The sequence below is a fragment of the Pelmatolapia mariae genome, linkage group LG15, assembly GCF_036321145.2.
Source record: "Pelmatolapia mariae isolate MD_Pm_ZW linkage group LG15, Pm_UMD_F_2, whole genome shotgun sequence".
NCBI lineage: Eukaryota > Metazoa > Chordata > Actinopteri > Cichliformes > Cichlidae > Pelmatolapia > Pelmatolapia mariae.
In genome coordinates, this window is record NC_086240.1 from 14,523,777 (window position 1) to 14,666,227 (window position 142,451).

General features: G+C 40.2%; 8 protein-coding genes and 1 non-coding gene across 13 annotated transcripts; 5 read left to right on the forward strand and 4 right to left on the reverse strand.

Moving 5' to 3' along the window:
* Positions 1 to 251: 251 nt before the first annotated feature.
* Positions 252 to 3,102, reverse strand: sod2 (superoxide dismutase 2, mitochondrial). The gene is made up of 5 exons (XM_063494819.1): positions 2,968 to 3,102; positions 2,141 to 2,346; positions 1,820 to 1,936; positions 980 to 1,159; positions 252 to 853 (listed from the first exon to the last, which is right to left on the reverse strand). The coding sequence occupies exons 1-5, from the start codon at positions 2,994 to 2,996 to the stop codon at positions 708 to 710; spliced, it is 678 nt and encodes a 225-aa protein (XP_063350889.1). The 5' UTR covers positions 2,997 to 3,102; the 3' UTR covers positions 252 to 707.
* Positions 3,103 to 4,249: 1,147 nt separating this feature from the next.
* On the forward strand, positions 4,250 to 10,728 carry wtap (WT1 associated protein). Its single transcript, XM_063494818.1, has 8 exons — positions 4,250 to 4,443; positions 5,019 to 5,056; positions 5,184 to 5,239; positions 5,339 to 5,397; positions 5,551 to 5,678; positions 6,702 to 6,880; positions 9,227 to 9,381; positions 9,514 to 10,728. Exons 2-8 carry the CDS (start codon positions 5,027 to 5,029, stop codon positions 10,170 to 10,172), a joined length of 1,266 nt encoding a protein of 421 aa, XP_063350888.1. The 5' UTR covers positions 4,250 to 4,443; positions 5,019 to 5,026; the 3' UTR covers positions 10,173 to 10,728.
* Positions 10,729 to 11,297: 569 nt separating this feature from the next.
* acat2 (acetyl-CoA acetyltransferase 2) lies at positions 11,298 to 15,355 on the forward strand. The gene is made up of 9 exons (XM_063495413.1): positions 11,298 to 11,447; positions 12,264 to 12,398; positions 12,541 to 12,722; positions 13,093 to 13,210; positions 13,304 to 13,447; positions 13,526 to 13,648; positions 13,752 to 13,906; positions 13,992 to 14,102; positions 14,452 to 15,355. The coding sequence occupies exons 1-9, from the start codon at positions 11,399 to 11,401 to the stop codon at positions 14,620 to 14,622; spliced, it is 1,188 nt and encodes a 395-aa protein (XP_063351483.1). The 5' UTR covers positions 11,298 to 11,398; the 3' UTR covers positions 14,623 to 15,355.
* A 38-nt stretch (positions 15,356 to 15,393) lies between these two features.
* On the reverse strand, positions 15,394 to 21,605 carry tcp1 (t-complex 1). The gene is made up of 12 exons (XM_063495412.1): positions 21,487 to 21,605; positions 20,922 to 21,007; positions 20,100 to 20,228; positions 19,674 to 19,771; positions 19,472 to 19,582; positions 19,178 to 19,359; positions 18,733 to 18,859; positions 18,248 to 18,423; positions 17,971 to 18,094; positions 16,399 to 16,591; positions 16,128 to 16,291; positions 15,394 to 15,815 (listed from the first exon to the last, which is right to left on the reverse strand). Exons 1-12 carry the CDS (start codon positions 21,557 to 21,559, stop codon positions 15,602 to 15,604), a joined length of 1,677 nt encoding a protein of 558 aa, XP_063351482.1. The 5' UTR covers positions 21,560 to 21,605; the 3' UTR covers positions 15,394 to 15,601.
* On the reverse strand, positions 21,102 to 21,239 carry LOC134643930 (small nucleolar RNA SNORA29). The gene has a single exon (XR_010096440.1). It is a non-coding gene; the product is annotated as a small nucleolar RNA SNORA29 (small nucleolar RNA).
* A 1,754-nt stretch (positions 21,606 to 23,359) lies between the features above and the next one.
* LOC134643461 (pleckstrin homology domain-containing family G member 1) lies at positions 23,360 to 66,156 on the reverse strand. Of its 2 annotated transcripts, none has more exons than XM_063495829.1 (17): positions 65,920 to 66,156; positions 48,552 to 49,123; positions 44,187 to 44,287; positions 41,839 to 41,908; positions 35,193 to 35,239; positions 32,830 to 32,980; positions 32,282 to 32,413; positions 31,384 to 31,566; positions 31,187 to 31,282; positions 30,703 to 30,789; positions 29,837 to 29,870; positions 29,592 to 29,684; positions 29,396 to 29,457; positions 29,113 to 29,304; positions 28,842 to 28,961; positions 26,914 to 28,729; positions 23,360 to 26,233 (listed from the first exon to the last, which is right to left on the reverse strand). In XM_063495829.1, the coding sequence occupies exons 2-17, from the start codon at positions 48,972 to 48,974 to the stop codon at positions 25,254 to 25,256; spliced, it is 4,587 nt and encodes a 1,528-aa protein (XP_063351899.1). In that variant the 5' UTR covers positions 48,975 to 49,123; positions 65,920 to 66,156; the 3' UTR covers positions 23,360 to 25,253. The 2 variants fall into 2 exon arrangements, with proteins under 2 accessions (XP_063351899.1, XP_063351898.1); XM_063495828.1 differs by lacking the exon at positions 65,920 to 66,156 and adding an exon at positions 58,370 to 58,534.
* A 47,181-nt stretch (positions 66,157 to 113,337) lies between these two features.
* paplnb (papilin b, proteoglycan-like sulfated glycoprotein) lies at positions 113,338 to 123,032 on the forward strand. Of its 3 annotated transcripts, none has more exons than XM_063495739.1 (14): positions 113,338 to 113,465; positions 115,638 to 117,370; positions 117,602 to 117,681; positions 118,026 to 118,135; positions 118,340 to 118,400; positions 118,490 to 118,592; positions 118,674 to 118,804; positions 119,277 to 119,597; positions 119,936 to 120,112; positions 120,189 to 120,339; positions 120,433 to 120,513; positions 121,663 to 121,819; positions 121,947 to 122,022; positions 122,403 to 123,032. In XM_063495739.1, the coding sequence occupies exons 3-14, from the start codon at positions 117,625 to 117,627 to the stop codon at positions 122,682 to 122,684; spliced, it is 1,707 nt and encodes a 568-aa protein (XP_063351809.1). In that variant the 5' UTR covers positions 113,338 to 113,465; positions 115,638 to 117,370; positions 117,602 to 117,624; the 3' UTR covers positions 122,685 to 123,032. The 3 variants fall into 3 exon arrangements, with proteins under 3 accessions (XP_063351809.1, XP_063351810.1, XP_063351811.1); XM_063495740.1 differs by lacking the exon at positions 113,338 to 113,465 and adding an exon at positions 114,148 to 114,308 and having other exon boundaries at positions 117,599 to 117,681; XM_063495741.1 differs by lacking the exons at positions 113,338 to 113,465; positions 115,638 to 117,370 and having other exon boundaries at positions 117,527 to 117,681.
* Positions 123,033 to 123,707: 675 nt separating this feature from the next.
* Positions 123,708 to 127,444, forward strand: erh (ERH mRNA splicing and mitosis factor). Its single transcript, XM_063495742.1, has 4 exons — positions 123,708 to 123,850; positions 124,287 to 124,374; positions 125,858 to 125,978; positions 126,076 to 127,444. The coding sequence occupies exons 1-4, from the start codon at positions 123,848 to 123,850 to the stop codon at positions 126,182 to 126,184; spliced, it is 321 nt and encodes a 106-aa protein (XP_063351812.1). The 5' UTR covers positions 123,708 to 123,847; the 3' UTR covers positions 126,185 to 127,444.
* A 132-nt stretch (positions 127,445 to 127,576) lies between these two features.
* Positions 127,577 to 140,023, forward strand: smek1 (SMEK homolog 1, suppressor of mek1 (Dictyostelium)). 2 transcript variants are annotated; one of them, XM_063495738.1, is made up of 15 exons: positions 127,577 to 128,757; positions 128,936 to 128,991; positions 129,095 to 129,193; positions 129,339 to 129,956; positions 130,777 to 130,854; positions 130,949 to 131,065; positions 134,110 to 134,226; positions 134,318 to 134,449; positions 134,897 to 134,999; positions 135,085 to 135,243; positions 135,364 to 135,533; positions 136,408 to 136,547; positions 137,192 to 137,382; positions 138,143 to 138,363; positions 138,917 to 140,023. In XM_063495738.1, exons 1-15 carry the CDS (start codon positions 128,616 to 128,618, stop codon positions 139,040 to 139,042), a joined length of 2,469 nt encoding a protein of 822 aa, XP_063351808.1. In that variant the 5' UTR covers positions 127,577 to 128,615; the 3' UTR covers positions 139,043 to 140,023. The 2 variants fall into 2 exon arrangements, with proteins under 2 accessions (XP_063351808.1, XP_063351807.1); XM_063495737.1 differs by having other exon boundaries at positions 127,582 to 128,757; positions 136,405 to 136,547.
* The last annotated feature ends 2,428 nt before the right edge of the window (positions 140,024 to 142,451 follow it).

The following is a 142,451-nucleotide window of genomic DNA, read 5'->3' on the forward strand; positions in this document are numbered from 1 at the left end:
TAGACAGGAGAGGAAAATAATAATAATAACCCAATGCTGACATCCATCTTTTAACACCAATTGAGCTAAAACGCATTTGAAAACATGAGCTTCAGTGACCAGTATTCAACACCGCCCTATAATGGGGCCATGAGGATTTCAACTAAATAAAGTTTAGAACTGCATTTTTAACTCCAGCTTCTCTCATAGCTTAGAGGGAAAAAGGTGAAATTTTAGAATCTTACAAGTAATGAAACAAGAAAGAAGAAGAATCAAGCTTTTACAACTGTTTTATTACAATTTCTGCTTTATTATCATACAGCAAATACAAGGACTACAATAACATTGTCTGATTTTGGTGTGGCTTAACCTGACTGAGACAGCTATCTGAATATGCACTTGTGTTATCTTACACCTAGTGTGCCACTCATAAGTTGTGAGAATGGCAAAAGCCAGCTTTGATGTTAAAGTTGTCCATTATTGTGCGCTTTCAAAATTACTGGCGGTTAGGACAGACCAGAGATAAACAGTACTTGCCCGCTAGCTTCAGCTTTTCCACGTACAATATATGTACCAAAAAAACAAAACCCAAAATTATTTTAAAGTCAGTTTAAATGCCAGTTACCTTCTGAAGGTTTGAACTGTCATAAGTCTGATTTTTAAAATTCTGATTCAATGCAGGCAACTGCCGTTTGATCCAAGGCTTAGTGGTTGCTGTGCATCCGCTTCTACTTTTTGGCCATCTGAAGACGCTCACTCACGTTCTCCCAGTTGACTACACTCCAGATAGCTTTCACATAGTCAGGTCGCACATTCTTGTATTGAAGGTAGTAAGCATGCTCCCATACATCAATACCAAGGAGGGGAATGAGACCTAAGTGCCAAAAACAATAAGGAAAAAATAAATACAAAAAGGCCATGTTGTAGTTAGAAGGTCAAGTCGCATTTATTCAATTTAGTTTTATTTATATAGCACCAAATCACAAAAAGTCCAACTGACCTGTTGTCCCCTGCAAAGGATCCTGGTTAGCACAAGCAGCAATGCGAAGTCTTCCACTGTCCTTGTCAAAGCCAAGCCACCCCCAGCCTGAGCCCTGCACAGCCACCGTAACAGCAGACATCTTCTCTTTCATCTTCTGAAAGGAGCCAAAGTCCCGTTTGATTGCCTCCATTAGCTCTCCTACAAAGTGGTCAAACAGATGTATATGTTTCAGTGAAATGGCACAACACAAATGTCTTGGCTGGAGTGTTTTCAGTGAAAGAAATGTTGCACTCATCCAAGTGATGATAGAATTCGGTGACTGCAACCATTCCCCCAACTCTGAATAGTACTCATGGCCACAGATCAAATTTCATGACAATTTCCATATTAACAAACCTGAGCTTTAAGCCAATTATTAGTAAATGGTGCAATTTTCAGTCGTTATGTAACACTAAAAATTCTGCAACCATATTAATCAACTTTTTAGCACGTCATAAAATGGAGTTGCAAATTCAATAAGAGTCAGCATGTCTCAGAGAAAAACTAAGTGATCTGATTAAAGACAGACAAGAAGATATGTTAACTGGCTATGAATAGTCTTAGTCTGGTCATATACCATTTCATACCACTAGGGGGAAGGAAACTATAATCCTTGACAAACAAGCAAGCTACCAAGTTGTTCAGGCAACTCTGCTAGTTAACAGTTACATAAATACTCATGTATCTAACAGAAACATTTTGTGGTCTCCTGTTGGTTTTAAGTTCATTATCCACTCCCGAGTAGAAAACAAATAAACAAACAAAAAAAAAAAAAAACCCTGTTTCAATTTTTGTAAATTCTGTGGATTTCTGTCTTACCTTGTGGTTCGCCTCCACCATTTGGAGAGAGATTTGTCCAGAAGATGGTGTGGTTAATGTGGCCGCCTCCATTAAACTTGAGAGCAGGCTGGAGAGCAACCTGTGTTGTCACGTCTCCTAAAAATCCAAGTCAAATATACACAACATACAGCTTCTGTCAAACTCTTACACATTTATGTTTTGGGGAAAAATCTTTAAGGAAAAAACTGTAACGTACATATCAGAATCTTAATAACAACTTCATACAGATAACTACTTTTAAAGTCTTCATTTTCAATTCGAGTTCAAGCGAAGTGAAATATCATGCGACTCTGCCCATACCCTTTGCAAGTGCCTCCTGATACTTCTCTTCTGTAACATTTAGGTTGTTGACATATGTAGCATGGTGCTTGCTGTGGTGCAGCTGCATGATCTCTGCACTGACGTAGGGCTCCAGGGCACCATAGTCGTATGTCAGGTCAGGGAGAGTATGCTTCTGCCTCGATGCAGCTACCTTGCTAATAGTGTGGCTGAGGCTGGCTGCACACCTGAAAAGAAATAATGAATCAATACAGCATGAAATAAGGCATGACATCAGCAAGAAAACTGTTATTCAGTTATTTAGGGATACATTCCAACAGAAATTGAGATATACCAAACAGAACTACTTTTAAACTTTAGTTTCCTAATCAACGAGTAATTTGCTAAGGAGCAATTGACAAGGCTGTGCAACTAAGCCGTACCAAATTACTGCCCTGCAGGGTATCAGAGGTAGGATTTTCAGTTAGTTTTAGCTTACTTAAGCAACTGACCTAAATGACTGTTGTTGATACTGGATTTATGCAGCTCTTGAAGCACAGCCATCTACATATTAGTTCACTGAACACATGATACTGGCTCAATATTAAGACATTCGGTTCATAACTTCATGCACGAGCTCATAACAGCATGATTACGCGTTTAATAAACAAACACCTGTATTTAGTGCGCCATAAGCTAACCTAGCTGAGCTGCCAGTTAGCATTTCGGTTAGCTAACTGCTAGCTCTCAATAAGCAACTGTCACGTTCAAGAACAACTGCTGCTAGCAGAAGTCAAGCGCCCCCATTCCGTATGCACTTTGAGCGCAGTACACGCACCAAATGCTCAACAATGTGACAACAATCTTACCTACGTATTTGTCCAGCTCTGCAAAGCATGTTCCTAATGCTGTTCAATAGACAGAATGAAGGAATACACACGCTGATTACAACTGCCCTTGAAATGTGCAATTTCAAGTTGACAGCGGAGGCGACCGTACCATTACATCTATGCTGTGGGGGTGTCCGGGAATTAGATAAACACAGGAGTCAACGGCTACATGTGACAACGATACACATTATTAGAGACACTTGGCAGATGAGAGAGATTGTATTAAAAACGCATCCCGATACTCTGGAATAATAATAAAAAAGCTCCTTACCTTCTGTATTATTTTGCAACTCCTCCCTCTAGTAAGTTTTCGTGGTTTTAAAAAAGTGCATTATATCACTGTTATGAAAAAAATACATTTTTTATTCTAATCTGTTTAATTTATTGTAAATCTGTTCACTCTGTTTATTTATTGCAAAACAAAGCATATATTTAAAGGAGTAGTTCTTAATACTGTCTACAAGCATAATTAAAAAAATAAAAAACTAACAGCAGAGAGTCACGTGAACGTTCCCCCCACAACAGTGGAGGCAATGGCGGAGATCGTCTATATAAAGACAAATGGCGCACTAAGAAGCAAACAACGCTTGCTTAAAAGGGAAAACCCTCAGGGTTGAATTCGGAACACGTAATCACTTGTGGTGGACACTAAACTGAGAACAATTCTAGCATGCACCAGAAGTGTCAACTTCATGGAACAACAGGAAGTTTTTTCTGCAACTGAAATAAAAAAGAAAATATGGCTTATTATCTCACAATTTCGAGTTATTTTTGATTAAGTCTACATTTCAAGATCCTAAAAAGAACCACTTCTTTCTTCAGTAGCCGAAACAAGTTTCGGTACAACTCACAGTCGATGATGCACCAAAGACTAATGCCAAGGTACACTAAGGCTTTCTCTACTCTAGATTTATTTAATGAATTAATTCAAATAATTAGGTTTATGAAGACTCATAATAATTAAAAAATATTTCTTCAAACTGCTCCTACCAATAGTACAAAAGGGAGAGCTTTGTGCTGTGTATATATTTAAATACATTTGTTAACATAAATACATTAGTTAGTGAATTAAAAACATGCATTCATACAAACTAAGGCTAAAAATAATACAATAAAAATAGTAATGCGGGCATGAATTCATCAAAATCATATAAAAAATATCTACTGTTTACTGTTATTTGAGGGGTACATTGTATGATCTTAAAATCGCTGCGGAGTGAGAAGTCTCGCTCTTTGCCTCTATCTGTGCTAGAACTCTGCAGTAAGGCAAGTGCGACGCAGCGCCCAGCTACAGCCATTCTGTTTAGTCGACCGCGAGGAAGATGCTGTTGACCACGCCGAAGCGAGACGACTACAAATAACTTCCCCATAAATTTTAACCAAGTCGCAGGTTCTCGTTTCATAAAGAACCCCTGACGCCAAGAGGATCCAGAAACATCGAAAGAAACTGATCTGGTAAGTGATTTTTTTTTTGATGGCTGAAGGCCCGATATCTGCAACCCAGAGCCCGCTAGTTTCAGGAAAAGGAGTGCTAGGGAGGGAGTCATTTCCTTCACCGCCATTTTGTGATAACAAGGAGCGGAAAACAGAGCCAAGACTTGTATGCTGCCAGGCTGGACATAGGGAAATAGTGAAGCTCGGTACTGCTGTTTCGTTACGTGTAGTTAGTTTGCTAACGGAAACAGCTAAACCTTATTAGCAGCCCAGTGTTAACCTTGGTTAGCATATTTTCCATTTCTCGCGGTCCGTTGCTGCTGCTGCTTGTCACACGAGCTAACACAAGGCTCGGCTGCTCTTATAAACTGCTAATATTAACTTTGATTTGGTTTTGCGGGATAGTTAATGTGTTCCTCACACGCCATCAGGGTCATCTATTAGCTGAAAGGCACAGCTTTTGTACCGAGTTAGCAGAGTTGCTGTACATTGTACTGCGTGTTGATAGCCATCGCGTTAAAAGATGATGCAGTCCTTCAAGCACACGAGCCCAAGCTGTAATTACTGCTGATTTCCTGTCGCGTTTTTACTTACAGCGTTCACAATGACCAACGAGGAGCCTCTACCCAAGAAAGTGAGTTTCTTTTCTTATTCTATTGTACCCCTTGTAATTTGTTATGTGTCACGACCCTGCCCACCACCCTCCAAATATTCTAATGGGTTTCTTTATGTAACCAGTGCTTGGGTTTTCGTTCACACAGGTTCGCCTTAGTGAATCGGACATGAAGACTATGACCAGAGAAGAGTTGTGTGCAAGGTAGGTAACAGCTCTGCTATTGGTGATTAATAATGTGGTAGGGGGAATTTGGTGTTTTTGTTTTGGATGAGCAGCTAAAACATGTTCTGCCCATCACAGGTGGAAACAGCATGAAGCCTATGTCCAGGTCTTGGAGGCGAAATATGCGGAGCTATGTTGTAAGTACACCTGCTATAAGACACGGTTATGATTTAACCTTGTCAGCATCTCAACAATCACCATGTTTTTGCCTGGTGCTGCTGTATGTGGCAGTCAGTGAAAGGAATTTATCTGATATGTTTTGCATTTCTGCACCTCTTTTATCGTCTCAGCCAATGACGTTCCAGGGCTGAAGGAGTCGGAGGAAAAGCTCAAGCAGCAGCAGCAGGAGTCCGCGCGGAGGGAAAACATCTTGGTCATGCGACTTGCCACCAAGGAGCAGGAAATGCAAGAGTGCACAGTATGTATTTATTCCTCTAATTTTGATTACGTTTGACATGACTGAATAGAATTCAGTTTCTGTTTGTCCCACAGTTTGAGTACCTAATATATTTCTTATAGGAATATTGAGCCCTTCTAACATAACGTTTAAATTATCTTTTTTTTTTCATTAAGATTTCACAGATAAGAACATCATTAACTTTATGAATAAGTAATGATGTTACAGTTTGCTATTAAACATGTCAAAACTGAGTAATTATTATCCTATATTCTAAATTTAATAATACAAGTTTTCAAAGTACAAAATAATTTAACTTTTTTACTAAATTTAAATGAATTGAATAATTTGCAACACTCCAGCAGAGGGCTTTCCTAAGTAAACTGTCATGATCATGGAAAAGAGGCTAAAAGTAAATTATTTCAAGCCAAGGCATCCTTTGCTCTTGCCAGATTGACAGCTCAGTGGATCAAACAGCTGCTTTATGGTAGAACATGCCGTTCTTGAAGTGCAGCTGAGGTGAGCTCAACGCACAGGCTTTAAACTTAGAAACCCTGCAGTCACTTTGAAATGGAAAGCATGGGGACACAGTTTTCAACAGAAATGCCAGAATTTTAAGTTAAATGTGTTTGCAACACACACACACACAAAAAAAAAAAAACCCAACAAAAAATGGTTGATGTCATTATAACTTTGGCAGGTGAGTTTCATTTGTTTTGGACCAGTCTGATCTCCCCGGGCCTGGAAAGGCAGCTGTCAAATGATTGGAAGTAATTGTTCACTTGGAGATTTTGTCTTGAAAACTTTGTAGATGGTAGGTACCGAGTGTTGCTCTAAGGCAACGTGCTTAAATTGTTTGAGTCCACATCAAAAGTTGCCATCAGAAGATGGCGATTTCCAATTTTATACATTTTGTTTATTTTTTAAGAGGAAAAACACGGCTACTGGAGATCGGAGCCAAACCCAATAATTTTTTTCTAGAACCATGATAAAACACTTGTTTATCTGTTCCTGCCACTCACATGTGTTTGTTGTATCCTGCAGACGCAGATCCAGTACCTCAAGCAAGTCCAGCAGCCGAGCGTGGCCCAACTGCGGTCGTCCATGGTGGACCCATCCATCAACTTGTTTTTCCTCAAAATGAAGGCTGAACTGGAACAGACTAAAGACAAACTGGAGCAGGCCCAAAATGAACTGAGTGCCTGGAAATTTACACCTGATAGGTAAAGACAATCAAAATAATCCCCCTCAAAAAAACAAAACAAAACAGAAAGTCAAGACTTCCTCACGCCCCCCACCCTCACTCTCACTGCAGACATGCAGGAACAATGGTGGGGGGGAAGGCTGACAAAGTGCTGTACTCACCACGAGATTCAGACTTTACAGAAAGCCAGTCACTCCAAAAAAAACCAAACAAACCCCAAACTGTTTTTGTACTCTTGCACTGTGCCAGCTACATATCACATAACCTAAAGAGAAAAGACAGTATGGTCAGGTGACACTTGTGTTTCAGCTCTCTCCCCTCGAGTTCCCCTCACCGTCCAAGGGCCTGAAGGAGTCCGGACTGTTCCTGAAGAGGTGGTCACTCGCTTCCCGACGTGGATATGGCCTCCCTGCCCCCGCTGCTCAAACCAGACAGTTCGCTTATTAAATAGGGGGGTTATGGTGGAGGTAATATGGAGGTTGAGTCAGGCAGGGAGGATCCCTAGCCTAAAACGGCAATTGAACATTTTAAAGACGATACCCATACTTGGGTTAAAAAGACATTAACAGTGGAATAGACCACACAAAGACCTGCTTAGTCTGCCTGAGAAATGCAGAGACTGTTTGGACAGTCTAGATACATTCCAGTAATATGAGGAAAGTTTCTAGGATTTAAAAGTAAGACTTTGGGGGAAGAGCCACTAGAAATGACATTAAGACTGTGAGCGGAGCCAGATCCTCGGTCCACCAAGGACTATGGTTCAGGCATGAGGGTCCATTCGCCTGTGTCTTTGAGCATGGGCCTGCACACGGTAGAGTGTATTTACTTGTTTTATTTTGTGACTTGTTTATTTTTTATTGGCATTTAATTTGATTTTGTTTCTCTGAAACAAGCACTTACTGCAGTGTGTGTGAGCTAAGAAGCATGATTGGCCTTCCCTGAATACTTGTGTAAAAATATTCACATGGGATTTAATGCCGAATTAAGCTTTGCTTAATTTCTCCTACCAAAACACACTGCTGTAGGTGCACGGAGTCCTGTTTTCAATTTGTGACTAAAGATGTCTTCAAGAAGTCCTGTTATGAGTTTATGAGATTGTATTGATTGTATTTCTGTGTATTTTTGTGATTGACCAAACAATCTTTCCCTCAGCCATTTACACAAATAGATGATTATATTTTCCTTTCTCACCTGTGTAGCACAGCTCTTAGCACTGTTCACGCTGTGAATCCCTCATGGGGTCTGTTTTACTTTTTGTCTTTAAAAAAAAACAACAATTTTTACTCTGCTCTCACACTAAAGTGGGGATGAGATCTGAGCATCTTAAAGCACATTTCCTCCTGCAGAGGCAGTAATGGTTATAATGAGTAAGAATGGAGGAGAGTTCCAGTAAATGATACTGATGTAAATACATAATCATATATTAATTATAATTATAAATAACATTTGTTCTTGATCAGGGTTCTGAGGTACTTTGAAGCTACCATCATCACTTTGCTTACTTTAATATTATGTTACTATTTTAGTGTCTTCTGACTATATAACGTCTTTATTTATAGACCAAATGCATGGTGGTAAAAATGGTTTAAAGCATTACATGAAGTCAGTTATCTTTGGCTTCTTGATTAAAACCTTTTTAAAAGAACAACCACAATACCTACTAATGTAAAATGGTGTGCTGGACTGTTGCCCTGTTTCTTGACCTTTTGTAATGTTGAGAAAGCAGCACTTGAAGCTATTTGAGTTTACTGTTGAAGCACTTACTTTCTGTGTATTTCAAGTGGTTACAGAAAACCTGTGCCTGGTTTTGCAGTGCACATTTGCTTTTTGCTACTCACAGCTAAAGGTTGGTATTTCAAATGTCCTGGGTCACCCTAATATCACTCTGCTATGTTACATTTTTTTCATTGTGCTTGTTCCTCACACCCAGTGATGTAGCAAGATCATTTAAAATTGAAAGTTTGCTAGTGACCGAATCGATACTAAAATGCCTTTCTTCAACATACAGTTAAAGTGTAACACTGTTTTTGAGTTTCAGGAAAGTGGGGACCATTTTCAATACACATCATTCAACTTTTAATTTCACTTACAGAAAAAAGTCTGTTTTTTCCATGGATTTTTTGAAAGAACTAATTGATATGTGTTTGTACAGGACAGATTTGTGTCAGTGGGTTCCTGATGTTGTTTTGAAGTCTGAAAGATTTAATGACATTTGTGTTGTGGTTAGATCAGTTTACGGACAACCAGGTTGAAGAGTTTCTTTTGACCCTCGGCAAATTGCAAAGTGGGTCAGATCAGTGGGACCTCTTTGCCTGTTGTTTGTCTCCTGGTTCACCGTGTGATGTGAGACTTGTTTCCCTTACAGCCAAACAGGGAAGAAACTGATGGCCAAGTGTCGAATGCTGATTCAGGAAAACCAGGAGCTGGGTCGGCAGCTGTCCCAGGGACGCATTGCCCAATTGGAGGCTGAGCTGGCCCTCCAGAAGAAGTACAGCGAGGAGCTTAAGAGCAGCCAAGACGGTGAGAACATTGCATCTATACCCAACAGCCTGGCCAACTCTGACCGTATCTTATATTTGCACCATTAATCTTCTGACATTTGTGTTCATTTCTAACTTTGTTCTTTGTCTGTTCCTGAATTGCCACTCCCAGAGTTGAATGACTTTATCATCCAGCTAGATGAGGAGGTGGAGGGGATGCAGAGCACCATCCTCGTCCTGCAGCAGCAGCTGAAAGACACCCGTCAGCAGCTCTCCCAGTCTCAGGGGTCTTCAGCTGGAGCAGGACCCAGTAGGACTTCACCCACTGCCTCCAGCTCCTGTGCGGAACAATCCGCTCAGCCCGAGCAGGCCGGCGCACCCTCTGAACCAATGGGCAAAGACTACGGAAGGGTCTCCAATGGTCCAAGCAATGGCAGCTCATCCCAGAGGAGCGAGACCACTACACCCAGCCTGTACCGAGAGGTCAGCAGCACAGAGGAAGACTTTCCCATGTCCCCCATGGTTTCAAGCCCTGGTGAAGCTGAGACCAAACTCTCCAACCACTCAGAGGAAGTGACAGGGAGTCAGACTGCTGGTGGCAGAGTTGGAGGACCTGTGGGTTTCGGTAGCCAGCTGAGTGCGGGGTACGAGAGCGTGGACTCTCCGACAGGCAGCGAGACATCATTGACTCAGCACTCGAATGACACAGACTCCACCACCGACCCCCATGAGGACAAGGCTGCCCTGGTGACCAAGGGCAGCAGGACTGCTGGGTCACGGCACGCTCAGAACGGCCTGGACACCGGCACAAGCGATGGTGCAGTTTTGTAATGTACTTTGACATGTATTATCTGTTTGTTTGTTTTTCTTTGTTTTTTTTTTTATACCGTATACAGACATGGCAACAAATGCATAGTCTTTAACACAGCACTGCTGTCCAAGATGTTTTGTTTTCACCCTTCTCTCCCTGCCCATTGTGATGCCTCTGTCACATTTGTGTTGCTACACGGGGATATAACAGGAATGGTTTAATGTTAGATTTAAATTGCGTGGATGTTTGATTCTGATGTTTATTTGAGCACGTCTAGGCTGTTCTTGTTTTAGCTCTTGACACTGAAATCAGGCATCTGGTGTAAGTCATTGTCAAAAGTCAGTAAAATCACTGAATTACAGTAGCTTCGCTATATTCAAGGTCATTTTTAGATGTTGACCTGTGTTTTCTTTTTTTTTTTTTTTTTTTTTTCTTTTTTTTAGTGCAATTTTAATTTTTCATTGGCAAAAAAAAAAACATTCGGTTAAAAAAAATTCTGTTGAAATGTGAGTAGTTCATATGCGATGTTCATATTATTCTGACTTCAGTCCTTTTCATGTACTGACCAAATACCAATAAAGATTTTTAATACTATGGTGTGAAACCCATTATTAACTAAATTAAATGTGGAAACTCATTATTTCATATAGCCTTATAATCGGATGAGTCAGAGGAGACATAAACATGTAAAAGGACTTGTGTAATTTATCTCAACCTGTGACAAAGCAGCATTTTCCCATGACTTGTGTTATTACCACAAAACAAAGGTTTTTGAGCTTGAAAAATTTTAAGCAGCACTTTTTAAAAATGTTTAAGAACCAATAAAACTCATTATGTGCCTTATGAAAATAAGATTAAAAACTGTTATACAACGTAGATTTCAGGCATCCATTGGTTAAATTTGGGTCATGTTAAGAAGTAGAAAAAGCTAAAACATGGGGTGTTAAAGTGCTTATAAATTTAAGTGCAAGCTTAACATGGCAATAATCCAATGGACTGTAAATATAAATAAAATATTAAATAGACTCCACAAAACATCCAAGGTGGATAAAGGTATTTTTAATGAATAAACATTTATCCTCCCAACCACATGGAGGCGCTGTGCCTCCCCGCCCCCTTCTCAGTTACACTTGTATGTAGAAAAACAGTTGAGACGTCCACGCACTGTCAACAGCGCAGAGCGAGTGTGCAGACAGGAACCAGCACTCTGACCGAGGACTCCAGCTTCAAACACCTGCTTGCCAACATGAGCACCGACAGTGTCGTCATCGTTTCTGCCGCCCGGACGCCGATTGGTAAAGCCTAAACCACATTAAGTAAAAATATTCATTAAGAGGAGCTCGCCTAACGTTGCTGTAATGCGGCTTACTGATGCAGACAGATAGCTGTACTGATTTCTGTTGTTAATACGTTTTTCGTTGCTAGCTTGTTTTGCGTATAGCATACTGCATATATCGTGGACTATTTATTCTAGCAGTAGCAGCTTTTGCTTGACATTTTTTTAATTTCCTTAATTGGATCGTGTCCTTCAGTTCACGCCAAGTCATGCAGACCTGCTATTGGCTCGCTCTTATGTCTAGTGTTTTGCTGTCACTGATTGGTTCACTGGTCATAGTGCCACGGAGCACGAGACTGCTACCATTGGCTACCTACAACGTGCAAGCTGTGTGGAGCAAGATGGGCGTGATTTCTTACCAGGATGTGATTATTTTTAAATTTGGCATTAAATTCAGTCATTTACCAAATTTTAATATGTGTATTATTTAATTCTCTGCAGATATAAACTAAATAAAAAAGTCTTGATTTTGCAACTCTAACTTTGATATAGAGTTGAATTGGAATTAATAACTGGTAGTTCTTTCATCTGTATTGTCTTTATCTGGTTTTAAGCGTTAAAATTAAATATGTTTTGACTTTTGGAAAGCTGGCTGGACTTTTCAGGGGCTGAAATTGTCAGATTGTCAGAAAATATTCTTATATTCTATTTTGAATAGACTTAAATATACCTTATTGGCCTAAAAATGACTAACTCTTACCAGAATAACTCACCGTGTAAATAAAAACATTTTGGAGTTCTTTACTTCTTCGTAAAACTAACTTTCCATTTGAAGGGTCCTTGAACGGTGCTTTGTCTACGGTGCCTCTACATGACCTGTGTTCAGCAGTGATCAAGGACGTCCTGAAGCGGGCTGGTGTGAAACCAGATGAGGTTTCTGAGGTTATCATGGGACATGCCCTAACAGCAGGTAGAAACTGTTGAACAAACTAAGATAACAGGAAGGCAGATTTGGGAATATCTACTGAACATCAAAGATTTGACATGTTTGGCAATATTTCCAGCCAGTCATGAGCCTTCTATAATTACATTTTTGCTTCTCTCTCTTTGAGGTCATGGGCAGAATCCAACACGTAAAGCCAGTGTTGGAGCAGGTATCCCCTACCCTGTCCCGGCCTGGAGCTGCCAGATGGTGTGTGGCTCTGGGCTAAAGGCTGTGTGCCTGGGAGCTCAGTCCATCCTGACTGGAGAGTCCACTGTGGTGGTAGCAGGAGGCATGGAGAGTATGAGCAGGGTAGGTAATGAATGAGGAAGAAAGATATGAAAATGGAAACCGATCAGATTGTTTAGAGATTTTTAAAGTTTATTGTGAAAGTATGAGAGTATGTATACTTGTACAGTATGACAAATTGTTCAATTTGAACTTAGTGATATCTACTTGACTGGTATATACCGCTTTTTTACTCAAAGCACTTTTCTAAAATGAAGCTGAATGTACTGCCATGTTATAGGTTGATTATTTGTGCTAAAAGCAGTTGAGTAGGTGTACCTAACAAAGTGGCCAGTCAAGCTTACCAATTCACTATTTCACCTGTGAACCTGTGTAAACAGCTAGAATCTCAGCATAAGAAACAATTTGCTTGTTTTCTTCTTTGTATACTCAGGCTCCTCATACAGTGCATATGAGAGCAGGAGTGAAGATGGGCGATGCCTCCCTGCAGGACTCCATGGTGGCAGACGGCCTGACGGACATCTTCCACTGCTACCACATGGGAATCACGGGTTAGGATGTGGATCTGTTTTCACACAGCAGCCGGTGGTTGTATGCTGCATTGTATCACTCATTACTTCTTGTTTTGATTCTTCTTTTTTCAGCTGAGAATGTTGCAAAGCAGTGGGGTGTCAGTCGGGAGGAACAGGACAGGTTTGCTGTCCAGTCTCAGAGCAGAACAGAAGCTGCACAGAAGGCGAGGTACTTTGATCAGGAGATTGTTCCCATCATGGTGTCATCCAGAAAAGGTAGGTTTCTAATCCACAGTTCTATACAAGATAGTTATGATGATGCATATAGTGCAAACATGTTTCTCTGACCTTCAGGTCCAGTGGAGGTGAAGGTTGATGAGTTTCCTCGGCATGGTAGCAACATGGACAGCATGTCAAAACTCAAACCCTGCTTCATCAAGGACAGCAGTGGCACCGTCACCGCAGGAAATGCTTCAGGTTCCAGGGTTATTCGTGAACCACCACTTACACTGAGATATCTGCCAGCAGGCTGGAGCAGAATTACACTGATATTTTGAAACTTGCTTTTATCTTTTCATAGGTATAAATGATGGAGCAGCAGCAACTGTCCTGATGAGCCAATCAGAGGCTGCGCGGCGTGGCATAAAACCAATGGCCAGAATTGTATCCTGGGCTCAAGCTGGTCTCGACCCTTCTATCATGGGAACGGGACCAATACCAGCCATTAGGAAAGCGGTGAGAATTTTACAGCGATTAAAATCTGATAATAGAAATTTTATTTATGTATCTTTTACTACTTACAACTTTCATTTCCTCCCAGGTTGAGAAAGCGGGCTGGCAGCTGGACCAGGTCGACTTATTTGAGATCAATGAAGCATTTGCTGCACAGTCAATTGCTGTGGTCAAAGAGCTTGGCCTGAATGAAGAAAAGGTGATTCTTAACAGTATTACTGTTTTTTGTAATTTTGTAAGAAAAGACCATATAAATTGGAAACTGATTTTGACTCAAGCCTGCTGTGCAGTGATTCCTCAACTTAAAAAAAAAAATGTTACTGCAGTGGTTTCAGCTCATGGCAAGAAAAGATATATTAATCATCCGTGGGATCAGTATGCTGTGCTACAGATATACATAATTATACAAAAAACATTAAAAAGTACGTTTACTTACTTTTTAAAGTTTTTAATGGTGTAGGTGCAATTACAGTATAGCATCTTTCATCTGGTTAGAATCAGCCTTAAAGAGTAAGTGATGTTAATCATCCCTGTCCCTTTCTCTTCAGGTGAATGTGAGCGGTGGTGCCATTTCTCTGGGCCATCCTATTGGCATGTCTGGCTGCAGAGTGCTGGTGACCTTGCTGCATGCTCTCCAGAGGACCGGAGGGCGTAAGGGAATTGCATCTCTCTGCATTGGTGGAGGAATGGGTATCGCCATGTGTGTAGAAAGAGTGTGAGACAAGTACCTCTGTGCTGTTTAATATATTGCACTTGATCTCATCTTATTTTTTTTTTTAATGGATACTGAAAATCATTGTTTACACAACAGGGTTAATACGCAAAGGAAGTTTACTTATCTTTACATCACAATACTTGAGGTAAAACTCAGTGTGTGCTGTAATTCTCACTGTGATCTTCATTTTAAACTCAACTGTCCTCAGGTTTTAGCTTTTGAATTTTGTGAATTAATGATAGAAATCTTGTCAGTACAAATATGTAAATCTACCATATACTGATGGCTATACCAGTAGCAGCTTAAATATAACAATGCTGGTAATATATATGACAGAGCCCATATTACATTCAATAGTTGTCAAGCAGACAACTAATACTGTTCCATTTAAAAACCAGCTGCTATCAGTTACTAATACAGGCAAATAAGGTTTAACACTAACTCTGTAAAAGATAGTTTTTAGTACCAAGTATGGACAAGCATGTTACTGTCTCTGAAGAATGTAATTTATTCCTAATCTTATAGGATTTTAAATACGCTTGCTCTAAAAACCTGAACATTCCAGTATCTTCCCATGTGGAATTAAAGGGACCTTCTCAAATTGTGTAGGCAGTAGCCTTCAAACAGAAAAGTGCCATAAGTATGCTTGCCTTCTTAAACCTCGTGCTTCCTGTACATGGGCATGTCTGCAGATATTTTTCCTGTAATCTGAGAAATTAAAGATTTATAAACTTGAATGTGTTTGAAAGTTATTATGAAGGGACTACTCCAGCAGTCATTTACAACCATCTGAGCTTTATTAAGTGTCCAAAAAAAAAAAAAGCAATCGCTTACAGTTCTTCTAGAAGACAGAGCTCCAAGGCAGAGGGAGTGGGAGAAAAGTAAACAGGCAACGTGCACAGCCTACACTAGAGCAACAGCCATGGAGAGCTTCTCGAGTATAAATACAGAAGTTGAATCTATGGGGACCAATTTGGAGCCTCTTAACCCTGCAGTGATCCAGACTCCACAGCTTCCTGGTACGAATGCCCGCCCTCCTTCGGCTCTGGGAACAGTTTGATAAGGTCATCGATGCGGAGGATTGTGATGGCAGCTTCAGTGGCAAACTTGAGGCTCTTTGTCTTAACCATCGTGGGTTCGTACACACCGGCCTGACGGTTATCTCTGGGTTTGCCATTCACCAAGTCCAGACCAATCCTAAAGGACAAGGGAATCCAAAATATGCAAATTCACTTAGCGTCCAAGACAGATTAACTTCAAAATAAAATCTTACTTTAATACAGTTCTGTCTAAAAAAAAATATATAATCTAAAAATCTGGCATATTTAAACAGTTTAAAGACAAAATAGGCAAATCTAACAGCAGATTAACTTTAGGATCAAAAACTGACGGAGCCAGAACCAGAGACAAACCACTGACAGTGTAATTACGTGTTAGTAGTGTGCTCGTTTAAGGACTAACTGAATGGAAATGCCTAATAAACAAACTTGCAGCTGAGGTAAGACTCACCACTTGAGATTCTTGCGTTCAGGGTTAACCTGAGCCTCATTGTGGAAGGCCCGCAGCTTGGCCACCAGGTCAGTTGAGTCCTGTGCTGCGTTCACAGCCAGCGTCTTGGGGATGACGAGGAGAGATCGAGCAAACTCTGCAATAGCCAGCTGCTCTCTGGAACCCTAAAGAGATTGAAGCAAATTGATGAGCACAATTTACTTTAATTAAAAAAAAAAAAAAAAAAAAAAAAAAAGCATCAACCCCAGATTCCCAACAGCTGCTAGCTCACCATGCTGGTAGCATAGTTCTCCAGATAAATTGACAGGGCTGCCTCCACAGCACCTCCTCCGGGCACTACAGACTTTGACTCCAGCACCCTCTTGACCACACAGAGAGCGTCATGCAGTGAACGTTCCATCTCGTCACACATGAAGTCATTAGCTCCACGCAAAATGATGGAGGCTGACGTGCGTGCTTTGGTACTGAGGGGAAAGAAAGTCAGAAAATATAGTGATCAGAATGAGAATCAACTCTAGATGTAGAAACGAAAAAAGGACTTTAAAATCAAATATAAAATGATCAAATCCAAAACTAGAACTTGATCCCCCGCAACAAACTTTGTTTTTAGAGACAAGAAGACGAGCCAAACCTGTCCTTTAGGTCTGTAAACTTTCCCTGGGTATTCAATTAATTCAAGGAAAATGTAGTCCTCGCTGAATCCTCACATTTCATGTTAATGTAACATGAAGTATGTTACAAAATCTTGCATAATAATAATAATGGATTGCATTTATATAGCGCTTTTCGGGGCCCTCAAAGCGCTTTACAATTCCACTATTCATTCACTCTCACATTCATACACTGGTGGAGGCAAGCTACAGTTGTAGCCACAGCTGCCCTGGGGCAGACTGACAGATGGCATCTGACATCAGTTACAGACTCATTCTGGAAGTCATTATCTCTGAAATAACTTCTGAGGCTCTCAACTCATCTGCTAGCAATATTTCTTGGCATTTGACTGATATTTTTTTTGTTTGTTTGTTTTTTGGTCCACGTCCACAGTATGCTGTGCTATGAATGCAATCAATTTGTTTCCAGTTGTCATACAATGGTTTACAAGCCTACAGCAACTCATTCAAGTTAAACTGGGCCAACACACAGTATCAGAATAAACAGAGAAACTCAATACCCTAGCAGTATTGAGGCGCTAAACCAATTAATGCTAAACTTGAAAATATATGGCTCATTCAAACTGACCATGCCATTCAATTACTTCAATTTTTATCAGAAAAATGTGAGCCTATTCCAAGTGGATTTGTATTATTCATAATCACTCAAAAACAATGCATACAAACACATAGTTGTCTCATCTGTAAACATCACACAGTCCTGACTTTTTCAAAGCTAACTGCCACGATAAAAAAAAAAAGAAAAAAGAAAAAAGAAAAACTGGAAGCTGCCAGTGCTACTCTTAGCCTCCTAGCAAAATCTAAGCTATTTTTAGAAAAGTCACTGAGACAAACTCAGATTTTGAGTAGATACACCAATGGAATCGATTTCAAAATCCTGCATTACTGTTTTACTCAAATTACTGCATTTACTAATTTGGATGACTATGCCACACACCTGGCAGGGTGACGACAATATGACATCAGCCTTTAATTAACAAAAAAAAAAAAGGAGAAAAAAAAAAAAAAAAAAAAAGGAGGGGTCTTATGTGGACAATTATTGTACAAGGGAAAACCCTCAACTTTTGCCAAAGCTGTAGAAGAAGTGCGCTTAATTAAATCCTTTATACTCATGCAACTGACTTAGTATTGCTTCACCACTACTCAAGCAGCTGCTAGTTCTTATTTCTTACTTTTTGACAAGGATGAGCTCGTCATCACAGACACGCTCCTGCACAACCTCCTCAGCTTGGCCAAGCATAGTGGCCTCAAACGTCTCCTCTCCTTCCAGATTGGTCAGAGAAGGGCAGACGGTGGCTATGAATAGACAAACACAGACAAGGTCAAACATGAATATTTGCTGGTGGAAACTCTAAATTTAAGTGTGTGACAGATGCATCTAAATGCATACGTGAATATTAAAAGCAGTAAATGCCAATCGACACAAACTGCAGCTTACTTCTTTCTTACCTCCTGTTGCCTTTGCGATGCGTTTGAGGTCCCTCTTCAAAACTCGTCTAACAGCCATGGCTCCTACATCCACAAAATACTTCAAACACATGTCATCAATGCCACCAGTGGTCAGTATAACATTTGCGCCTGATGCCAAAATCTTCTGGATCCTCTCCTTGGTAATATCAGATTCCCTGGAACCACACAAAATACATATTTAGTTTTACCTCCACATTACCATTGTGTGGAGCTTTGTTATCAGTTTCACAATAAGCTGCAACACTTTAAACAGTATATTTATAAAGGCATGCTATGCACAAAGTGTCCGGCCAACATTAGTAGTCATGCATCTCAGGGAAGAGCTGCTGCCTTCACATGTGGCTGCATATGATATCTCCCACGCGTATCACTGTGTCAGCTAATGACGAAGCAACACAGTAAATTTAATGGGATGATTCTTAAAAATGTGTCTGTTTAAAGAAAAAAAAAAGTTCACAAATCACCTTTGTCTGATCTGGTCGAGCTTCTCTGGGTCGTTAATAATAACTTGTACACCCATCTTCATTTTGGTCTTCTGCAGGCTGAAGTCCAGGCAAGCGATCTTGGCATTAACGACACGCTTCACCATGCCTGTGACACAATACATCATTTTAAAAATCCAAAGGACAATAAAAATGAATTATAAAAACAGTTATAAAACCGAATGAAGGGGAAAACGGTCCCTGAACTATTCTACTGTCAGGCCAAAAGAGGCTTTGCCACAGTTCACAAATTGCTATGACTACCTTTCTCTTAGCCATGGTTACTGTCTCCCACGCGTATCACTGCATACACCATCAGGAAAGACATAGCAGCAAATTTAAATGGGAGTCTAATGAAAAGAAATCACCAACATCCTCACTTTTTACACTTAAAATTCATGAATTTCAGGCTTTGTGACAGACTTACCTTGTGAACCGACTGTGCAGTTCACTGCATACCCGTTGACCAAGAAACTTTCCTTCTGACTGCGGCCATGGGCTTTCAGCACATTAACTGAGTTGATGGGATATTTAGCTACCCCCTTGCTGTCCACAAACTTCACAGCCATGGCAGCATCCACCACCATGTTAGCAAAGAAGTCTGCATCACTGAAGGCTTGGGTCAAGGCAGATACTTTAGAGAGTGAGAAGAGTTTTCTGCACATGCAAAATATAAACACTGGTAAATTTTGCTGATTTCCTGCAAACAAATCAAGGATACACTCCGATGATTTTGGAAGACATGGAGGTCTTAGCGGCGTTGATTAAGCATTCTCTTCCCAGATCGTCTGTTCCAATAGTGAGATTCTCATTAATGTAGCGGACTGCTTCTCTAAAAGATAGCGGCAAGTTTGAGCATCACAAAACTGCAACAGATCCTAGATGATCTTATTCGGATGATTTTACATTTAACATCATCTTACTTGCAAGCCAGACGGTATCCACTGATGACTGATGTGGGATGAATCTTCTGCTTCACCAGCTCATCGGCACTCTTTAGCAACTCTGCAGCAAGAATTACCTGAGAAAAATCAACGCAAACAATGAGAGCTAAAATCTGGGAACTAGCTTAATTTTCTATCAACAATAAAACTCAAAAGATACGGATCATGCACTGTACCATCATTTCTTTAAGGGTGGCAGAAATGAGGCTGCTCGACCCTTTCAGATCACGATGGACAGTTTCTCTTTCCTGTTAGCATAGCCACACACCCGTAATAAGAAGCAGGTGCATAGTACTAAAACAGGATGCTGCAATTCAGTTTCTGAAGCTCTGTATTATGTAAAATCCAACAAATTAGCTGCTAAAACATTCACAAACACCAGTGGAGCTAGTGGTAACTACTCACCACAGATGTTGTCCCATCCCCGACCTCCTTGTCCTGCAGATCAGCCAGTTCACACAGGACCTTTGCAGCTGGGTGCTCCACTTCCAGCAGCTTCAGGATGGTTGCTCCATCATTGGTGATGGTCACGTCCTGTCGAAACAACCACAAAACACGACTGATAAGCAACTATGGCTTTTATGTGGTTATTACAGTTTCTGCCTCGTGATCTAAACCTATGCACTGGTTGATGTGGGAACAGCAATTTGAGTATATATTCTCCAGGCCATGAAAGGCTTTCAATATATGGAAAGTCTTAACATCAATTTTTAAAGCACTGGGTAGCCAGTGTAAAGCTCCTGAGACTGGTGTAATATGTTCAGTTTTATTGGTTTTTGTAAGAAGTCTGGCTGCTGCATTTTGCACAATCTGAAGCTGATTTAATACTTTCTAAGCAACACCTGTTGGAAGTCCAACAAGATAGTATAACAAAGAAGAAACAGCAGCATAAATGATAGTCCAAATGCCAATAAAACTCGTGCATCTATTCCATCTTGTTTCTAGAGACGTTCATTCCTCTTTTCTCCAGTGCACACCTCAACCCCCCTCCGCGGAGACTCCTGTCTGTTGTTTTCACCAGTTGTAGGTATTTTATGTTAATATAAAGTGAAATTGTGAGGGTCGAGATTTAAGCTGCTTAAAACTGCAATACAAACAATCCTGAAAGTCAAGATATTTCTTCATGTATCTGATCGCTAATCTAAACCTTCTGCTTACTACAGTAACCTTTGTTTAATGGCATATAAACAGAGCGTGATACAAAAGGCTTCCAAACGTGATACTGACCCCGATATCGTCCACCAACATCTTGTCGAGGCCAACGGGTCCGAGCGAGCTCTTGACGATGTTGGCGATGGATGCTGCGGCCATAACTGCAGAAGCAAAAAGGAAACTGTAACTAGCGAGCGTGAAGTTCAATGCATCTAAAGATACTAGGCACATCCTTTGACCTTTCGGACCTCAGTCAGAGGGATATGCTGTCATTTCATTCAGAGAGGCGCACATTCAGCTCGCCACACCTTCAGACCATGACAGAGTTTTTCTATCCCATTAGCATAACCCTCCATTCATTGTAGTGCGAGTGGACGGTACTAAAATGGGATTAGACAATTGCAACACGTGCTGCAGTTCAGACAGAATAGATTTGCAGTGTTGTAGTATAATGATAATACTACTAATAATATTAGTAATAGTAATAGACAGGAAGCACAATCTCTAAGTTAACATTAGCTAGCATTAGCGTGATTCACACGTGTGTTGCATAAAACCGTTCTCTTGCCCGTTATAATAAACACATAGCAGAGACGCTAATTTTATCTGACCTACAAAGTTAAGCAGCGCATAAACTCACCATTTTGAGTGCGAACAGATTGGCCAGTTGTCCTCTGGCCGAGCACATTTAACGGACCGTCTAATAGCGACATTTTTGGACCACCGCACAACCGAGAAGAAAGGAAGCGGCGCAGTGCACTATGGGTAAACCGGTACTGGGAAGAAGGTTCGAGAAGAAAATATCTTAAAAATCTCGATCTTTTCAGTATGAGAGCTTTTAATTGTGTGGTAGAACTCGCTATTAAATGTTTTACATTTTTTCACGTGATGTCGTTCCCTTTTTAAATTACAAATCGACGTTTTTGTTGAGTCATTTCTTATAAACGTCATTTCCCAGCATGCCCCAAAACAGCCGCGCCGCGCCCTAGTTCTTCTTCTTGGTTCTTCCGAAGCTCTAAAGCTGTTTGTGCGCCCGCTACTGTTGATACTGTTGTTATGCGGATGAATATCCTATTTGTTGTCGACTTTTTCCTTAGTTTCATGCGGTATTTTCTTTATTTTTGTATTGAAAGATGAATATTTGTTTGTATTTATTTTTGGTCAGTACATCAACAGAAAGTTAAAACTATTTGAATTAATTTTATATTTGCTTTCACTCACAAATTCCATATACTCAATAATTTCATTATATGTTTAGCGGCGAGACAAATTAGTTGCTTGGAAATAATATATTAGAGATGATATTTCCATTTCAAGCACATTTACTTTCGAATGGATTAAATATTTTTATTTACAAAGTCATGGTGAAACGAAAGTACACCCTCTTTAAATTCTGTTTTACATATCAGGATAATCTAGTCCTTAGCAGATCTTAAGATTAGGTAACTACAACCTCAGATTAATTGTAAAACATGACATATGCCGTTATGTTTATTTATCAAAAACTAAGCCAAAATGAAGAGTGAAAGTAGTGAGTGGAAATCTAAGTACACCCTTACTTTAAGAATTAAGAGGGAACAAGTATGACCTGTTTGGAAGAAAAAGAAAAGCCTCTTCTTTATATATATATATATATATATATATATATATATATATATATATATATATATATATATATATATATATATATATATATATATATATATATATATATATATATATATATATATATATATATATATATATAAAAACAGGATGGCAGCATGGTTTATATTTGCAAAGCTGTATCTGAACATACCTCAAACCAAAAGTCAAGTATGCGGTGGAAGGGTGATGATTTGGGCTTGTTTTGCAGTCACAGGACCTTGACATCTTGCAGTCACTGAGTTGACCATGAACTCCTCTGTGTAACAAAGCATTCTAGAGTCAAATGTGAGGCCATCTGTCTGACAGCTAAAGCTTTGCCAACTTGAGTTATGCAGGACACAGGTCCCAACCCAACAGCAACTCTACAATACAATGGCTGAAAAAGAAAAGAAGCAAGTTGCTGAGATGAGGCAGTCAAAGTCCAGACCTCAGCTGAAAGGTTCATGGGGTGTAGTTTTTATTATTATTATTATTATTATTATTATTATTATTAAATTGTTTTAAACACACTTTAGCATTTTGGCTTAGTTTTGACTGCTCAGCTATAAAAGGCTCAATGGGGTATTGTCATCAACTGGCCAGGAAGAGCGGACACATAAGTTTGTGAATGGAATAACTTAAGAATGAGGTGATGTAGGATTTTGAAAGTCATACCATTAGTGCCGGGAAGTGCCTTTCAGTGCTGGGAAGTGTTCTGCCATTACTTAAGTAAAACTGTTTGCAAATGACATGCATGCTCTGCTGCTAATAAGAACTATAGTACACAACGAAAAGTTTCCTGACTGCTGTGAGTCCTATTATTCAGTGTGGTGAGATAACAAGAGGAAAAAAAAACCCACACACACAAAAGGTGAGTTCAATCTGTATTTATTACCTCAAACATAGTTTGTTGAGCCACGACATCTAGCCAGTTAAAAAAATACAGTAGACTTAACTTAAACATCAAAGCATTAAAAAGCATACCTATGGCATAGAAGAATAACATTCCTAAAATGTACATCTTTACAAAGTGTTTACAAATTCAACGTAAAAAAAAAAAGGACAAAAAAAAAGTGCAAAAAAGAAAAAAAAAAAAAAAAGTAAATGAAAACTGACAATCCCCACCAGTGAAACAGGACGAAAATGTACAATGGAACAAAAATACTTCATATTCCTAACTTGTGTTTGACGCAATTTTCCTGACATGAACAACAGGCCACGATCTTGTGCTTTTTAAATGTTTGTGGGGTTTTCTTTTTCGTGAGTATTTATCAAGCAGTGCGTGATAGAAACATTTTTGGATAATATTCACAGTATTTGATACAAATTTAGTGAGCTCCTAAATAATAATAAAACTCTTTCAATAAATATATTCTTTCATTTACAACCAGTCGGTGGCTCGCAGTAATAGTAACACGGGGCAGTAACAGAGGGATGCTTTAAAATAAATAGGACATTCAGAAATTAAACAAGTGTGGCATAAATCTTGGGTTTGCTTTGATGGGAAAGAAAAAACAAATGTCTTGACGAATTGTCGAGGTGACTTTCTGGGAGTGAGGATGTAATATCAGTAGTGTGACAGCTGGGAGTGTCCCAAGACGTAAACTAGGTAAACAAAAGATGATGAATAATTAAAAAAAAACAAAAACAAAAAACTACACCATATACAGTACTGTAGTAAATCTCCTTAATCCTTTCCTTTGTGGTCCCTCTTAAAAGCAAAGGTTAAATTATAATATAAAAAAAAAAAATCCACACACACGCACAATTTATTTATTGAGATGAACATTTAAGCTGTGCACGATGGATGGCCCCAGACATTAACACGTAAAAAACATTTCCGATTTGCTCACAGATTCAAAATAAATATTTAATCCTATATTTCTTATTGATCATCTAAAATATCAGCATCTTCTCAATTTTTAAAGCACGATACCCTAGAAAGGTGGTAGGCAGAGTGATGTACAATAACTTCAAATAGACTTACAAGTCTATGTTTAGTCATACTTAACCTATTGGGTCTTGTATTAGCCACCTAAAGGTGAAAAACTAGCCTGAGTAGCACATGTGAAGACTGCGAATCTGAACTGTATATTTGTAAAGCTGCTTGTTTGGAACCGTTTGATAGTGTAAGCAAATTTTTTTTAAAACTAGCCACGAATCTGGGTCACCTCTCCTATATAGGTAAATATTAACTAGAGATGAAAGTGCAGTTAAAATTAACCTTAAGAACACCACTGAAGAGGTACTTCTGACATGGTGGTGGCCACAATCTGTCAAAGTCCACTAGATGTTTAAGTCTAAGTCTAAGACCTTGAGCACAGAAGAGAGTACATTTCAGTCAGTATCCCGAACTACTGTACAACAGTTCATATGACACCAGTTATGTCTACAAGGTTCAACACAAAAAGCAATCAAAGAGTTTGAATATTAAAATCTTTTCAGTCACACTGGACTCCTTTTACAGACAATTGAGAACTTTGCTTTGTTCTAGCGACCCCTCACCCACCCATCCCGATCTCTGGAAGTGCTAAGGCAGCTTACATGCAAGCTTTGATGTGGCGTTTTGACCGTTAATGGTCACCTATTATGTTAAACTTCAAAGCACTGTAACAGAAGGCAAAGGCATTAACATGTCATTACAAATATGGCTGATCTACAGTGAGAGTTGTGTTATATTTGCTTTACATTTCTTTGTGTTTTAAGATGTAGGGCATTCAAGGCCAAGCAGCATTGTTCCCTTTGTTGATATAGATTTGGCTTTTTAGTTGACACATAGCCTCAGGCAAAGCTGCTGGAGCTCAGACACTGAAACTTCTCCCTCAGAGACTGGACGATGTTGGGCTGGTTCTGCTGCGGCTCGTTCCACAGGTATTTCTCCAGATGCTCGTGGTCCAGAGGTCTCAGCGGGTCGCAGGAGCGGATTGGGGTGCACGGTAGACTCTGAGACTGGATAACGCCCCGATTCTGACCGGCAAGAGCGGCTGAGCTGCCGTTCTTCTGCGACAACCTGTCACGCTGTTGTTCACTCTCATCCTCTGAGCGGATTTCGACATAGTCATCGTCATCTTCCCCATTGTCCTTGAAGTTGGCCAAGTAGTTCTGGGTAGCGGTGAGTATGCTCAGTGCAGAAGCCCGATTCAGGACCACCACCTTTTGGCCATCGTGTAAAGTGAGGTCTGAAAGCCCCTGGGTAGACCGCTCTGGGAGGCTACTTTGCCGGCCAGCTCGGCCTAGACTTGGACCATGAAGTCTGTTTGTGGATCGATCTACATCGAGTCCGTTACATTTAAGTCCAGACTTCTCCTGCTGTTGGCTGCCAGTAGAACTGACTGACTGAGCAGAAGGGGAGGACTTTGCGGGCAAAGATGGTGCATTAAAGGAAGGATGTCTCTTAATGGAGCTGTACACGTGCTCTTCTTTCTCGCTAGGCGCCGAAATGCATGAGCTCCATCTCTGTGCCGGTGGTGTGGTCGGAGATGGAGGGAAGAAAGAAGGGGTGGAGCAGGCTGAAGTAAGCCTGCGCTGAGGGGTAGAAGATGCTCGAGCCTCCCCCACCTCGCTAGACGAGGAGACAAAGCTGGCCAGCTCTCCGTTGCTGTAGGTAGAGTGGAGCCAGTCCTCTTCCAGAGAGGTCTCAGGCATGGACGGAGAAGATGACAGACCTGGATGGGAGTGATGTGGGGTAGCAGAGGTTGGACTGGAGGAATCTTTAAACATCACCTGGTCATACAGATGGGAGTACTCTGCTATCCGTGCACCTTAAGATGGGAGAAAAAAAATGATGCAAAAGAAGTGTGAGTGAGGTATGTTTGCATTTTGGCTCATAAACTAACAGCACTGGTATACAATAAAGGCACCATTTTTTCCTTTTGTTATATGTAACAGTATTTTGAGCATCTTAAAACTCAGATTTTTGGCCCTCACTGGACAAATATTCAATAATAACCTCAACATAATATAATTTAAGTGGTCTCAATAGGAAACTAGACATCTATACCTCACCTTTGGCCAATCATTGGCATTTCATTAAAAAAAAAAATCCTATTGGTTGTTTTAAAAGTGAATCCATTGAGACAATGAAAAACTTGAATTAACTGCTATTCCAGCTTTGCCAGCAGCTGGATATGTTAAAAGAGGGCCTGCTGGCAAAATATGTCAGAGATGGCAACACTGTAACTGTATTGGCCTCAAGCTGAATTCCGAGCTTGCATTTCTTCTCCTGCACAGGAAAGCTACTACCCTCATTCACATATGAAGTGACTGCATTTGTTTGTGCTGGTCTGGTTGGAGAGGAGAGCTGCCAGAGAAGGGCTGTATTGTCAAATTATGGCTATTTGAATAGGTGATCTACAGATTTCTACCCACTGAAACACGAAATGGAAACAAATTTAAACCTATACTCTAGCATCTGAGAATTATTATTATTATTATTTTTTACCTATGGCTGCACCTCCTTGTTTCTTCTCCTCTAAGATGGCTGCGAGATCTTTCTGCTTCTTCTCTGCTCTGGCCCGACTGCAAGAGTCTCCAGGGTCCATACTCCTCATGCGCAGCAGCTGGTTTGCTTTCTTAATTTTCTGGCTATACTGGCGTGCCATGAGGAACACACGGCTCTTAGTTTTGTCCATCAGTTCCAGGGGAAAGTCCACAGACTCACCCAGCAGGAGAGAGGAGGATGCCAGGGGTGAGTCCAGACCTGCCAGCTCCCCTGGGAACAAACTGTGAATGTCCTTGAGGGAATTTTCTCTCTGAGAGATGTTTCGCTGGGGAAGCTCCACCAGATCGTCATCCTCCAGGCGAAAGCTGCCGCTGCTTAGACGAGCCAGTCGGTTGCGGATGCTCTTCACGGTTCCTGGGACGGGCTCTGGGGTGACAGGAAGGGGGCGTGATGCGGGAGAAGGGCTGTGAGTTTCTTCTTCAGTGGTACCTTCACTTTGTTCAGGAAGGTTGATAACTGGGATGGTGAATGAGGGTGTAGCAGTGACAGGTGGGGGCTTAGGTTGATGTGTTGGGGAACTGGTGGGTGCACAGGCTGCATGAGTATTTACAGGAGTGCTCTTCACAGGGCTTTTTTTGACAGACGAGCTCTTCTTCGGCGACTCGCTGGCACTCACTGGGAATGCAGCAGGAAGTCGATCAGCTTTCTTCTCGTTTTTCTTGATATAGTTTTCCAAGTCGTTCCAGAGTTCATCGACCTGCTCAGACATCTTATCTCCTTTCTGTGAGCTCTGAGAAAAGGTCTCAGAGGTGGAAGAAGACGAAAAATCGGGCTCAGAAGAACATGGGGCAAGGCAGGGGGCTGGTCCTTCATCCTCTCTAAATTGGGAGCTCTGCTCAGAAACAAATGCTCTAAGCAGCACACTGTCCCTCTCTTCTTTTAATTTATCACCTTCATTTTTTTCCATGACCTCGGTTGATGGCGGATCCCTAAAACAGATTGTGTCATAGATATTCTCCTCCTCCACTATTTTGAGTTCACATGTCCCAAATGACTTCCCATCTTGTGTTAGTGACTTATGGTCCTCTGGCAAACTGTCTGGTTTGGACATGGACTCTTTGACCTCTGGAACATTGACTGCTCTCTCTGCCTCACTCTGGGAATGCTGTGCATCTGTAGAAGCATCTTTCTGCGACTGGCTTTCTTCAGGGTCTCTTCTGATGAGGCCCATGCTCTTTAGGTCCTCATAGCTGATATTGTCATAAACATTTTCAATATCATCCATTGTCAGCTGCTCAGCTGAGGATGATCCAGATATATCATTGCTGGATGATTCAGTGTGGATCACTTCCAGGTTGCTGTGACCGGCCTGGTCATCTTCGGGGCTCTCTCGAGCCTCTGTAGCCTTCTCCCCGGCACTGCTTGCCCTCCGCAGGACTCTGCTACCGCTGGGTGGAGGTTCAACCTGCACCGTGGGCACCTGTTCAACATGCCAGCTGCAGGGCCGAGCAGTCCTTGGCGATGAGGTAGCTTCTGATCTCTCTGAAGGCACCTCTGGCTCTTGTCCGTTTGGCTCTGTGGGAACAAACATCTGGTAGATGTCCTCGTCTTCATCGTCAGGCTGCATTGTTCTCTGGCGGGTGGGGAACATGGCCCTGCGAGCCTGATGGTCTGCCCAAATGTTCCTCACTGACGGGTCACTTTCTGTTACTATTACAGAGGGAATGGGGGAGTCTGGAGGCTCCTCTGTCACGTGTGGTGTCCTGAGGAGTGGTGGGTGGTGACTTCCGTCCCGTACGAGGGATTCTCTGGCTCTCTGAAGGACAGCAGAGATCATTTGTATTGCACGTGACTGAAGCAGCTGAAAAATCTGAGATCCAGTACAATTTTATATTGCATCTCTCATTAGCTCCAAATTGATACTGTACCTGTAGGTCTGCTGAACTCATGTTGAAAGTTTTCCACTGTTCAATGCTATCAACAGAAGCCTGAGGGTTCAGCCTCTTTCTACTGCCTTTGCCAGGCACCCGCAGCCTCTTTCCGCCTCCCTGAATGCAGAATTTAGAGTATTACCAATATGTTTGAAAGACTGGATTAACATGGAAACAAACTGGGGGATTTCCATGTAACCCCGAATTTCACAGGGATATTTTTGGCAAATTTAAATATAATGCACAACTATATGTAGCCAAAACCCACCAGACCACTGTCATCCTCATCATCAGCGTCCTGCTGATGTGACTCCTCCCCTTCCTCCCGGTCACTGTGGTCATAGTGATCGCCAGGATCTAAGGACTCCTGTGATTGGTTGATGAGGCTACGGCTGCGGCCAATTGTGCCCAGAGCCAGCTGGGACACTGGAGAAAGCAGTGTGGCACCTAGACTTGTTCGCTGCATGGAGAAGGAACACATTTTGGGTTAAGTAAAATTTGTTCACAAGTGTGTACACTGACTCATCGTTCTTCGTCTTTGTATGACTCACTTTTTCACCGTCTGCATTGGCTGCATTCTGCTTAGCATTCTTCAGTAATTTGGACAGAGGTTCTGGGAAGACCGAAAAATAAATATATGATAAATTTTAGATGTGTGTTCATTTCCTTCAATTTATATTTATTTTACACACTAAGCTATGAAACACAATTTGTGCTCAACACAATATTGACTGAGACTTTTCTCACCTTTCCTGCGTCCTCTACGAGGAGTGGGGCCTTCCTTGGTTTGAGGGGAATCCTTCTTTTCACCGTCGAGGGTATAGTGAAACCCGGGATGATCTGGAAAAAAAAAATGGCAGTAGAGGAAAACAAAAAAGTGATAAATGAATATTGAATTTTTTTTTATACCTGCAGCAAAAAGAATATTAGACTCAAATATACCAAAGGTACAATTTTAATAAATTATCACTAATTTAGAAATTGGTACTTACGTGTCGCATCCATTTCCAAAATAGCTTGTTTGGCCTAGAATTCGGAAACAACAACAAAAAAAATTAGGATGACTTGATCAAGCGAGAAATCTTTTGAATAACTTAACCACTTTGTTGCAATTGAGTCTTTTTTGATAAGCTGCGTTAAAAATTTAGAAAAATGCACTTGTGCTTTGCTGAGGATCTTTGTCATTCTCAATAATTTTTTTCCTTTTTTTGCTTTGAATGCAAGAATATTGAATTATTGATTATAATTATTAAATTAATTACAATTCAACTACTTTAGTAGGATTGCAAGAAGACAATTTTGGATTAGAAAAAAAATGCATGCATTTATTTAAATGCATTTTGACACTAGGTGGCACCACATTACTATATTCACTATACAGTTCAACTTGAAACTTATCAAAGGAGCCTCTTCGTGGAAAATCTTTACTTTCTCTGAAAATTCTTAGTTTTTGCTGCACATGTCAAAAGCCAGATGAAGAGATACAAAATGAAGTAAAGTTTATGTTTAAAGTGCTTTTCACAGATGTGTAGCCACAAAGTGCTTCATACTTTACTTACAACTTAAAATAAAATACAAAAATTTAGGAATAACCCCAATAAAACATAACAAAAAAAGCCAAAACAGAATAACATAGAATAAAAATAATTCATTAAAAACTGATGATGAATGCTGATAGGAAGACGCTAGAAAGTGTAATAGCAGGATAGGTGGAAAGAAAAACGGGGGTAAGGGAATATGAGAAAGTAAGAGAGATGGAGTGAGTAGGAGGGAGTGACATTTTCAGCACATCCCGCTCAAAGCAGTTATGAAATCTGTGAATAAAGATGGGGCCTGTCAGGAGACAAGCTCCTCTTACCTTGGCAGGGATTTTGGCAGGATGGTTTTCAAGTATGAGTCTCTTGAGGTGTAAGATCCACATGCGTTTGTCTTGCTGGGATTTAGCCTGCGGGCAGATAGCACAACATCACAGAAGAGATAATCTCATACATGTATTTTAAAGACAGTTCAAAAGGCTTGGGTTAAATCCTTAAGAACTGGAGAGCAGCTTTGTTGTATAACACATATTAGCTTTCTTTTTCAGCGCTCGTCGAAAAACAGTTATTAGGAAACAACAATGGCCACCGTTAGCCTTTAAACAGTCTACGTGTCTGAACAGCTCCGTGACGTGAGCCTGGACTAAATACAAAACAATAAGACAGCTGCAAATCACGAAGTGACAACCATCACAACTTCTGACTTGCACAATGTCGCTCGTAGCTACATTTTCAAACGTGTAATTAAATTCAAAAGGTGTTTGGTGTCTGGTTTGACATGTCTTCTCTTATGTAATGTTGCTATACCTGGACTGTGTGTTGTAGTTTGGGGTTCTTGTAGTGAAACACACTGAAACTCAGTGGTTCTTTAGGGATGACTTCCACCAGCATCAGATTACAGCACTACAAGAGACAGGCAGGAAGTAGTGTTAGAATATGGAGCACAAACATTGAAATCCTTAGCATTCTTCAGGGCATGAAGTTCTTCAAGTTGCGTCACTGACCAGGATGTGAGCCTTGTACGTGTAGGTTTCTTCTCGTTTCTTAGTTATTAATAGAAGTTTGTCAAAGAGGAAGAGTGTTCGTTCATTTTTGGCACGCTGCAGACGAAATGTTCCTTCAAGGACCAGTTCTCCGTAGCCAATCAGATCGGGGCCCTTCCAGTTGGTAAGAAGGCTCTGGATTTCCTGCAGCAATCACAGGGTTACAGAGTAACGAGAGTTAAATATGGTAACAGCAAGAAGGGGGACACACAATCATGCCCTTGTGATGAAATTGAGAAAAAACAAAGAAAAAGCTAAACATATTTGTGTTGCCAAACTGCAGCACAAAAAATAAATACGATGAGACAAAAAAGAAATACAGATGAAAACCCTCGAAAACAGAGTGTTAAATGACCTGAACAAGGTTACTGGGTGGAAGGACAAACACACTGAAGCCTAAATAAATGTTTAGAAAATTAAAAGGGAAGAAAATTACAAAACAGAAGAAAAACAAGCATAAACTGAACATTTTTATGAAGTAAATACTTCCTTCAGACTCTTAGGGAAATTGTTCCCCCACATTCCTGCATTCATCAGCCCATTCTGTCCCCCGAGCAGATAAAAGAAACAAGCTTCCCTTTTATGTGTCCTCCTTATGCAAGGCCATCATTAGCCCAGTGGAAAATGCACTGACTTGTGTAAGATGCGGGGAGCATCGGGGCCTTGGCCGATTCAAACCTGGAGTTCACATAACTGTTGCGCAGAACGCTAAAACAATTTGTTCCTTGAAAGGTTTTCAAAGTATTGTAGCTGTTTACTTGTGGAACGCACGCAGGAGACGCCATCACACGTCATCCATGTAATGATTTATGGAAAGGTTCGGTCGTGATTTTAATGTATGTGAGAGAACTCGCTGTACCTGCAACCTCACTGCGTGCTCGTGCTTCCTCTTCATGTCATTGATGTGCCACGCCACTCTCTGCATGGTGTCTATGGCTTCCTGTACGACCTCATAGGTCTCCGTGTCCTTCTCCATGTGGTTGGCTATCTCCTGCACAGGTGGCAGAAATAAGTAAAAAAAAAATAATAGTAATTTTTTTTTTTTTTTTTTTAAATGCTGCCAATTGGAATTTGCACATAATGAAAGCAAAACATTCACGAGCATGTTCATACTACTATGTTTTGTTTTGTGTTCATAACAACAATGCATGCAGTGTAATGCAACCACACAGACACACAGGAACATGCATAGTGAGCACCATATGTCTAAACATTTGGCTTCTCCATCAGAGGTGGGCTGGAATCTCAGCTCAGTTACTTAACCGTAGACATGCATTCGCACTGGTATAGGTTAAAAAAATAATAATAATAATAATTATGGCTGCACTCACATTTTTGTGGGTAAAGACTAACTGTTTGGATGACATTGTGTGTGTGTGTGTTTTGGGCTAGACAAAAAAGACGTACATGCAATAGTAGATGGTACTTGAGGATTCTCTGCACTGGCTTGAGCAGGTAGGAGCCCAGGGGCAAGGAGTGCCTCAGAGATTCTTGGCGCTCGCGGAAAAACTTGGCCAACGCCTTGTTTCTCATGCATTCTGTGAGCACAGCAACCGACCTGTGGAGACAAAATGCAGCAAATAAGATGTCAGAGGATTGCAGGAAACTGTAATTTGACAGCGATGACGAGTGAGAGCTGTAAAATAAAACTGAAGGAGGGGGGAAAAAAAAGAATATATCACCCAAACACAAAGAGATTATTAACCAAGAGTGAGAGACATAACAGGGATCGGTATGTGCCCTGATAAAAACATTTAAGGAGGACTGAGAGATTCCCTTTCAGTTTTTCGCTTGAACAACGTGGTTAAATTAATATTATGCTAATTCTGAACACGGTGAGGTATGTAAATTAATACACAATATGATATCTGAGCTGTTATGTGTACTTTTTCCATGAGGTTTATTATTCTTGAAGCTCTGGCAGCCATACACTGTGTGCACGTATATTTGCAAATGCATACAAAAATAAGCCAAATGCTGCTCAGATTTGTGTCCCACTATCACGCTACAGTCATCGGGCACAACTGCTCATTAACACAATCTAATCAGTCAATGACATGGCAGCAACTTCATGCATTTAGACAAGTAGACATGGTCAAGATAGCCTGCTGATCTTCAAATCAAGCATCAGAATGAGGATTTTTAACATGGCATAGTTGTTTGGATTGAGCTGAGTATTTCAGCAATACCAGATCTACTGATCAACCATCTCTAGGCTTTACAGGCAACAGTCAGAAAAAAGAGAAAATACAAAGTGAGTGGCAGTTTTCGGAGTGGAAAGACTGCTTCAAGGCGATTACCACTCTCTACAGCCATGGCATGCCGAAGAGCATCTCTGAATGCACAACGTTGAAGCAGATGAGCCAAATCAGCAGAAGGCCACACTGGCTGTCACTTGTTTAAGCTAAGAACAGAAACCCGAGCCTACAACTCGCACAGCCTTGCCAAAACTGTTCAACAGAAGAAGAAAAATGCTGCCTGGTCTGCTGAGTCTTTTATTCAAAAATAGGGCCAGAATCTCAAATATCAGTTTCTATTTGCATTATTGATGCTTTTATTGTTAGCTTGGCCTGCATCAACTAATTTTTGCAACATATTGTACCACTACGGCCTCGTAAAACCACATTTACTGCTTGGTGGAGCTCATTTGCTGTCTGACCTACTGAAGAATAAAGAACTTTTTCACTACCAAATGGAGGCTGTATGTGTTTGAGTTTATGTGTACACACACGCACAGTGGAAAAAGACAGAGGAAGACAGTTGTGAACTTGTCTCTTTCTTCTGTGTCTTGTGTAAGTGTGTGTGCACTCATGTGCATGTCTGCATGTCTAAATTCCAGCGCAGCTCCACACAGGACTCACATTGTTCTGGAGGAAACCTGACCTCTGAGCTCAGTATGACCATGATACATCTACAGCTCGTGTGTGTGTGTGTGTCTGTGCATATGTAAGTGTCTCCCAGTCTGTGTATGAGTCTGTGTGTGTCGTGTGTGACCTTGATAGGGGTCACCAGCTGTGGTGTGGATGTAGGAGAAAGTCTATCTTAAACAGCTGACAACAGACCCCTCACACACACACACACACACACACACACACACACACACACACACACACACACACACACACACACACACACACACACACACACACACACACACACACACACACTCAACATTCAATTAGTCATCATTAGATTGTATGCATTTCCTCCTTCTTATGCCCTTTTAACAGTGTTTTAAAGGTGCACTGTGTCATGGCAGGAAGAACTGCTTCATATTTCAGTTCATTTAATTACACACAATATAGAAATTGACACAAAAAGCCCCGTACATTGTACCACACAGGTGCCCCATGGCACTGAGGCACTCAGACAAAGCAGGATAAAACATTAACAGCATTAGCTATGATAAGGTGACAACTTTAATACCCTGTCTGTCAGTATGTGAGCTGTAACTCTGTCAATAGGACACCAATAAAGGAAAAGAAGAAAAAACTGAAAGAAGAAGGGAGGGAGGGATTTAGAGAGACCTTGAGGCACAACTGACAGTAGACACTTTGACTCCTGCTGAGGAAGCTTCTATAGAGAGTGTCAGCTCATCAGAAAGGGGGGATAAGGTAATGCATTGAACAACATACACAATAGAGCTATGTGAGATGCTGGGAAGATGGCATGTGAAGGTGAGATCAGGATGACATAGCAATACTACAGTGGGCCCCATTAGTGAATAAGCGTGGTCGGTCACACACACACACGGGGCGTAGCTTTCTCACCGTGGGTAGTTGGTGCAGTACTGGGTATAAATGTGGAACTCCTGACTCTGTAAAACACAAGAACAAAAAGAGCAAATTAGTCGATGCAGCTTTGTAACATGAAACGAGACAGACTGACGAGTGTAGAGGAGAAACGTGTCAGACGGTATGATGTCATGTCACACTTGTTGGCATCTTAGTCAGGGCTCTAGACTAACTTTTTGACATGGGCGCACCGGTGCGCCTAACTTTAAAAATGTAGGCGTACCGGCACAAAAGTTAGGCGCACTCAGATTTTCAACCACATCGCTTAACAACGCAGTTTTACACGTGCACTTTCTTTGGGGGGGAAGTCCATACAGACAATATTCATTTCTAAATTATTAACTAACAAACTTGTGCTTAAAGTGCTTTGTCAATATTGTAGAAAATGTTAAACTTAATCATCATCTTGGCCTCCTCTGACGACCTGTTTGCTGCTGCCTGCTGCTGAAAGGCAGTGGGGAGAGGGGACACTTGGGCAGTGCATTTATTGCAGCATATAATGTGTTTTCTGGATACACTGTGCTTTTTCAGCATTCAAAGATTGATGGCACCGTGTCAGAGCACTGGCTATGAATTTCAGACGGATCAGGCCTTAACTTAACAAAAAAGTTATCAATAGTTCTTTTCATCTTTTCTTATTACCCACAGCTACATCCACTTCTCTCAGGCCTAGGCTGCTCACTAGGGCTGGGTATCATCACTGATTTCTATAATCCATTCGATTCCGCTTCTCAAAGTCCTGATTCGATTCAATTTAGCCTCAGACAGTCAGAAATATTATAATTCTGATCATTTATCAGCACTGATACACATGAGACTTCATCAGAATTGTGAACATCACAGCAGATGCCTTTGTGTGAAAGTAACTGAGAATAAAACACAGAAAAACATGAAGGAGATTTTCCTGGTCTGGCTTTTTATAGCAGATAACCTTAAAAATATTCTGCAATATTCTGCAATTTTGCATAATTTTAAGAAGTTTAAATTTCTTCAGTATTGAACAGCAGAAATTAGGCTTTCTTGTCCGAGGTCATTTAAGTGAAAAAAGAAAAAGACAGCGCTGTAAACAACGGTAGACTGGTGGGTAATAAGCGAATGAATAATGCAGAAAACAGAGATTTGAGACGGGAAACTGTTCTTGAAGTACAGAGAGAGAGAGAGAGAGAGAGCTGTGCATGAAGTGTGATTTTTATCGTGGTGGAAGCAAAACAGCAAAACTCAGAGCGAATTCATGACGACATTGATCAAATGTGAAGTAGTTTGTTGCTTCTTTTGCTGCTGGCTCGGCGAATTTTGGTTGGAGAGAGACAAAACCTGCAGCTCAGAATCAGCGCAAAAAAAGACGTAAACACAGAGCGGACCCCACGCATCAGAATCGCTAAGCTCCGACAGCGTGTCCGTGTTCGGGCCGTGGGGTGAGAAAGCCGAGAAAGACAAAGCTGATTCTGATGCGTCGGGTCCGCTCTGTGTTTACGTCTTTGTGTGGAATCCGTTAATGAATTGATATCGCTTTATTCAAGCTACTCACCTCTCTCTTCCACCTGCACTTTCAACTGGACCACGGCCAATCAGAGAGGTCCCGCCCCTGACCATCTCTGATTGGTTTAGTCCACGATAGGGACGTAATGTGTGTCTGTTGTTGACCACACGGAGAGTTGCAGAGATTTTTTTTTTTTTTTTTGTTACCCGAACAGTTGGTCGCACAGCTGCGGCCAAATATTTTTTTTTAGTCGCACCACTGAAAAATTGGTCGCACTCTAGAGCCCTGATTAGTGGATGCATGAAGGTGCATAGCAAAGCGAAAGCACAAACCTGTACTTTGAGTTAAATGCTGTTGTTGATAATGGTAAGAAGCCAACAATAAAAAATGCTAACACAGAGCAACTTAGCAGGTGTAAAGTCCACCATGTCATCAACAGCCGATGGGAAAGTATATAATTTTAGAGGTATTAACCAAAGCTGACCTGATGATGATACTAAATGAAAGGGGAGGGGGAATTACTGCCCGGATTTTATGGCACTGGCAACTGCATAGTTGTTGAGATACTGTGGAGTTTGCTTTGACTGTTTGTTTGTTTTTTGACACTTTATTATGTGGTAGCAAAATATCTTGTAAGTCTGTGAGGAGAACAATCACACCTCTGAGCATTTGGTCTGGATTTGTGCAATTTACTAATAATATCATGTCTGTCTGCCCATTTTAGGTCTTTGAAAAAAGAATTAGCTGACTCACAACAGTCACACGAGGTCGGCATTTGTTTTTGTCAGTGTTGCACAACTCCTTGGTGCTATTATAGTTTTATTTGCAGACTGGATTTAAAAAACAAACAAACTGTGCTGCTCTGTTTTCTCAGAGCAATAATTTCTCTGTGAAAATACAGATTTTAAAGCAAGATAGTGATTAAAACAAAAACCTTGTTTATGTAGGGCAGAAAGTCAAAAAGCAAAGCTTGTTGAGGAAGACAAGGAAGATGGCTCTAATGGGTTTTCGTATCATGCAGATATGATTTGAAAACACAGGACACAAGAGTGAATACATTCAAATTAAACCCAGCAGCACTACTAGCCAAATTATTAGCAGTAACTTAAAGTATGTGTGGCTGTGATTAAATGGGCTCAGACAGGAAAGCTGTGGTACTGCATAATCCCTTACAGGTCAATATGTATCCACATGCTTTTTCGCCTGTTTAATCAGTGGTTATAATACATCTGCAGTGGATTGTGTCCACTTTGATGAATTGGGTTATTTCATGTTTACTTAAAGCCCACAGACAAGGCTTCCACTCTTCCTTCGTTCACTGATCCTAATTGAACCTCATCCCTGTAGCTTATGATTAGCTTCCATCCTGGCCTTTAATTCTCTGTTTATCCCAACAGCCCTGAGCGCTCAGATTAAATATCCCCTCGTACCTTACCCACCTCCCTTTTAACTGAGACTTTTCCCACCTCGCATACCTCCCTGAACATCAAAGACATCAAAGACAGCATGAGTTATCAAAGCTAGTCTAAACCTCTTTGCTCTCATCCTCCCATCATCCCTGCCTGCTCCTGACGATTATTTCTACAACACATTTTAATATCTTCTCTTCACCAATCTCTTATGGATATTCTCTTCTCCTTGATCCCTCCTTTCTCCCTGCAAGCGCTTCCTCTTCATTGCTCCCCTTTATCATATTCTCTTGGAGGCCTTGTGATAAACTCGTTTCTCTTGCGTAACGTGAGAATGTAACTGAACTCCATTTGTGTCCGTAATCACTAGTAGGGTGCAGGATGTGTACAGCTTTCAGGAAGTGTTAGCATAAACATGCAGAAGAAGTTTGCTCTGCACGTGTGTGACAGAGTGCACATTATGAACCAGGACAACGTGATCGCTGGATTCTTAATAAACTTCGAGCACGTACCCACTTTGGACGTGTGTGTGTTTTGATTTGAACGAAATACGACGTCCAATCAGCTGGAAGCAAAGAGTCATTCTACCTCATGCACACAGTATATCCCACTAAAATATACTGAACAGAAGAACACGTACATAAAGACACAGACATCCTCCCATGATTTGTTAGCCCGAGGTGCTTCGTGGGAACCTTTCTTAATTGAAGAGCAGAGCTCTTCTCCACGTCTCCAGCAGTCTGCCGCCACAGACCAGGCCTAAACACAACCAGATGTGCCACCATCGATTTCTGATGACACAAACCAACACACTCCTAATACACACTCCTAATATCCTCCTGCACTGTGAACACAAGACCACAAAGTGCATAAAAGCTGCTATATAATATAAATGTTGGAGCGCACGCATGAGCGCAGACATGCCAAAAAACACCCGTCCGTGCACACTCTTTGAACCTAACCAGGAAACCAGAAGGCCTTGAAATAACTCATGCCTATAATACACTATCCTTTAAAATACATATAAGCTATGTTAAAATCATATACTCATCATGTCAAAATATCCAAAAGTTATTAACTTTAAGATGCTTCACATCACGAAAAATAAACACCCCTCTCTGAGAGATCAAGATACAAATTACACAGAAAAGACTGGTACTTATTTGAACTGCGGCCACTAATCGGTATGCAGGGAGACAGAAAAAGTTTAAGTTTGATAGATGGCTACGCGCCCACTCATCACTTTAATAGCAAGGTAATAAAGCTGCAGGTTTTTATTGTTACGAGACCGGACTGGTCACAGTGAGTCATCAGGTATGCGCTGAACTCAGAGGATCATTAGGACCAAAAAAATTCAGTGTAATTGTTCTCTCTTTGCTTCAGTCAGCATGTAGCAACCCATAAAATGCTTTAAAGGCTTACTCAACACATAGCACAGCGAAGATTTAGTCAAACAGAAAAGAACATGAGGATAGATAGCCAATTATCCAGAAGGGAGAGACGGAGATTTACAGCTAGATCTGTCTCCTCTTCAAACATTGTGCTTGCATGTGATCCTTGGCTGCTGAGACTAAAAAGGTATTAGCAGTGTTTGTGTGCGTCTCCGAGTGTGTGCGTTTCACTGTAGATAGTGAAAGAGAGGTTTAGCAGTTTTCCGGGGTCTTTGAAACCATGACTAACCTTTTTTAGCAATAAAGTGGAATTTGAGCTACAACCCATTTACCAGAAGCCTGTGATATCATGAGGACACATGCACACACACAGAGCTCTAACTGTGGCTTCTTAATGTTAGAGTAGTGGGTCGGTCAGTGGAGACTAAACATTTCCAGGTGCTGGTCCAACTCTTGACCACCCCCCTATACAACTGTATTAAAGCTACTTGATGACAAATCTACACTAAACTAAATCCTTTAAAAACGCACACACACCGAAATCCAGACATGAATAAATATCAGTAACAAGCGTTTTGAGCCACTCTCAATACAAATATAACTAAACAGAAGAGCCTAATGAGCCATGAGAGATTTATCTGTTAGCGCCCGAGTTTAACTCTAACATCAGGTGTGCAAGTTAATTTCTAGTTTTAGTCCCTTCAAGGTGAAAACGTAGTGCTTTCAACCTTTAAGGTTTAGTAATAGGGTGTAAAACTATAATGCACATACACATTTTAAGAGAAACCAGTTGAATCAATGGCACATGGATATTGCACCAGTTAGATATGAGCAGGAAAGCTTTACATATTGCCGTACAACTATAATTAAACCGTGTTCAGAAATGCTGACAGCAAGACGGGGCAGGAACCTGCTACCACTTCCAGTAAAAACAGAATATTTTAAATGGTTTTAATGGGTATCTGCGAGTCTTACAAGAGCAGTACGTCAGCACCACGGATGTGTTGTCAGAAGCCCGAGGCTTGCTCTCAAGCTGGCCGTCTCCCAATTTATCCTCCGCACAAACAACCAGTAAATATCACACGATTTTTTAAAAATCAACTTTGCACATTTGAAAGCAAGCAGTACAATCCACTGACAACGAGACGTCAACAAAAAGCTTCTTTTCCCTACATGAATGCCATTTTATTTTGGGACCTCTTTTTGCTAACTGTAAGATTAATCAGCTGGTTTCAAGATGTCATGAGGCTGGTTTGTTTATAGCTCTCAGTTAATTATGCAGAGTGGTGATGTGGGCTGCCATAAAACCAGTTTGTCTCAACAACAGCTGCTGCATTTAGAGAGTCTGTGACACTAACTGTGACTTTTTTTGTGTGTACATGGTCAGACAGTTGCTCTGAGGTTTTGGGTGTAATTGCAGAAGGAAAGGGAGGGAATGCAAAGTGTTTTACACAAAGTGCTGGTATGCAGCACTTTATAATGGGACATAATCGTGCCACCAGTTTGTAGGGCACCGAGAGACAGAGCAGGAGCTGAATCATACAGAAAAGAGGACCTCTGACACCGTGAGCAGCGTCTGAGTCCATTTTCCTTGATGAAAACTACAATTATCCCTCTTAAGCAAAAAGGTGATTAGGTGCTGTCATTCCTCCCCGCCCTGCCGTTGCTTTTAAAACTGACATTCGCACCGGCACAATAATGCTTCTTACCACAATGCACTTTCTAGGAAGTTCATTTTAGCAATGTCATCACCTGATTTGAGGAAGGTATCTATAATTTCACATTTCTAGTTTCTCATTTTCTGTCTCGTGGATGTTGTTCTGTGTGCGTGTGTCCAAAGCAGCTGTATGGACAGGTTTCAACAAGCAGAGGAGGAGAGCCCATGCAAGCAAAGAAACAGACAGTACAGGGTAGTACTTAGGACCTTTAATTAAACCTATAAAACTAAGCAAAAGTACTCCACTGTGAGTAAAAGTTGATTCAAAATCTTGAGTTTTTCCACAGTATTCTCTAATATTAGATATTCTGTTAAATAAACAACAGTTAAGCTTGGCTCTCAATGGCTATATAAATTAAAGCATCTGAGACATTCAGAGGACAACTTCTAAAGATCTGAATTGTGACATTGTTTCTTTGTATAAGCCTAAAAAGCATTAAACTATTACAATATGTTGCATTTGCTGGAAACTAGCAAGTACGTCTAGCTGTTAAATAAATACAGTGGGGGGTAAAAAGCAAAATATAAAGTATTATAAAATGTATGTACTCAAGTACCTGAAAGTACAGCACTTGACTAAATGTATTCAGTTACTTCCAGTACTGTGAACAGTGAAACTGATTACCTTGGATACAAAGCACTCTGCGATGGCCACGGGGTCTGCGTTGCACTTCTCAAGATCATGAAGAAGATCCCTGAAGCAAAAAAAGTTCACAGCAGTTAACACTGTATTCTTGGGCTGTACATTTTATACCTTCTTTTGTTTCTTCCTTGAATACACACATATAAATGACTCTCCCGTGGTTCATTGTTCCAACAGTTGTGCTGAATTTCACGAGTAAAATCTCGGTGTTCATAATGAGGTGATAGGCCACTGAACAAATTCAGAACTTCCATGAATTCAAACAGGGAGCTCCTGTTGTGCAGCTATAAATTCAGTGTAGAGACAAAAAGAACGAAAGAAACAGCCACTCCTGAAGTTATTGTTTCATGGCTAAAGCATGAGGTCATTGTGACCTCTTTTAACTGCTTTTATGTTTCCTTTTACTGGCCAGTTTGACTGTGTGGGGCAGCTGAGAAATGAATAGGCGGGAGTGAATGTTTGTGTCTCCAGACCACCATGACTGATGCTGGACCTGCCATCTCATCTGAATACAAAACTCACACACTGAAACACACAGTCTGGAGCGGTACTAGAGGTGACAAGCATGCAGACTGGGACCGATTATATACACACACACACACACACACACGGAAACGCACACACACTAGAGGCCTGGCTGCTGCAACAATGCCTTTCATAGAACAACAACAGGTGGCACAGTCCATTTTCAGTGTTCCGTAGATTTTGTTTGTGGAGCCTAAGAGAGACGGGAGGCTGCTGGCACATTATGCTCACCATCCACTTTATTAGGTACACCTGTTCAGTTGGTCTTTAAGGCAAAGAGGTCATAAAAAGAGCCAATCACATGGCAGCAGCTCGGTTCATTTACATATGTGGACAAATGCAAATAGACAGTGGGAGATCGGAAAATTGTTGGATGGTAGGGTCAGAATATAATGTAATCGGCATGAAAGCCTGGATCCATCCCGCCTTGTATCAACAATTCAGACGGACAGTGATCCGTTTAGGGGGTCACTTAATACCTATTTGACTTTTTTTTTTTTTTTTTTTTACTACCTAAGTACTGCTGCTGACCACAGTGTACTCATCTTTTAATGAGTGCTTGCAGCAGGGTAATGCGCCATGTCAAATCATCTAAAACTGGTTTCATGAACATGACAATGAGTTCACTGTATACAGTCCACAGTCGCCACATCTCAGTCCAGTAGAGCACCTTTGCTCTATAAGATGTAGTGAAACGGGAGAGTCACATTATAGATGTCCAACTGACAAATGTGCAACAGCTGCGTGACGACATCATGGACCAAAATTAAGGAAGTTCAGAAGGGGGTCCAACCAGGTACTAGCAAGGTGTACCCAATAAAGTGACTGATGAGTGGAGAGACAAAGCCGTTTTTAGAGAAGCTTTGCGGCAAATCCAGGTTGATTTTAATGTCTAATATCATTATATCCCAACAGATACTGCAAAATTTTGCAGCTGATGGATGATCTTACAGCTGAGTGAGAAGCTGGTTATCATTTTTTAGACCATGATGATGCTTATGATATTTCATTAGCCCTTCAGAGAGGCACCAATTAAACATAATTTTCCATTAAGACCATAGCGATGCCATAACAAAAAGAGTAGATTTAATCGAGATATTTTATAATATTCTCGATAGAATAACATCTGTGGCACAAACAGATCTGTAACTCAGAACTCGGTAACAGAGTAAAACTGAATTTCAGTCAGGCAACACACATTTTAAATGGTTTATTGCAGTATCAGCAAATAGTTAGAGTCACAAATCTATTATGGATGGAAAATTGGAGTGTTGTGTATTTAACCCCTGAATATGCTGTCAAACATGTTCAGGAATAGTTGAAATTACACCAGCATATCCTGGGAATTATGAGAGAAACAATTAATAGTGATTACACTGCTCATAAAACATACACTGCTCATAAAAGTACAAACATGAAGCGAAAATTATTTAAATGAGCAGAGCTGCTAATGAATGCATTAAAATAACACAGATGGTTATACCTGTGACGAAATAATATATTTTAATGTAATTTAAAATGATTTTTCTTTTGCAATATTTGGCTAATGAGTCATTTTAGTAGTGTAAGATTCCCGATGATATGAGAAGAAATTAGAGCCATTTAACCAAGACTGGGTGTTATGTGAAATAAGGAAACACAATAATTTAATATCCAAATTATTTAGCGACACATGATCTCCGTTTCTGATCTCCAAAAATTCAAGAACCAACAAATATAGGAAATCTGAGTCTTTGCTTTATGCCACACACTCTTATTCATTATATTATATTTTTCTGACTTATGTCTGTCGCTCTGTGTTGTACCTGTTAAAATGGTAGATGTCCTGGATGTTGCCAAATAGTGACTTTTTATCCTCAGAGCTCAAGGCCAGTCGAGCCTGGTTACTTATGCACTCCAAGTAGTCCTGCAGAGAGAAAGAAGCAACAGTCTGTTAGGAGGACTAAGGTTGGCGTCTTGATTGGGACCAGCCCTGGCACACATACAGCAGCCCACCCACATAAACTCTTGCAGACACCGGAAGCTTTCAACCTCCCCTGGACAGCTGACTCTGGAAACAGAATCATACTGACAACATCCAGACACACTCAGACTCTCTGATCTTTATCTTTAGAGTGGATCTTATAAGTTATAGGTTTTATTTCAACATTTTAAGAAGCCTTTCCAAAAAAACAATAAAAAGGGTTGTTGGGGAACAACTACACCTGCTAGGAAAACCAATATTAAATCCATGACTGAAACGAATCCGATTTGTTTTTAAATATCATTCTTGGGTTATCAAAAAATATGTTTAGGAACAATTTTATGAACTGTGTTACTTTTGCAGAATAAAGGCAAACCTTTATGAGCCAATGAGTGATCAGTTAACTGGAGGTTCTTCAGTTTTTAATGCCTTAATCCAAAAAACAAAACAGAAAACTTAATTTTAAACAATTTAAACTGCAGTAATATAGTAAAAACACTTAACCCTGGTGTACTATGTTCAACTAAAAGCCAATTTCCTCTGTTGCTGATTCGTGTCAACACTTTGATAAGAGGATAAAGCAGGCCAACAGCTTTTAGCCCTGAAACTGTCTGGCTGTTGCTGGGAAGAACAGTTTTAACACATAAAAAAAAACAAAAAAAACATGTCGCCTCAGGAAGCTTTAACTCTGTGGCGCTTATCACCGCCTCCATCAGTGACATTAGTGATGAGTGCTCATATGACTGCTATTAAACAACAGCACTGCCAGATATCCATCTGCCCTGAAGAAAGAAAGAAAGGTGACGCGAGGAGGACAGATCGACCGGTAGCTGGGAGCAGCAGTATTGAATGGAGCTGTGTGTTTTGCACGGGGACTTTTCACTGCTTTTTATATATTTCAAAAGAACGGAACAAATAGATCAACTGATCTTGCCCATTCTGCAGGCAACTAAAAACCAACACAACACTGCTGCAGTTACTGAGAAGCGCAGTGCAAATAAACACAAAAGATTTCATCTAGAAAAGCGACAGTTCAACCCCAAATCAAATTTACGCATTTTCCTTTTGACCTGCCCAGCTTTGGCAATGTGTGTCTTCTTTTGTATACAGTGAAATGACATCTCCAAATTCGAGAAAAAATTTGAAAAACACAAAATTAATCTAAAAGAGCCTCTTGCTTGTGACTGAGTTACAGGATTTAATCTTTAATGGTGCTCCATGTTTCCTTTGGCTGTTGGGCAAAAGACACGCATTTCATTTTATTTATTTTCTTTGGTGCTTTGAGTAACAGTTTAATCCGTCTCCATTAAATCCAGGAGATGGCAGACATTTCTACAAACAACATCTCAAAGAAGGCCGCTAAAACAATATAGATTGAATTGAAGGGGAAAAATATATTAACTTGTTTTTGGGGTGAACTGTCCCTTCAAGCTACGAGCACATAGAAATAGAAAAAGTGCTTTTAAACCACATTACTGTCTGAAACTGGGAAAATCTTACAACACTGAGAAAAGCGCCAGGCTGCCTTCGACATGCACAAACACAACTCGCCATTTCAGTGCAGACAATACTTGTGTGTTTTTAAGAGACCAAAGACAGGGAGGGAGAGGTTGTTCTCTCCCATTGGCCTAATTTGCAGTTGGTTGCTAAGAGTTTCTGTTCCAAGTATTGTTTTATGCATTTATTCATTATTAGTTTAACTAGCTCAAGTCTGAGCTGCAATCCATTAAACTGTGTTTGGTTAGGCAAAGGCATAGAAAAACAGAAACAACTGGAAAAAGTGATCTGGATGTAAAGAGTGTACGGGTTTTTGCAAGAGCTTTAGGGCAAAGTTTTGGTTCAAGGATTTGAGTTACAGAAAGAAATCGTGCTTAAAAGGGAAGGCAGTGATTATGTCTAAGGTCACATAAAGAGGTCATGTTAAGATTTTGTTGATGTTGGCAGTAATGTGTAAACTGATAGTTTATTAGCCACAGGGTCAAAGATCTGACCTGGCCTGACCCGTTCACTCATCACACTCAGCCAAAGCCTCTGCAGGCTCAACAACGGGAAGCGTTCACAAACACACACCTGAGGGTTCACTTCCTGCTAAGCATCAGGCTTCGCATATGCAGGCTTAATAACTTTATTGTGTTAACCATTAATCTCCTCAAGCACACACTCCTTTTCTACAAACACACACACAAAAAAACAAAGTTGTCCTTCTGCCCTTCAGTGGGAAACTGTTTCTCCAGACACTGATGAGGGCAAACAATCATGACATTGTTGGTTAATGAGGATGTAAGCTCATGCAAACAAACATCATATTCACCAATTTAACAACACTTTAAAGAAAAGAAAAGAAGCCTGCAAAGTTGCAGAAAGATGAAACACAGTTGAGCCCAGGGGAGTCTGGGTAAATATTTGTGTTAAGACTGTCACACCCTCCTACAGCAGCATTGGATTGTTGAAATGCAAGATGGCTAATAATGCAGGACAGTGCTGATAACTGATGAGCTGTTGCTGTGCTTGTGGTGGCTGCTAGCTGTACTTTTCTCTTCACTGTAGGTTAACTGTGATGTTAAAAGCCCTTTTCACACAGATACAATCAGTGCAATCCATCCCCAATGCACTCACTGAAACCGTCATTAAAAAGGTAAAGTAAGGCTGAATGCATGTGTCTTGTCCAAAGTGCTAGTGACAAATTAGCTTTCTTGAAATGCAAGTGTGGTTGTTGAGTGCTGGGTGGTCTGATCTACTGATGGCAATCGGCGGGCTGCAGTAGTAGAAGCAGTAGAGGGTTATTAAGTGCAGCTTCTAAGCCCTGTTCAGTGTTTTCTTAACCTACTTAGGATACTGTTATCTTGGAGCTAAATCCCTTTTCCTATTTTCACCCTCTATCCCATTTCCTCACCTCTGATAGGAGGAGGAGGAGTTGGAAAGGGTGGAATATCAGGAGTGAAACACCAAAAGCACATATCACAAAACAAACTTGTGATGATGGATCCATTGTGCACTCCAAAGCCAAATTAACACAACCTAAACATATGAACACACGCACATACACTTTTGCCTATGAATCGGCAGCTCGCCAAGGGAGGACAATGTGGGAAAAAGTGGATGAAGATTTCAAGCCACCACTTTATAATAAAGCTGCAGGATACAACATGCAGCACATACATTCAACTGAATTTCACACAGTGATTTTTTTTAGTTTCACATAGAGCTGAATGCAGAAACCAAAAGGCAGGAGAGACAAAAGAGAGCAACCTTTGATAAAAAGCTCTACACCCAATCCTTAACAAAGCCACTCAGATACTGACTACAGGCAAGGTGTATCCTTGCAGTTCAAAGCCAGCCAAACACACAGACACACACACAAACGAGTGCATTAGCTCGAGTGTGTGTGCATACAGTATGTGTGTGCCTCTGTGTGCAGCACAAAAGGCGCTGGTGTCATGTAACTCGCCCAAACTCTGCCTGCAAGTCCAGGTGACCTTATTGCATTAAAGTTTTCCAGAAGGCACCAAGCAGTATGCGTCACATGCATTAAATGTGTATTATCTGGCAATTTAAAGCCTTCCTGAAGAGATCAGGGTCAGGCAGTCACTGGACTGACATCCATTTAATGATTGCCTGTGTCAGGAGGCACTTCTTTCACTCAATTCCCTGCACTCTCTTTTCTGCTTTGCTGTTATTCTCTCTCTACTCTCCTATCAAAAATAAGTCTAACAACGCCAAAAATACATCTTAAAAAAATTTGTTTTTTTAAGTAAAACTACGTAAAATTTGTCCTTTATTTGGCTTTAATCATTTCAGGACCACTGAGATCGCTTTTATAATCCATTAAGGTGGCTGGATCCCTTGGTTTGAGACCAGAGACATAAATGACCTCGCCACCTTGAGCAACAGTAAGCTTGAACATGTTTGGAAAGGGAGAAATCGGTAAAAACTATCTAATAATAATCATTTTTTATATATTTGATATATATTTTAGTAAGACACACCAATTAACTGCAACTCCCCCCCACCCCCCAAAAAATATATAGTTGTAGTCTTTCTAACTTTTTTTCCACGTCTCTCTCTTTGTTTGATGTTCTGCCAAATATGCTAATACTCTGAACCTTTGAGGTTTCTGTGCATGTGCAGGATCCTTCTGTTTCCAATTTCCTTCACATGTCATGTTGTGTATCCAAGTTATATATTACTTGGAATTCTAGTCCCTTACCTCTACAATGCTACGTAGGTCCTGTACGTAGGTTCTCTCCGTGTCCAGTATTTCTTGCACCACTCGGTCCACATATGTTCTTGGTCCCTGTCCCTGATTCGCCCGCTCCCCTCCTTCTGGGCTCAGCTCAGGCTCTGAATTTTCAGTTGGAGTGTGTCCACTGCTGTATCTTCCTTGCCCTGTCCCTGTGTCCGTTGCTCCATCATTTCCGTCATCTTCCTCTCTGCATTCCAGTTGCCTCGCAGGGACCAGCTCCAACCGAATCGCCCCAGAGTCCCGGTCTGCGGTCATGGGGTTACAGTGCGGGGCAGCGACAAGAGTTGTGCGGCTGCCCAACGAGCAGTGACTGTCCCTGGAGGAGGCAGAGGAGGATGTGGAGCTGTAGCTGATGGGCCTTTCGGCGCTGTCGGGAGAGGAGTCCATGCTGAGGGCGGAGCAGTAGCGAGAAGAAGCGTGGCGGAAGGCTGGGTTGCGGAGGCAGCGAGCCGGGATGTCAACGGAGCTCAGGACTGACCCGGTGTCCGGGACCTCAGGAAGAGGAGGCAATGCATCAGGCAGGTAGCTGTAATCGTCTGGAAGGAAAATCAAGCAAAGGAAGAGATTCTCATTAATTCACTAGTGCTAAGATTACATTCATATTGCTCTGTGTTCACGTCCTAGATATTGGCTTTGCCATAATAATAATAATAATGCCCCCAAAAGAAAAAAAAAAAAAAAAAAGAAATACAACAAGGACAACAACAGCAGATCGTACACACACTCACACACTACCTCATTTATTACAATCAAGCCCCTGGCTTGGAAGACTGCTGAGGGCTCCATGGAGTCTGGTTAGAAAAAAATACTGAAAATGCCATGGTTTAAGTTTTATGGCATTGCATTGTCAGTGAGTTGGCCAAAAATTGTGGTGCAAATGGGTTGAATGCCTGATAGAAATTACATTTTGGGTGACTTTCCATTTATCCTGGAAGCACTAAAGTGACAGAAGAGAACAGACCAGAATAGAACCAAAGATGTAAAAGCTAGGCATACATTACATAAACCACTGCACTTTGTCTTGGTGTTTAATAATACAGTTCAAAACTGCACTTCCTCATTTGTGTATCATCATCCGTCTTAAGTAATCTATGGTAACACAGCCACAGCATTGAACAGGTCGTACAACATGCCCCAGCATAAGTCACACAAAATAATCAGATTTTATTTTCATAAACCAAGATAGCACTCTGAGGTCTTCACTTCTTTCCAGCATACAACGTCCTCTTTTTGGACAAAGATTTTAAAAGAAGAATCTCAATAGGAAACTTTAAGCCTCAAGGATGGACATAATAGACACTATACAGAAGAAGTTCACAAAAACTGTCTAAATTAATATTCATGGGCAAAAAAACTCAATCGCTGACCTAAACTAAAATTCTGATTATATTCACTCAGTTGAAAGGCTGCGCTGCCCTCTTTAAACATTTAACACTACAACTTTTATGCTCTCCACAGTCGCCGTTTAGCATCCCGATTCCTTACATTCCTACTGACCACAGTCCAACTGACCACCCATCACCAACCTTCACAGATTTGCCCCCACTTGTATCCAAAGAAATGCTTTGACTCACAAGGAGCTGACAGTAATTCCAATTCCAGATGAGAAAACATACACAACCACAGGAAACTCAGAGCTTTGAATTCTTATTTATTTGCATAGACGAGGATTTTATGTTTGTGTGAGTAGACATTTTCGCAAGAATACAAAAAGATTACCAGTGTAATGCTGAAAGCACGCCACTTACAGTTATGAATGAAACCCCTATTTCCGTGGAAGGCAGACAAGTTTGTGTGTTTGTGTGTGTGTGTACCTACAGGAGTCTATTTGGCATCCAGCACATGCCAAACTGGCTCAAGACCTTGTGTTTGTGGAGAGATCCGTTAAAGATATGATTACCAGCTCCCAAGGCCCCACAGTCAGGGCAGCTGAAGTGAAACCACAAATGTAGCGTATCAGACAGAAGCCTTCCAAGTTTCCCTCGACGTTTTCCAAGGTCTTGCTTCACAGAAAGGCTTTGATGGCAACAACAGAGAGCAAATGTGATGAAGCAAAGGGAAGAACAACGTGCGAGAGCCTTATAACAGCTCTGTGGGGGTTTGACACCATCAAAGCTAGAAGCACCAGTGAACCGGCAGCTGCCATGTTGTGGCAACAATGATATCCAGCGCCGTTCAGGACAGCGTAGCTCGCTTGCTGCCAGTAGCACCTACTCACCCTAAGCCCATCTCACTTCAAAGGCTCAGAGATCACAGGTTCAGGTTCAAAACATGAAACGTGAACCTGAGAACAAGCTCAAAGAATCCTGGTAAAAACCCGCTCTCTCACCTTTCACACAGGTACCTCGGAGGGCTTTTAGTTACAGCGACAGCTTTTTTTTTTTCCCCCCCCTCGGCTGCACACTAGTCAGACTGGTCCCGTGATAAGAAGATCACATTGGAGCAGCTTTTATAACATCAATACTGAACCTGTATGTAACTTTACTGGATCAAAGTTCAGATTTTTTGGACACATTTTCCATGTGCAAGATAAATGTCTATACGCACATCCGAAAGCCATCCAGTTCTGTGGGGACTTTTAGCTCTAAAATTTATAAAACAGTTTAATTTAGCAAGAATTAGATAACAGTCATACACACACTCTGCAAGAAATACGTTGGGCATGGATGGAAATAAAAGAGATAGCCTAGCTATGATCTGCTTCAAAATATATCATCCGTCATCTCTTTATAATGATCTCTAATTGGGAGCAAATTAGTGTTTCTGCCTTTCAGATTTTCAAACACTTGCTCATCAAATGGGAAGTGTGATCATCTGTCACCGACAGTTTCAGATGTCCAACATTGTGTACAGACCTTATACCCCTTACAGGTCTGAAGGAATCTTTCAGTTCCTTGAAAAAAAAAAAAATTCCTGGCACTGAAAGTTCCTCAGAATTTACCTGGAAATGCAACTGAATAAGCACATTTGCTTACAGAGTTCTGATAGAGTCCTGTGAAGCTGCAGGGACTGCAAGGTCTGTTGATAATGTCTCATAATGCTTGCGACACACCTTTCACGTGACACGTTTATCTGATCTTTTGTTAACAGATACAAACGAGAGTTTTAAGTCAGAAAAATCACTTAAGCCCTGCGATATTATCAGCCATATGTTTCCTCATGCTGTCAAGCCAGTTTTCTAAATCCACCTCTCAAAAAAACCCAACAATGAGATCTAATGAGCTCCATCATATCTTTCTCGACTTTTAATTTTGCTCCGCTAGTGTGCCAAGAAAAACAGGAAGGATCTGGAGCACCCAAAAACTGAAGGAGCATAAAACTGCACTTCCCTCAGACAAGTTTGGAACCGATTCCCTGTGCATGTGTGTCCATGCAAATTTCTGCAGTGCCAAACCTGACTTTTTTTCCCCTCCCGTAACAAAAACATCAGATAGTAGAAAAAGAATTTGCTGGGCAAAAACACTACACGGATAAACCAAAGGGCCTTGGCTTTTTTATAAACAGCGCACTGCTTTCAAGTTACCATACACAATGGCCAAAGGGTTGTATAACACATCACGCCACTAATAGGTAACAGACAGTTTTCTTTGCACTTTGACAAATCTGTGATACATCGTTTCTTATCACAGCTGCTAATGTATGTGTATCTATAATGTGTGTGCATGTTTCACACAAAATGCATTAGGTTTATCACTCCAAAGATAAGACTAAGCTCATAACTTAATGGTCCTTACACCAGCCATAGCAGCTAGATATGGTCAGGCAGTGTGCGCACACGTGCAACCTACACACATACACACAGACGCACGCTCATGCACAAACATACAAAGAGAGCAAATACAGAGAAGCCAAGCTTGGAGTGAAACCCAAACATCACAGAGAAGATTGCCCCATCGTGTGTTTGCCCAGCCCCTCCTTACCACCTCCCAGCTTCATGTTTGGGGCACACCCTGTCCGTTTCCTGGGTGAAATGGCTCACACACACACACACACACACACACACACACACACACACACACACACACACACAAAGCAATGATGGCCAGTCTTTAGTTACCTCCTGTCCAGATTATGTTCAACTTGATCCTTGTAAATGATCTCTAATTATGGTCCTAAGCATGTAGGTTGGGACTGTGTCTCCTCTGTGTGTGTCAAATGTCTGTGCATATGAGGATTAGGCTAGTGTGTGAGGGCTAAGTTTCCTGCCAGAGCAGAGGGAGAGAGAATCAGTGAGTGCCGGAGCAACCTGGCTTCAATCTCTGGCTTTCATTTAAACTTTGTAAAGCACCCTGGCACAAGAAGCTGAGGGGTGCTTTACAATTCAGCTATTCTTAATATGTTGACCATCAGACCCGTCTGTAAGGCAGACAGCAACAACTCAAAGGAAGCAGACCGAAAACTGTGCAGACACAGTAAAAAGAAACAGTGGTAAAAAACAATGAGTCACATTTTGTGTTTTACTGCTTAAAGAATGCAATGGTGGTATTATAAAATGATTTAAAAAAAAAGAATCCAGTACAAAAGAACCTTTTCGTAGTTTCAGAAACAATCCTCTTCATCTGGATTTTATTTACATTTTTTTCTTCACATGCAATTTAGTGGTGAATGAGCCCCATATAAACTATTAAACTTATCAGAAATTACTGACCATGAAAAACTTTTTTCATGGTCAATCTCCACCTCAACCCTGCAGAAACTTGGGAAATGGACCATCTCAGTCTCTGTTTCTTTTCAGTTTCTGCAGGACAGAATTAACTGAATTTGACATAATATGTCTGCGTGTAGCAGCACATGCAAAAAGCAGGTTATGTTATGGATAACTATGACTCTGTGAGACCAAAACAATGACAACAATGGAGAGGGAACCAAGTCAGTAACTTGGAAGTCAGAAGCGAAACAAAGAGCCTTTCTGACACAGTAAACCCAACAATAAACTACAACACAGCAACCATTGCTGTTCTTTGTTTCGCTTCTGACTTCCAAGTTAAACCAGCAGCTTTGCAGGGAGCACTTACATTAGAAACTTTCTTAATCTTAATCTGTTCTGCTGTTGAAGATCAGGTAAACTTCACTAACTCATTGTTTCAGAGAACATAAAATCTACTTTTACATATCTGCTAAATATTTTATGGCAAGCAACCATATAACTAACTCAACAGTCTCAATAATTATTTTTAACAAGCAATACTGAGGAAGATGTAAATCTGGCTAGCATAACTGCCTGTTGTGTACTTCGTAAAATGCACTGAAGTGGTCAAAAACACTTTACTGCAAAGTATAAAGGAGTCAACGCCACTTCTCCTTATTAATGTGCATTAAGACCATTTAAAATATAAATTTGTGGAATCAGTCACATTCACAAGACTGCCACTAGCACACATCAAAACACAGAGTGCATTCACATGCTCATGATAACCTGCTACAGCGCCAGTTTTGCTCCATTTACAAAGTTAGTCAGACAAGCCTCACTACCAGTCCAGCTAGGTTTAATGACTCATGCAGCACTCAACTTCAGTAACACACTTTATGGTCACCTAAAGTGTTCTTTGTTCTGGAGAGGTCAGTAAACAGCTGTTAGCAACCTTCTCTCTTTATGGCCCTCAGGATCCTTACAAGTAGCTCAGCGGGCACAAACAGCTATGCGAGTGCTTTGTAAAGGACATGTGAACCTCTGAAAGGTAAACAAGTTCAAAATGTTTTAAAGTATTATGTCATCTTCAGATTTTGGACTGAAAAACAATTCACATTGTTTATTTTAAGTTAAGTGGTATCCCTAATCACTGGGTTTGTACAAGAGTAGTAAACTGAGCGCAGCAGTTTGGGGATTCCAGAAACAAAGCCGCCACGCTACTTCCAGGGAGTATCCCTCAGCAATAAAACACAGGCATGTCAATACGAAAGAGGGGATTTTTTTTTTTTTTTAAACAAAAAACTGGACATATGGAAAATATCCACTTGGTATGGCTAGCTTGGTTTGGTGTGAGTTAAAGGAATCTTACAGAGTGAGAGGGGGACTCGCGTAGGAGGGGAAACAAAGTGCCAAACTAAAAAAAAAGGCAGGTATGCTGTGAATTAGGCCACATGTGCACAAAGATCTGTTTATGCACACACACAGATGTTCAAAAATTCATTCCTGCATGCAAGTCCACAGCAATATTTCAACAAATGAGACCCTTATGGGAATGCAGAGGCAGAAAGTACAAACTGACTTCTTTAGGAAATGAACTAAATTTCTAAAAAAGTCAAAAATAAATTCACCAAAAGCAGAACACGGTTTTGAAAACAAATTATGGTTTGTAGTAGCTTTGTAGTATTCATCCCTTTCCTCTTTCCTGACAAAAAGTATCCCGATCAAACCACCTTCCTTAGAGCCAACTTGACATGGGAAAAAAAACTCATTACAAGCAAAGACAGCCACTTCACAACCCTCAAGAAATTGCTCCAAGCCACCTGCTTTATGAGGATGATTCAAAGGTTAAAGATTAACACAGATAAAAAAGGCATCAACATGGTAATTTGCAGCGTGACAACATGGAGAGACCGAGCATATCAATAAGCTCAGGCTGTATCCCCCTCCCAACCCTCTGAATCATTCCTGCTTCCATTTGTTTGCTCACTCCTTCCCCCTCCAATTTAGGTCATTTTCACCAAATTCTCACAACTATCCTACCACTCTCCTAATTCCGGCCATTTTCTTTCTCCCTTCCTGTCATTCTTCTCTTCCCTCCTCCTATTATGCATTGAAACTTTGAATGTGTTTGGCAGCTCATAAAGTAAGTCTGCCAAGTTCGCTGTGTGTAAATATGAGCTGCACATTCTATCCCTACAGGCTCAAACCATGCTTCTGCAAGTATATACTTTACTATGTAAAAATACGCATTGACCAGCATGCAGATAGCACATGGCTGCAGACCACCGGGGCTCATATTTGCTTTGGAGCGCATGTGTTCATAACACTTGCCTTTCACGCTCAGAGCACTTATACTCCGATAAATGCAGCTTTTCTCTTGTATAGCCAAGGCTATATTCCAACCATTGTGCTGTTGGAGCTGTGGGAGGGTTTAAAATGAATCTGTACAAGTTCACTGGAAAAATATTTACCTGTAAAGAACCAGAATTTGAAGACAGGAGTGAGCGCACCAGACATGACTTGACCACACACTTTGCACATCTCAAAAAGCCTTCAATCAAAGCTGTTTGTTCGTGTGTGTTCTTGTTTATTCTTCACCAAGCCTACCAGATGGCAAATGAGTTCAATGCCATGCAGTCTGTTGCTGACTGTGCATTTTTCTGGTATCCAAGAACTCTAAAAACGTAACTAAATCCCGAATATGCTATGATGAGTGACGAGAATGTAAAGAGCAAGATGGAAGTAAAGCAGCCCAGTGGTCTTCACTTTGGCAGCATCTTCGTAAAGTCGTCAAGCAATCAGACTTGTGCGACTGCAACAGAGTGAGAAACGAGGAGGAGAGATCCCAGAGGAATGAAAGTAGGAAGAAAAGATGAGAAGAGAGGCCAAAGGTCGAAAAACACCCACTCCACTGCTTTTTCTCTTTTCCATTTCCCACTCTCGCTCCCATGTTGAATCCTGCCTTTTGTGGCACTTTAACCAATACATTTTCTCTCCATTTTAAACCAATCTACCAAATTCTTTCATCTTTTTTTTACAGGCTATGGAGAGGTTCCCGATCTTCCGCTGCGTCCACTTAAGGTCAACCTCTGTTTCTGATAGAGATGTAGACTTGATTTCAACTGACGCTAAGGACCTTAAAGTGTCAGCCTGGATTTCACACTGCAGTCAAACAAATGTAGAGAGCAGAGGAAGAAAAGGGGTGGGGGATTGCAGAGGTGGGAGAGACAGAGTGAGACGAAAGATGGGATTTGAGACATGGGGTGGGGTTTCCACTGAACAGCTTCCCAATAGACCAACAATGACCAGGACATGTGTTATAATGCAGACACTTTGGAGGATTGATGGAGGAAAATGAAGCTTTCTTTCTTCAATGTGTTTCTGTGCACATCCGCCAGCCAGATTTAAAACATCACTTTGCATGTTATCGCTGGTAAAGCCTGAAGCTTGAACTCGATCTGTGACTCAGCAGACCCCTGGGGTTTCGTGGCCTCACAAAAATAGTTAATGTCAACACACACAGCTGGCAGGATAATTACAAACAAATGCCTTCTTCCTTCACATAATTACATAAAACCCTTTAAATGATTAAAACAGCCACCACACATAGGTACATTTACACACATTATGTACACAGATTAACACATTTTATCTCCATGTTTACAAGATGCGAGTTAAAAGCTGAGCCTCTGGCTGAGACTCTCTGTTAGCGACACTGTGGACTTGAGGAATGTGCAGTGTGCTTTTAGTTGACAGCACCGGTGTTTAGCTGTGGGAAAAGCATTCACCAACAACCCATCCCTATTTTCAGACACTCAGTGTCGCACCCACTCCTGGGACACTCACGCGACCCTTTGCCGCACACGCCCTTCACCTCCCTGCGAGAGTGACACACTAGCCTCATTCTCTGACCTTGCTGGATTTCAGCCTGCTTTCTGCAAAGATTCATCAGTTCGCAATCTCTTTCTACATGAGCCATGAGATCTCATTTGTTTAAATTGCCCCGAACCTCCACCCGTCCAGCCGCTGTGTGCCTGTAGGGCCTTGCGCTAAGTGCTCATGATTGGAGGGGAGCAGATGTCTGACCAGATGACTGGACAAGCAGGGTGCAAGGAGGACGACGGAGGGGTCCATTGTCTCCTGCATCTCTAAACCAAAGAGTTTGCTCTAAACAGTAATTATTCCCCCTCCTCTTCCTTATGCCCATTTGTAGCCTCCCCCCCAACTGCTGTCTTCAAGGCTCTAATTTGGGTCACAGGCTGTAGAATGGCATCTCAACACTCAGTCCAACCTACACCCGGGTCAGAGGACACTGAGACATGTGTTGGCTTTCAGAGACATGAGGATATACAAGCAAAGTAGAAAATAATTTTAAAGGGTAATTTACATGTGGATTTGAACTGATGCTTTGAATGTAGCTACCAGTGAAATTCTACTTTGGTAAATAAACACACAAAGTTTTGTAATGTTCTGCAGCAGCAGATCTCTATTTGCAACTGCCAACAAGTAAATACAATTTCTAACCACTGTAAAAGAGCACCAAAGGCTGTGTGTGTGTGTGTGTGTGTGTGTGTGTGTGTGTGTGTGCACCATCACCTCAGCATCACAAGGAGTTTAACTCAACAAGTCTGCGAGAAAACAAACATGCTTCACTCAAAGCCAGAGGTGAGGACAACAAGCAGAAGACGCCGTTAACTGAACAGCGCTGACAAGAGACCAACGCTCCAAATACACTTCACGCCGCGCTGTCAGCTGTGGACAAATATTACACACACCCAGCAAAAGACCCAAGAGCATAAACAAGCAAGCCTTCAGAGGCCAGTAAGCATACCTTGTAATCATATCTCGCTGTCTGATGTTTGACCAGTTGCCACTTGAAAAGGGCTGCTTTTATACTTTTTGAGTTTGCTGATCAAACAAATGTTCACCACAGATTTCATTTCACCAAACAGAAACATAACCCAGATATTCTTCAACAAGAACGTGGTTTTAATTCCCCTCAAGAGATGTGCAGATGTGAAAATACCATGCAAAATCCAGTCCCATCACTTCATAAATAAATAAATAAAATAAATAAACTCTTGGGAAATGTGTTTTCAAGTTAGACTTAGAAAAGATTAAACATCAATAATAAAAAAGAGCTGCTGCTTACCAGTAGGCATTTTGATTTAGCGCTCCCTTTAACGAAAATGCAAGTGAATGAGTTGACAAACGGGTTAAGAAATGAAAGAAGGATTTCCAACGAGGGTCACATATTCAGATTATTCCAAACAGTACTCCCAGCAGTCTGGATTTTTTTTTTTTTAAATCTCCTAGTTTTCCAAAAATTTCCCAGTCATTGTGAATCTTTTTCCAGAGATCCAACATGCAGTCCGCTCCACTAAAACACACAGAGGTGCAAACACTGAGGTTGGATTTTCTCCTGAACACACTCCTCAGGCTGATGTTCTTTCTTTTCTTTCTTCTAGTTCAGCTGGCCGAGGATCTCTGCCTGCCCTTCTGAATGCTTCTTTCCCTCCCTCTATTCTGTGGCAATGCATCTATTTTGTTCATGTGTGTGTCTATAAGAGTTCATGTGTGTGCCTGCATATGAGAGTCTGTGTGTGTGTGTCGGAGTGAATGGCCTCTGCTCTCCTGCTCCCTCCCCACTGGGTATTCCCCTCCCCCTGACTCCTCCTCTCCCTTGCTTTCTCTCTCCTGCAGCAAATTATAAGGAGCTGGGAGTTCCACATTAAGTGCCTCCTCTCCCCTTTTCCTTCTTTTATCTTTTCCCCTACTTTATTTCTCCCCGTTCTTTTATGCTTGTACTCCAAAATAAAACTTTTAGCATGGTCCGCAATGCATTGTAGGCCAGGCGGCACCCTTTTTGTGTCTGTGTGCGTGTCCATCATGCTCAGCGGGCAGCTGAACTGCTGTTGTTAGTGCACAGCTCCACAGATCACACTCATATACGCACTTTAAAAGGAGGGGGGGAGTTACGACTGATCAATAGGCTGTGAGCCGGCTCAGACAAAAGCTCCTCGTCCACCGCACGGCTCATTGTGCCCAGATTAGAGAAAGGCTGGAGGGAACGAGCACACAAAATCTCAGAAGAGGAAGGATGTGGACAGTGGATGCCATGTTAAACTTGATTTTATACTTTTCCACTCTATCATGTCGTCTGCGGGCTTTGAAGCAGTCTAAAGTTTCTAAAAAGTTTCTAAAACTTTAAGATCGTTAGGATGAATATGTTTTGGGTATAACAGAAAGCCTTCATATCAAACTGCAGGTGTGTAGTAGTTAGTAGGTGGGAGGGTCTTCTTAAAGACAAAAACTTAGACTCTTTTGGATCTTAGACTTTTTTGGACTGAGTAATGATTAAGAGGCTAAAGCAAATGATACCATTAATTTTAATCATTCACATTAAGCCTTCTCAACTGTATAGCATTGTCATTTTTAATGGCTGGAATATCCTTTTAATGTTGCTTTAACACAATGGCTGAAAAAGGATGTTTTTAATAAAAATCAATTTCAAAATGCTGGAATATTTGGTTAAGGATAAAAGCTGGAGTTGCGTTTCTGTGGACATACACAAATGTTTTTGTGAAGTGAAAAGAACCCCCTTCCTTCCGGGCACTTAAACGTTTATCATTCTCTCATCTATTTAGAGGGACACTCCAAGAAACACACATGAAAAATTGAGTGTAAATCCTGCTTCAGACTATTAAAACCTCATTAATCATTAGATGACAAGTGTTGGGGTTTAATACACAGCCGTATCTAAAAGGAACATAGTGTTAGTTTAGGCACACCACCAAGTCAGACTCGGCTGCAAACTGGAAATCGGTTGATCTCCTTACTTATGGCTCTGTCGATATCCTAGTACACATCCAGTTGGTTAATCTCCAACAGCCTGCTCCATCCAGCGCACAGTTGCTGCACGACTGCGAACTGCTTTGCTGTTTCTGTCAGGGCTTCAAGCTGGCTTCCACATGGACACAATAGTTTCAGTTTCTTTGTTTAGCTTTTTCTCCCGTTTTCCTGCCTTACATTTTTGTAGCTTTCTCTCCTGCAACATTGTGACCACTTTCTCCGCCTCGTCTGAACAGGAACGTGTTTTCTTATGCGGGTAAGGAAATGGGGGTTCAGCAGTATTCAGATAGTATGTATTGTACACAGACTGCAAAGCCTGTTCGTTCAGAATGATTCTGATTGGTTAACATAGGCATGTTAAGAAGAGCTAAATAGGCTGCTGCACACGTTTCGTAAGTCTGACAATAATTTACAAACTTTTTTGTTTTTTTGCTTGGTGTAAAAATGTTTCCATACACATTTGTGTTAGAGGTGACCAGCAGATTTAAAGACTTATGGGAACTGATTTGTTTTCCAATCTTCTATTTTTTAAAGCTCTTTAATCTTAAGTTTAATAAAGGTTTTGCATAACAAACAACTATTTAAAAGCAGAATTTAGTCCTTTTTCTTGCCCCCTTAGGATCCCTCAGATTCATCATGCAACCCTTGTGGATGTCACAACACTTAGCTTGGGAACTGCTGCTCCAGAGGTGCACCGTGTATAAGTTCACAGGACACTTATAAATCAGGACATGCCGTGTGTCCCATCAGGATGGCACACGTGAGACAATGGACCATCAGTTTCACACACTAAAGCAAATATGTTGCCTATTTGTTGTCCCTCTTAAATGATAAGGACTGGTCCCAGCAGCATGGGGTCTTGCTAACGGCCAACCTCATCTTGTCACAAATACTAGAATAGAGACCCCCTTGGACTTTTCTCTCTCTCTGCTTCTCATTCTCACACGCAAACACAAACACACAAGGGCCAGACCTAAAGAAGCACGACCCCTCTCTCTAATGACTTGAGGGATCGTTGACCCACGAAGCCCCTGAAGCTCCACTCTAAATCCAAAACTATCCACCTGCCACTCCCCCTCTCTGCTACCTTTCACCCCTCACACACACAGCCCATGACGAGCACTTCCAGCTTGGCAAACATGCAGCAGGAACGTCGAAACTCCTCAGTTCAGCTAAGCACGACTTGCTGATGACAGAAACCTACAGCCACATTGTTCCTTATCTGATACCTCCCTTTATGCTCCTCCCTTAATAACAGTATAACTTTTATAATAAGTGTGATTATCACTGGAATGTAGTCGTCGCTTTTAAGAGGAGTTGTTAGTATTAAGGTTTTTGGGGTTGCCAAGATAATTCGGGCCATTGTGCTGTAGTGGTCACTATGGCAACTTCGAGGTATCCATCTCCATGGTTGAGCGGCATGTGGAAAGACAGTGAGAGAGCAAGAAAGGGGGAGGAAACGAGGGAGCAAGGGAAGAAAATGCTTATTGTCAATAAACCGTTCCATTCCTCATAACACTTGGGCAGTGCAAACACTGGAGGAGGGCACAGGGTTCGTACACACTCTTATCAGCTTTTACTGACACACACACACACACACACACACACACACTCTATCATAACAGCACTGTAAACTCATGACTTAAAGACCGGAGGCACTTGAAAATGTTTTACTGTGTGAGTGTGTAATCAGAAATTTAAAAAAAAATAAAAATTCCAAAACCTCTTTTTGCATGTCCTGGAGGGAGGAGGAAGGACTGCAGGCGGAGAGAGGCGGAGAACTAATTTGATGGCTATTATTTCAGTGGGCAGTGGGTGACTGAATTTGTGCTTGCATGTGTGTGAAACCAGGTCCAATCTCCAACTCGGATAGCCTGACAGCTTCTTCATTTTCTCAGCTGTTCGCATTTTAAAGTGAGGGGTGAATGTTTCTGTGGTAACGAGGAAACGTAAAGTGAGAATACAGCGGGAAACGGATTCAGAGGACGGGAACGACCGTGATTAATGACAGGAGTTAGTGGGTGGAGAGGTCATTCATATACAGTTTCCCCCTCCCTGTGTGACCCTGTCTGTCTTTGTCAATACTGAGATGGATCATCAGCAGACACATATACACAGTCTTTTCTTCCACTCACAGAGACTCTGTCATAAACACTTAAAGCCTTTGTTCTTGCCGCCTGAGCTCTTCATTAACCCTTTAAAAAGACAGCGTTGTCCCTTTTCACACGAAAGGATAAAAAATAAATAAATAAATATCTTCTGTCTCTCATCATCTATTTTGTATCCAACATATCTTCGAAATTAATATCCAACAGAAGCAGCATCACTATCACTTAAAACATGTCTTCATAGGAGACCTTTGTCATCACAGTTCGAATAACAAACCATGTGGTCAAAGTAATGGAAACACCATTTCCCTGGATTGAAAAATGTTTACTCACAGCTGGAAATAAAGGAAACAGGCAACGTGTGTCCAAAAGTTGGTTGAGCTCTCCTGACTTCCCTTTGTCCCTTTGCTGTTCGGGGGCTTTGTCACATGAATGTAAACAAAGGTAATTTGGAGGCATTTGCAAAACATCTGATGCCTTTCTTCGCCGTTTTAAGTTGTTCCAGATGTTATGTTAATGTTTGTATTGATTCAAATCTTTTTTAACCTCTCCATGTAATAGCTGCTGTTCAATAGGTCACTGTTAGTCCAATAAGCATACAGAGTTGTGAAGCAATAACTTGTTGGAAGTGGACCTAACCAATCAGTAGCGAGGATAATTTAATGTTCACAGGGAAGTTAAAGTAATGGCTCCAAGAAACGTCAGTATCTATCAAGGAGTAGATATGTAGGCAACAAATACTATATTGGGAAATTCTGTTTTAACAGACCTTAAGGGGGCAATCTTGGAAATCTAATGTAGCTCAGTAACAATAAGATCCCTTCCAATCTAATCGTGAAAAATAAAGCTGCACCCAGCAGATGATTAGTTTAGCTCAGCAAAGACGCCAGAAAAAGCAGAACCCGCCTTAAATCAAGGTAACAAGCCAAATCCACCTACAGTGCCAGCTCCTCCACACTAGTGTATGCTTAATGTTAAGAAGCAACAAACAGAAACTCAAAGTGGTTACATTACAGTTGAACTTAACAGTCAACGCATGATATTGCCGGTGTCAGTGTTGTTCCTGTTCCTACAGCATAAAAGTGATGTTGGTCCAGGATCACCATTGCAACAATCATATCAGCATTAGCCAAGAAGCTGGCTAATGATATTAAAAACCTACCACCAGTGAGCCAAACTAAATTTAGGTAAAAGCAAACCTAACTTGAGAATATATTTATTAAGTTGCGCAAATCACATGAAAAAGAAAAACACTCAAAATGCAGAGTATTTGTCCTAGAACAGCGTTTTATATAAACAAGAGCTTTTGTTTCTCGTTTCCCCGCATTGCAAACCTATGACATCACAACAACATGATTGGTCAGCTGCAATGTTGATCCTGGACCAACATTATGATGTTGCAGTATGATGATGATGATGATGCAGAAAGACCACTGACACAGGGATATCAGATTCATCTCAGTCAACATTCAGCAGCTTGTACACAGCTACAGCCATCTGATCCATGTGTGTTGCCAGTTTTCTGTTGCTGCTTTTCTGGCAAATGCAGTAACTCTTTTGGTATCGACCTGGACTGTTTGCCTGCATGCTACCTACACGGTCAATACTACATGCACTATAAGTGGACTAAAAGCAGATAGAAAGCTTGATGTTGTCCCCTGCAACATCAACATGGGGAAGAGATTACTGAACGTTACTGAACGTTACTGAAAATTACTGAACGTTCTCACACATGTGAACTATAATTGAAAGGTATACAAAATAAAGTTGTGACAATTTGAACCAAGCTTAGCTGAACTGCATGATTTTGCAACAACTGACCCACATGCAGTCCAGTTAAGTATTTTGAAGTGACACAGACTGACTGTTCTTAACACACCACCTGTGATGTGAGAAGTTGTTGTCCTGTTACTGCCTGCTTGTCTCATGCATCAACACGGTCTATAAATCATGAACAGATGTATGGAAATTCTAGTATTTGTTGTGTTAGGACTAATTTTGTGAAACAGGAAAGGAGAATCTGCGATCCCGATTATCTAAAGTGATGCGGTGATTTTCCCCCCACTTCCTGATTTATGAGTCTTTCAGATTCTCGGACGGTATTCCCTCAGGCTGCAGCAGTCCATTCTCGGTGCCAGAACAAGTTCAGGAATTTCTGCCTCATCCCAGCCAGAAATCTGACTGAAGCAGCAGATAGAGCTTATAAAAGAGCAGGAATCCCTCAAAGCTGGCCAGAGAAGCTGCAGGGAGAGTCCAGGAAAGCAAAGGAGTGTCTTCACCATTCCAGCAGACAAAACAACAACAACAGTGACACAGAAATAACTCAAGCATTTACGTCAAGAACAACAACGTCAACAGCAACAGCCGCAGCTAATGATAGAGCTGAGTGGCACCAGGGGCTGGAGCAGAACTCTGGAAAAGTATTTATGATAGGAGGGATTTTCAGTATGTTTGGATTTTCATCAAGAAAAGGCAGATAAATGAAAAGAAGCAAGATTTGTTGAGCAATCTTCCACAGGAAAATTATACTTAAAAATGTGACAAAGTATAAAGCTCTGAAACAGAAGAGAGAGTAATGTGCAGGGCCACAGTGCGTGTGTGTTACATGTATATACACAGAGTTATTGTGCGTTAAGCTAGTACGAGAGCCTGTGTGGCGGATATCAGGAGGAAGCTGTGTTTGGCCTCAGATTAAAATGCAGGACCTGGGGGTCCTGCCCCAGGAAAGGACACCAGACAGGGGGATTTTTCTCACATTAGGGAAACACATGACACAAGCCTAATAATATACACATATATACAAATGTATCCACATATACAAATTTAAATAGAAGTTAATGTATTATTGTTGAACTATCAAAAAAAGATCCTAGAGGTACTCTACTGCTAAACAGATTTAAACAATATTTAAAGTCATGCTACACATGCCAGAGATTTTAACTGTAACTTTATTGGGTCAGTTCACTTTCTTCTGGGGGAAAGCAAAAATATAAGTCTAAATCTGTGCCCATCAGAAGCTGGGTGCTCCAGTTAGGGCACCTCAAATGAGGACAAACCACAAAGGAGAACACACGAGTATATGCTCAGATACACACGCACACCCACATACACCAAACACTTAGGCGTGTCTGTGTTATTGCATTGCAATATAAAGTAAAAAAATTTCACTTACACGCTGTAAAATTTGATTTATGTTGTATTTAAAGCTGACTGTCAAACACTCACTGTGCCCACATCTTTTTAAGAATGCATTTCTAATCAAACAGCTGTGAAAATGATGACAAATCTATTACAATTGGATCTAGTGGCATTTGGAAGATAGGGGAGAGTAATACAGCAAATTCAGGATCACAGATTTAAAAAACACAAAAATAATGGTCAGCATCCCTCAAGCTGAAACAGAAACCAACTACAGCGGGCTGCCATGCAGTCTAATTAGACAAGTTGGCAAAACGTGCTATTAGAGTCATGCTAAATTGAAACTTTGGGATGTATAATTGCCGGCCAGACTGGGTTTGGAGGAGTAACGTCTGCAATTATGATTAAATAAAGACCTGGGCTTTTAAAAAGGAGGAAACAACACAAAACGTGGTGTTCTGTAATGTCTGAGAGCAGACACACTGAGGCATAGCCTTATTTACAGTAATTATCAAAGCAGTTCACACAGCCAAAACCAGAGGCCACACTCTATGCCTTGTCAGTTTACTGATCCACAAAGAGGCTATGATAACCTGTCACTCACCTCAGACAGACCATTTCTACGATTAGCCTTTCCTGAGCTGCTGGTATCCCAGTATCCTTTCACAGGTTAGATCCATTTAGAAAGTTTCACACCTTCTTAGAAACGCTGACACGAGGTAGGTAAGGCTTCGCGTCAAGGCGGCCCAGTCCGTGGTCCACACTTCTACAGTATGAGGTCAGTTCAGAGAGAAAGATAGACACCGAGTGTGAAGAGGGAGAGCGAGGGCGGGTGAGGAGGGGGGGACAGATGGAAGCAAAACGCAACGGAACTGACTGCCCACTGGGAGGGGAGGGAGTCGGGAGGGAGTGGGGGGGAGACTGGGAGAGAAGAGCTCGTAGATCCAAGCAGCCCACTTCCTGACCAATTACTGCTGCAAGACTGGTCGCTCTCCCTCTTTCCAGCCGGGCCCTCGCTCTGCCCCCTCTCTCACTTTGCGGTGTGGAATCGCCGCAAGAACTGGAGAGCTGCCAGCGCTGCAGGCGACACATGTGACAGAAATTGGAAAAAAGCGAGCGGTGCCGTCAGTGAAACTGTGACAACATGCCTAGAGACCGAACAGAAGCAATGATGATGAGGTGATTGGGCAATGTGAAATAACAATCGGGAGTGTGGGTGGGCGACATGATCCGATGCTCAGGGAGAGAGGGAAGAAAAGAAAAGAGGGCAGCACAAGGATGAGCTGCCTCATCTAACCCCAAAAAACACACCAACAAGTGGGTCACGTCACATACAGCAGCACTCTGGAGCCTCATGTTCTGCCCCCTTGTTGTTCTTTACTGCTTGGAGTTACTTTCAACGGTGCAGTTTATGGGATGCTCGAGGTCAATGTCAGGGCACAAAAAAGGTAAAACTACTTTAAAAAAAAAAAAAAAAAAGGTCAAGAAAATATATTTCATGGTTTAGAGCTTGAAGTGCAACCTGCTGCGAACAGGTCTGTATGAGCACACACAACAAATATCCAAGCCAGTGGTCATTGTGTGTGCGTAAGTCATTTGGTTATTGTTCTGCATCCTAACAGAGCAGGATGGAGGAAAGTCCCTTTTCTGGAAGCCAGTGACTGTTGTTCCTGCCTCCTGGTAGCGAGGCTTCCTGGGATTGATAAAGCAGCTCCAACCAGCACACACACTTTCTTACTTCCACATTTTTCTTTTTTACTGCTCTGAGATTTTCCAGGAAAAACAAAACTGCACGTGGTGCTACGGCAGTCGCATATGGTGGTAAACACTGACCTTTGATAAGAAACCAACTAAAAACACACAACTCTAATGACCTTAATCTTCTGAAAAATACATTTGAGTGAACACTGGAATGTGCAGAAACTACTAGCACACATCAAACAACCCAAGGAATTGTTTTAACCCTTATCTGTGACCTACTGTAGCAGTGACCACACAAACAGGACTGATGTGAGTCACTTAACTGGCTGCCATTATTCCAACCAGGAAAACACTCAGACACTGTGCTAAGCCCTTGCAACTGAACACCACACCTTGCACTTTAAAACCTGAAGAAACAATGACACATTCGAGCTTTTAAAGCTTTTAATTATACTTCAAGGACTAGATGGCTGAAGTGTTGGGCAGCTTCTCAAACCCAGAAAAGTAGACTAAAAATAACTGAAGTCAGTAGACTAATAATTAAAATCTGGGATTAATGGTCAAAACAGTGCTTAATAGTTAAAGTAATGCTTGCATATATGCATTTCGCTTTGATACTATTAAAAAACATTAATAACAGACCAAATATACTTGAAGTATCTTAGTTTTCTTCTATGCAAGTATATAAGTCTCATGTAAATGTATAATGTCTCATTTACAAGAGAGACCTGTTCCAGACAAACATTAAAATTACAACAATAAAAGAAACAATAAAATAGCTAAATTTGTCTAACGCAATGCTAATATGCTAATCACGGACCAAAAAAGTAGGTGCAGTTAAACTATGTATCCTGTGTGAAGTCATGGGTGTTATTCAGCCGTGTGATTATTCAAAGGAAGTAAGTCATATCCCACTCCCCAATATTGGGCGTGCCTGTCCACAAGCCGGGAACACTACGTTAAATTTATGTTTCTTGTGGACAACGTTAAGAGGTCAATATATTTTGGTCTGGAGTGGCTAGTAAGAGATTATTAGGTGTTGATGAGTGGATATTCTGTGATGCAAGGATAACTGCAACAACAGGAATGTCCCTCCCCTCCTTTCCCGCTACCATTTCCTGCTTATCTTAAGCTTCTTGTTTACAAATGAACAAATTAAACAGGATGTGATGTCATTATGCAGGTGATTCACACTCACACACAGCTTTTCCAGGGATTTCCTCAGGTCACGTAAGTGACAAGAAAGTACATGTTAATGAGATCATCATCTTTTTATTTTGTTTGTTTGGTGGCCTTCCTATTCTGATCTCACTCTGAGTAGGTCTCAATGTTACTTTCGAAACAGACACGTCATTTCAGACATGTCATTTCTTCTGTATTATTATTCTGTATTCACAAAACCGTGAAAACTACTCATACTAAGAATGAAAGTAACCAATTTTTTAAGTCATCACCACTTTACATGGGCAGCTTTAAAATACACAAAGTTAGAATAAAGTTTTTTTGTGGGATTTTCACTACGAGAAACTGATACTAGGCCCCCTGCTATAAATATGAATGGGACATCTTAGCAAGTACATGTGTTTGGGATTAAGATTAAAAGCTTTAAATTACAGTTCGAAACCGAGCAGAGGCCACAAGTCAGCCGCTGGGCTGCTCTCGTCAGAAGTACGAGCCAAAACACGACTGCTCGGACTAAGATAAAGGAGGGGTGAGGAAAGCTGTCTGCATCTGACTACAGCTGATGGTGAAATGCTGATGTGTGTGCAGGCGCCACAATCTGTGCGTATGCCTGCATCTGTGCAGGCATGTGGGTTTGTGAAGGATAAAGAGCCATGAGTGTGTATTGGCTGGATCCCTTTGACCTGTGGAGGCTTTATTTTCCCTCATATTCATATTGGGCTAATACGCAGCCTTTCCCATGCCAGTGAAAACCCTGGAAGCAGAGCCCTCTCCGGCCCTCTTCTCTCTTAGGGAACCTAAGATGTCACTGCACACAAAAGGAGCCATGAAAGCCGTCCAACTCAAGCAGGGGCTATTATTTACAGTACCAAAAGAAAAAAATCGCTTCTCTCTCAAACGCTACCCCCCCTCCGCCACAAGCGTCAGCCGTCTGTCTCCTTGTAATGCTTCCCTTTTTTGCCCTTTTCCAGTTCCTTCATTTCTCTTTAAGTCTTCTCTGTCTTCCTCCTCTTTTCCTTCAATCAGCCCTCTCTCTCTTTATAGCCCTCTGTCTCATAACATAATAAAGTAAATTGTGGGTTTTGCAGCCAGTAAGCCCAAAATTAGGCGTAAGCCCCAAACTGAAGCTTTGCCAATCTTCACTGAGCCATTCAAAGCCAACAGAAAAATCCTTACTGATCATATAAATCCCTCTAAGAGAAGAAACTCCACTTGGCGAAGTTTGCTTTAAAAAAATAAATAAGTAAAAGCTTTCCACAACAGCTCCACTTTTCTAAACTTCACAAATCATTTGAAACTAACAACAATTGCAGATTAGGCAAATTACAAATTTCAAAAGCAGCTGGGTCTTTTCATGCCACTGAATGCATTAAATTAGCCGTATCCCATCTAAACTAAACAAATGCTTCCTTTGAAGTGTGTAACAAATAAAAACAAAAACAGAAGTTAGAAAAAGTTAGAAAATGAAAACACAACTTAAAAAAAAAAGAAAAAGAAAAAGAAATGCCAGTTGATAAATGAGTCATATCATTGACTTAAGACCCAGTCACACAGTCCTGGAGACCAGCAAGCTACCTACTGGCAATCCAAAATCCTTGGTGACCTCCACTAAACAACTGAAATTCATATTTTAATTTGCTACATAGTTGTTGTCAGGGAATACAAATTTTTCCCCTAGCAAGAGGCATTTGCTGAATGTGTGACTTTAGATGAATCTCATCCCACAACGCTTGCTTCATCTTCATCCCCCACACGCCCAAATGGGAAATCTCGTATAAAGCATAGGCAATACATCTGCAAGCCACTTTGCAACCCTCCTATGTCTGATTCAATCTCTTTCATCAATCTGTTATCATAAATGTTTGCTCTGTTCTGCACCGAGGGAGCTGCTCCCCCACTTTCTGTTTTATCATGTAGGTAAATTTAAGAAAAAGACAACCCTGAACAGAACATACAATATGAGTTACCGCAGATTTAAACTACAGTCCTCAAATAATACTGGTAAACTGGCACTAGACCATCTTCACACCATCCCCATTTAACTTAAAGTTACACAGTACAGATGAGTAATACGCATTGAGTGTGAGTCCTGCTCATGCGTGGGAGAAGAGATCAGAGAGATATTCATTTCTGTTATTTGCATGGCAGGTTTCTAATGTTGCTTAGCAGCATTATCCTCAAATCTGTTGTGGTATCGACTGGGCAGCCGATTCCTGTTTCAACTTGTTGATCGGAAGCTACTGTATGAAGAGTAAACTGTGGTCCAGTTATTGGCTCAGTGTTACTGCTGGTTGTGCTGACAGAAAAAAAAGTGCTGAGGTCACGTGCTACTTAATAACAGCTAGAGAACAAGACTAGAAATATGTGACAGTCTGACCAAAAAACGTTTTCAAAAGGATGTGGAACAAGAAAAGTTTCTGCCCTTGTGTTTACTGTAAGCACAGATGTTACTGACAGGTCCTAACTTGACACAGATGTGACGGAGAGGGCCCCATAAACATGGCAGCACCCAAAAATATCCTGACACAGCACTAAAGGAAAAAACAAAAATGAAGAAGCCAATGTGCAAAAATAGCTAAAGTCTCAACCTAACATTGTGCAAATAGTGAAGTGAATGACACTCATTATCGTTTCAGGTTTGGTAATTAAAGTTGCCATGGAGAAGTTTATTATTTGGGTTATCTGCAGAGAGTGCACACAGACTATCTGATAGAACTGACTGCACAACAGAAAGATGTTAGCAGTTTACTGTCTACAGTATTCGTCTGCATGTGCAATCATTCTACAATCTCTACGGAGTTAGATTAGGAAAACCTTATCACAAGCTCCAAAATCAGCAGCTATTCTCTATATGCTGACAGAATGCATGTTTGTGTTGCATTTAAAGTTATAAACTATCCAGTTCCCAACATATGGAAAGATAAGAGTGAAATTCAGGCACGAGCCAAAAGGCGTTAACCTGGAGATACTCCACTAGATTTTATTCCATTTTATCTCACATCGTCACTGTAATTCTACCTTTAATTATCTCCTACCCTCTTTCTCTTGTTACCTGCTGTGAGGCTCGCTGCAGTGTTTGCCACCTGTATAATGTTTCAGTGAAGTGTGCTGTTAATATAGGCCAGGACTTCAATGACAACACCCAGCCGCCCGAGTCCGGGCCAGACCCTAAACCTGCAATGCAAATGCACACGCGCACACACGTCCCCCTGGAGCTGTAACAGAACTCAGGATCTAGGACATGACAGAGGAGGAGAGTGAGAGAGATAACATTAGATAGAAAACAGCTTAAAACTGAAACCATCAAAAGGAGATTTACTATTTACATAATCATTTATGCAAGATAAAACACTAATAGAGTCAATACAGTTAATCTTACTAATCGGTGACTCATCTTAAACAGCGCAGATTACAGTAGGTGTTTTGGAACCGTTTGTTTTTCTCTATTAATAAAGGGAACAAAGATGATTATTCTTGTATCCTTTTGTTCACTTCATAGATTAATGACTCAAGCCATAAAATAACAACAGTGCATCATAATAGGACGCAAGGTAATGTGTAACAATTCTGCTTCTAACCACTCCAAATTTGAGATATTATACCCAACTATTCTACTGTACTCTCATTCTCCACTTTATTAGGTATGGTTGTTTAATGCTTGTTAATGCAAATATCTAATCAGCTAATTATATGACAGCAACTTAATGGATATGGCAGCTAGACATGGTCAAACCAGCCTGTTGAAGTTGAAATGGGGTATTAGAATGGGAGAGCAAGGTGATTTAAATGCCTCTGAACGTGCCATGTTTGTTGGCAGCAGGTGAATATTTCTAAAATATCACTCCTGTCAGCTAAGAACAAGAAACTGAGACTGCAATATGCACAGGCTCAGCACATAACCACTTGTAAAAAAACAAAAACAAAGGTATGCAGAAGAGCATCTCTGCATTTAAAAACAAATCAAACCTTGAAGAAGATGAGTTACGGCAGCAGAAGACTACACTCAAGACCCCCCTGCACTACATCTTTCATGAGGGCGTGGGTGTTGGCTGTGATAATCCTGACCAAAAAGGACAAATGAATGAGAATGAAAACAAACTGTGTGAATGTGCTTGTGATGTGAAATGAACCACAGAAAGGTGCAAGTCTGTCTGTGGCCCGGCTACAAGAGAGACGAAGGGAAAGCTAGATGGAAGAGGGAGTAGGCTTGTTTATTTTTAGCACCGGTCCCCATGTGCACTTATCACCAGGATGTGATTTAGAGACGGGTTTCTGAGCTTCACAGCTCATTATGAGCTGTCTGTAGGGGCTTATAAGGACCTGCAAAGTTTTTACACAGCACTGATGAGCCTTTTAGTACTTACTGTGTGTTCTCAGGTGAGAATAACTCAAATGAAGAGAAAAACTCTCCAAAAACAGACACACCAAAGCCATACAAAATACTGATGTTCTGGGAATGTATATAAAAGTCCACCAAACGGCACCTGTGGAGCGCTCGACAGTGCAACTTCCTATCGTACATTTCAGTCACATCAAACGGGATCTCACAAACACACGAAGTCCACTCATGCAGACGTAAGAGGCTATTTATACACCACTTCCTTTTATTTACCCAGCTCATTGTTCAGACCACATCTGCTGAGGACCAAGGGCACAATGGCCAATCCATATATGTAGCTGACCACACACACACACAGTGTAAGGCCGGAGCCTCAAAATGCATCTTTCAGAAATATTGACAGGCTTTGTTCAGCATCCAAATAAGAAAAAAAAGCTGATGCCACCTGTTACACAGAATGACATTCTTGCACTAGCACTCTATACGCGTGCACAAAGCCGTACTCCCGGATACCAAACTCGAATTAATTCACACATGCCTGCATGCAAATCAGCACAGACTTGCTGTTCTGCTGACTTCTCCTGGCATAACTGGACATCGGGTTAAGTGCTGAAGATGTCATCTCGTGACACAATAGAGCCCCTCATTCTCCAGCAGCTGTGTTAGGCCCCACGTCTTTGTAGGGCCTAACACAGCTGGTCCTAAACAAAATAAACGAAATGTGTGTGTAATAAACTCTGATTCCCCAAATACTATAATACCTCAGCCCTTTCAGCAAGTTACTTCCAATGAGCACAAGAACTGCTCAAAAAGGCCTCTCCAGTGTAAACAGCTTAGACCATTATCTTCCCAACCCTCCACCAGCAAGCCACAAGGGTACAGTGGTAGGACAGAGTAGGGGAACAGGAAACCGGTACGGCTTCATTTTCAAGCCACTAACCTACCATCCTCACCACAGAAACCCATAAATCAGATCCAGGTAGACAATAATATAAATTAAAGTAGTTAACAACATCCAAAAATATGACTCATAAACTGACATCAGCCACATAAACACATGACCTGTAATGTGATTTTCTAAACTGGCTTCCAAAATGTAGAACACCAGTTGAAATCTAGTGATTTGCTAAATAAAATAAAAATAATTCTGCATTTAAAAACAGAGTAAGACCTATGGGAAGAGACATCCTACTCCAGCTCAACAATACCATCAAGTGCCAAAGAGAATCGGCCATAGCAAGAAACAAACATGCACGCATATACACCACAGGAAGGTGGTTAGAGGATAAACACACATCCTTAAGTTTTCATTTGGGGGCTGTACTTGTACTTTTTGGCTGGCACTGTTGGAATGAAAGCTGCTCCCGATTCCCCCCCCCCCTCTCTACATATTTTCTCCTCGGTACAGGAAACAGTCGTTTGTCAACACCACAAATAAATTGTTGTTTGTTTCCTGTCTTGGACTGGGGATTTCTTTTTCCTCCTTTTTTGGACCAGCTTTACAGATCTTGATCTGCTGTCTGTCTGTGTGTGCTGACATGTGATACATGTTTTTCCTAAGCCAAGCAAACCAGAAAAATATGGGACTGAGCCTTTTATTTACAGACAAAGTAAAACATACAGAGTCAGCAACAAGGGTTGCAATTTAGGCTCAAGAGATGTTTTTCCTCACTTACATTAATCACAGGTTCATTTGACTCAGTTACAAAAAATAAATAGATAAAAAAATGAGTGGACTACATTTTCAAAACAAGTGTAAAGTGTTGAAAAATGTCCAAAACTAACCACTTAAACTCATCGTGAAGCTCATTTAGAAACCAAATGCCCAACTGGCTCCACTAATCCTTTGCTTATTTGGGCATCCACAATGCTACACCCCAGTGCTCAGAGAGAGTCGGACCCCTGCCCCACTCCAGACGGGGGTTTCCCTGCCAAATGCTGCGCAACAATAAAACAAAGCCATCACACTGGGGCCAGAGGAGGAGGAGGGGGAGCAGGGTGGGCATGCAGGGATGCGGGGTGGGGTGGAGGGAGGGCGGAAAGTGAGAGGAACAGCTGCTGAGTGGGAGAGCTGGATGAGGGGGGAGCGTAGGAGAAAAAAAAGAAAGCTGGAGGAAGGGAGAGGGGGGCTTCTCTCTTTTCTATGTCAGTGAAATAAATTACTTTTATGTTTCCAGCCTGTTCAGGCTAAGCTATCGTTAGGAATAGACCCCCCCCCGCTTCACTTCATGGGCCACCTCTGTTCTCTTTAAGCATTCGCAAATTTACAAAAGATGTAGCTCATAGCCACACTATTCTCTCCAGAATATTGGATTAGTGTGGAAAGTCCACAACTGCCATCTTGTCATGCACATACTCTTTTTTTGTACTTTACAGATAGTCCTATACCTCTGTGTGAGGAATTTTCCATATTACAATCAGTGTGTCACTCTGTGGTTGAACTTGCTGAGTGCTGAAAGATCAGCTAAATACAAGAATGGAGATGACAACTAGGAACTGCTGTTAAGTCAAGAGCTAGAGACCGACTGTGTCTGTGTGACAAGCTTTTACTCGCCAGGATTGTACCTTTGCCCTTCTCTTATATCAAGGTTTAATATCTGGAGCTAATAATTAAACATACACTACAGTTATTTGCAATAACTATGGTGTTTTTACCCCAAAATTGTTTTGCCCATCTTCATTTTTCTCTTGTAGGGCAGACAACTCAGCTCCATGACGCTCATCTGTTTTTCCTACTGCCACCTAAAGTGACCAATCACAAGGTTAAAACAACTGACAGATGAAAAACATTGATTCTGCTATTGCATTCAGGTGTTTTCAGACCTGTTGTATATAAGTGTATGAACTCAAGCACCTAATCATGCAGAAATTAGAGACATTTATGAAAGAACAGGTCATTTGAAAGAGCTCAATTAATTTGACTGTGAAAATGCAAAAGGATGCCACAACTGCAACAACTCAGTTTGTGAAATTACTTCTTGTCCAGATAGTCCACCATCAACTGCATCATTAGAGTAACATCAGCAACTGTGCGCCAGGAGCTTCATTGCATGGGTTTCTATGTGCAATGTACTGGTACTTGGTACTTTTTGTCCAGTGTACCTATTGTAATTTCTGACAACTAGTGGTGATCTGGAGGCAACGATGTGATAAGACTCATGAAACACTCATGCGTTGTTTGATACAATGCCCTGGGAAAAAAATGCAAAAGTCAGAAAAGTACAGTCAGCTAAACAGATAGTAATTCTTGTTTTTTTTTGTTTCTGTTTTTTTTTTCCCCCAACATTTTTTTGTTACTTTCATTTGCCGTTGTAGGCCAGACAAGTAAACAGCATGCTAAAACACCATGAAGCTCAAATTCAGCAGGAGTTGCACATTCACAAACCGACTGTGTATTGGTTTACAACTACACGTGACAATGTTGGCTTGAGGTACCCTGAACTCTCTTCCTGCATAATAAAGTGATCACTGACTACGTCAGGCCTGATTACGCTGTTAGAATGCAACAAGAGAAACCTTATATTCTGGTATTCATGTGGAAGACTGAGACACACCGCTAACTAAACACTGCTCTCAAAAAAATAATCAATGTCTTTAATCCTTTTCCAACACTACATGGAAAGAATTGTGCTGCTCTAAGAATAGTTGTCTTTATGACAGCAGACATGTTGATGTCAAAGGGCAATTCTTAGAAATGTTCTCATAAATTTACAGCATAATGCACTCTGATTATTTTAGTACTTTATATATTCAGCAACACAAGATAACCTCATTTTCAAAGTCCATTTGACAGCCTGCTGTTAGCTACTCGAATGTTTTGAAGACAAAACAATGAGGCACAAATATGTGAGTTGCACGCTTTACACATTCTTCTGGATCACCTGGTTCGATCCATAGGTCACACACCTGATGTTCAAGTTAATACAGCCACTGGGAACATCCAAATATAACCATTCACTCCACTTAACCTCCCGTAAAAACACAAGTAAATAAATGAAAACTTTCAGATTTGCAAGTGTAGCCCTAAAACAAAACTTATTTGGGATATTTTGGCCAAATAAAAGGAAGCTGGTTAGTCTATAATTTGGCCCATAAGCTTAAAAAAGGTTTGTTAGTTTCAATTTGCCAACTTCCTTTCCACAGCTTTCCATTTTTTTCTCAGCATTTTTAACAGACGCACTCTTTTTCTTTTGCTCTCCGCCTTATTCAGCTGGCAGTACTTTTCACATGTACATTAAAATGAATACGTGCCAGAAATAGCGCAGGGTATTTTTGGGGTGCGACTGAAGACAACAAAATCAGCAGGGAAAGAAGCCAGGCCACACAGAAGGGGACATGAGGAGAAGGGAGGGAGGCACTCAGCCCAACAATGGCACACATTCATTTTCTGCTTTAGCTGGGTGTCATTCTGTAGTTGTTAAGTGTGACACACCACACAGAATAAAATTCCGATAGGATGTTAATATAAAAAAGTGCTATGATTTCCTCCCAAAGTCTAAAGCTAATGTGCAAAAGGATCTATTCTCTAAACAACAGATTGCCGACTAATTGCTTGGATTGATAGCACTCTGATTACTCAAACTCTGCCTTTATTTTCTAGTATAAATTTACACTAAGTAGAAAATAAGTAGTCATGTTATTTGCCTAATCCTTTCTCTCACTTCCTTAAAATATCCAACACTGTGATAATAAGGCTATGTCTATAGACTCTGAGGTGCCACATCTACTTATCACAGGGTTGGCGGTTGCTCTTCCAGCCCACACGACAGCGTTGGTGATGATCAAACAGGAATGAGTCAAATTACGTTTTTATTTAAATTCTGTAAATTTTAGAATTTCAACTATTCATAATTAGTCTTTCTTGTTAGTTTTTTTTAAATACAGACAAGCTTTCTTCCAAGATGGGAAGCAGAAAAATAAACAGGTAATCATGAAAAACTGATGAGAAATGTAACTAGTGCGGCACATGACACAACACAACCAAACATTCAAAATGGTTTAGTCACTGAGCCAGTGAAATAGAAAGTATAATCTCCCAACAAAACCACCCTTGTCACTTGCATAGCTTTAACCTCAGTCATCAGACTTTAATCTCTCTTATTCATACCTGATGAAATCTCAGTTTTTTTAGTAAAACAGTGACAGACATAATGTCCAGGAAAATTAGGGGAATGCACAAATATTTTGAAAGGTGCTGTCACAATCACATAGATTAAGTGTGATACTGAATAAAGACCACTAATGCATATAAAAAAAAAATAAAAAAAAAAATCTCAAACACTTACAAATCATTTGTGACACATTTTATTATAACACACCAAATCCTGGCAAAATCCTCGTACATGACCAGCTCAGAAACCAAACTTGGCACACAGGTACACACACAGATACTGACCTTTGAGTCATTCAAGCATAAAAAGGAACCTAACTCGAAGGGATGAACAAGCGTTATTGTGTTACACATAATAAACAACTTGGCAAAGATACCTTTATGAACTTTGTCGTGCGCAGTGTGTCCCAAAAACAATTTGTTCCCATTTCTTTAGCTGAATCTACAAAAAAAAAAAAAGAAAGAAAAAAAGATGCCGTTCTTAAGGATGGGAAAAATTTCTAATGGGTATTTAAATGTAACTAGAGGAATTCATTTTCTACCACAGCATTTATCTCTGCATAGTTTCCCAATAAGAGTTCCAAACTGATAAACTTAGCAAGAATATGCCCGCCTGGTATAAAAGAAAAAAACAAACAAACAAAACGTATAATTGGTTTTAATGGCATGACATTCTTTGGGTATGTTGAGCTTGTGACTCCCCCGACCCACTCGGGAATTCTCCCTTTCCTCCTCCTCTCTCTCACCCAGTAGACAATATCTAATGGATTATTACATAACTTTTTCCCCCCTTTTTCTTTTTAAATACAGATGAACATGATAAAGTTAGAAGAAAACGCCTCATGAGGGTTTGTTCTCAGGGTGGAGTGTGGGAGCTTGGCTTAATCCTGCACTAAGACTTCACCAGTTAGAAGCAAACATCTACTCTAAAACTGCCTCACCCACTCAAAGCTTTGCTTTTACTGAACATCACCTCACATCCTACACTTATAATTTCAACTTGCAAGCCTTTCTTTTGTCACTTCGCTGAGCAGTATGGCATGGCCAAAACTGGATAAACTACACATGTGGCGAGATGATAAAAAACACCAAAATACAAAAATACAAATATGTGTTAGGCAAATATGTATAAATACCTAGCTGTAGAATAAACCTTGCTTTTTTTTTTAAAGATATCTTATGTAAATAATTATTGGTTGATTGGATGGCAGTGCTGTGATTGCTGTGTTTTTAATGGATGAATAAACTGAACCTTGAACCACCAATGGGGTGAAGTAGGCACACACACTTGCACACACCACAAAGGACAAAGTGCCATAATTACCCACTTGATAAGCATGTATGTTTACATGCCCTTATTATAGTGAATTAGCTCTCTACTGCCACACACTGAGTGCAGACCAGGACACAGATGGGACTTGAGATGCACTTAGTAAGAAATGCAAACCAAAACAGTCAACCCCTGATAATGTTTACACACCCTTAGCATGCAGTGATAGTGTCAATGTACAATAAGTGAGTATGCGGACAGAGCTCCATTCCCATATATGGACTTCAATCAGGATTCCTTTCTTACAACCTGGAATTAGACTCCTGCATTCGGAGCAGCATTTCAGCAAGTATTTCAGTCTCACCCTGGCCCTGACCTCCAACCTTTTAGCCTTTGGTTTACACGGTACAATCAGCAGGGAGCAATGGGCTGGGACGTGCAAGTGCATAGGCGGATCCTTTGAAAAGCCGGTGCAGTGGACACAAGTGTACAGTTGCTGTAGGTAAATTCAAATAGTAATTCTTTCATATTTAAGATGTGGTTTAAGCGCATCCGGTCAGTTGTTTGTACTGAATATTTTAAGTACTACTCAAGCTTCAGAAAGCTCAAAGGTATTTGGAAACCGGTGCATGAAAGTGCGTGTAGCTTTACACATATAATAACTTCATATTTTGCTTCCAAGGAGCCAGATTTTATTGTAATTTTTTAAGTTTTGGTCTTGAGCAATAGTTCTGCAAGACTTCTTTTAAAGGTTTTCTTAGGAGATTGGCTGCCTTTTCACTTTCAATTTCAGTCTAGCTGTATATAGAAGACATTTTTCATGTTTGTGTGAAGTCACTTAACACTGACATATAGATCATTCAAGCATGAAGAAGGAACATAACCCAAGAAACAACCCAGTGATGTTTCTACATATAACCAGAGCTGGCAAAAGTACAGACTTCATTTACTTAAGTAGAAGTACAGATACCTGCGTTAAACTACACTCCAGTAAAAGTTGAAGTACCAAAGAAACTTTTGTACTCAAGTAAAAGTTAAAAAGTACAGGCTCAGAATTGTAGTCAAAATAAGAAAGTAAAAAGTAGCTCCTTGAAATTCAGATTCAAGCTAACCTTTTTGACTGTGTGACTTTTCCTCCACACCTAAACAGTAAACAGGGGTCACAGTGGGATTTAGCAGGTGGGGAACCCAACGACAGATGTTTGACAAGCTATCATTGCCGATGTCCATTCCCTACACTGACACTATACTGTTTTTACACTACACAATATAAATTTGGAATTCAGTTAATTAAAATAAGCATATATTCACCTTAAATGGAAATTCATCTCTGCTATGCTTGATATAACCTGTAACCTAAATCTGACCATGAGCATCACAGCCACTGTAAAGCAGTCCAGTATATTGCTTTACTGTGTATTCACCACAGTAAAGCAGACTAACCTGATTATCTCCTGTCTTATCTTTGTTTTCTTTCTCCATCTCTGAGTGAAGTTAGCTCTCAGTCAGGGAGAACCCTTTGAAGTACAGCAGCTGGAGTTTTAGGTAGCAGCACACTGTGTGACAAACTGCACACTGTATAAAAATATAGGGAGTAAAAGTAAAAAGTTGTCAGACAAAATAAATACTCAAGTAAAGTACAGATACCTGAAAATTCTACGTAAGTACAGTAACACAGCATTTGTATCTGTAAACTTTGTTACTAGCAATGTGTCAGAAAAACAATTTGTTTCTATTTCTTTCATCAAATCTAAAAATCTGTAAAACATGACAGAGGCTCTGTGATGTGAGGCTGCATTTCAGTCAGTGGTGTCAGAGATTCTATGAAACTGATGACATTATAAACGCAGAAAAGTACCATGAAATGCAATCGGGAAAGCTGGTCATTTTTCAGCATGACAAGGAACCCAAACCCAAAGAAGACGGTCAGACCAAATATTAACTTTCAAGTTAATTAAATTGTGAAAACTTGTTTTCACTCACTATGAAACTATGTTTTGCCTTATATACTGTATTTCCATGTATGTTTGCACATGTTTCAATAAATTGCTGCACACATGTCGCAAAATTCTAAATATAAAGAAATAAGAATAACACTTTTGTACAGAACTTTATATACTATACTTCTGTTCTATACCAACCAAATATGAATATTTTTTAAACATTTAAAACTAAAATAAATTACATATTGGGGTCATCGGCTCTTTTACTATATGTCTACCTTCATTGATGGTAATCTTTCTCTTAACACTTCTTATTCAACTAGGTGGGTCTTAAAGTTGTTGTGAAGCCACACTTAAAGTATTTTCATACTTGTACCTCATGCCAAATACTAAAGTCAGTGGGCCAAACTTTCCCTCTCTCGTCACAAACCTTGTAATTAGGTGAAACATGTTTTTACAGCATATCTCTAAGTACTTTAAGTAGTGGTTAGTAGTATAGAAAAAGCTTGAGCAGACACACGCACTTAAATCACAGACTACAGGTATGTCTCCTGGAATGTCTTTGCCTGCTGAGCAAATACAGAAACCCATCTCTGTTATCAGATGCACAGAATGGTTTGCGACACACAGTGAATTTACACAAATAATCCCAGCCACGCTTCATTTAACATGTGAAGTAGATGCATAAAGTGTGCAAAGGGGGCATCATTTCTATATGTGCTCCTTAGACTGCTCAGGTAAAACTATGCAGTTTGTAATCCCAGTGTCTCTCTTCCTCTGTGTAACAAAGACGGACACACACAGTCTCATAAACATCTAAACTAAAAGATCTAAATAATACTAAGATATTTAGATGCCATACCAGTCTGTCTATATTGCCCAGTTCTTACAGTGAACACGACTGTTTTACTGTGTATACATCATTAATTTAATTCCTTTTTAATAGTTCAATATCCTTTAATTCAAAATTTAATGAAAAAAACAAAAACAAACGATCTCCATTAATGAGATCAATTGCATGACCCAATTTTGGACAAGTTTTAGCTGTTGAACAAATGTCAAACATGGTACTTATGGCCAAACTGCTCTTTGGTCTTGTCTGTTCAAACGACATTCACCATCATCAATCAATCAACTCAAAGTTTTGCATGTCTGGTATTTAGCACTCAGATAAGGAGGTTAGCCCAGTTTTATAGCTAGAGAAAGTCCTGACAGCGGACAGTATCCTTTTTCACTTCAAGAGAATCTTTCATCCTCAAATCTCAAGAGTACAGTGAACTATTTTCCTGCAGGTGTTTCCATGAAACCACCTGGTCGCTTTTTCCACTGTCAGCACCTACTACAAAAACACTTTATGCAAAGCACTACACTATGAATAGAAAGATGGAAGTCTGGTGCTAAAGAGAAAATCCAGTAACCCAGACCTGAGGAATAATAAAAAAAAAAAAAAGTATCTTTTGGTTTTGAAAAGGAAGTTTAAAAGTTCCTTTGGCCGTCTGTCTCGCAGTAACACAAAAGTCCAAAAATATCCCAGTTCAACACAAAGCAGGTCTCTGCATGTCCGACTGCTCTAGTCAGGGGTTGGACGTGGAGACACACACACACACACACACACACACACCTTCCTATAAAATAGGAAGTACATGGTGATATCCATCAACCTTTTTGTGGACTGACATTCACGCACACAGACATACAGACAATCACAGGCATTTTGGAAATTATAACAGGAAGCTGCAGTCAGAGCAGCACAAGTTCATCCATCAAAGCAACGGGACGACATTTTTAAAAACACACAAACATGCGCGGGGGCGATCAGAACTTGTCCAAATAAACCAAATATTCATGTGCACCCTTCTCCTTACGCAGCTTTGCATGTGAAAGGACATGCTTTGCATGTCAGACAAGGCCAACACCATTGTTTGCATCTCCACTCACGGCAGGTAGAGTAAAAATGACAGGCATTTTGTTCTCTGTTGTTGTTATTAAACACTTCACAGATGAGCACCTTTTGATGGAAAAGTGTTGGTAAAGCTTTTCACGTTATTTGGTAAAAGGTTGACAATATTGCCTATAATTTATGCAAAATTTAAAGATTTTAAGAGTGTGCACTTTGTATGTCTCTACAAAGAAGTTTAAATTAAAGCTGGATGTGCTGTTAGCACAGCTCATTTCCTTTTCCTGTATGACAAGCAAGAAAGGTCATTCAGCTGTGCAGCTGAAGCCCACGTTGCCTGATTAAGACAAGGTCAGGTGATGATGGAAGCTGGAGGCCTTTTGTGGCAACAAGAATGTTCTATTTTTGCTTATTTCACCAGTTTTCATCCGCTCACTGTTGTAGCAATCTTCATGCATACTATATACAGAAGCCATTGCTGCTTCGAGTTTGAGGGTAAAAATGATCTATAAACAACAGTGAAGAAAGTTACTGAAAGGTCAAACAGCTGACGAGTAAACTTTTTGCCTCTTATTTTGCCTCATATTTTTCCAACCTCTTCTCTTCACATCTTCCTTTGAATCCCCCTTGTCAACTCCTTCACGCCTCAGCTCCTACATGTGACCTCCCAGCAGGGAAGGTCGCCAGCAGCAGGTGAAAGATCATGACCCCCAACACAAAGACTCGCTGCCCTCTTCCTCGGCTTCAGCAGCGACTGGAAAAACAGCAGCCTATCACATCTCTCAACACTGACAATTTACCAGGAACAATTACAAAATACCAACAACAGTAGCCTTAAGCAGGAAATGGAGATTCACAAATCCTAAAATTGAACTGCTGTTAAATTGCATCTATACTTGAGGTTGTTTAAAATGAAACGAAAGGAGTGGAGATGAAAACAACAGTGGACAAAATAGGTCATTTCCTGTTTGGGTTTTTAATCAGCTCTGCTTCTGTATCGGTCTCCCAGAATGCACAGTAGCAGCTCTTCTCATCAAGAATACATCACATATGTGCCAAGGCTCCTATGGAAGCACAACTGAGTCCTTTCCGCCTGGAGCGCGTTTGAACTCCACATGCTATCTGGATCTGCTTCAGGCAGAACAGAGATAAAAGTGTTGGATTACAGTGGACATCAGGAAGGTATGAATATTATCCTTAAACACAGCCATGTGTACGCACACAGTCGCCACACATTCAATCTTGCCTATAAACCATCATGCATATTTCGAGCGCACATCACCTGGACCTTAGTTTCAATGTGGGGTGATTTAAGATCAACTTTGAGAGAAAGAAACTGGATACAGCGTGGGACCAAAGGCATTCTCTGAGGCCATCTGTCTGAAGGTACTTTGGTAAAAACATCATTCAGAGAGAAAGCTACTTGACAGGTGAAGCTCATCCTAAACTCAAACATAAGATGAGCTACATAAGCCTACATATTTTACAGTCTGATTAGCATTTTCATCCTTCGGTCTACGCTAACATAGATCCCTATGGCGGCGTAATACATAATCTTAGGGCCACAGTGTTATTAGAAGACAAGCAGAAGACAGTAAATCAGCAGGACTAGACTACAGGATATGAGGTCCTTTCTTTCCTGGGTTTAACATTACACGGGGGGTGAAGGTGCTAAGGTCACTAAATCTCAGGTTACATTCTCACGAGATTTAGAATAGCACAGCACCTGCCGTCCTCTGACTGTGACGAAAGAAGGCAACACAGACGGCTTAACTGAATATTTCCACGTGACTCAATTTTGCTGTTATGATATTAATAAGGGATGTGCTTTCTGTAAGATTATATCTGTGATTAAAATGTCAGTTTTGCTGATACCTGATTTTTTTTGTTTATCTTGCGCTTGTTTTCATTTGTGCCTGAGAAACAAATGAAACAAATGGATAAATCGGGGATCAACCCACTGATCTTCTGCTTGGTATACAACCCGCTCTATCACAGTCAAACATAGCAAGCTATGAACTTATTAGAAAAAACTGCAAGATTTGATAGCCACATTTTACAGTACAAAATTATTACAGGTAAATGAACTAACATCATAAATGACTGATTCTCTGCAACAATGATTTAGTGTTACTTGGGTAAACACAACTGCTTTTCAGAGATGTGCAGTCTCTGATACCTGCTGCTTTCTTTGTAGACAAATACTAACGGGTGGCTGGTCCATCCCCTTCCCTCCCCCTCATACTGGAGGTGAGGGTACAGAACAACACCAGGGAGACAAAGACGATTAATCAAACGCGCAGGTGCCATTTTTAAGTCCTGTATCCATTTTTTCAATAATGCATCCATGGGGGCAACGTGTTGCATCAGTAACGTGTTGGTTTCCTGGCAGCTGGAACAAAACTAGCCACTTCCCTCATTTCCCTCAACCCGCACATAAGCAGCAGCGGTATCAAACCTTTCATCTAACCCTCAACAAGTGAGCAAACATCCCCAAAGCCTAAACTATTCCTTTAATCCAGCATACAACAGCAGGAACAGTCGCAGTGATGGCAACAGTGCCTTGTCAGTCAAAGCTGCAAAAGCTTAATATGTTATTTGTGGTGATGTTCTGCATTAATCATTATTTATAAAGATTAAAGTGATTCAGTGTGAAAGTCACCTGTGAGTGGCAAAAAGAGAAAAAAACTGTGGTGAAATTCGACTTCCTTTAGCCATCTGCTGGCGTTTCATAAGAGCCTGGAGTGTGTCCAGAACTGTCAGCTCTTTCTTAGTACAGACAGCATCAGTCTTTAGCAAAACTGATTCTTTGTAAGATGATTTTTTTAAAGATCAAAGACCCAAACATTGTTAAAAGCAGAACTTCACCAGTCACATAGCTTACCACTAGCTACATGTCATTACATAATCAGTGTTATTGATTCATAGTCATTCTCATGCAACCTGTTCCGCCAGCAGTCTCTTCCTTATCTCCTATCAGCGTTCATCTGCCAGCAATTATCTTCCAGTCCTGCGATCTGACCTGCAGGCTGTTCACACGCACAGTAACTCCTCTGCGCAGCACACCTGTTTCTGAAATCACTCCGCTGATAACAACGCGGGATCCGTGTTTCAACTTCACCTTAGGGCAATTCATTAGACTCACGGGAAGGGATTGATGGGGGACCTGCTCGAAAAGTGCACCGAGGCAGTTTCCGCTCGCTGTTTTCTGTTGCGGGTGTCTTTGCAGAGGGCATATGAGCAAATCCTCGTCCTCCTGCAGCCACCGGAGACATGTCAACCTTGAATTGGAGCGCTGAAAACCTCCTCGACACTTCATTAAATCGCAGCCACGCTGGCTCACCTGTTCACTTCGCCAGCGTCCTCGTTTACCTGGTCGTAAAATCTCAGTGACGTTACCTTTGCGTGGCGTCATTTTCCAGCTCACTATATCAGCGTCGATACTCAACAGTTAAACTTTTTTGGAGTTAATTAAAATAATAAATAAATAAATAAATAAATAAAATTAGCTGTCTAGATGTAAAGGTGCAGAAATATATTCATAATTTTTAAAAAATTATTTAAGATTTTTGTGACTTTTTTCATTAGTTATTTATTTGTTTGTGTAATTGTGTCTTTCTTATTCATATAACTCTACATCAATGAACATGTTCATTGCTTACTTCGCTTACTAACAGGAAAAATATGTTTTCTTTACATTATTAAAAACAAAAAAATCTATTTTAGCGTACCTCTCCACCGTGATCAGATGATGTTTCTGGGGATAAAGTTACAGTCTCCATACTGCACCAAACATACAGCCCTTTCCCCCCATTTGACAGTTTCTGCTATGAAACAGGATCATCTGTTAGTAAGAAGAAAAACAGGCGATCTACGTGGGTTTCAACTTCCTAGAGGTCCTTGTAGGGCTCACAGACAGTAGCTGAAGTCGCATCGTTCTACTTCAGGAGAGGTCTCGAGTTTGACTTCTTGGAAAACAATCTGTTCGTGTTTGTTTTATTTTTTAATCTGCACATAAAATATTATAGAGACCTACAGTTTCTCTATTTCAATAAAAGAAAAATACTGTTGCCATTTTTCTGTAGTTGTACAGTCATTTAAAAAATAACATTTTTTACACTCCTATCAAAAACTAGGCACTAAGATGCATGTGCAACCACCTTCAGCAAAAATAATTTCAAGCAATAATTTTCTCTATGTCTTTATCAGTCTCTGACATTATTGTGCGGGGATTCTGATAGTCTTTTTATGATGTTGCTTCAGTTCATTGAGGCTTTGTGGACGTTTGTTTATGCACAGCTCACTTATAGGTTCCACCACAGCATTTTAATCAGGGTGGGGTCTGTTTTTTGACTGTGTCATTGCAACACTTGAATTATTTCCTTTTTCAACCATTCTGCTGTAGATTTGCTGTTGTTTGGGATCATTGCTATGTTGCATGATCCTTTTTTATCTAAGGTTTAGCATTCAGACAGATAGACTCCGACTTTAATCTAGACTCCTTTGGTTTACAGAGGAGTTTGTAGTTGAGTCAATAATTGCAAGATGCCCAAGTCCTGTGGTTGTAAAACAGGCCCAAACCATCACCCCTCCTCCACCGTGCTTGACAAAGGTGTTAATGGTGGCATGCTGTGCTTTGATTTCTCCAGTCACCGAGCTGTACATTATTTCTTCAGTCTTTCTCTAATTGTCCTTTTATTGATCTTTTTAATGAAAAACATTAAGCAACCACTAGTTTGACGACTTCAAAACACTTTATTTTATTTCTCTTATACACTATTTATAGTGACTCTCTTTGTATTTTGTACTGGGAAAACCAAAACTAACCTCTTACCTTCCCACTGTCTATTGTTGGGCATAAAACAGAATGCGGGATAGGGCATATCTCTAACAGCTCATATATAGTCATACTGAAGAACCCATATTGTTAGAGCTCCACAGCGTTGAGGTTATTTCTCACATTCCTGCCTTTCCTTACTGCTTACCTTGCTGACAGACAGACGGTAGTTTTACATCTGTACCTTTTATGTGACTCACTGAACAATATTCTTTTGTCTGTACAGTTTTAATAATTCTTTTTTTCATTTTGATTTATAGGTGTCATGCTCTCTGGTGAGTATTATCTTTGTCACTGGGGAGGTCATGGCCTGAATGATTATTCCACAGAGGACAGGCTTAGCCACTGAGCTTTTCTCTGTGATATCAGCTTTCTCAGAATAAGATGACTTCATTGTCAACTGAAACTGCTGAAGTCCTGAGAGTGAGGAGGATTTTCCCTCAGGTAAAAGCTGACAAACAATGCCAAAGCTGTCTATTTACATTGCTGTCCTTCTAGTATGTCAGTGTCTAGTTTTCAGTGGAAGAAAATATAGCTTGTTAATTACTGTTTTTCCCTGTACATGTAGAGGCATGCCTGATCATTTTTAGTGTGGAAGTCCCTTAGTCCAAATAGTTTAGAATCCGTGGAAACAGACATGCACCTAGCTATAGGGCAGATTGAGAACAATTCCTACTATGCTGATGGTGACAGATAAAATTTGTTCCTTTGGTTTCATTTTGAAAGTATACACGCACTGATGCGGCTCAGCTTTTGATTTGACAACATGATTTTATCATTTTCACAGTGAACGCCACTTTTAAGCACCGAAATATTAAAGCAGCATCTGATAAAAATGTGTTTAATCTTGTTTCACATTACAGGCTTCAAAGCGACTGATGTGTTATGTGACATTCTGTAACAAGAGAAAATGATTTGCTGTTCAAAACAGGAATTTATCTCAGATGACTCTGGGACACTCAAAACGACTTCCTGACGACCTGATAAAGATTTCCTGCATTTAACATTGTTTATGCGTGTCTAATTATGTGCATACATACAGATGTTGTTTTATTTTCACTGTCCGGCCATCTATTTTTACCAGTTGTCTTTTAAACATTTTTTCTTTCAATATTTTACATCATTCCTCACGAAAATGTTTTTTAACATTGCAGCTGAAACCATTAAATCTTTGGACTTATATGAAAAAAAATAAATGTGCAAAATTAGAAAAGTTCTGGTAGCGCATTAGCCTGAATGCCATATAATTATGAAACAGAAAGATTTTGTTCATTCACAGAAAAATGTCATTTTTTCCTCACTGTGGATCCAATTGAACAAACAAACAGAAACAGGAACTTTTCTGTCATTTAATTGTTTATCTATAACTTAATTACTTTGTTGCAGTGTGAGTGGTGTTAGGGTGGGGTGGGGTGGAGTGTCTTTATCAGTAGGAAAAGCTGTAAAATGTAAATACAATTAAAAGTCGTAATTGGAGTCTTCATCAGGTTAATTCTGGTCTTGTTGCCACTGATGAGCTGTCCTGTACTCACTGGTGATACTATGATGCTATCTGATATGAGGAGTCACAAGGCAGGATGCAGGGTACACCCTGGAGAGATTTTCGAACTGTTGCAAGGCTACCAGAGAGACAGACAACCGTTCACACTGAAAGCAAATTTATAATAAATGCTTAACTTAACAAAAGCCTGTTGCTCATGGAAAGAAGCTGGAGTACACAGAGAGAACCCACGCAGGCACAGAGTGAACAAACAAGCTCCATACACAAAGGCCTTGGCTAGTCACTGGATTTGAACCCAGGACCTGCTGCCCGAGGCCTTTCTGCATTGAGTTTGCATGGTCTCCTTGTACCTGTGATACGAGCAGAGCCTTCTGCAGCTCAATGTGGCAAAAGACCAAGGAATTGATTGTGGACTTTTTAGGAGGACCAGGAAAACCTTCACCCCCGTTTCAATCCAGGGGGGTCAATGTGGACATTGTAGAGGACTATAAATACCTTGCAGTACACATAGACAATAAACTGAACTGAGCTAAAAACACCACTGCACTCTACAGGAAGGGCCACAGTCGACTCTATTTTCTGAGGTGGCTGATGTCTTTCAACATCTGTTGGACAATGCTCAGGATTTTTTGCGAGTGTTGTCCCCAGTGCTATCCTCTATGCTGTTGCATGCTGGAGCATCAGGTTGAGGGTCCCAGATGCCAACAGACTCAAACTGATCCGCAAGGCCAGTAATGTTGTAGGGATGGAGCTGGACTCCCTTAGGGTGGTGTCTGAGAGGCGGATGTTGTCCAAGATAAGGACAATGTTGGATAATACCTCCGCCCACTCCATGACGTGCTGGCTAGTCACAGGAGCACGCTCAGTGAGAGACTGAGATTACCAATAAGCACCACTAAACGACACAGGAAATCATTCCCACCCGTGGCCATCTCCCTGTACAACTCCTCCATTTAATACACTGTAAACACTGCAATAGTTACACCCTTTTGCACATACTCTACAGTAAAATAACAGATGACAAAGTTCACAGGTTAGAGTCAAATGTCAAATATATCACCTCTCTAATATTCTCACCTTGTATAGATTAGTGCCATTTCTTAAATTTGTAAACTTTACAATATATTGTATTATTTAACCTACATAATAATTTACATAATTTCCTTAGGGATTATTAAAGTATTCTGATTCTGATGCTGGCTGTCCTTGAAACAGAATTGCGAGTATACATCATTTTCAGAGTGCCAGTCCCCGTATTAGTGAGTGAATTGCGTAATGCTGCAGTGAAATGGTTAACTGAATGCTTATCTGTGGCAGACTGTGGAGGAGACATGGGCAAGACTGCTGTTGATCTGAGTCATGCAATAGGAGATAAATGGTGTCTGGTGTTTGTAGTGTCAAAGGGCAGTGTGACAGATGAGATGCCAAAAATAGACTAGGTGAGTTTGCACTTATATAGGCAATAAATGAAGGCAAGATGAGGGCAGCCATAACAAACGTCATTATAGACCTGACTGAGACGTCATCATCCCATTTAGGATTAGAGACCATATACAAACAATGTGCGTTTGGAATATCTTTTCATTAAGCCTTTCAGACACAATACAGAAAAATGCATTTCAGGATCAAACGCTCAAAACCGATAGTTTTAATCTTAGCCCTTCCTGTTTGGCTAATACAGATATTTTCAGTGTAAGACACTTTGGCATGAGTTTCACAATTCCCAGACACTTTTTTTCCCGAGGGCAGAACTGTATACAGTATTTTTTTCCCCTCATATGTGTACACACAAGCCATGGGAGACACACACAAGGGAAAGCTTATCTCCACCATCAGCTGAGAAATACTGGGAGACCCGCTCTGCTGCTTTCAGTCCAGAGCAACGACTGTGAGACAGAAAGTGAGAGAGAGAGCGCCTTTGTGTTATCAGACGCTGGGACAGAAAAAGCTGTCGAGTGTGCCAGGATTAATGGACATTAGCACATGAAGCCATGAAGAAAGCAGGAAACGCCACAGGAAATGCCTCAGAGGGTGTGTAATGCCAACTCTGATCACTGTCCGTGTGGCACCCGCATTATGTATGCTGATGCAGTGGGAAAATACTGGTGGCTTTTGTACTTACAGTAGCACATGAGTGGGAGTGCTAATTATGTTAAAAAAAAACCTCTGAGATGCTTTAGAAAGAAAGTGATTGCAATAAGAAAAATAGTATCACAATAAGTTCCGGAGTAACAATAACGTAATTAACTGTGAGGATGAATCAGATGGATTGGTTACTTTTTTATTAATGAATGGCAGTTTTGAAAATTAGATTCTGCTGTTACCAGTTTGAAGTTCACTTTAAAAAAAGTTCACTTTAGGAACTTCCTTAAATTATAAATAAAATATCCTCATGTAAGAAAATGTAACTATCTACATTTTACACTAAGTAATAAAAAACAAAAATAGTTTACTGTGTAAACCTCGACCCCTGGTTTATTTATCTGTTGCTGTGAAAATGGGAAATTTGGGAAGAGCGAGCATGACCTCTCTTAGGCAAGCTTTCTTGTTATTTCTTGTCTTCAGGAATAGTTCTCAAGGTTTGAAGGACATTGAAAAGCTCTTTGAATATTGGCTGCCTCTTGTTCTGTTCTCCGTCAAGATGATCCCACACTGCTTCATTTAATGATGAGGTCTGGGATCTGGGGAGGCCAGTCCATGACTACTGATGTTCCATTGTGTCTTTTCTATCCAGGTGTGCTTTTCATGCACTGGCAGTGTTTTTGTACAGTGACCCCTAGAGACAAAGCACGTACAAACTCCAAAACACATGCAAACTCCAAAAAGCACGTACAAACTCCAAAACACAACGGAAGTGCTCCAGGACGCTAGGGTCAGTGTTGAGCTTTTGTTACCTATAGTGGCTACACAAGCCAGGAAGTACCAATGACCGGATGTCATTTTTTAATTATTTGAATATATATGAGTGTGGTTGTTCTATCCTTGCAGGCATTTTCCGACTCCAACACATGGAGTTGCAAACACTCCGTGTGTTTGCAACAAACTTGCTGTTTATTTTGCAAATCGAGCTCAACACTGACCCTAGCGTCCTGGAGCACTTCCGTTGTGTTTTGGAGTTTGTACATGGTTCGGAATTTGTACGTGCTTCGAAGTTTGTACATGCTTCGGAGTTTGTACGTGTTTTGGAGTTTGTACGTGCTTTGTCTCTAGGGGCCACCGTATCTTCTCTTTGATGCCCTTTCTTAAGAATGGCTTCTTGACACAGACTATTTCTGATGAGGCTTCAGTGAATAGTATCAACTGATGGGTCAGATGCATCTTTCAGCTCATGTGTCATGTCTTTGCTGGATTTTCCACCTTATTTCTTAAGGACATGACTGTCAGATAATTTTCATTCGTTATAGAAAAACTTGGTTGTTGTTTTAATTTTGCTTATCTGTCCTCTGCACAGTTTCCTCAATCTTTTCAGGACAGAATACACACCATGCCACTAGATGTAAAGTTTTCAGCTAACATGTTTCACTAATAATTCTAGCTCCTTGGAAGCAAAATACAAAGAAATGAGGGGCGTCAAGACTTTTGCATAGTCTTGACGCCCCTAATTATACACCTATTATATTTTGACTTGTCTCCAGAGCAGTTTTTGGATTTTTGTTCAAGTCAAAGTCCCACATGTAAGACAAACATTTTGGCAATGGAAGTTTATTTTAAAAAGAATTTCCATGCACTTTGGTTGTTCACTTTTTATTTAGATGATTTTTGTATGTTTCTATGACATATGAAGAACAATCAAAATAATTTCATAAGTTTCAAAAACTTTTATTGCCAAACACATAATAATGTAGTTCTGACAGGGGCGCCATAGCCCAAACTTTTGGCCACAACTGTAGAAAAGATAAAAGATGAGAGGAATATATCTGTACAGTAGGCATTTTTATTTAAGCTGATTATATTTTTCCCTTGACTTAAAGGTTCATCATCAGGAGGTAAACAGGAAGCCAGATCAGACGAAAATGGATGAATAATGCATAAAAGAAGTCATTAAAAACTAAGTTGATTTAAATGGATTTCTCTGGGATTTGAGGTGGGTTGAGCTGTGCAAAAGCTGCTAATCAGTGGGTGAACCCAACCATGTCAACAGTGAAAAAAGAGAATGAGCAAGCTGCTATCTAATCTAAATAACTGCAGTAGGTCTGTCATCACCATCTTTGACCTCATCGAAAATCCCAGGAAATACTCTGAGTTTACAGTTTTACCATTCTGCTGAATTCACTGGTTAACGATGAAACAGCAAAACTCTTTTCTTTCTGTTAAACCAACCGTGAAAGGCTGGATGTAGAAGCGGGTGGCGCTGAGGTCCCAGCATAAACCGCATCTCACATTATAAAGGCTGTAGTTATGATACCAGGATGTTGATGAGATAATTTCCAGAACATGTTTTTATGAAACTTCTGTGATCAGTTTGTCCTTCCGTACCAGCCAGAAGTTTCCATCTCATATATAACCGGAGATGTGTTGCCCACACTTGTTCTGTGACCAACAATGGAGAATGATTGCAGAAATGATTCCTGACTTGTGCTGTTACGTAAAAACCATCAGCGTGAGAGGAGCACAGACACACCTGCAGCCCCACAATCCATTAGTGTCTGACATTCAAGAGAGAACTTTTCTGCAGACTGCTGTTGATTCATGGGAAGAAAATGAATCACTCTTTGCCGCCTCTCTTTTCTTCTTCTTTATTTTTATTTATTTATTATTCCTGCGTGGGCTCTCTCCACATACTCCAGCTTTCTCCCATAGTTCAAACACATACACGTTAGGTTAATGGCTGATTTTAAAGTGGCTTTGGGTATGACGTAGAGTATAGTGTATAGAAATAATGCACTGTACTATATGGATATACGCAAAAACAAAAAACCCAATGCACGGTAAAAAAACCCCAAAACACTTGAGGTGCTTAGTGAGATTTATTGCACTATATTAATGCCAGTATGTGTACATTTACCTTCTCACAAATTGTCCAAAGTTGCACACAGGGGTTAATGGGTAAAGATAGTGATGATTTGTAAAAAGCAAAACAACCCCCCTCCAAAAAAATGCATTTTAAAAATGTGGGAGTGCAGGTAGATTAACAGTTACAGAAACATAAAACATCATTTTGTTAATTACCAGTATTATAAATTAAAGGAGCGGTAGCATTAGCCTTACATTGGGTGGTGGCTTAAAAAACGTTTTAAGCACTGTATGTGACCGAAGACCGAATTACAAAGACTTCTTTATTCCCCCTTCCTTTCTATGCTTACCGCTCACATCCCTTATCTCTTATATCCCTTATATTTGTTTTGTTAACATTGGCTTCCCTTGCTCGTTGTCTGGGGTCAAACAAAAACTGCTACTAACAATTGCAAATTTAATCCTCGGAGTTCCTTTCAGTGTTCTTCGGAGGGGATTTTGAATATCTCTCTTTAATCCATTCATGAATCAGTAAATGCTGTCAACAGTCAGAAGTCAGTACACCATGTTTTAAATAATAAAACACCAAATGGGCTGGCCAAGTATAAAGGTGAGGTTTCCAACAATAAGTAAAAAATGCTTTTGTAGGCAGTTCTCATAAAGTTATCGAGCTGTCAGCATAGCCGATCTTTAAATAAGGTTCCACTTTGCTTTGAAACAAACAGAAGATTTGAGTTAAGTTTTTCATTGTGATCGGTCTGCAGGAAAAAACCTTTGATCTCTGATATCAGCCATAGCTCTTTTTAAAAAGCTGCTCATTTAGCAGCAGATGTGGACATTTTAGCCAAGTGCCTCTTTTTTTTCCTCTACGTGAACTTGACAAGTTCACTTTAATCAGAAACTGAGACTCAGTCTACCTGTACTGAACTCTTTCAGTGTGACAACTCCATATAACTTGCTACTCAATTTCCCAGAAACCCAATCTACTACGAATACATACAAACATACATTCCTCCTAATCTTGCTCCATCTTTCTTTCTCCACTGTCTCTTGTATTTTAGTTGCCTTACATATCACATATCAGGCAGAGGAGAGCAACTCTATCCGCCCATTTAACTTCATCGCACACACTCTGGCTGTCACAATCCTCTTGGCTGTTGGAAAAAAAGGCGGAAGATGGGGAGGCCGTTGGAAAAGGGAGACTGTTTTCTTCATCAGCCTTAACCTTGAGAAAGAGATTAGGGGAAGTCTAGGTCGTCAAATCTCAAAAGCTTCTGGTTCACCTCAGACAAACTTTGCTTTTGTCTGCCAGAAAGGGAGCAGTGTTTAAAGCCTCAAACAAGGACCATTATTATCACAATCTGAAACTTTTCCATCTAAGATTTACTGGCAGACGGAAGTGCTTTTTGGATTTATCTTCTTTATACAAACTTGTGAGTGGCAAATGCTATAACATGCCCGCACAGCTAAATGAAAAAGCCACAAACTGTAACTAATTCAAGAACTGAAATACTGATAAGTTAAAAAAAAATTCCCCTTCCCCACAATTTCCTTACTTACGTCTACTGGTGTTTAGCCATGCTAACATACTTTTATTTGTACAACTTTCTGAAACATCTTTAAGATATGTGCTATCATCTGAATGCAATAAATCCATTCAATTATGCAATTCAGGGTTGTGGAGGGAATTAACCATATCCCAGCTGTTATCAGGTAGAAGGTGGAGCACACCCTGAACATATCACAAGTCTATTGCAGGACTAACACAGAGCAAAAGATAACCATTCATACCTATTGACATTTTAAAATCATAGGTTAATTTAACATTCATGTCGTTGGACTCCAGGACTGGTGGCCGGGGAAGGAACGTGCCCTCCGGTTGTTGCAAGTGGCTGCCATCAGTCTCTCCAGAAGACCATCACAGCAACTTTCATGGGGCAAATGGGGCTGGAGGACCAGTCCTCTGCCTAAACCAGGTGGCTGCAGCCTGGCCCCACACTTTGAAAGGCTGGATTGCTGAAAATGGTAGTGCTAGAGAAATTTGTGAAGGGGCTACCGGCCAGGACAGTGAATTTAGTCTGCTGTCACTAGCCGGTGAACCTCGAAACTGCCATCACCCTGGCCAAAGACCAGCTGGCGACCTGTCCGGGTCAGTCATGGATATTCACAAATACCCCATAGTACTGGTGGAAATGAAATATCAGGGGGAAATGCATAGAGTAACAGCTGCGGTTAGCTGATGGCTAGCATACCCCTTAAATCTAAAAACTGATTGGTCGTGGTTTAGTAGCTCAATAGGGCAGTATGCAGGGCTGCACACACGACCAATAGGGACACGTGGCGTTTGGGCCGCGTTCAGATTGCCGGTTCCAGCAATTCGCTACATAGAAGATAACAGCACTATACAATTCACCCTTTGATCAAATGATGAGAGCTGATAGTCAAATAGTGCGCCGTGACATAGCACTGGCATTTCCACATTTTGTAACGACAGACCATGTTGAGCGTGTCGTGACACTTGCACAATGGAAGAACACATCTACTTGTTGGTCGCAGAAGAGCCACTGAGAAATGATTTTTTTAGGTGGCTCATTACAACTCGATGGCTGGTCACCTGGAATAAGATAAGACTCTGGAGCGAATAATTGACCGATTTTACTGGCCGGGAATCTGTTTGGATGTGCGCCGATGGTGTGCATGCAGTGGTGTCAGCTGGTGAACCAGCTGGCCATTCCAAAAACGCCTTTATGCCCCTTACTGCCCTTAATTAGGTCCCATTTGAGCACATTGGCATGGACCTCATCGGACCATTTTACTGATGTCAAAAAGTAAATCTTTCGTTCAGCTGTTGTTAACTGATCTTGACTTCGTTAATTAAACGTTGTAAACCTGCTTTCAGTGTGTCCTGTACATGAGTTCTTTCAGTAAACCACAGCACGGTGTGTTTGAGCTGATGAAATTCAGCCAAAACAGGAAACATGCAGCAGGAGACAGTAACTTGTTAAAATGTTATAAAAGGTACAATTAAAGATTTTCCCCCTACACGATTGTGAATGATCCAAGGATAAATGTCTAGTTTGATCAAATGTTCTATATGCCAGTTCTGGAGAGAGTGCAGTGGAAATGTTGTCACTTTGGACTTTGCTACTTGCAGCTAAATATTTGCAGTTAAATAATGTATTAAAAAGCAGAAGCTGCAACTGATCGAGGGAATATTTGTCGGAAAACTTAAACTGAACTAGAAGGGTACCAGTGCTCCAGCTTACCATCTTTACCTGAGTAAATCTGTTTGTTGAACAACCTAAATGGTTGATTCAGAAACTTCTGTGACATCAACTTAACTGAGACTCATTACAAATTTCACAAAACACAGTTGAATACTTTTATTAGTTTTTATTAGTTATTTTAGTTTTTGTTGTTACGTTAATTTTAATAAAAAAATAAAAATAATTTCTTTATTTTATTATTAAATTTATTTGTTTAATTTTTTGTTGTTCCCAGAGAGCAAGCCAAACACTGGTCCTGAAAAGGACTATCTCTAGTAGTGGTGCACCACTAGTAGACTTTGTTTTAACCTCCAAGGACCTGGAGTCCATATATGTGGACATTACATTTTGGGTTGTCTAGACCAAAATATAAAATTTTGCTATACAAAGGCCTGATATCCACGTATGAGGACATCATACTGCCACGGTTCTATCAAAATTTAAAACAAATGTCCTCACATGTGGATCTCATTTTTCACCGAAATAAAAATCAGGTGAAAAGAAAAAAAATAAAAATCAGGTCATTCTTTGTTTTTACATTCATCAGGTCCCAATCAACCCAAAATGGCACAGAGAAATTAAAAATGCATGCCATGAAAGAGTCCAGGTCTTAGAAGGTTAACAATGTCTCTGCTGATGAGACCAGTGAATGTGGGGCGACGGTGGCAAGAAAAAACTCCCTCCTGGAGGAAGAAATCTTGGGAGGAACCAGGCTCTCTGGGAGGACCCTTCCTCCTAAGGGCTATACTTACCAGCGGTCTGAGACGACGGTTGTTCCTTCTCAGCATGATGATGGCTGCAACTTGCTTCCACATCCTGTTTTAGAATGAAGACAAAACTGATTAACAAGGTAATAGGACATTTCAAAATTCTCTCACTTCAGGATGAGCTGCTGTGTCTTCTTACGTTTCTCTTGTAAAACAGGATGTAGGCAGAGTGAAGCTGTTCATCAAAAACTGCAGATCCAGTTGTGTGTAGCACCTGTGCATCATTATAGGTGAGCCAAGGATCTGATGTGGCCTGCGGACTCGCCTCAGGATGCACAGAATTACAGGTGTAGTGTCCTGAGATCACATTAAGACAAATGAATCCAACTTCTAAAAGTCAACTGATTCAAGCAAACAGTGATTTGGACTTAGTGCTTCTTAGAACATCGAAAGCTTTTGTGTGTGAGTCCTTCACTGAAAAGTAGCAAGTTCTGTTAAATCATTTTCTGTTTGTAACAAGTCAGTTGTTTTACCTGATTCTGTGCCTCCATAGTGACTAATGATGCTTATGATTCCATAACGGCCATCACCCTGAGAAGGAACAAATCCAAAGAGTGTTAGTTTCATAAAGTCTCACATCAGTGCCATAATTAAGCTGATTCTCTGAGATGTTCTGCAGTCTGTTTTTACCTGTTTGGATGACACCACCAAGTCCCTCTGCAGCCTGACGGGGTCATTCAACTTCTGAGGCTTGTAGGTTTTTGTAAAGCCAAACCTCTTCAGGTGCAAGATGAGAACTCTGGCAGAAAAGAAAAAAAAAACCCAAGGTACAAAATAAGAAGAATGAGCGTCAAACACAAACCGAAGATGCGAGAAAATGACTGCTCAAGTGTTGTCTTAAAAACTCTGATGTTTAGTGCGCCACAATTTGGAAACCAGGTCAGTCGATCAATTCTGATGTGACCTTACTCACCTTGGCAGTGTATCAAAAGACGGCTTCAGTTCCGAGGTCGTCCCTCCACAGTCACAGATAAATTCTATTTTTTGCTCCTGAACAACAGCACAGAGAAAACAGGCTTTATGTTAGAAAAAAATCACAACATATGCACACATACACACAAACACTAACAAAAAAGGTGTGTTAAGATCAGTAATACTGCATCTCTACTGGAATTTGTGATCTTACCTTCAAGTATGTCTCTAACATGTCCTTAACAGACCCCTCTGGAACCAGGTCAAGAGACAAGCTAGTGAATTCCTCTTGCTGTGACGACTGGTGACCGCAGCTACACATTTAAGGAGTAACGTAGTTAAAGTAACGATCAGGTAGGTGAAAAAGAGGTATATGAAAATATTGCAATCAGCCCTGTGTTTCTGAAAGACAGGCTTACCTCTTGCATGTCCTCATGTTTTCCATTTTGAAAACATGATGGTCTTCTACTGGGCAGGTATAACTTCGGCCCAGGAGAGCTGCTTTCCTCTTCAGGTGAGGTGAGAGGCTTTTGACCTCATTGAGGAGCAAGGTTAGGAATTCATGAGCATCCTGAAAGAAAAACACAGAGATTTAAATAAGAACATAAACATTAGAAGGTAAAGCAAAAAACGAAACGTCCAAATTGCTGACGTACTTTCTGTGCACTGCCGGTGTATTCAGGAATGTGTTTGCTGAATTCCTTCTTAAAAGATATTAGGCGGTGTTTTTTAAGGCCATAATCTCTTGAGTTATGACAGTCCCTGATGTCCATGAGCCTTCTGTAAAAAGGAAAGGGTAAACAGACATTTCTGGTGTTAGATATCTTTGCTCTTCAGGTTTTTGAAGAAAGTAGAAGGTTGACGTAGCGCACCTTAAGAGCTGAGCTTCTGGGACTGCTCTCCACAAAATCTCCTGACGGCTGATGTCTCTAATGAACTCCTCATTGTTGAGGAGGCTCTGCAGGCAGGAGTTCATGTAGCAGGTGTTTGCAGTGTTTGGAAACCTGCCACACATACACAAAGTTTACACTATCAGTGTGTAAAATAACACATTTTCTCCACTTCGACAAAGTGAGCTTTGGTCCTCGTGCACCACGTGTACTCACCCGAAGTGGTCCACAGTCTGAATTTTATTTTCCATTTTTTTTCCGTCCTTCAAATTTTTCACTGCACTATTGCAAAAAGGTAAAAACACGAACACACAATTAGGAAAGATGTCAAGAAGCTAAGCAGTGTATGTGCATGTATGCATGAGCTTTGAAGTTTAAACATTTTGGAGGACGTTTTTCACTTACATGTCAAACGCCTGCTGCCATGCATGCTCTTGTGCCAGAAACACCATAATAAAAGTGTCCAAAATCAGGTCTGATGGATCACCATTTTCAGTGGTGTTTTTAACCAGGTTGGAACTTTCTCCACATTCCTTATGGGTGCTGCTGGATGCAGAAAGAAGAAAGGAGTCAGGGATGCATAGCAAGCACAACAAGACAACAAACAAACATTGTCTCTCTGGAGAACAGCATTCAACCATCTAATGCTTATTTTGATCAGCAATCGGCCAAAATATTAAAAGCACTTACCTGGGATTGTCTGTAGTTTTGTCCCCGGGGCATTCTGGTTGTTCTGCTTGGGGGCAAATGACCTGTACTGGGTCCTCTGAACTGTTCGGTGGAGGCTGGACGTCCAGTTCTCGGCCTTCTGTTTCCAGGCAGTCTTCTTGAGGTGGTGCTGCCTCGGCAGGTGTACAGTCATGCTGCATGTTCTTTAATCTGCAAAAATATACAAAAGGATGTTAAGTATCAAATCTGCAACCAGAAGGATCCCAAAAGAATTTTGCTTTAAACTGAGAAGATGAAAGTTTCCCTCACTTGTCACTCTTTTTATCAGGTTCCCCTGTTGTTTCTGGAGCAACCTGCCTTTTTCTCTGTAGAAAGAAACCAAAAGACAGGACATAGCTGTGTGCTTCATTGCTCTTAATTTCTCCCATTTCATTGTGATGAGTAAATGCTTGATGACAGTGACTCTTTCCATAAAACATACCTTCCAGAATTTGAAAATAGACCAGCGAGACTTTTTTTGTGGCTTTACAGTGGTGGGCTCTGCCTCTGTATCGCTGTCAGTTTCCTGTAGAGAACAAAAAAACATAATGTTATTAAAAAAGTAAAGTCACTTAAAATTAACAAATACATCTTAAGGAGAATGTGCATTTCATATGTTTTCTGTAAAAGCAAACCGAGAAACAGCAGAAGAAGTGTCTCCATTTTCTTTTCTTCTTTTTACCATTTTCATGGTTAGGTGGTGTGGCAGCAACAGAAGCATCCGGGACGCTGATGAGGACAAAAGTGTAAATGTTATTTTTCAAAGTGGAAATTTTTAACAAGGAGTACATCCTGGATATTGCAAATAAAAATTAATAACTGTTATGGAATACCAAAATGAACAAAATCATGTATTTTGTACATTTACACTCTATATTTTCAACTAATCTCTGAATCGATATAAATAATAGACAAGACTAGAAGTAGTAAAAACGATATAAACACACACGGCGGAAGAAAAATAACAATAAAAGGGAAATAAAACAGCTCACACTAAACCACTGCTATAAATATCTCCAGCAGCAAAAAGAGTCACACATTTCTTTACCTCTGTTGAGACGTAGAAGGGATTTCCTTCTCTGCCACGTTTTGTTTGTTAGATTTCTGTTTAGAAACAAGAAAACCAACATCAGTAATGGCATAAAACAAACATACCAAGGGAGGCTCTACATGAAAAGTGTCCAGTTAGAAAATTTGGTATTATTTTAGATTATTTATTAATTTAGTGAGCTATCGACTCATGAAGTGGACGTATATGAATATGTTTAAATAAATTAAAAACAATTTATTCATGCCTTAATTTGAGTTTTAAACTTTATGGTATGAAATACAAAATCCTTCATTTGGTTCAAAATTCAGTTTTTACAGAAATCATCCATAAAGCTCCATTAAAAGCTTCAAAAATGCTTATTTACCGTAAGAAAATATACAGAGAAATGTGATGCAAGTCTCTTCAAACTTACCTTTCTGAGAAAAATACGTTTGAACATCTTTGAACTTAATTTGACTGCAGTGAAAATCTTCTGTGCTATGCAAAAGTTCAACTGAAAACAAGTTCAAAAGCTGTATATTTATAAGCTTTCAGCACAGAATGTTCATACCCTGAACTTATGTCATCATAATGTATGGGGCTAATTTGCATATTTTGGAATGTATGCTCATCGGAACTGTATGGCACTCGTCTCCAAGCAACCCCTACAAAATACAGATCAAGTCAAGTCAAGTGGCTTTTATTGTCATTTCAACCATGTACAGTGGTACAGTACAGAGTGAAATGAGACAGTGTTCCTCCAAGACCCTGGTGCTACATATGACATATAACGGACAAACACGGGACTACATAAAGTGCAATGTGCGAAAAATTGCAAAAATAAACAAGACAAGACAGTGCAATGGAAATGTGCAAAATGCTGAGTATTGTGCAAAAGTAACTTGGTGTGTGTGTGTGTGTGTGTGTATGTATGTGTGAGTGTGAGATAGTGCTTGGTAGCAATGTGTGAAGGTGTGTGTGTCAGTCCAGTCACTGAGTGTTCTGGCTTGCTGGTACCTCTTTCCAGAAGGCAGCAGGGTGAAGAGTGTGTGTGAGGAGTGTGTGAGGTCCTCCATAATGCTGGTGGCTTTGTGGATGGAGCGGGTGCTAAAATTGTCCATGACGGAGGGGAGAGGGGCTCCAATGATCTTCTCAGCTGCTCTCACTATCAGTTGTAGAGTACTGCGATCTAATACGGTGCAGTTACCATACTAGACAGTGATGCAGCTGCTCAGGTCGCTCTCGATGGTCCCTCTGTAGAAGGTGGTGAGAACAGATGGTGGGAAATGGGCTTTCCTCAGCTTCCGCAGGAAGTAGAGATGCTGTTGGGCCTCCTTAGTTATGGAGCTGGGGTTAGGGACTAGAAAAGGTTCTCCGCCAGGTGGACACCAAGGAATTTGGTGCTCTTGACGACCTGCACAAAGGATCCATTGATGTTAAGTGGGAAGTGAGCTCTCTGTGCTCAACTGAAGTCAACAATCATCTCTTTTGTTTTGTCCACGTTCAAAGACAGGTTGTTGACTCTACATCTCTACAGATGGCCCCTAGTGCAACCCTTCAGCCTCCTAGTAATTGCACCTATGGTACAAATTTGAAGAAACTAGGCGACTTCCTTCCTGTCACCGAGTTGTAACATTCACAAGATTTTTCAGAAAACTTGACCTTTGACCTTGGATATTATACATGGTTTTGCTCAGGATATGTCGGCAATTTCCACTGGAAATGCCTTTTGGTTAAACTGTCAGCAAGGAATTTGCATTTGCACTGTTAAATTTTTATATAGCTTTAATGCACATAAAAAACAGCTGCTTGTTTAAGTGAACATACATTGATTGGGTTTCTTTTGCACTAATAAAGTTGTGGAGTTGTAAAGTATTTTGTCTCACGTCAATTATATCGTCAGTTATATCGTTATCGCAAATTTTCAAATGTATATCGTGATAAATATTTTTGGTCATATCGCCCTGCTCTAACTCTGACTACCTGTCCGCTCTTACCTGTTTCTTTTGCTCTCTCTGCTGTCTTCATCCTCCATCCAACTCTACAGCTATTGTTTGGGATGATATGATGAAACTGAAGGGTGGCTGGGCACCTGGAAAAAAAAAAAGAGGTTGGATGAGGCTGCAGCTCGTGTCCCAGCCTTACTGGCATTGCCCCTCAAACCTGCTGCACCACCCCTTCCCTGCAGCTCAACCAGATCAGGCCACAAGCTCTTTGAGAATCACCTTGTTGGTGTCAAAATACTATTGCATGTCCTTTAAAATATGTTATATGTTAGATTTAACTAAAGAAGTGACAAATGATGGCTCTCTGACGGGCAAAGACAGACAGACAGACAAAGTCCCTAGAGACACAATTTCAGTCAGTTCTATGCCAAGTTGTTGTGAATAAGGGTAAGTAAGGAATTGAGTGTCTTTTTTAATGTTTGAATAATTCATGTTGGTGTTACAGGGCTTAGTAAACAAAAACTAATTTTGTTTAAAGAAGCCAAGTACAAGGACCTCAACAAAGCCTACAATGAGGTGTGCCTTAGGGCTGTTCGATATAACGATATATATCGGATGACGATATAAAAACGTCTATCGTTTCATTTTACGCTATCGTTTGTTTCGTGGTGTTGCAAAATAAACTGTTTACAGCAATATTTTTTCATCATTTTGATGGTCACTGTAGCGGCTATATTAATTTCTTAAAGTTCTCTCTTTCTCTTATATTTAATATAACCACACTACGGACGGACAAGCGCTTGTTTTTTATGCGTTTTCGTTAGCAACAACGACGGTAAAACCACGGCGTGTCCGCTTGTTTATTTTCCACATGAACCTTTCACAATAAAGGTCAAGATCCTGTTGAGGCTTTTCAAAATAAAATGAGTCACGTGAAAGATGCAGAGTATTAACGGATGAGAAGGAAAAAAGAGCCGCCAGGTGCTAAAAAATAAACCTTAGACTCAAACGTTAGAACAGGCTTTTCTCCGCAGCACGTTGTGTAATAAATACTCACAAAGAAAACGGCGGCCGTTACAACTTATGTCTAAAAATGTATAGTTTCATGCATCAGTTAAAACACTCGACTCTAGGTACGCGACGCCCAGCTGGAAACACTTCACGCAAGCCGAGATGCCCGAGATTCACAGAATTTACAGGAAATGTTACATTTTTGTGATTTATATCGTTATATCGACGATAGATTTCTTAATATCGGGATATGAGATTTTGGTCATATCGCACAGCCCTAGTGTGCCTATTGGAGAAAAAATACAAAGTCAGGTTGGCTCAAAGCATTTGTACAGTACTGTATCCGAGGAATTCAATGATATTAAAGCCAAGTTCATAGAAACTTTATATAGCTTAAAGTGAAATTATCAAAGAAATCTCAGCTACTTACCTGCTTTTGACTAACAGTTCTCTGAGTTTTGCTTCAAAGAAAACCTTTGGTTTATTTCAGCTGTTTTCACTTGATATTTACTTTGTTAGTTAAACATTGTTAACCTGCTTTCAGTGTGTCCTGTACATGAGTCCTCTTAGCAAACCATGACATAATATATTTTTGGAGCTGATGAAGCTAAGCTAAAAACTATGGAGGACCACAAGAGCCACGCGCATCGAAATAAAGAATTCTGTGCTTAAATATTGAATTGTAGAATAAATCCTCCATTTGTAAATTAATTTTTGAATTCCAATTTAATAAACTGCATTTCAAAATCCTTTTTCCAATTGCACTTTAATAAACTGCATTTCAAAATCCTTTTTCCAATTGCACTTTAATAAACTGTATTTCAAAATCCATTTTTGATTCCTGTTCGCACAAGATTAAGTTTTGGATTAGCTGTTGGATTAACAACTTCATTTTAAAATCAAATCAAATTTCAAATTTGGGGCTAAACTTAGCCACACCGTGGGATGTAAGGAGCTCTCTGATTGGTCCATCACTGAGGCCGTCTCTCCTGAATAAAGCCCAGGCGCTGGTTTTCCAGTGTGTGCGTCTGATGCCCCAAAGCTGACTCAGAGCCGTAACACCATCAGTGGCTGCAGTATGGAACAGATATGGGTGTGTCCTCATCTCCCAGAGGAGTCCAAATCGTCATCAAACAGCCCTACAGACACAAAAACGTGAAAATATAAACAACAAGACTATCAGCAGTGATTTAACTACTTTAAGACCTCTGTGAAAATCATTTACATCACTGAATTTAAGGCCTTTAAAATCACAGAGCATACAGAAAAAAGTACTAAAATGAATCAATTTCAGCTTTCGTTTTTCGTTTTTCATGATGTATATTGTATTAATAATTAAATTTCATTATCTGCGTCTTTACCACACATTTGCCACACAGGTGTAGATACTGTAGGTTCAGTGAATGCTTAAATTACACTGATTAGAATATACTGGACATTCAAAGCTACGATTCTGTGTTAGAGGCTGGGATTTGATTAATTTATCATATATACAACCTTTGATCATCATTTATGTCCAGTTGAGAATGAATCTGTGCACTCACATATTAAATGAACTGAAATCAGTTGTGCGATCTCCAGTCTTGATATAAGGAATGAGAGAACTGACAGCTGTTATTTTAATCAGCCTGTCTCAGTTGTTTTAACTCTAAGTATCACAAAGTAATGTGGTAACATCTGGACTGACGAGTTTACTGTCAACATTTTAATCGCTAGTTTAAAGGCTGTAGGTTGCAGCCATTGCTCTAACACTGTATAAATGTAACAGGGCTCAGTGCTGGTTCTTATAGTCTGAGCTGCTTCCAGCTTTATTTGTGAAGAGCACAGCAGCTTACAAAACACGTGGCTAGCTCGTACAGCTGAGACGTAAAAATTTCATAAGCTAAGGTGACCTTAAAATGACGGGGCTACGTGAGGCGATGCTAGCGTTAGCCATGTTGGCGCGTTAGCCATGTTGGCACGTTACCTTCAACAGGTGGTCAGACTGAGTAAACAGGCACTGAGTCAGAGGTTGGGCTCTCCGTTTCGCTGCAGGGTCCCTTCATTCTTCACATGTCGAGCCGAGTGTAAATCCCGAGGCTGAACGGCCTATGTACAAGCACACACCCTTCTTAGCAGGGCGAGGCTATGAGCTAGAAAAATCCAGGCAGACAGCCTGTGTCTGTCCAACCAATCAGAGAGCTCCTTACATCCCACGGCGCGGCTAATTTGAATAGCCGCAGTAGCCGCAGTAAGTGGTACAATAAAGTTTTCATCCTGAAGTGATATCATTGTTCCAGTATAAATGTCTTAATTGAACAAAAGTTGCCGCTAGTCAGGGAGATGCTAATCAGGTGCTGGGTTACATATTAGCATAACTGTATATGTCATTTCTAGAGAGTGCAGTGGGATTGTTGTCACTTTTGGACTATTTGCAGCTAAATAACTGATTTAAAGGCTAAATGTAGACAGTTGAGTCTAGTTTGCAGAAATGAGCAGTTGCTGCAGAAGTTGTCCAAAAACTTCAACTGAACTAGAAGGGTGCCAGTGCTCCAGCTTACCATCTTTACTTTTTTTTTAAATTATTTATTATTTATGAAGGAAAAGAACAACAGAAGGGAAGAGGGACAGTGAGAAAGGGCACTTAAAAAAAGAAAGAAGAGAAAAAAAATCTCCTGGATCACCTGTTGAGAGAAAAAGAAGAGAAAACAAGCAAAAAAATAGAGCAACATACTAAACACAACACCATCACGTTAATCTAGCTAAGTGTAAACAGCAGTAAATACTAATGAATGTTGTTGTGTAGCAAGCAGGACCGACAGCGCACATTGTGCTTGGAAATAGCAGCCAATAAAGGTATAGTTTATGTCTATGAACAGTGAACACCCGTGTGCACACCTGTGTGGATCAGCGCACTTGTATTCAAAAGGTTTCTCCATGTAATGGTCTGCTAGAGGATGTAGAGAGCCATAGCCCTGTCCCCCTACCATCTTTACCTGAGTTGTCCCAAAGAGTAAATCTGTTTATTGAACAATCAAACTCAGGTCTGATGGGATCTTTTTTAGTGGTGTTTTTAACCTGGTGGGAGCTTTCACCACATTCCTTATGCTGGATGCAGAAAGAAGAAAAGAGTCAGGGATGCATAGCAAGCACAACAAGACAACAAACAAACATTGTCAGCATTCAACCATCTAATACTTATTTTGAACAGCAATTAGCCAAAATATTAAAAGCTCTTACCTGGGACTGTCTGTAATTATACCCCGGGGGCATTCTGGTTGTCCTGCTTGGGGCCAGATGACCGGCACTAGGTCTTCTAAACTTCCATTTAGCTTATATGGTAAATGTGTCTGATACTTGTGCTATCATCCAGTTAACCATATGATGGGTAAAACTCCATGCTAGAGCTGTATGTTTCGTGGTGTGTTGGTTAGCACTGTTATATCACACACACACAAAAGTCCTTGGTTCAAATTCAGCCTAGAGCAGTTCTATGTGAGATTTGCATGTTCTTCCTGTGCCTGTTTGCTCTGTGTTCTCTGGCTTCCTCCTACAGTTAAAAAAGTATTTATGGGTTAGGTAACTGGTCATTCTAAATTGGATGTACGTGTGAATGCTTGTCTGTCTCGCTGTTTTATCTTTGTGACGTGTGTACCGGGCGCTTGCCCCATGACAGCTAGGCTAGGCTACATCTATTCTACCACCTTGAAATAGATAAGTGGGAAAAAAATGAATGGATGGTCTCGTCTAAGTTATGTACCCAGATTAATTTTTGGGTAAATAATATAATGCTACTGTTTTTCTCAAATTATGGAGCCAAGAATCACAAGGCAGACCACCATGTTAAAACTGAGGCTTCAGACCAAATTACATAGGTGGTCCATTTTAATATACAGTATTTAGTTCAGCCACAGTTAAACAGAGATGACAGATCACATCAGATTTTCCTCAGTTCAGCATACCACTGATTTGTAAAGCCTTACTGAATGATTTCTCAGCATAAAAATATTTATTACAACATAAATGTTTATGCCACTCTGTCTAAAGATCATTTGCGCCAGACTGGATCCGGTTACAGGCTCCCCAGGTGAGAGTTCTTGTCAAAAATTTCTAAAAAGAGCTAGAATGTCACCAATACGCTCTTCTACATCTCCCTCCCTACTTTATACATAGCGGACAGATGGAACTAGGCTATCGGTTTGCTAAAGTTAGCCACGCAATTAGTTCACACACTAATTAGCTGTGAGAGGCAGAGGCACACCAGATTTCCCCAGTGTCTAAAACCCGTTTCCCAGCCTGAAAAAGAGTAAATGAGGTCCTGGCAAAGACAGCAGAAAATATCCAGAAAGAAAAACATGGCAGCTCATACAACAACATTTATCAAAGAGTGGCGTTGTTATGGGAAATGTGAATGGAAATTTTAATCCTGCTTTGTGGGAGAAACAAATATTCCACATTGCCTAATCAGGAGTAACTCAAACATCTATATCTGTTTTATATAACATTAATTCCCCTCCTATAGTTTGGGACGCCCATAAGAGGAGGTAAAATAAATTTAAAGGCTCACAAGGTGATCAGCAGGAGAAAAAGAAAGAATTTAGATGGTGTCTAAACTTTCCATGAACCCTCCCCCACTTTTGTTTATCACCGAATAATCTTGTAAAAATTAGACCATCTTAGGGCTTTAATTTCATGTAAATATCTCTCATCCTGCCCTCTTTGCTGCTGGGATGAAATGTGGTTTCACTTTAGGGCCAGGGGTTCTTTAAAAAGCCAAATTCCCACATGCTTCTATTTGTTTTTACTGCTAGCCAAATGTTTTACTTCACTGGAAAGAGAAAATAATGTCTGGTGAGTGTTCCTGCAATGTGTGGGCATGTGTGGAAGCACATGTGTATGAGTGTATACTGAGGGGAAACTGCACGCCCGAGAATGTGGAAGAAATACAAAACAATTAAAGCTCTGTTAAGAGAGTGCAGTGCTGGCAGGCATCTCATATCAGGTGCAGCAGAGACCCAACAATGGCATGCTCTGGGGTGGTGAGCAGATCGATGTCAGACGTCTCACTTGTCATGAAAAAGGCCCAGATGCTTCACTTGATGGACAGTCTGGACACATTAGCCATTCAAAATGGACATAAGTCATGAGAAGGTCAACTTGATGCCTTCAACCTTAAATGAAATCCCTGCAATTTCCCTGCAAAGTCTTTGATGAGAATCATTACTGTTTCACTGGTTCACTGATCAGGTCACACAGTAAGAGCCAATTTTATCATTTCTATTTATGGTAATGCCTCCAACTAGCACAGCTATAGTCTTTAAACCAAATCTCCTTTTCAACAATGGCATCATCTCAAAGCACATTATTTTTCAGTTTCAACATTTGCCAAAAGTAGCAGAAATCACACATTTTCATCATCTGGGCCTTTTGTTTTAGGCAAATAAGGAGGGAAATATTCAAAGCTTCCCATTCCAGGGAACATTTTGTAACAATCAGGTTTCTGAGCAGTGTCCAGCAGACTTCACATTGTTTCTCTAAGGGGGAGAAAAAAATTCTCTGGCATCATATGAAAGCGGGGGAGGCCTGATTGGAACATTAGCTATTCATGCACTTGTACTTCCCTGGGGGGACGGGATCGGGAATCCCACCCATTTACCAGAAAACGAGAACGTCTCAAGGAAACTGATCCCGATCTGATGGATCTGGGTGGAGCTCTGTTAAGCTGTTTTTCCTTTCACTTTTAGACCAAATCTTTTTCAGAATGTAATATTCTAAAAAAAAAAAAATTACTTCTTTCTTTTTAAGATATTTAGCTGAAACTCCTTTACAGAGCTGACTGACAGTTGACTGACCAGTCAAAATTTAAATTAAAAGAGAGAAAAAAGTTCAAATCTAGTTCTTTTCCCTTCTTGATTTTTTTGTATGATCATTTTCATCTACAAAAACCTAATTAACCAACCGATACATTAAATAGTCTGTGAAGACAAATGCAAACAAAGCATATATTTAGTATTCATTCTGTTTTTATTCTACACATCAAGCGAGCACAGAGTAAAATTAACATTCATTCAGGGTTGGGCTCTGGATGTTCCTCTGTTTCTCTTTTTGGAACTGGGCATGTTTGTATGCATACAATGAGTTAATCAGGGCATTTACTGTATCCTTCTTCAGTTGCTTGCTTGTGAGTTGTTCATCATTCAGTTTTGTAGTCAATAACTGAAAAGCATGCTCTGTTGTGTTGAGATCAGGTGACCCACTTGGTCATTGAAAAATATATCATTTCTTTGTCTTGAGAAACTCCTGCTTTTGCGGTATGCTTTGGATTGTTATCCATTTGCAATGTGAAGAGTTGTGTTCTGTTTTGTAGCATTTAGCTGAATATGAGCAGAGAGTATAACTCTGTACATGTCACAATTCATCGTTCACATCATCAACAGGTGTTTTAACCTCTTTGCAGACCTCTTTCCATTCATGAAGCCTTCTCTAGATCGTAAACTATTATATGTCTACCTCCTATAAAGCATTCTTGATTTGTTGTGAAGCAGTTTTCCTTAACCATGGAAATAATTCTGTCATCATCCACGTCTGAGGTATTTCAGTCCTTCTGGTGTTGCTGAGCTGACCACTTCTTTTTAAGAATGTAGAAGATTGCTGATTTGGCCACTCCTGAATCTTCCAATGAATAGCCATGAAATGCAAGTTCAATATGTGGAATCATCTCCATTTCTTTTGTCTGCCTAATTTGTCATGGAATAATGAGAGAAATTGCCCCTTTTGCTGTGAATTGTCTAATTACATGTTAGCCTCTGAAAAATGGGTCCTATGTCTAAAAATGGCCATATATTCCTGGCCCATTTACACCAATGAGGTGCCATAAATAGTGTAGGAATTCTGTGTGTCAAAGACCCTGAACCCTCAAAGGCCCTAAGGACTGAAGGCATGCATGAGCCACTGCCTCATAACTTTCCTGTTTCTTCAGTGACAGAGAGCCTATTTATGCTCGCATTTTGAGAATAAATCACATTTGGGAAACATTGCCATGAAACTTTTTCTTCCTTTATGAGCAGTGATGATAGCGGCTTCTCTGAAGGCATATGCAGACAAATCCAGAGTTTGTGTTCAGATTGTTTGTGGAAGTCCAAGACAGTGTGAGATAAGGACAGAGACAGAACGGCTGAGACAAATGTGCGTCCACATAATCCACGTAAATTGTTTTACCTAGACTGAATACTAGACAGATAGAAGAATGAAGATGATGCCAGAAAGTCCCAAGGTTTTGAAAACTGATATTATCACCACCACCTTACTTGATAAACCTCAGCCACCTGATGCTCACAGTAAACAAAATCAGCCTTCAGGAATTTCCCCTTTCACATAAAGTTATTATTCAGACCAGATCAAATCCACTTTTTTGTTTCTTCCTCTTTTATTTTTTGTTTTTTAATTTTTTCTTTTTTGCAGTTTCTTTGTGGTTTATTTGCAGTTAGTGCGCTACCAATCAGTTAACATAAGCCACATACAAATGCTATGTTAATTGATACATTTATATACTATTGTAAAGAGGGGTTCAGCCACGGTCAGACATCTGAAGGGTCAGGGGGTTGTTGCAAGTATGTTTCTGTTAAACCTCCAAGAGTGAATCTATTTTCTGAGGCACCTCTGACACTCATCTAGACCTCAACAATGCCCCCTTTCTCCTGTCTGCCTCACGCTTGGCTGGCCTCTCTGAATACGACCCAGGGTGAAATAATCCATACTCCTGATCCCCCACACAGCACTTACATAAAGAGCACCCACCTAACCACACATGCAAAGCTACACATTTTAGTCCTTAAATGTTTTTAGGAGCTCATTGAAACAAATGCACAACCTTGTATAGAGTTGGCAGCCACCTGCAACTTTAAACCTCGACAAACTATAAATGAGAATTCACATTCACAAAGGACTATAAATAAAGCACACATAAAAAACGAGTTGGTGCACATAAAAGATACAGAAAAAGTGTATCTCAACCTTCCCATCTTCCACAGAAGTGTATGGAAAACTTAGCTAAAAGCGCCATCATGTGGAAACGTTTGGAAATACACAGACTTTACCTTCAACACTTTCAGCATTACACACACACACACACACACACACACACACACACACACACACACACACACACACACACACACACACACACACCATAGTATCTAGTTTCTTTGGATTATCGTAAAGTAAAGAAATAAATAAATAAAGGTGAGGGTGCATTAGCGCACGCAGCATGGGTATCTTACACATCTGTGATGTTTCATTCAGATGACATTGCCAAGCCACTTTCTGCATGCATTACATTTTTATGGCTCCAGAGTAAGGATCCGGGTGCTTTGGAGCATTATATGAAATGCCAAAGGAGACCTGAAACTCCCGAGCAGCTGAAATCTTACACCAAGCAAGAATGAGAAAACATGTTACTGTCAAAAATAGAGCTTAGTATTTAGCATTTGCAGATACAGAAGGGTTTCAACATTTCATATGCTGTCCCATTTTAAATATAGGGATCACTGGAATTTGAAATCATTGCATTAAATTTCCACAAACCATTATGATTTTACACGGCCCCAGCATGTTTTGAAAATGTGGTTGTGAATGAAGAAGTAAACTGGAACATGTTCATCATGATGTTGCCTCTGAAAAGTAAAAGGTATCTGTCCTTTACAACTAAATGTTCTGTGTTGATAACGTACAGCAGGGTTTAGCCCAAAATAGCACCATTTTGGGCATCATAACACAGAGGGAGTGAGTTAGGAGGAGGGCAGGCCTGCTGCACTCTGGCTGGGATCCATACTTAACACATAATCTATATTATCTTTAGTCTGCATGTTGACACTTTCCGGATACGCTCAGTAAATAACCACAGAGACAAGTAAGACTTCATTTTCTTCTATTTCGCTCATGGGAAATTGTAAAAGTTTATTGACATGTTTTGTTGAATACTATAATGAATACTTTAGTTGATTTTTGTTTTATTGATCGGTTTTTGTCTGTTTTTGTCTCTTCATGCTTTAGTGAAGAACTGATGAGGGTCTTTTTTTCTCCTGATCAGTCATACCAGTATTTTTTGTGAGCTTTTGCTTTGAAAAATTAAATCTGCAACCTCATAAATACGAAGCAATATTTTTTGAGTAAAATGCAACTCAAATATTCAAATACATGAAATTAAAGGTTTATTTATTCAAATAATTGATCATTAAGGCAGCTGTACTTGGCATAAACTATATGTGTACAAGTGAATTTAATTTGACCAGATTCCATTAAATGTAACATTTTATATTGTACTTCTGCAACAAAATTACATCAGTACATAAAATTTACATGTAATGTAATTGCTTAAAGTCTTACACACACACACACACACACACACACACACACACACACACACACACACACACACACACACACATATCTATATCTATATCTATATATATATATATGAATGCTGTTTTCTGGCGTCATACTCTCTGCAAATGTTTATTTTATAACAAGACAGCTGCTGTCTTTGTTGTCTAGGTAATGTGTCCTGAACCGATTCATTAATAATTCATTACTTTTCTTTTGAAACTTACACCCTTGTATTTTACACCACTCTCAGAGTAAGGGTATATCCCCTTGACATTGGCCTCCATCGAGCAAGTTGTCATGTTTTGATAAGAGACCGAGGGTGGTGAGGTCATCATCTAGACTCCTTATCTTTACAGCCATTTAAAGGGTAGGAACCTTTGGTGGCTCTTTAACAAATTTTTGAACATGTGGATTTCGTCACTGTTTTAATGCATTTAACTATTTAATTCTTTAAAGACTTTAAAACTGATTGAGTGTATATTTAAAAAATCGAATCTTTAAAAAAAAATAAAAATAGGAAAGAATACTTTTGTTTGTTTTACTGCACTAATTGAATATAAAAATATTTTTGTATCCAAAGAATTATTATTACTTTCCTTGTGTTTTCACCTGTCTCAATACTTTCCCCTCCCTTTTCTATGTAGCCCTTGTGTTTTCCCATTCTTTTCCCCAGTCACCTCTGTTTATTGCCAGCATTCTTTGGATCTTCTCTGACGTTCGCGCCAGAAAACTCAGGGAAGATGATTATACACTGTTTTATTTTAGGCTGTTTATTTTTGGGATAACCAACGTAAAAGAATAGTGGCGATGTCTTTGGTCCAGGCTGTGAAACAATCACTTTACACTTTTAGAGAGGTCCCAAAAATTCATTGCAATGACAGCACGCCGGTGCATTAGTGCATACTGTTGGCCTGCTCATCTGTAAAGTTTCCATTACTGCTGAACAATATGCAGTTTTTAGAGTAACTGCTGGCATTTGCCTGTAATTCGTTAATGTAAAAGAATGGGCCAAGCCACATTCTGCAATTATCCAAATGGCATGTGGCATTTCAAACTGACTTGCAGTAGTATAGCTCCACGTGTTCACAATAGTTCAGCTTATATTATAACATGCATATGACTGTGTGCATGTGTGTCAAGGCAGAGGACGAGGTTAATCCATCTGCTCAGACAGCCGAAGGAGTGAATTGTCTCAATTTGGGAGAAGGGAAGAAACACATAATCTCATGTCCCGCCTGCCCCTCATCGAAGCTGGCAGTAGTTTGGACTAGGGGGTGTGGGTGTGGGTGTGGGTGGAGTAGGGGGTTATAGCTTGGTATAGCCATGTCAGTGAAAGGGCACTTGGATACACATACAAACACATACAACTATACACACATACACCCAGGGTCGCCTCCAGAATTTTTTCATAGGAGTCACTAAAAATATTGGGTTGGTACACCAAAGACAGCATTTCCAGTTTTATTATGCTGTTGTCAAATATTAATTACTTGAAAAATATAGGAAAAACAGAGTAAGAAAAGAATGATATGCCTAGTTAATTTCCTGCTATTAAAGTTGCTAGAAATGCATTTTTCCCTCCCTGCGAAGAGCTTAGATCTGCATCTTTGACATTTCTCACCCAAATTGAATAATTTTTTGCAGTTGAACCTATTACAGCCATTGGCTACAGCTAAATGCTTCCCTTTTCTTCCAGAAAACTGCTATACTGAAGACTGACTTGAGTATCAGGTGATTGAAAGTTGCTACAACACGAGGATGGAGACAGAACCAAATCCAGAAGAAGGAGCCAGCGCTCCAGACAATTCCAAGGAAGAAGGAAGTCTGGACACATCAGGGTTTGAAACAACTGCTGAGCGTCTGGAGGAGGTGATAAAAAGCATGGAGGTGATGCTTTTGGACGTGGAGCAGTTGAGGACCACCTGCAGTGAACAGGCTTCTGAGCTGATGCATGCAGCAGCAGACCTCAGGAAGCAGCAAGAGGACCTTAAAGAGAGCTACTCCGAGCTGTCCCGAGAAATACAGGAAATCGTGGAATCAATGGACGACCTGTTCGGCACCAAGAGTGCCTGTGAACCTCAAGAGAAGCAAACACAGAAACTGAACCAGCAGCTTTGAGGGACAAAAAGTGACTGGCAGATTTTGCTTCTCTTTGCAGAGTGTTTGGGGTTGTGGTTTTGAGTTTGGATGCTTACATTTTGAATGGATGGGTTGGTGACGGGGCGAGATGCTGAAGTTTGACGTTGCTGAATCGTACTTTCTTGTCTTTGTGAAGATTTTTGTCATTGATTGCTAAGTCTAGCAACCACAATATTTTTTCTTATTTTTATAATATAATATCATAATATAATATCACTGACTTTATATATATATATATATGAATGCTGGATTTTCCCTTAAAATAATAGTTTCATTTAAACATTAACAATATGAACCCAACAAAGGCACAGTTTATTGCCTTTCTTTTTTGTTTGATTGCTATGTACTTGCATCTTAAAGGCGATGACAAGAGACTATAACTTAAAGCCTATTCTGCCATTTAACTAAAGATTTACTATCAAGCTTGCTGTCATTATTCTCCCCCCTATATGATATACTATTATATACTCACATTCTGTTTTGATTATATAGTTTTCTCTCGTCAGCCTGAATGGCTCCTCTAGTATTGCAGCTTATTGGCACAGGAATGTTGATGTTCACTGATTCCCGGTGTTCCTTGTCCTCCATGCTATGTTCACATCCAGGCCATGCTCCACTGTGGTTTCTTGCTAAAATAAAACTAAATAGAGCTTTAAACCTATGTTTACTTCCCACTAGCTCCCCTGTTGTGATTTACATGTCTGTATTTAGTGGTTACAGGATGTGTGAAGGAGACAATCAGTGGTGAGACACTTCAGAAAAAGCAATCAATGGAAAATTCTCTTTCATACTGAATCACATTTTAGTGCACTTCACAAATAATACAACTTTAAGATATGCAAGTTGCAGAAACATATTTAAATTGCATGTGATGACATATGTAACCTCCTTTATATTATGAAATTGACCAAACTTTGATGATGTTCCATTTCTGCATGAATCTATACATTACATATACATTTGCATAATTTCTGTACCTCCAAAACATTTGTGTGAATAAAAAGACTTGATGTAAATTAACAACATGAGTCTCAGTACGTGGGAGTTCTAACTTCAGACATTCTGATCCAGCAAGAAACATATTTACGATCAAAACAGGAAAAAAAAAAAAGGAAAGAAAACCAGTGTTTCTCTTAGTGGTTGAAATCTGACACTTTATGGGCTGTGGTGTCAGTAAGCAGTGAGAGGGTGATGGAAGAAGAAATGCTGGGTGTCATTGCCTGCCGTCACTGCTGAAGTGCACATCCCACCGTGCAGCTGGTCAGCAAGCTGGGAATTCACTTCAATCAGGTAATTCAGTAATAAAATTTTACATGTTTTTTTTTTATTATCCAGCTTTTCATTTGTATTTGCATGGAATAGATACTTGTTAAGACTTTAGCAGGGGTCCTGAGGGACTCAGGTTTCATCTGATACACATTAATCTGTTAATGGATGAATGAACTGTACGCACATCATTTGTGTTAAATGGAATTTCTTGCACTGTAAGTTGCGTTAATTAATTGCTATCCTCATCAGTAGTTCAGCAGTGGCTTCAGGTGAACATGAACATCCTGCAAGTCCTGGGACTCCTACAGCTGCTGGCTGTACCTGCTTTTACAGTGAGTTTTTTTATGTTAACAATATTAATAGCATTGTATTATTACAGATTCATATCAACAGTACCTTATGACACAGGAAAATATTCCTTTGATTTTTTTTTTTTTTAAGTGGTAAATGATTTATTTTCTGATGTGCAAGCATGATTAGTTCAATGTGTCACAGAACAGGTTTGTAAAAATGTTGTGTAATGTATTAGTGTGAGTTTGTGGCTAAATGCTATTTTTTTTAGTGCGTCTTGCATGCTTTTAGTGTGTGAGTTAGGGATTTGTGTCGGGTCCTGATGTCCCATGTGGGAGCACAACATGTTCCAGAGCCTGACTTTGAGTTTCTCTTATTTGTTTAGTTGACACGTTCGACCCACGACTACTGGGGTGAGTTTGGAGCCTATGGACCCTGCAGCCGCAGCTGTGGCACAGGGGTGGCAGTGAGAACCAGGAAATGTATTACTTCAAGGTAGGGCAAAGAAATGCATGTAAGTAAAGTAAGTAAAGAGCCTCATATTCATATTCATTGCTACTGTGTTTTGAATACATGAACTCAAGGTAATTTTGTATTAATTTGTAACATTACAAAAGACTATTCTTATATCTTTTTTAATTTGTGTCTTTTTTTAACACTTGAGTGTGCAAATGCCACTTATTTCATTTCCTTCTGCAGGACAGATGGTGGCCATAACTGCATTGGATCCTCCAAATCATTCCGCACCTGCAATACACATGTAATTATCCTTTAAACCCATTTTAAAATACTTGCACAAAGAGAAAACAGATAGTATCTTGTTTAAATGTTCGACTTCCTGTCATGCAGGAATGCCCGGTGAGCTCAAGGGATTTCAGGGAGGAGCAGTGCTCCCAGTTTGACAGAATGGACTTTAATGGAAAACGCTACACGTGGTTGCCTTATTATGGAGGTACATGTACAATATGTACAACAATATTACATAAATTTGAGTGTTTTTAACTCAGGTTTGTGACTCCCTTACCTTTTCTAGCAGCTAATCCATGTGAGCTCAACTGTGTCCCAAGAGGAGAGGATTTCTTTTACAGACACAGAACTGCAGTGGTAGATGGGACCCTGTGCTATGTGGGCCGCAGTGATATCTGTGTGGATGGCGTCTGCAGGGTGAGATTTGGAGCTGCAGATTAGAATTATGCATGTAACTCTTACTTAGTTTGAATATTTGGGTTTCAATGTACCAAATGATCCAAGAGCAGGGTCTTATAATAATGAATCTAAATAAGGTTGAAAGATCAGCTGTATATTTTTTACTTTTAAAGATGCAGATTATTCAAAGCAAAGAAGTTTTTTCTTTATTGCTAACTTTTGTTTGTCAGCCAGATTTAGAAAAAAAAAAAAGATTGTTGAAGTTAAAGGTAGAAAAAGAATACATAAGATATTTCTATTGTTATCCTTAAAGTGGAAACTAGGCCCCTGTCTTTGAGGGTGGATGCAGTCTTTTAGTTTTCTTTTAGTCATAGAGAATTTTACTCTCCTAAAAGGGGATTTATAGGACTATCTTTTCACTTTTGTAATACCTGTTGGTTCTTTTTTTTATAGTTATTTCCTGATAATTTGTCTTTTCTTTTTTTTTTAGATACTGACCCGTGGAGAGTTTATGGGCTTGGATGAAGACACTAACTCAGTACACTCTTCTGCTCCAGTTGTTGTTGCTGCTCCTCATCCAAGAGAGACATTCACATATGTCTATAGAGCTAGTGTGTTTGGCGAGTGCTCTACCTCGTGCAATAGAGGCATGCAGCATCGTAGTGTGGAGTGTGTAGTTGAGGACCCAGTGAACCCCCGTGTGGTCGACGAGACTTACTGCATTGCCCAGCGCCTGCAACGGCCACCGAGTCAGCAGGCCTGCAACATGCATCCATGTACTGCAGAGTACAGCGTGTCCAGCTTCAGTGTGGTATGTTGCCTACAGTTAAAAACTATCATATTTGAACTATCCTAATGATATGAAACAGAATGAAAGCAGGATTTATGGTATTTAAGTTGATAGTATTTAAGGTAATATTAATCCGACTATGATTTTCAAATCTGTAAAAACAGAGAAACACACTAGTTATGTCTACTTAGACCATCTTTGCCATTTAATTTTTTTTTTTTTGCTCTAACAGTGTTCACTGATACAACATTTATCTTGGATAGAGTATGACCTTGTTCATATATGATTATTACACTGCTTGTATTTATCAACTCAAATCAGTTAAAAATATTAACTAAGTTGTTGCATTTGATGGTCAGTGTTCAGCGACCTGTGGAGAAGGACAGCAGACAAGGGAAGTTGTTTGCGTTGGACCAGGAGGCGAACATCTGCCTGATCATGCATGTAGTGGACTGGTTCGACCTCCTTCTGTCCAGGCCTGCCGCAGACCTGCCTGTTACACACGCATAACCTGGCATATGACAGAGTACGGCCTGGTAAGAAAACATAAAGCAAAAAAAAGCTTTAACTGTTATTTCCCTTTCCGCGTTACTATCTTTGTTTATCTTGCAGTGTTCGAGAAGTTGTGGTGGTGGTGTGAGGGAGAGGAGAGTTGCCTGTTTTGACACTGATTTGAACCCCTACCCTGAAGATCGTTGTGGGTTAGCTCACAGACCACATTCTGTGGAGGAATGCAACACGCAGCCCTGCCCTGGGGTGCAAAGTGAGTGACATCTGAATGCAGCAAGTTCTGATAATTTTTACTTTTATTTATTTATTTATTTATTTTATATGGTCAACCTTGTTTCTTTTCCAGCGGTCCCAAGTGTGCAGGACCCAAGGCCAGGTGGAAGCACTATTAGAGGATTTGTGCCCCATATTCCAGAAGAACCTTCAGGTATGAAGAGTGCAATTTGCGGAAATGTTACCATCTTTCTTTGCATGGTTGAGCATGCAATTTCTTTATATGTGGCACTACAACATAAGATCACCCTTGTCTGTAATAGAACCTCATAGAATCATATCATCCCAATAGAGCACTTTTCTCTCAGACTGCAGGCTTGCTTGTGGTTTCTAGAGTTTTTAAAAGCAGAATGGGAGGCAGAGCCTTCAGCATTCAGGTCCCAGTTTGGATTTGGGGGAAGTTTACTTTTAAGACCAAGCTCAAAATGCTCTTTTTTAATGAAGCTTATAGTTGAGACTGGATTGGCTGACCCAGAAGCAGATCGTAGCTATACTGCTATAGGGCACAAACTGCTTCAGGAACTTGAAGCAGTTTTAGTCCTCTTTTAGTCCTGTCTCTATGCTCTTACCCACTATTGCAAAATGGTTGTTCATATGGAGTTGTTTGATTTTAGGGGTTTGCCTTATAGTACAAAGCTCCTTCATGCATTTTTTCTTGTGATTTGGTACTACTGAATTGAACTAATTTGAACTGAACTGATATTACAGTGCTGAATAATGAATTAATGAATATTTAGAGACACTCACCCACACAGACATAGCAGTGTTTCACAACTCAGAGTGCATTTTATATATGTGAAATCAAAGCCATTGTAAAAAAAAAAAAAGTTTGTTAAGTTAAGGCGCGGACAGTAATTTTAGTATTGTAACACAGTTGAGGTTTCTTCACGCAATAAAGATAATGTACGCTTTCGGCATGTTGTAATTGTTGCTGTCTAGACTATGACTGTGCTGCCCTCCCATTGCCTTCTTGTATTTCATAGACAAACAGAAAATTCCCAACTTGTTTTAGCCTAATTTCCAACTTAGATAACTGGAGGTAAGCCACAAGCTCAAACACAGACATTTCTTTTTGCTTCTACGAAGCGTTTTCTGTATTATAAAAGTTGTTTTTTTTGTTTTGTTTTTTATAAAAACAACAACAATAAACTTTTCATGACTAATCTTTTATTACCTACAAAGAATGACCTGGATGACTGAGAACCTACACAGACTTATTAAGGAATGTTATTCAACAGCTTTTAAAAGTAGAAAGGAATGCACGCATATAGTATATTTGACCTCATTCGTTTACTTGCTTCAGTTTCAAGGCCAGCTACAAACACTGTGTATGACCCTTACCCTAATGAGGTGAGACCTCACTGTACGCAGTCGCCTTACGGCTGCTGTCCTGATGGCCGTACCTCTGCCACGGGGCCCAGGAACCAGGGCTGCTCACAAGAAGACTGTGTCCGCACTAGGTAACATGAGTACCTCTAAACACTAGTTTGCAGAAAATGCAGATGAAAGTGATGTGAAAGTGTTGAGGAATTTTCCCCCCATTTTCAAACTGAAATTAAAAAAGAAAAATCATCGTCTCTGTTTTAGGTATGGCTGTTGTTTGGATGGGGTGACACCGGCTCGAGGATTCGGACAGGCTGGGTGTCCTGAGTACCAGACTGTGGTAGGAATCACATTATTAACTGATTTTATGAGCCAGTCACAGTTAACTTTTCTGAATAATATAACAGCTGTGTATATAAATCTGGTCATGACCTTCACTAAGTAACAAAGTATTTGCCAAGTTTACTAAATTTGAGTGTTCACCAAAAAGATAAGGTCAAATAGAAACACTACAGGGATAAAATATCATGTGTTTTTAGAGCATTATTCACAATAACAACCATAAGAAAGTATCTTTGTCTCTGCAAAACAATTATATAATCATATATGTAACGCTTAATATTTCTTTCACCATTTAAAATGTCTAACAATTGCAGCTCTTTTTCTGCAGACCACACTACAAATATAATGTATATATTGCTTTGTTTTCTCCTATATCAGCAGCACCCATCACCCACTCCTCCATCCACTGGCAATTTGTGCTCCCTGCCTCGTGATGAGGGCCCCTGTGAAACCTGGACGGTCCGGTTCTGCTATAATCCTGCCACTGCCAAGTGTACCGAGTTCTGGTATGGAGGCTGCCAGGGCAATCCCAACAACTTTGCGTCCCTGGAGGCATGCCAACGAGAGTGTGGAGGTGTGGCGAGGGTGCCTGTATCCACACCTCCAAGAGAAACTACAAGGAGAGTGACACTCAGGGACCTTCTGAGAGCAAGGCCATAACCACACATGCCACTGATATCTCCAAAAGTGCCCAGTCATGCTCCCTGTTTGAAGAAAATCAAGTGATTTTGGTACACAAATGTAGCCTATAGTATATACTCCAAATAAAGAAAAAAAAGAATAACAAACCACATTACATATTTCATTTAAAAATATGATTTACCATCACAAATATTATAGCTCTTGGTCCTGGTTTCACTGTCTTTCAGTTTGTTTTTGTGATCTCCACTATGTCAGTGTATGTGTTTTTGCCCTGTAGGTCGAGATTAAAACAAAAAAAATAATTTCATTGTAATTACTCAAATTAAATCATATATCCAATTAATAAATTTTCAGCTATGTTGTAATTTTGAAAGAAAAAAAGCTTTATTTGCATCTTCATTTCTTGTAGGGCATCATTACTGACATGTCAATACACGAGCAGGATAATAGTAAAAGCTACTCAGAGGTACTCCCAAGTCCACAAGGGGTCACCACAACAGCTAGCTCCACTTGTATGCTGGATGTCTTTCCTGATGCAGACCTGAAGGGTTTTGTGTGTCCTCCCAGGGATGAACCAGAGATCTCTCTATGTTAAGTGAATGTGTAAACAGCAAAACAATATAATAACTACAATTTAAATTTAAAAATTTTCCGCATGAAATAATTAGCAAGTGAGTTCACAAACTCATTAGAAAAGTCATTTATTGGGGGGGCCGTTTTCCCACAAACTTCTGTACAACCACAAGTCTTTTATGCAGGAGACTTGCAGGGGCTGACAAAGCTTTCAGCCCCTACTGGCCATTAAAAGTAAGGCAGCTTTAGAGCGCTTCTCTGCTGGCTACACTTTTCAGATGCACAACCTGGGTCCATTTAAATAATGTCTATGATAATTTAAAAAAGAGAATTTAGAAAAAATAATGTGTACCTTTACAAACAAAGTCTGCTGAAAAAAAATCACCTTTTAATCATTACTGTGGCATTATCGGACTTTTATTTTGAAGCAAAAACTATACTTTGAAGGGACTCGATTTTACAACCGGAAGAGGTCTTTTTCACTTCCCCTAAATTTCTTTTAGACCAAACAGCTACATCGCACGGGGTTCTGAGAAGTTACTCTGAATACGAGTTTTTTTCAGTTTTGCATAGCCAGTAAATAGCGAGGCTTTGCGTTGAAAACAGAGATGGTAAGTGTGTTTTATTTTACATCTAAAGAGCTAATAATTCTCAGTTTAGGCCACACTAGCTTGTGCTAATCACACACAGCTAAGCTAATAAGCTTCGAGGCTAACGCTTTGCTATTCTTATCAAACACGCATTTTTGCCCACCGCTTCGTTGTTTCTTAAAACGTAATTTCACCATCTAATCAAATTACATATTTTTATTAATGTGAGATGTGGCTGAAGTAACGTTAAGGTGGATGTTTTGTAAAAGACTGATGAAGTCGGTGGTCTGCAGCTGAATGACCATCCTTACACTGGAGTTGGAAAATGTCTGGGCAGAAGGTTACACAAGTCTCAAACTCGCAAAAAACTCGCATCAGCTGCCCAATTAAGGTGATTTGGTTTGACACGGAGAAACTACGTGGTGGTGTGTATTAAACATTATCAATCATTTTACAGTCGCACACAATTTTGCTTGTCCAACCAACCAAGAGACCAGAGGGCCGCACATACGCTGACTATGAGTCAGTTAATGAATGCATGGAGGGTGAGTCTGTTTAATGTTTTCATTCATAAATCATCTCGAGTTTTTTTTTTAAATATTTACTTTCAGTGTAACAAGTAGTAGTAGCAGATGCAATTTTATTGAATTCGTCATCTATTGTGATTCCTCATTCTTTTTAAGGATATTTTTCTCATAGTAAATACATACAAATTATAAGCCAGTGAATAATAAATTCATCCTAGTACCAAGTATTGTCTGTGTATGGGATTATGTGGTTCAGCTTAATTTGTGAAAAAACCCCAAAACAAAACAGACTGGCAGTAATCACTTTCTAGTTTCTGGAAAGAAAACATGAGAAAAGACTTTTTTTTTTTTTAAATTATGTGACTCTCTTTAAACTATGGACTCAGGAAACATAAAATTCATTTTTCTAAGTCAACATCCTTTTCATATAGCACAAAAAACGTGTAAACTTGTGATTACTATAAAAGTTTAAAAATAACAACAAAGAAACTTAATAAAAAATTAGGAATACAAAGGGTTTTAAATCTTTTTTTGAATGTAGACGCAGCTCTAATTGACCTCAGGTCAGCAGGCAGCTTGTCCCAAAGAACAGGATGACTGTGACTGAAAGCACTCTCAGCAAACTGACTAAAAGTATACACTGGAAACCATTTGCAATGATATGGCAACCAGAGACCATAGAAAGTTATATATTTTGTAACTTCTATCGCCTGTGAGTGAAATAACTGCTGGCGAGCCAAAGTGGGCAGAACAGGCGGCAAGCGACTGAAGAGACTACCTATGAGAGCGAAGAATAGTGTTGCTTGACACATGACCTGCTAGTAAATAAATTACAGGGTCACCTAATTTGAGCCTGGAATATCCAAAACCAACCGTCTGGCAGCTTCAAAGCAATGTGTGATGGATGGTTCAGTGTGTTTGCGGCTTTACGCTAATGGGTTTTGAACTGCAGTTGAGCTCTATTGAACAGAGATTATTGGTATGATATTCAGAACTGACTGTGATAAAAATGCATACATTTACTCAAGTTATGCATTCCGTAGTAATGGGGTTATCATATACCTTTAATGCCTTTATTATCTGTAAAGTAAGAGGTGTTTACAATTGTGTTGTGTGTCTTGAACTGCAGTATACACTTTTCAGATTCAGACTACCGTATTAATCCCAGAGGAAATTATGTGGTCACAGTTGCTTCAAGACAGTAATAATAGTAAATAACAGATTACCGTACCAGTTAAATACAAGATATTTCAAAATAGCTCTAATAAATACAGATACAAATACAGCAAGTGATGCCAAAGGTTTGTTTGTTTTCACTTATTACTTTATTCCCTTTATTAGGGCCTCTTTATCTTGTCTTTCTCTTTCAGTGATTACTGTACACCATACAGTCTCTGTAAATTACTGTTGTTTTTTGCTATTTTAACTTTTTCCTGTGGATTGCATTTTTTGTTGTTGTTGTTTTTGCTTCCATTCAGCATGTCATGTGCCTCTTCCCCAGGTGTTTGCAAAATGTATGAAGAGCATCTCAAGAGGATGAATCCAAACAGTCCCTCCATTACTTATGACATTAGTCAGTTGTTTGACTTTATTGATGACTTGGCAGATCTGAGCTGTCTTGTGTAAGTATAATTAGCTGTGTATGAATTTGAATGCAACACAACATTCCCTTTGGATGCATTGGTCACGTTTCAATAAAATATTTTACTTTTTATACAGATACAGAGCTGACACTCAAACATATCAACCATACAACAAAGACTGGATAAAGGAGAAGATATACGTCCTCTTACGGCGTCAGGCTCAGCAAGCAGCAAAGTCAGTTTGACAGGGGGAATTCTTTCATATTGTACCAAACATGAGGAAGAGAGATTGGGAAAAATTTGGGGATGTGAAAAAATTTGGGGATTTTCTTTTTGGAAATGTCATCCTTGGCAGCATGTGTGTGTATTTGTAATTTGTAACGCAAAGCCCTTTTCAGACATGGTTCCACCACTGTGCTTAAGTGACGGCATTTTTTCCATTCAGGCCACTTTTTGCAGCTTCATTCAGACATGCAAGCTCTTTTCACACGTGCACTGCAGCCTGATGTCTTTCTTGACATTACCTGAGAGAGGTGCATGTAAGAACACAAAGGTGTGATGCAGTTGGATTGGACATTAAATGGATTTCAGCCAGGAACAAAATTCATGTAATGTGCATAGGAACTTAGTAGTCATATTGTGTCCTTTCTATAGGATATTGTGCAGCTCCCTCACCTAAACCACATGGAAGGCTTGCTTTTGTGTTACATGTGAGAAAGAACTTTACACAATGTCCTGATATGCCTGTTCCAACATTTTAAGTTTGTGTGTGAAAACGGCTATACTGGCAACTGTGGCAAAAGTGTCATTGATCTCGCAGGACATTTGCCATGCATGAATTAATTAGTATTCATTACCTTTTGGAAGTAATACATAAAAAAACTGATGAGGTTAGGCATTTAATTATGAATCTGACATGTGCCATCAGAGGAATAAAAAAGACTACATGTATGAAAAGGGCTTCTTTTCTTTTTCTTTGTAAAGACTACATTGCCCATTTAACAAAGGGAATGTTTTCACATCATTTTTATTGGCAAAAGAGGTTTGGAATAAATGGGGTGAAATTGTACATTTTGGGCTTTATACTGAAAAATTGGGTCATGGTTGGGAACCTGCATGTTTAACTTGTTACACTATGATGGGAAGAATGGAGAAATACTCCACGGGGTAGAAAAACTTTTTTTGTGTGTGGTTTTCAGTTTCCCTAAAAGTTATGTGAATTTTATTTCATTTTTTCCTGGGTGGTTGAATTTCAAGACGTTGTGGACTTTGAAAGCAGCCGTTTTATTTTTGAAGTAGATCAGTGGCTGAAGACTGATGATCACATGACGACCCAGGAGATTTGTTACTATAATTAATGGACGTTTTTGAGTTTTCATTATGTTTTAAAAGCCCACCATTGTGATTTATAACGTTTTTGTAATCCTGCTGTTTTGCATAACATATGATTTCAACTCTCCGTTTCTGTTTTCTTTTATTGAAACAAAATAAACGATTGTTTCTGACTGGTGTCCACTCATGTATATGCGACCATTAGTGCGATGAACACTGAATTTTTATGCACAATGATAGTGTGGCTGGCAGGTAAGTATCGCAAAAGTTAGACCCATTCATGCTGGACGTGGCCTCAAGTTCAGTTTATTTTCTCTGTTACTGTCTCTTTAAATGTGGCGGGCTGCCCTGTTGTTGCCGTGCTGGAAACCCCGTACTGACTGTGAAGGGACCCAAGATGGCTGAATACTCACGGGGGGCACTTAGCAATTATCTGAGCAAGACATCGGCAATGAATGGCAAATAGCAGTATAATGTAAAGCGTAACCTTCAAGTAATTATACGACTCCAGTTTGTTGGTTTGCACAGTTTTGGGGATGCATGAGTAAGAGTAAGGAGAGAGTGGTCTCTCCGCGGCCCCGAGCCAGAACATGGCGGAACACTTGGGGAAGAAATAGCAGCTAACGTTAGCTAGCTGGCGTATTATTTAAAGAAGAATAGAAACATTGTTCCAGGCTTTAAACTGGTGTCTGTTGTCCGCAAGTATAAAGTAATGTTATCGACAGCTAACTCTAGTTAATCTGCTTCAAATGGTAGTTTAACATTGAATATGTGGAGCATAGGTACTTAGCGTACTAGCTAGCGAGTTAACTCGTAAGGGTTGATAGCTAACGTTACCTGTAAGCGTACAAACTGTACATATAAGCAGGAGTGTTTCGTGAGCCAGTCATCGTAACATCTGCTTCTTTTTCAGTACTCTGTTCTCAGCTGTACATTGTAGTGACATTCATTGTTTTGTCGTTTAACGCGTAAGCTAACGACGTCCTCCGCTCTTTAATTTTGTCGTTAGCTTCCTACAATGGTTTGTACGCGGGTTCTGCGTGGCGCCTTGCCTATAGTGCTGGTAGTGTAAGTTTTGAGGCAGCTCGTCAAGAAATGCGAGATATTGCAGTAGTAATTTTAACAACTATTGCGGAATCCTGCTGGAAACTTGTTGAGGTGTTCCACTTTTAAGTTGCTTTTTAGAACTTATCCTAAGTGACCCCCCGCCGCTTCATATTTAGTTAATACTCTTGTAGAAGTGAGCGGCTGTAAAAAGTGAATTGAAGTTGTGGCGTTACTAGGTGAAGAAGGCACCCCGTAAAAGGCCCGGAAGGGGAGAACGGGTTACAAGAAACTGCCAGGATGACGGACACTCGTCGGCGAGTCAAAGTCTATACCCTCAATGAGGACAGACAGTGGGATGACCGTGGGACCGGGCACGTCTCGTCGGGCTATGTGGAGCGCTTGAAAGGCACGTCTCTCCTGGTGCGAGCAGAGAGCGATGGTAAGCGAACATAGGAATGCCACACGATTATTGTAGTAGCTCAGTTATTACAAAAAAAACAATACATTCCGCACTCATTCTAACCACCTGTATCACCTGAAATTTGCACACGTATTACTTGTTTGAAGCAAATGCAGTAACCTACAATTTTGGGCTACCTTTGTTTTAAACCTGACAGGTTCCCTTCTGCTGGAGTCCAAAATTAACCCAAACACAGCCTACCAGAAACAACAGGTCAGTACATAACATGATGAACATACAAAACTGATTCCCCCCCCCCCCGCCCCCCCATTCTGCTCTGTTTATTGTAAATTGGCTTCGTTTTTCTTTTGAAAAGGACACATTGATAGTGTGGTCAGAGGCTGAAAATTATGATCTAGCACTCAGTTTCCAGGAGAAGGCTGGCTGTGATGAAATCTGGGAGAAAATATGCCAGGTTAGTGTACTTAATTTGTGTGGGTTTGAGTTTTTTAGCTCCATTAGTTTGTGGGTTTGATGCTATTTGTGTTCCTGGTGATTCCTTATGTAGTTACATCCTAAGGTGCTAATATGTTTGCCTGCACTTATGTTTTATTGTTAAGGTGCAGGGAAAGGACCCTTCAGTTGACATCACACAGGATGTGGTGGACGAATCGGAGGAGGAGCGTTTTGATGACATGTCATCCCCAGGTTTGGAATTACCACCATGCGAACTGAACCGTTTGGAGGACCTGGCCGAGCTGGTGGCCTCTTCTCTCCCATCACCACTGCGGCGTGAAAAACTAGCACTGGCTGTGGAGAATGAAGGCTATATTCGCAAGCTCCTGGAATTGTTCCGTGTTTGTGAGGATTTGGAGAACAGAGAGGGACTGCACCACCTGTATGAAATAATGAAAGGCATCTTCCTGCTGAATCGTACTGCACTCTTTGAGGTGATGTTCTCTGATGAGTGCATAATGGACGTCATTGGTTGCCTGGAGTTTGACCCAGCACTCCCGCAGCCAAGGCGGCATCGTGAGTTTCTCACTAAAACAGCCCGGTTTAAGGAGGTGATCCCCATCTCTGATCCCGAACTGCGTCAGAAAATTCATCAGACATATCGGGTGCAGTATATTCAGGATATGGTGCTGCCCACGCCCTCTGTTTTTGAGGAAAACATGCTGTCCACCTTGCACTCCTTCATCTTTTTCAACAAGGTGGAGATTGTGGGCATGCTACAGGTGAGATAAGCAGACATGTAGTAGTATGATCTAATAGTATGGGGTTGTTGTTTTTACTTTGTATAAACACTACATTTTAATTAAATGGTTTAATTGAAGCAAGTGTTATAAATAGGTAAACTTGTGAATATACTGTAATCCTCACAAAGAAGAATTTCTTTTATGAAATGTTAGTGAGCCTCAAATTACAGTAATTATAGGATTGTACATTGGTTTTATTTTTGACTGATTGTATTTTTACCCTGTCTGAGATTGTCTGGCAGCCTTTTATGATCATGTGACCTTTGTGTTTTTATCCTGTGTCAACTCAGCATTGTTTATGTATGGCTGTCTCCATGGAGGCACAGTAGTGTTGTGTAAATCTGTTATGCTGCGCTAGAGGAAAACTGAAACGGGCACATTGTTGACTCTGGTGTTCTTTGCTATATCACGCTCTGAAGGCAAACACTACAGATATGAGTCTTTGCTTCATTAATTACCATAAGGCAGGCAAGCTTAAATCAAACCGTTCACTAACCAAGGTTTTAAAAAATATTTAAAGTGGTAGTAGATGTCATTGAATGAGACGGTGTTTTCAGCATAAACAAATCAAAAGTATTTTTATGACCAGATAGGTCACATTGTTTATGCTCGAAATTTCTCATTGACAAACATGATGCAATTTACTTTTGTTTTCTGTGTAATTATGTCGGACTTGTACCATTGTAAACCAATAACAGCTTTATAACTTGTGAAAATTGGGTGTCTGTCATACATTGACATATTAATCATACTCTCAATACTGACTTCTTAAAATCTCATCTCTCTTTTTTGATGTCAGGACGATGAGAAGTTCCTGACAGACCTCTTTGCACAGCTAACAGATGAGGCCACAGATGATGACAAAAGACACGAACTGGTATACCAGAATTTAATAATTTATTAAAAGTTGTTGCAGTCACAAACTCTTAAGATCTTTGTTTTGTTGACCTCTGTTTGTTTATTCCTTTTAGGTAAATTTCCTAAAGGAGTTCTGTGCATTCTCTCAAACATTACAACCTCAAAACAGGGATGCTTTCTTCAAGACATTATCAAACATGGGCATTCTACCTGCACTAGAGGTTATTCTGGTAAGTCCAGTGGCATTAATCTCAGATGAATAGTTTTGCGGTTTTCTCACACTAAAATAATTTGTCTGTTGACGTCAGTCGCTTTGGTGATGTTGCAGCCTTTTGCATTTTGATCATGGGTTATGCCTTCAACTTTCTGATGCAATAAAATTGAATTAAGGGACATACTAGTAGTATGTCCCTTAATTCTATAACAACAAAATCTTCTTTTTTTTGTTATAATTATCTATAATTATTCTATTAAAAAATAACTGGAACATGCTAGTTTGCTCATTACATTTATTTTTTGCTGAACAGTACTTGAAGGTTGCCAGGGCATACCACAGGAACACCTAGTTGAGAAAGCAGAATCGGACTCCAGCATGTGATATCTGTAGCATTAAATTGCAGAGTGTTGTGACCGAGAAGATTGCATATTTCTTTTGTATGCATCCCTTGTCAAAAATAAATATCAATTAAGTTTTATTTTTTCTTTCAGTTAACTGGTGTGTTTAACTTCTCACATGGAATTTGAGTTTAAATGGGTTTAAAAGAAGTGCTATGCGATAAACACTGAGGCTTAACATACATTGAACATGCATGCAGTTAGTCATCAAAGTTGTGGTTTCAGGGCATGATGGGCTTTTTGGCTAGTAAGCTAGTAAGATTTTTTTTTTTGTGTGTGTGTGTGGTGGTACAATTGATATTATCTGCTTGTAAAGTGTATGTGAGGAAGGTCAGGAAAGACCTACTCATATAGCCATTGGGGTACTGGGGATTCACTGTCCAAATAATTTGTTAGACATTACAAGAACTACTAAAGTGCAACCATGAGTCAAACTCGAGCTTAATGATTACTGTTGTGAGTTAAAGCAAGGTCATGCACTAAGGCAGAGAGATTTACAGATTTTAAAGTGTTTTCTTGGGGAATGAAAAAAAAAGGGGGGGGGCAACTTGATTAACTTTACACGGGGAAACCAGTTTAGCACCTCACAAAATGACAATAATAATGCGTAAACGTGCAAGTGAGGTGTCCTTTCACTGTATGGATCTTTTCTCTATAATTTGCAGGGCTCTAGACTAACTTTTTGCCATGGGCACAAAAGTTAGGCGCACTCAAATTTTTCAACCGCATCGCTTAACACCGCAGTTTTACATGTGCACTTTTTTTTGGGGGGGGGGAATTGCAGTCCATACAGACAATATTCATTTCTAAATTATTAACTAACAATCTTGTGCTTAAAGTGCTTTGTCAATATTGTATAAAATGTTAAACTTAATCATCATCTTGGCCTCCTCTGACGACCTGTTTGCTGTTGCATGCTGCTGAAAGGCAGTGGGGAGAGGGGACACTTGGGCAGTGCATTTATTGCAGCATATAATGTGTTTTCTGGATACACTGTGCTTTTTCAGCATTCAAAGATTGATGGCACTGTGTCAGAGCTGGCTATGAATTTCAGAAGGATCAGGCCTTAACTTAACACAAAAGTTATCAATCGTTCTTTTCATCTTTTCTTATTACCCACAGCTACATCCACTTCTGTCGGGCCTAGGCTGCTCACTAGGGCTGGGTATCATCACTGATTTCTATAATCCATTCGATTCCGGTTCTCAAAGTCCTGATTCGATTCAATTTAGCCTCAGACAGTCAGAAATATTATAATTCTGATCATTTATCAGTACTGATACATGTGAGACCATTTTTCTGGTCTGGCTTTTTATAGCAGATAACCTTAAAAATATTCTGCAATATTCTGAAATTTTGCATAATTTTAAAAAGTTTTAATTTCTTCAGTATTGAACAGCAGAAACTAGGCTTTCTTGTCCGAGGTCATTTAAGTGAAAAAAAGAAAAAGAAAAGAAAAAGACAGCGGCCGACAGCGCTGTAAACAACGGTAGACTGGTGGGTAATAAGCGAATGAATAATGCAGAAAACAGAGATTTGAGACGGGAAACTGTTCTTGAAGTACAGAGAGAGAGAGAGAGAGAGAGAGCTGTGCATGAAGTGTGATTTTTATCGTGGTGGAAGCAAAACAGCAAAAGTAAGAGGGAATTCATGACGAAATTGATCAAATGTGAAGCGTAGTTTGCTGCTTCTTTTGCTGCTGGCTCAGCGAATTTTGGTTGGAGAGAGACAAAACCTGCAGCTCAGAATCTAGCACAAAAAAGACGTAAATACAGAGCGGACCCGACGCATCAGAATCGCTGAGCTCCGACAGCGTGTCCGTCTACGTGCCATCGGGTGAGAAAGCCGAGAAAGACAAAGCTGATTCTGATGCGTCGGGTCCGCTCTGTGTTTACGTCTTTGTGTGGAGTCCTTTTACCTGCTCTCATTTGCTGTTTGGTGGTTGTTGAAATAGTTTTGTGAGCTTTAATCTGAGAATCTGGCGTTTCTGGCAAAACACAGTTATATTTAAAAGTCAATTCAGGATTTAATGAATCGATATCGCTTTATTCAAGCTACTCACCTCCCTCTTCCACCTGCACTTTCAACTGGACCACGGCCAATCAGAGAAGTCCCGCCCCTGACTATCTGATTGGTTTAGTCCGCGATAGGGGCATAATGTGTGTCTGTTGTTGACCACACGGAGAGTTGCAGAGATTTTTATTTATTTATTTTTTTTGTTACCCGAACAGTTGGTCACACCGGTGCGACCAAATATTTTTTTTAATTGCACCATTGAAAAAAATTGGTCGCATTTGCGACCAAATTGGTCGCACTCTAGAGCCCTGATTTGCCACTGACCTTTTTATTTTTGTTATGTTTAAATCGATAGTTTTTGTTCTTGAAATCTTGAGTTGGGTTTTGAATTGTTTGCTCTCACTATATCGATACAATTACATGTACTTCTTAAATCTGTGCACACAAGCTGATTTTGAAGTTGATCATGACTTTTGTTTTCATTATATCACTCTTGATTTTATCAGAGAGAGGAACAACAAAGGTTGTTCCTTTTTTTTTAAAGTTATTACTTTTGAACAATTTTAAAGTACATTTCAAAATTTCCTGGAGTGCAAATCAAAAATCTGCTGATAAATATAATAAATATATTTATTTTGAAAAGGGAATGGATGATGTTCAGGTGCGTGGGGCAGCCACAGATATCTTCTCTTATCTGGTGGAATACAACCCCTCCATGGTACGAGAGTTCGTCATGCAGGAATCACAGCAGAATGATGATGTGAGTATATACACAAAGGCAAGATGATAAATAGGAATGATGTCCATTTATCACAATGATGCACATAAACTAAAACTTATTTGCCTTTCAGGACATCCTCTTGATCAACCTGATCATAGAGCACATGATCTGTGACACAGACCCAGAGCTTGGTGGTGCAGTGCAGTTAATGGGTCTGCTGCGAACTCTGGTGGATCCAGAGAATATGCTTGCTACTGCAAATGTGAGTGTGAATGCTGCTTTTACATAGTTTCCACTATGTATGTATGTACTATTTACACTGACCGTAACATAACAAGAAAACAAACAAAAATCAAAACAAAACAAAATAAGTCCATTGCGCAGATAAGAGTTGGCTTTCAAAATGTGTAAGTGCTTAAATACAAAAGAGAACAAATGTTATGTCTGTGGGTTCTTGCGCTTTGGACAAAGACAATAGTCCTATCAGTAAAAAAAAAAAAAAAGGCAGATTTTCTTGTTAATCAAGTTACTGTCTAGTAACTGAAAAACATCAGTGCCACCAATTCAACAGGTTGGCCAGGATATCTGCAGCTTCACTTTCTTGCTTGTAATTCTTTTGAACTGGAGTAAAAAGCTCAAGTACATTTCAAAATTTAGCAATTCCGCAAAGCATCTGTTTCCTTATGTTTTTTTATTTTATTTTTTACAGAAAACAGAAAAAACTGAGTTTCTGAGCTTCTTCTACAAGCACTGTATGCATGTTTTATCAGCTCCACTACTGGCCAACACCACTGAAGAAAAACCTAGCAAAGGTACTGAGTTTTTGTTAGATTTCTTTTTTTAATCTACAAGTTTTTATTTTGCTAGCTTTCTCACGTTCTTTCTTTCCTCCTTTAGATGACTTTCAGACATCCCAGTTGCTGGCCTTGATTTTGGAGCTGCTAACATTTTGTGTTGAGCATCACACCTATCACATCAAGAACTACATCATCAACAAGGATATTCTCAGGAGGGTATTGGTGCTCACAGCCTCCCGGCATGCTTTCCTGGCTCTATGTGAGTCACAGTTCTTCCAACTCTATATCTGTCAAAGTAGAGAATGATACAATTAAAGTCTGTTTGACAAATAAGGACATCTATTGCTTAATATTGAACCTTGTGTTTCTCCCTGCACAGGCGCCCTGCGTTTCATGCGAAGAATTATTGGTCTAAAGGATGAATTCTACAATCGCTACATCATGAGAAATTTTCTCTTTGAACCTGTCATCAAGGCCTTCCTCAACAACGGCTCACGCTACAATCTCATGAACTCTGCTATTATTGAGATGTTTGAGTATGTTCGTGTGGTGAGTATTTTTCATACCAAAATTTAATAGGTAAACAACAGTATATATTTAACACAAAAGAACCTTGAGCGACATGATCAGCATATAAATGATGTCAGAGAGCCATAATAGCTGTCTGTACATTTCATGGTTAACTTGGTTTGGGAAGCTGGAGGGAAAAAAATGTTTGGTTTCACTTGTTGTGTTACTGATTTTTGTTCCTGTTTTTTATTGCTTCTGCTTCTCACATTTGAAGAGCCTGCAAAACCTGTACTGAAAAAACTGGTCATGTCTTACAGGTTTAAAAAACCAATGTATGGCTAACTGATGTGCAAACATTGCTGTAATTATTTGTTAGGCATTAAAAAAGTATTCTCTCTATCTTAAGTGATTTTATATTTAATCAGAGGAACTGATATGTGTACGTTGTCAAACTAAATCCCTAAAGGTTTACAAGTATTTTCACACCTATGGTCTTGAGTCCATTTAAACCAAACTGTGATGTGTTTCAAGGTTGTTTGATTCTGACCAAAACAACCATGCCCAAGACCGTTTTGGAGGAGGTGGTGATGAAGTTAGCTTGGGGTTTTGTCAGTGCAAAAAGAAAGCAAACAACAGAAGAAAAAGCTACAGGTTTACAAACTCATCACCTGATTTGGACCAGAGTAAAGGAACTATAGGTCTGAAAATGCTCGGAGTCCAGTTGTTATGTGTGCATTCATTAGAATTAGTTCTAATCTACCTTTTGTATTTCCCTCATTGGCTTCTTTCCAACTTTTTTTTCCACTCTGCTTTATCGAAAACTGTAAACTGCCCATCTTTTTCTCTTTCCATACTTTCCCCCTCTGCTACCATTTCTGTGTTCTCCGCTCCTGATTGCCATTGCTCCCAGGAGGATGTGAAGTCTCTAACGGCTCATATAATAGAGAACTACTGGAAGGCTCTTGAGGATGTGGACTACGTCCAGACATTTAAAGGCCTAAAACTGCGGTATGAACAACAACGAGAAAGGCAGGACAACCCCAAACTTGATAGGTAAGAAGATTTTGTCTTGACTGCTGCCTTTATCTAATTATATATTGACAGACAATGTTTGTGTCTGACACTAAATGGAAAAAGTGCGTGTGACATCTTGAATGACTAATTTTGATGAATTTTTTTTCATGAATTGTTTTTTTGTGAAGGCAAATTTGTTGAGTCATAGTGCTATTTTGAGCTGCTGTGTTGTAAATCGTGCCCAGTTTATATTCTTTTGAAATGCATCCTTACACTTGTATTTCACCAACTGTACAAAAGCAAGTTTCCACTTATAGAGAAGGTTTTGCAACTAAACGCAGTCTAACCGTTAATAGTTAAGCAATAGACCAGTTGCTCATCTATGACTCTTAAAGCGAAACTGGATGGGTTTGTTTTGTTAATCTGTAATACTTCTGTTAAATTTCATGTTATAAAATATCGACTTAATTTTTAAACGAATGTGGTGTATGTTTTATAACAGCTTCTTGGGCTATGTGTATACTTCATGTGTATGTGTATACTAATGTAAACCACATGTTTGTGGATTACATTAGTTCTATAAGTGGAAATTTGGCTAACAAAAGAGCTTTCAAAGAATAGAAAATCTTTTTTTCTTTTTTTTTTTCTTCCCTGATTACTGAACTGTGCATTTTCTTTGACAGCATGCGCTCCATCTTGAGGAACCACCGCTTCCGCCGTGATGCACGGACGCTGGAGGATGAGGAGGAGATGTGGTTCAACGCAGATGAAGATGACCTTGAGGATGGCGAGGCAGTTGTTCCTCCCTCTGATAAAATGAAGAGTGAGGAAGACCTCATGGAACCAATTAGCAAGTTCATGGAAAGAAAGAAATGTACGTGTAAGGAAACTTGTGATGTTTGGTGGGAAATTGGGGTTGGAAAGAATCCCATTCTTTAGTTAATTATATAAATTAATGCTACTAGCTGATTATTTCTGAAAGCGAAGCCCCTGTAAATTTGATAAAAGAATAGATTTTATAAAGGGTATTTCAGGGTTACAGATATAATGGAAAATTTTAGGTGAAAAATACATTGTAATTGGGTTGTCTCGGTTACATTGACAGCTTTAGTTGTAGTCATGGGGAAATCACCAGTGTATATGGTTCTTACATTATTCCTCCCCAGATGAAAGTTGTTTGTGTTTGTCAGCAAGAAGCAAAAACTACCAAACTGAATTTCCTGAAATTTGCTTGTAAGGTGTTGCAGAGCCAAGATAAGTTATTTTGATTTTTTAAAAATGGTGCATTGGGCTTTGCACATAATGTGTTCTGTTATTGTCTTGTATGGCAAACCAAACTAGACTTCATTAAAGGTATATTCAGGTACTTCAAATGTATTGCTCTGCATTCGTAAGGATTCACTCAAAGAAAACGGTTTTTGTTTGGTTCAGCATAGCGGTGCCACTCAGAACCAGTTTTTACATGCTGGCTAGGTATATTTATAAGTAGTGAGAGACACCTAAGAAGGAAAATATGTCTTGCAAAAGCCTGTCCTGATTTCCGAGGAGACAATTATATTCACCCCTCCAAAATTTTAAAGAATTTTAATGAGAGAATGACCTTTTCTTTATCACCTCATCATGTTGACCCACAGTGAAAGACTCAGAGGAGAAAGAAGTATTGGGAAAGTCGAGCTTGTCGGGCAGACAGAATCCCAGTTTCAAGCTTTCCTTCTCGGGCTCCACTAAAACCAGCCTCTCCAGCCCTCCTTCATCTGCCTCACTAAACCCAGGTTCTCCAGGATCGCCAGGGTCTCCAGGCTCTCCAGGCTCAGGCGCACGGAGCTCACCCTCCACCACAACTGTAACCACAAAGGTACCTGTCAACATTTTTTTTTTCTTAATGAGCAAAGTTTAAAAAAGAAAAAAAAAGATTTGCACAGTGTTGACAATGCTTTAAACACTTAAGTGAAGGATTTAGTAAAAAATGAGATTTAGCTATGAATCTTCACACTTATACTGTTAAGTGTCTCACAACTCCCCCTCTATTCTTGTTATATAATACAAAAACTGGACATGATAACCATTGTGCCACTGGACTAGGATCTTTTTTCTAGCTGACTTTATTTACATGGTGGAAAAATAGAGGGGGGATGGAGATTATCAGAAAGTGTGTTATTTATGGATTTAATAGATTTCTAAAAATGGAAGACTCACTGCACAAAATGAGGACAATTAACACCAAATAATATACAAAAATGGGGAAAAAATGCAGTGAGTTTAGTAGTTGTGAAGAATTGCATGCAATATTGATATGTATGTGTAATGGGCATATGATTGCTAGTGCTAGTGCTAGAAAGCAGTGTTAAAACATGTCTGCAAATAATAATTGCAGTTTCTGCAAACTGGGTGTCTCGTTTCTGCTTCAGGGAGGTTTGGTGGGACTTGTGGACTATCCTGATGATGATGATGACGAGGAGGAGGAAGAGGAGGAGGATGGAGAGAGTAAAGAAGACCCTCTGCCACCCTCAAAGAAGTCCAAGCTGAGCTCCTAAAGAAGCGTCACTGTCTCATCTTGTGCACCGCTCAGGCAGTCTCAGCGCATAGACTTTACACAGGAACGATCAAACTTGTAAACAAATTGAATGAATGAAAACCACCGCTCAGTGTCAACGGGTGGCCACATGAGGAGCAGACTGTGAATGGATCTGAAGGCTCCTCACACTAGTCCAATTCATACAAGTGCCAATCAGGAGACCAGGAGTGGAAAAACCGTCTGAAAATGGGAAGAGACGATTGAAAGTTTGGAGAGGGGAAAAAAATTTCACTCAATAAATCTTCAGCGGACTCAAACAGTATGAGCCATGAGTTTGGTAATTTAGCAACTGGAGGAAAAGACCACATACAAAAAAACACATACAACACAGACTGAAATCCCAGAGAGCTCGCGGGCTCGGACCATAACCCACTGACCCCCACCTGCCCCCCACTCAGGGAAGGACATCACAGTGGCCCAAACGGGTCGGCCAATTCAGACCTAGAACCACCACTCGCACCCCCGTTCCCTCCTCAGAATCCACTTCCTTCCTGTTCCTTTCTCCTTCTTTTCTCCCCTGCTCTCTCCCTTCTCTTTGTCTGTTGCTTTTTCTCCCTTTTTAAGTTAGCATATAGGACCAGATGGGAGGCAGCATGTGGCAAAGCGCTGTCCTTGTTGTCATTTGATGATGTCATCAGTGTCGCCGTTCCTCAGCGGACGTTGTTTCTCCGAAGAGGAAAAAAAGCCAGCAGTTTCTTCATTATTTTCTTTTATGTTCTGTATTTGTCACAGTCTTTTTTTTCTTTTTCTTTTTGTAAATGACTACAAAAAAAGAGACCTGCCTTTAAATGTTCAGGACGTTTTCAGTCACACTTGAACAGGTTTTTAAAGACCTCAGTAGGTGAGCTAGTTTTACCCTTTTTGCCCTTTGAAACTGCAGATTTTTTGGAGAATTTGTAATCCCGTCTTGATTAAAGATTGAGTGGAATTCTAGATGTGATGAATTTTGTCATATCTTTTGTTTTTCCTTTCTTTTACATGAGTGTACACTTAGTTGTTCAGAAAATTTGGGACCATTAAAATGATCTTTGCTGTAAGATGTCCTACTACCCTTTTTCCTAGTAATCAAGTGTTCTTGGCTGCATCTACTTTACTACATCTTACACAATTTTTGGCTCCTTGCTAGAAGATGGGTGCCCCTGTTTCTGTAGCGCAGACAGTTCTTTTTGGTTCACAATGGTTCCACAAACTAGAAGGTCAAAAGGTGCAATAGTGATAAAACTGAAGAAAGATCTGTAATTCCCGGGACTAAAGTATTACCTTGTCTGCTAGTTGGAATATAATGGTATCTCAAGTTTTTTGGGGGTGTACTTGGTTGATGATCTCCTAATAATCCACCAGATGGCATCCTTGGTCCATGAGAGAATCAACTATGTGAATTGTGGGTCTCACCTGTGCTTTGCAGTCCTTACTGAAATCAGTCATTAACGCCTCCACAGAGAAAGTATTAATACCTTGCTGTTGTTTTTAAAATACTGTGTATTGCATGTGGCATTTTTTAACTTCTTTGTTGAGACGGTAATGGATGGGACATGGGTGGCTTGATATACCACATTGGGGACAAATTGTTAAAGATGCTGGCTATTATTTATTTAAAACAAGGTCAGATACACAACTGCAATTTTGCAAGTAGACTGCATTAGAACTTGTTATCCTGTTGGTATTATACCAGTATGATTCATTCTGCCAAGTCATATAAGTGACTAATATGAGGTTATAAGTACTTTTAATCAGTCTTAGAAGAGGTATTGCTAATCATCTTCATAACTGAAAGCACTTTGCAGCACTTGTAGCCATGCAAGTGTTTTGTTTTTTTTGGAGTGGAAAAAAAAAAGTTGATGAAAAATGTCAGCACCCTCCCGTTTATGTGGTCACCTCAGTGGGAGTCTGAGTACAACTCAAAAACAAACAGCATCAAGGCCACCAAGAAGTCACTGTGTTGTCCCTCCAAGTGCATTGTGGCCTTCAAACATTGTTTATTAATTAAAACCCAACAGAAGAGGATCACTCGGTGCTCAGCGTGCAACGAGAGCCGTCGCACAACGCCTATTAAGGCCTCCATTCACATGAAAGCCATCTCCAGACAACAGCAGCTTTTGAAGAGCAGCCCTCCCTGCCAGCCTCCGTTTGCTCCTCAGCAGGAGTGTGGCAGAGTGTGTGTGTATGTGTGAGATCTCCCTCTTTGCCACTGGAGAGGCCAGCTTGGTCTTGGTGCCAGCCACTGCTTCACCAGAATGCCAGCTCCACTTCCAGTGCCAAGTCGTTCACCCGGCTCTGCCCGCCTGTATGTCTGCCAGGCTGAAGAGCCCCCATCAGGGACGCTGCTGTCCAGCTTCCTACTGGGCCAATGAAAAGTCTCTTTGACAGCTGTCTTGATCAGCTCCACTCCTAAAGCATGCTGTCTGCCAATTGTCAACTTTCTATACATTGATCACATTAGTAGATATCTATGCAAATGCTAAAAGTAGCAGAACAAATGATAGTATAGATGAGGCTCACTACTATACTGTGTGCATACTTTCATAAGAAACAAAAAAATATGGTGTATTTCAAACAAGGTTGAAATTTATGAGTTATACTCCCTGCCACCAAATATATACCTCCCTGACAATGTGGTGGTTTTGATCTGTAGTGATTGCAATCTGTTTTTACTGCTTCACTTTATTCCATCTGGCCTCACATAACATTTATTTTTTGTCTGCACACATACCTGTTTATAGAGCTTTTGATCTTATCACCTTATTGAGTTTGCTCAGCTGCTCAGAACAAAATGTCCTACCTGTCAAGAACCCTGGAAACGTGTCCACCAACTCCCTGTTCTGCAGCAGTGAACATTTTTATTACAACTGATGCAGATACTGTGATACAATCAGTAGCATCAGAGAAACAAGCGTTGGAAGCAAGGGAGGGAAGTTATGAACATACAAAAGTCATGTTATTTTCAATTTAAATGATCAATTTAGTTTATAGCCTTAGATTTTGGACACTCTCAGAAAGGTGCAGTTCAGTTATAAATAGCAAGGTGTCTGACATTTATGGCTCTCTTTTAGGGCTATGATTTCTTTGCTTTAACGAAACGAGAGCAGAATCAGTAGGGGGCGGTAGAGACCACTTGTGGATGCCAATCAATGCATAGATTTATAAACGTAGAAAGGTAATCAACCTTGTTATGTGCACACGTGTTTGGTTTACTCCATGCCATTTATTTATAAACAGACTCATTATTTTTTTAGTTTTTGAGAAGCACCTTTAATTGATCAGTGGGGGTTGGGGAAGGAAAGGGGAGTTATTTTATCCCGTGTAATCCTGGTAACTAAATCAGGATATATGAAAGAGGAAATGTGGCACACATGCGGTTTTTGAAAGCC

What these genes read in the sequence shown, in the direction of transcription:
- acat2 (XM_063495413.1), top strand. Translation starts at nt 11,399, where the DNA reads ATGAGCACCGACAGTGTCGTCATCGTTTCTGCCGCCCGGACGCCGATT. An exon ending in TGCCGCCCGGACGCCGATTG is followed by an intron (nt 11,448 to 12,263) that starts GTAAAGCCTAAA and finishes TTCCATTTGAAG; the next exon opens with GGTCCTTGAACGGTGCTTTG. An exon ending in TTGGCCTGAATGAAGAAAAG is followed by an intron (nt 14,103 to 14,451) that starts GTGATTCTTAAC and finishes CTTTCTCTTCAG; the next exon opens with GTGAATGTGAGCGGTGGTGC.
- smek1 (XM_063495737.1), top strand. Translation starts at nt 128,616, where the DNA reads ATGACGGACACTCGTCGGCGAGTCAAAGTCTATACCCTCAATGAGGAC. An exon ending in GGTGCGAGCAGAGAGCGATG is followed by an intron (nt 128,758 to 128,935) that starts GTAAGCGAACAT and finishes TAAACCTGACAG; the next exon opens with GTTCCCTTCTGCTGGAGTCC. An exon ending in TGAAGAAAAACCTAGCAAAG is followed by an intron (nt 135,000 to 135,084) that starts GTACTGAGTTTT and finishes TTCCTCCTTTAG; the next exon opens with ATGACTTTCAGACATCCCAG.
- LOC134643461 (XM_063495828.1), bottom strand. An exon ending in AACTACAACACACAGTCCAG is followed by an intron (nt 30,790 to 31,186) that starts GTATAGCAACAT and finishes ATCTGCCCGCAG; the next exon opens with GCTAAATCCCAGCAAGACAA. An exon ending in CCAATGCAGACGGTGAAAAA is followed by an intron (nt 29,305 to 29,395) that starts GTGAGTCATACA and finishes TTCTCCATGCAG; the next exon opens with CGAACAAGTCTAGGTGCCAC.
- tcp1 (XM_063495412.1), bottom strand. Translation starts at nt 21,559, where the DNA reads ATGTCGCTATTAGACGGTCCGTTAAATGTGCTCGGCCAGAGGACAACT. An exon ending in GGGATGGGACAACATCTGTG is followed by an intron (nt 19,772 to 20,099) that starts GTGAGTAGTTAC and finishes GATTTTTCTCAG; the next exon opens with GTAATTCTTGCTGCAGAGTT. An exon ending in TCTTCCAAAATCATCGGAGT is followed by an intron (nt 19,360 to 19,471) that starts GTATCCTTGATT and finishes CCAAGCCTTCAG; the next exon opens with TGATGCAGACTTCTTTGCTA.
- erh (XM_063495742.1), top strand. An exon ending in AGTTAATGAATGCATGGAGG is followed by an intron (nt 124,375 to 125,857) that starts GTGAGTCTGTTT and finishes CCTCTTCCCCAG; the next exon opens with GTGTTTGCAAAATGTATGAA. An exon ending in GCAGATCTGAGCTGTCTTGT is followed by an intron (nt 125,979 to 126,075) that starts GTAAGTATAATT and finishes CTTTTTATACAG; the next exon opens with ATACAGAGCTGACACTCAAA.
- paplnb (XM_063495739.1), top strand. Translation starts at nt 117,625, where the DNA reads ATGAACATCCTGCAAGTCCTGGGACTCCTACAGCTGCTGGCTGTACCT. An exon ending in GTGGTTGCCTTATTATGGAG is followed by an intron (nt 118,593 to 118,673) that starts GTACATGTACAA and finishes TACCTTTTCTAG; the next exon opens with CAGCTAATCCATGTGAGCTC. An exon ending in GCCCTGCCCTGGGGTGCAAA is followed by an intron (nt 120,340 to 120,432) that starts GTGAGTGACATC and finishes TTTCTTTTCCAG; the next exon opens with CGGTCCCAAGTGTGCAGGAC.
- sod2 (XM_063494819.1), bottom strand. Translation starts at nt 2,996, where the DNA reads ATGCTTTGCAGAGCTGGACAAATACGTAG. An exon ending in TCAGGAGGCACTTGCAAAGG is followed by an intron (nt 1,937 to 2,140) that starts GTATGGGCAGAG and finishes TTGGATTTTTAG; the next exon opens with GAGACGTGACAACACAGGTT. An exon ending in TCCTTTGCAGGGGACAACAG is followed by an intron (nt 854 to 979) that starts GTCAGTTGGACT and finishes TTTGGCACTTAG; the next exon opens with GTCTCATTCCCCTCCTTGGT.
- wtap (XM_063494818.1), top strand. Translation starts at nt 5,027, where the DNA reads ATGACCAACGAGGAGCCTCTACCCAAGAAA. An exon ending in AGGAGCCTCTACCCAAGAAA is followed by an intron (nt 5,057 to 5,183) that starts GTGAGTTTCTTT and finishes TCGTTCACACAG; the next exon opens with GTTCGCCTTAGTGAATCGGA. An exon ending in AGAGAAGAGTTGTGTGCAAG is followed by an intron (nt 5,240 to 5,338) that starts GTAGGTAACAGC and finishes TGCCCATCACAG; the next exon opens with GTGGAAACAGCATGAAGCCT.